The sequence below is a fragment of the Emys orbicularis genome, chromosome 9 (assembly GCF_028017835.1).
Source record: "Emys orbicularis isolate rEmyOrb1 chromosome 9, rEmyOrb1.hap1, whole genome shotgun sequence".
Classification (NCBI taxonomy): domain Eukaryota; kingdom Metazoa; phylum Chordata; order Testudines; family Emydidae; genus Emys; species Emys orbicularis.
In genome coordinates, this window is record NC_088691.1 from 65,902,380 (window position 1) to 66,046,558 (window position 144,179).

Genomic DNA, 144,179 nt, shown 5'->3' on the forward strand with positions numbered 1-144,179 from the left:
ATCCCCATTTTTGGTTGGCCATTAAGCATTACTATAATAAATGTGAGCAACAAGAACAAACAATAACAGCTGGATGCAATACTGTCCTGATTTTACAGAAGGGAAATGGAGGCAGAGAGATTGAATGACCCACCCAATTTCACCCAGAAAGCCTCAGGCCAAGCCAGGATTTGAACCCAGATCTCCTGAGTCCCAAATTAGCATCTTAAGGACAGATCAACAGATTCCTTTCATCAACAGATTCAAAAGAACGGTCTACTGACAGAAGCTAGAAAAGGAAGAGACCTCTTAGTAATCAGATCCACCAACCTATGCATGCAAGATTATTTTTATGGTACACAAGTCTGCTGTGTGCACAACAGCTTTAAATCTCTCTCCTCACATCAAGGGTTTAACATGAAAGGGGGGAAAAAAAGACTTCTCACACAGGAAAAAAAGTCCGTGTGACAAAATTACTCCTACATTTTTATATTCGACTTCTTCATTGCAGGGCAATGAATGCAATTGGACAACAGCCTGTGGGAAATATTTTGTTAGCAGCAATATCTGATGCAATGGTAGGCTTTCCACAGGTAGCTTAATTTGTGGAAGTATTTTTAAATTGTTTTTGTACAGGCAGGCCCCTGACAGATTACCCTTCTCCTATTAATTCACAATACATATGTGCAGTTTTAATTCATCTATAAATTAGACATCAATTCCAATCCCCAAGACAACTCATAAAGGCATTTTTATTGTGTTTGAAAAGTCATTTCCAAATGCTTTTATTGAAATTCTGGCCACATGCCTTAAAGCTGTTCTCACTTGCTATAGGAGAAGCAATTCACTTGCCAAATTGATTTTCTTAATGAAGAGTAAAAAGGCTGAAGCTGTCTGCCATTAAAACATGAGTTAGTTTTCCCAGGTATGTGTGCAGCTGGGTTATTTGTGTCTCTGTGAATAAAGCCCTAAGGGTAATATGAACATTTTATTCCCTGAAAGAATGTTAATTTTTAGGTGAACTTGAAATGTTTAGTTTTTCAATACATTCCCCGTCCCCCCCATCTTTTTTTTTTTTTTTTTTTTTTGAGATACTGTTTGACCCAGGAAAATCACTGAACAGATGTTAACCTCATGTGAGTGCTTCTATGATTACTGCTCAGGAGAGGTTTCTGAAACTGACAATGGAATTCATTGTACATGAGAACCATCAAAAACGTCAGCTCATCCTTTTCTTAAAAATGTGGAAATAGCAACAGTACTCTAAAATGTAGGTATTCTATGGCTAGAGAGGGCAGTGTATTGAAATCAAACAAGTTCTCCCCTTGGAGAAGACAAGGGATGTTATTCTCTTAAAAATAGCACACTTTATGATTTGTAAAAATTAAAAACATCACTTCTGTTTTTACCCCTTATTTTACTCTTTAAGATTAAATGCTATATATTGGTCTTGATGCACAGGAATTCCATAGAGATGAGAATGGAGCAATAAGGGCAAAATGTTGATACTTTTATTCATGTCAGTTGGGATTTGCAAAGAAAACTAAAGATGTTAGGCATCCAAATCACATTGAAATTCAGGCTCCTTTGAATATTTCATCCATGGATTAATACCTTACTCAGCAAATTGACCCGTTAACTCTAATAAAATGACATGTAGAATAAAGTGCCCATGTGGATATCAGATGTGAATAAAAAGCATCTGGACTGAAGTTTGCACTGTAGAATTTCTTTAGACACTTGAAGTATGTGCAGTACAAAAAAAAAAAAAATCCATGCTACTGCTTAAAATTTTACTTCCAGAATAAAGACGTGTGGTTTCTAAAGAAATCTTGTGAAAATTGTTAATTTTTACATTCTCTCCAGAACTTTAATTGTACATTTCATCCTAAAAAAATAAAAGATTTATGATAATAGATCAATCTCTGACCAGTTCAGTGCTGTATTTATTCCAGGCTTTTGTAAACTCTTAAAGCCATACTGTGCTATTGATTTTTTCACCAGCACACCCTCTTCCCACCAAATGGATTCAGACTTCTTACAACAGTGACGTTAGTAAAGAATTCCGCTTAATTGATGGTAGAGTACGGTCTGTTTTACATACGTTCAGCATAACATTCACAAACTCTGTATTTAAAGAGCTGCTGCCATTTCAAGAAAGCCACATGGAAACATTTCAGCTGGTATATTTTATCTGGTATTTCTCTCCATTCTGTATACATGAAGAGAGTTTGCTCAGGAACAAGTTCCTCTTACCTTGCAGCTCTTCGTCATCCCTCTGCAACATCAATCTGTTTAAAAAAAAAAAAGGGGGGGGGGTGGATTTTGGTATTGTAAGTATTGGGCCTTCTGTTGTGAGATAAGCAGGAACAGATGAATTCTAATGAAGATCCTAAATTCACAAGTATTTTTAATTAAAATTCTGGGTGATGTTTTTAAAGATTTACAAAACCAGATTATTATTTTTAATCGCCATTGAGGAGCCATGCATTCTAACTCTCCCATTATATATCTGCTCAGTTTCAAATAGAAACATTTTGTGGCTTAACTTTCTCAGTCTTTACCTAACTTCACTTGGCAGCATGTTTTGCCAAATTAGAAAAGCTTATGCTGAAACAATCTGTCTGACATCACTTATGTATACATGGATCATGCCAATCGGTGTTTTGGAAATGTTTAGAGATCTTTACATGGGAACCAAAATCTGCAGTGCTGACCCAGGCACACCTCCCACTGACTGCAGTGGGGATTTTATGTGGAACTGCTGGAGTTGACTAAGGATTGCAGTTGAGTGATGTGAGAACATGTTAGTTTAGCAATATTAAGTTAAACAGGGATGAGACGAGCACATTTGTGGCTTGCTGCTTCTTTACAACTATGAGAAACACTCGAATGACTCATTTGTTTAAATCTGCTCCTACAGCATTTTTTCCAGGTTCAACAGACTTCAGGATGAGATGCTACTTACACTGGAGTAGGGTGAATCATTCCATGGAGATGCAACTTGCACAGCAGAAATACTACCTTGTCAGTACACTCTATATATAGGGGTCAAGTTTTTAGTCTTCTGATGAGTTTGTATTCTGAATTTGTTCTATTTAGCTGAAAATGCCAGAAGTTTGGCATACTGTACTTTGGCTAGTTTGAAGCCAGAAACAAATTAATTATGCTATCAATTTGCCTCCCCAGTTGGAAGGGAAATGTATATGACCGTTAAATCAGCTGCTTTAAAAAGCAACTAAGAAAAAAAAAATCATGGTGGAATCTAAAGTTAAAGTAAAAGTCTTAGGCACACTTATAGGGGTCATTCCTGGTTTATCAGATAAAAACACACCTCACTGCACCTATCATATCACATTAGCTACTGTGCCTGCACTGTAATTGGTTTTATTAAGTATGCAGAAACGCACAGGCATGTACTGTACGAAAGCAGACTGGAGACTACAGATTTTGCCTTGTGCTTTGCTTTTGCATTATAAATTTGAATGTCAATATCTTCATGTATTTACACATTCTGTAGAAGTTTTCAAAGGATGTCAGGTCAAATTTGGTTTCCAATTTAGGCTTTGTAAAAACACAATAGCAATATTTCCATAAAAACATTTAGAAATATTTTCCCTTACAGTGTGTGCTTCTCTGACACTGCACCACTGCTCTTCCTGAAAGTGAGTGTAGCACAGCCCTGGGAGAAAGCTGTTGCAGGAAGAAGCAGCTACTGGGCTGATTGGGGAAGTAGCTGCAGCTGGGCCATGCCCCAATCAGAGACCAGCTGGCCCTATACAGAGGGCAGGAGCCCGGAGCTCAGCAGTCTCTCTCTGCACTCAGAGGGAGAAGGGCCTGGCTTGGGACAGGGTACCTGAGTGGAGCAGGGCTGGGGAAAGCAGGGCCGGCTCTGGCTTTTTTGCCGCCCCCCCCCCCCCCCCAGCGCGGCAGGGGAGGGCGCCGAGCCCGGCCGCGGGCCCGCAATCCCCGCCCGGCTGGAGCGCCGGGGGGGGGAGGGCAGCGAGCCCGCCAGGGCTCTCCGCTCTCCCCGGCGGCCAGAGCGCCGGGAGCAGGGCGGAGAGCCCCCGGCAGCCAGAGCGCCGGGGGGAGGGCGGCGAGCCCGGCCGGGGCTCTCCGCTCTCCCCGGCGGCCAGAGCGCCAGGGGGGAGGGCGGCGAGCCCGGCCGGGGCTCTCCGCTCTCCCCGACCGGCCAGAGCGCCGCCCCAAGCACATGCTTGGTGGGCTGGTGCCTGGAGCCGGCCCTGGGGGAAAGGCAGAGGAGCTGGGGAGCTCCAGCCTGGAAAGCCCCAGGCTGTGGCCTAGCATTGGGCCAAAGGTACTGGGGGTTGCAGAGGGCAGCCCAGAGGTAGGCCAAGGCAGCAGGTCCAAACCCAACCTTGCCTGTGATGAGTGGCTGATACTGCAGCCTGCCCCAGGGAGTGGGGCTAGATGGTGACTGGCAGTAGCCTTACACTGAGGCGAGGTGGGGTTAGTGGGTGGAGGTTCCCCGGGAGGGGAGACCCAGCGTGTGTGGGTACTGCCAGGGGGCAGCACCCAGAGCGAGGGACACGGGAGCCAGTAGTGACAAGGTGGATCACCAGCCTGCAGAGGGCTCTCCTGGGTCAAAGAGCTAATTCCCGAGGACGACAAGCAGGAGGCACCGCAGGGGTGAGTCCGACCCTTACAGTGAGATTAACTAAATACTAAGCATAAACAAAACTGTAACCCACTACCCTATTTTCATTGTTCAGCTGGGAAAAGTTAACAACAAACAACTCTGTTTGTTTGTGATTCCTGCTAGCTGTTCCCTGGAAAGACATGGGTGGGTCATGTAAATATAGTCCCACTGACTCAAGAAAGATTTGGGGCTCCAGTTCCCATAGCAATGAAAGCCCACATCTATAGACAGTAACTAATGGTGGATGGGAAAAGTCAAAGACCATTTAAATGAATCAAAAGCCAAGGAAGACATCTTCCAGGGGAGGAGTAAAAGGCTGAAGAGAAGCAGCATTAAAGTTAGGGAGTATCAGAGGGAAGCTGAGAAGGTTCAGTCAGAGTCCTCAATGTATCAGTCTGCAAGTTCCAGTGCATGGTGCTGACACAAGGGATCTTAAGCCCTGTACACTTTGAGAGGACTTCATGGAAGTGCCAGGAAAGAGGACCAGAGACCAAGAGAGAAGGAGCAATCCTCCTTAGTATAACCCACTGGTCAGTTTGTGTTACGAGTCCCCTTCTGTGCCCAAACCACAATGAGTGAAAGTCTGTTACAGCTCTCAGCTTCAGGACCTGGTTCCTTAGATCCAGCAGGGTCATGCTTTTAGCTCTGGAGATCCCCGGTTTAATCCCAACATGTCATACAATATGGCTGCCACCACATTAAGACAAAGGGAGGCCTGACCCTTCCCTCCTAAGAAATACCTGGGCCCTTGCCTCATCCAGGTGTTAGTAAACAGCATGTGATTGTTTATATTACAGTAGGTGATCTGGATAACATTCAACAGCAGTTTAGAGTAGATGTCACAGCTTCACCCTGACACAGACTCAGTGGGTGCCAAGAAATCTTTCTATTACTGCTCTGAAGACTCTCTGCCCTACCCCCTCACTGGAGTCCCTTAACCTATGGCAAGGGGCTCAATGAAGGTAAGCTGGCAAACTTTTGTGCACTTATGTCCAAGACAACGGGAGCGGGGAGAAAGGGAAGAGAAGGTTCGACGAGTATTTGCTAGCCCAAATGAATAAATGAGGTGTATTAGGAAAGAACGGTTACTTACTCGGTAGCAACTGTGGTTCTTCAAGAGGTTGTAATCAGTGTGGATCTCATTGTAGCTGTGCATATGCCTCACACGTGAGAGATTACAGTCTTTTTGAACAGCAGTGTCTGTCACAGCAGTGCATATGCTATGGGCCGGCTTTAGGCCAATTCCCTGGAATTGGGCCCCGCGCCTAAGAGGGCCCCGCGCCTAAGAGGGCCCCACGCCTTAGGCTCACCCAGCGGCGGTTCGCTCCGGTGGCATTTCGGCAGTGGGGGGGGGGCAGCTCTGGGGTCTTTGGAGGCAGGGGGTCCTTCAGTGCCATGGAAGACGTGGAGCGGACCCCCCGCTGCCGAAGTGCCGCCGAAGACCCGGACCGCGGAATCAGGCCCCGCAGGTCCTAAAACCGGCCCTGCATGTGCTCTGTGTCTCCTCGTGCTCCCATTGAAGCAGGGCAGAGTCACTATGACCCTTCCTCAGTTCTCTGGCAATTCAAATTGCTGTGGTAGCTAGGAACTCCAAAAAGTGAGGATGGAGGTATATCATGGGATCCATACTCATTACAACATCTCGAAGAACCAGTTACTGCAGGTAAGTAATCTTTACAGATTTCTGATATTGGCACATTCCTGAACCAGAGTGAGCCCTGAAGTTTGGTGGGAGAGATACACCAGCAGCTAATAGCACAGTGAAATATATTGTGTTGTCCTTTTCAGTATTCTTTGTGATGAGATGGCCTGACCTTTAGAACATCCGCCTGTGGCTAAAAATAGACAGGATGACAGTCTGAATGGTTTGGTCATGTCAATGAAATAAAGCCAAGTTCTGGCTGCCTCCGAGTTTGAGCAGTTCCTCTCTCCTAGTGCTGAGTGTGGCTACAGAATATCGAATAAGGTGGTTCGGCCATAAGCCTGACTGTGGAGAGGTGATGTAAGAAGTATTCAGAGAGAAGCTCAAATGGTAGCTTCATGAGCATGAGGAGGATGATGTTGAGACCCCAGGCAGGAGTAAATGGGTAAGTGTGTAATAGCACTTTGAGAAACTTTGACACCATGGGATGAGACAAGATCGAACATAACTGTATAGGCATATGCCAAGCTGAGATTGCTGTGAGGTGAACCTTAATGGAGACAAATGAAAGGCCAGACTATTTCAAGTGAAATAAGAAGTCAAGGATCTTCAGTATAGAGGCCTGGAATGGGTCCAGACCATATCGGGCTGCTCATATCAATAATCTCTACCAGTCAGATGATGATGTTACTCTGGTAGATGTTCTCTTGCTCTGTATCAGGATTTCCTGGACCTGTAGGAAGCAATCTCTGTCTGTGGTACTCAACCAACCAGCGTACTTGCTGGGTTCATCTCACTGCCATGTACAAAGGAACTGAGTGAGGGTTGCAGCTGCTCTGTCCTTTATGTCCTTACATGGCAGCAGGAGGCGGCACAGGTGCATGCGTAGCACCAGGAGACACTGCTATGCAAAGAACTCCAATCTTGCACAAGAGGTCTATGCACACGAAGTGGGATCCATGTTGACACATATTGAAAGACTAGTCTGTCTGTAAGGTGGCTCCATTGACTGTTTTCGGGTTGAGAGATGTTGGATTGTAAGGTTTTCTATAATTTTTTGGTAATAGAGATGTTTAAACAGCTTTTAAAAAAAAATTCCTGTTTTCATTTTTTTTACTCGCTGTTAGTGTAAATAATGCCATTCAGGGTGACTGCTCATCTTGTGTGTCTTTACTGTCCACTTGTACGTGTGGGTGTTTTTGGCTTCTTAGATTGTAAGCATTGATCTCAGCACTATAAATAGGTTGCACTTGTTTCGCTATAAAGTTTCCTGGAAGGGGACAAAAGCCTGTTTTTACAGTGTGATGACAGCTGGAAGTACTTCACATTCATTAATCTGATATAGGGCTTCTCTTCCTGGAGAGACCTCACACGCTACCTGCAAACTCAGGTCTCCTGCAGGTAGCCTGAGAACTTATCTGAAGATGGCACCCTGGCCAGGGGTTGAATAAGAGCAGGAGAGGCTATACCAAATTATTGTTAGGCAAAAGGCTGCACTGCATGGAAAATCAGACACTAAAATCAATGTGCTTGTAAAATATTTTATTACTTTAAAATACTAAAACTGGATATTTTACATAATCAAATCTGCTTTCTGACATGTGCTGTTGTAATACCTCCATGATTATTAACCTGACACTTTCCCTCCCTAACATTTTGGCGGAATGGTAATTGAACATTCCTCTACTGAAAGTCCAAATCCAAGCTGTATAATAACTGGGTTAATTAACGGAGTGTAAGGGGAGATTTGCTATTGATTTGTTTCAGTTCTGCTCCCAATGGGCATTAGTTTATGTCACACAATTAACTTTTGCATTGACAAAAGACGATCAAGCATGGGTCAGGGTACAAAATGGTATTGAAAGATAACATCCAAAATGTAACAGTTGTGTGTAGGCACAGTCATTAAAAGGAATGTGAACAATGAGGCTAAAGGACAAGGCACTGATTTTTTGAAGAGCTCACCTGAGATGTTCTTCACTGCTGTACAAGGTCTTCCAGTCACTCTGCATCATTCTAAAGTTATTGTGTTTGCCTTCTCATGTCCTCAAACGATAACATTATTTACATAGTACCATAGGTATACTCAGCATTTTAAAGGGGTCCTGTGATTCTTGCAATTTATACTGGTTAAAAACACAAGAATATTGCATTAGACATGGTGGGATGAGCTATAGGAAAGGAAGGCTATTCTGTAGTTAACAAGGGAGGAGCAGTCACTGCTTTTTGAGAAGCATGATTTTCCATAGATCATACATCGGATGGGATACGTTTTTGTTATATTCTTTCAAATTTGTATGATATTTTTGGGAACTATGATTGCAAGATTTCATGGAAAGTTTCTGCTTTGAAGAGCGAGGCTGACTGGGGCACACAACTGGAAGACTTTTTCAAGAACAATGAGCAGCAATGGAAGAAGACATTAAGATACGAGCAGGAGAGGAAAGAACAAAGGAATAGTTAGGCAAAAGGCTTGAGCAAAGCAAAAAGTGAGTGGAGTAGGAAAAAATGAGGGAAGAGATATAACAAGTTTTGTAATTCGCAGCCTCCCCCTCTGCAAGACATATTGCAATATAGTATACAACTGATCTCGGTGCTGACAAACTCACAGCGACTAGGTAGGACATGTCAGCAGCAGGGCATTGGCACTGCTAAGACAGACGAGTCCCTCTCCCTTTCTACCCCACCCACCCCACTGCCATAGAAACACCACACAGAAGCAGCAGTGTAAGTGCTACAGAAACTGAACTTCAACTCAGAATGTATTGCTTCTGTTAAGTATATCTAATAGTTAATGAAAGGAGAGACTGGTTTCATTTTGGACAGTAGACTTTATTAGAAATTTTCTCCTCATTCATCAGTAAATTCACATTAAAATATGCTGAAGGCAGTTAAGTCTCAACAGTCAACATCCTGCCATTACAACAACTTCCAGTTTAAAAACTAGATAACTGATCAGGCAGATAACTTGAAACATAAGAAATGCAAGTAGAAAGCAGCATCTTTACAAACAGGTTGAGCCTGAAAAATGTATACATCTGGGGGTGGGGGGGAGTAAATCAGTCCTTCCAAGATGGAAACAGTTAAATGAGGACTCCACAGACGTTAAACAGATAAATAAACAATATATCACACATACATTAAAAAGAGAGCAGAAGTATTTAGAGTTGGTATAACATAAAAATAATAAATTTGTTCAAATAAAAAAGTGACAGGCTTCTTAAAATGTGAATATCCTAAAATCTCAAGATAGTGAACAGCTTTGTTGTTATAAACTATGCAAAACTTTGGAGGAATGAGATTTGGTCTTGAAAACATTGGACTGCATTGACTTTATTACTATATCCAATTTAGTTGATCTTCCACTCTTCAGGAACAATTTTTCTCATGTACCTTTACATCCAGCAATGGTGTTCTATATAATGACTTACTTCATATATTTTAGACATGATAGGTCCTCTAACACATTAAGGGCTAAGTATTCAAGACTCCAGATAAACTGTGATTACTCAGCACCTCTGAACATCAAATCTTAAGATTTGGACATTATTGTTAACTTAACACTATTATTTCTATCACTAGTAACCACATTATTCAAAGGATGCTATTCTGCATAAGGATAACTCTTGGGGGCCAGATTTTCAGCTGGTGTCTACCGGAAGTCAATGGAGCTAAGCCAATAAGTGCCAGCTAAGGATCTGACTGGGAGAATTCAATCTTGGATACTGTCCTATAGGCAACAGATAATTTGTGAATCTAGATCAATTTGATGTTTTTTGCATACTTTAGTATTCCCCAGTTTGTTCTGCTTCAGTTGATTCAGAAAAAAATACATATATTAAAACTTAAATAACACTCAAGTGTCCACCACAAAGATTTCTATTTTGATGTAAACAATAATTTCTGCCATTTGCATTGATTTAGTCCAACGTGAGGCCAGAAAAAGAGTTCTAAGACTTCTTATTGATACTGTAAATAATTTTTCAGAGACTGGGGCAAAGGTAGAGATTCTATGTCATGCAGGCGATCTCTGCCAAGAGCAAAGCGAATTGATCTTCGGCACAAATCCATTAAAGGCAGGGGTTCCGCTGAAAAATGGAAGAAAAAATAATATAGGATTAATGTTTTGAAATCAACATTTTATTCATTATTAAAGAAGAAAATGGACATCAACATTTTCAGGAGCAAAAAAAGATGATGCTTGGCAAAGGGTAACAATTAGTGGTAAAATTTTCACAAACTTGAAAAATATATACACGTGATACTGATTTATGAAGCAGTGTCAACATTTTATCACATTACATATATAGTAAAACAAGCATAATGTTTTCAGCTCAGTATTTGACTCTATAAAATATGAGCTAGTAATCCAGCACTATCCCAGTATTGCTAAAGTTATAGCAATAGTGGGGGCTAGTGTTGTTACACAAGAGTTCAGGATTTCCAATAATAATGCAAGATCTTATAATCTGTTAATAACACAACTTTCTGCACAACTAAACTAATAGCTCCTGACCTTTAAATACCAACTCCCTTCCTGTTTTAGGGACGGTAAGGGGTCTCTTAAGGCTAAATGCACTTCTCAGCAAACCTAGCTTGGCCCTACAAATCGTGCCTAGCCTTTCCTTCTACGGGTTACTGAAAGTAAAAACAGGAAATTTCATTATTTTTATATATTATTTCCCCCCACAAATAAACAAGTTTCTTTCAGTTGACAGATTCTTATAAAAAAAAAAAGCCCGTCTGGAAGGTTCTGATTTTACTTTTCTAAATCTGAATTATGTGCTTATTGGCAGCACTGAAAACTGAAAATCCAAGAGCAATGATATACAAGCTCCCCAAGCTACTCCATCAGTACACATTATCCTGACCTACAAGAATCACATGGATACGCAAGTACATAATTCAGCCGCTGTATCCATTCAAACCATTAACACTTCTGTCTACACCGACAACATGATACCTATTGTGATGGTAGCCCTCCTGATGAGTATATTGATCTGAGAGGAACTGGATTAAGATCACCAATGAATTTCACAGAGGCCACCAAATCTCTGCCAAGAGTTATGACTAAACAACGACTATAGCAACTGCACCTGAATGGATTTAGATGCTTGAAAACACACTCCTAAATTCTTGAAACTACATGAAGTTCTTCAATATTATTGAACAAAAACAGCAACAACAGCCTTTTAAAACCACATTTCTATATCTGCCTGGAAACTGAAGCGCTTCCATAGAGGAACAAAGTGAGTTACAGTAGAACTCGGGAATGTTCGTAATTCTGAAATGTTCGTAACTCTGAACTAAACATTGTGGTTGTTCTTTCAAAAGTTTATAACTTAACATTGACTTAATACAGCTTTGAAACTTTACTATCAAGAAGAAAAATGCTCTCTCTTTTTTAGTTGTTTACGTTTAACACAGTACTGTACTGTATTTGCTTTTTTTTTGGTCTGGTCTCTGCTGCTGCCTGATTGTGTTCTTCAGGTTCCAAATGATGTGTGTGATTGACTGGTCAGTTCGTAACTCTGGTGATTCTACTTTAACTTCTCTGGAAACCAGACTGGTGACATATCATTCAGCCTACAAGCATTTGTTACTGTACAATGTCAAATTCTTTTTAGTAAGTTTTTTATGTTTGTATTACGTGTGTAATATATTATTTAAACCAGTGTTTCTTAACCTTTTTGATACCAGTGAGCAACTTGCTACCTTCCTAAACTGTGTCAGGGAGATCTCAGGGACCGGCGCCAGTCCACGAACTGGTCATTGAGAAACACTGATTTAAACCATTGAACTGCAGCATGGTTTGCAAAAGTTACCTACATTCAGAAAAATCAATTACAAAGCAAAAGATACACAAGTTTAAAGCATTAGTTTTATATACTCAGTGGGTCAAATCCACTGCTGGTGCAGCTCCATTGATATCATGGAGTTTCACTCATTTAGACCAGCAGAAAATATGGCCCACAAAGTCCAATGTTGAATCCAGTCTCTTTGTCTAGTGTGTCCTGTAGTGAAACTTCTTGAAACAAACATTCTCAGAAAACACTGTTGAAAAGATTTTAAAGTTTTTTCATCCCTACCGTCACCTCAACCACATTGGATAGGTTATGACTGGTGACTACTACAGAAAATACACAAACACCCCCCCCCCCCCAATTCAGCAATGCAAATCTGTGATATCTCAAGTTTCTTTTACATACAACTAGGAACATAACTCCTAGGAGATGGAGTTGTTTAATTCATTAACAAGGCTTAGTGATTATGAAATGGGGGGGAGGGGAAGAGAGAGACATAGATAGCTCACAGATTACAGGACTTGAGGAATAATACAGTAGACACTCCAGACACTACATCCTGACCTGCAGTAGTTTGCTGTTGATCTTCCAGGCATCTTTTATTTCATTTCAAAAAGATGACAATGACTGAAGCTCAATGATATTACAAGTTCTTGAGTGACCACATGGTGCTAAGACTTTACTATTTTTACAGCCAAAATTTGCAAATAAATGTAAGTAATTAACCAGTCATGGAGTTAATTCAAAACTTTAAAATCTTTATTATATATATATATAAAAATAAAGGCATAAAATATTTCTCCAGCTTCACATGCTAAATACGGGGGCAGGTGACCAAAGCCCATAGGTAAGTCAAAAACATGGAGACCTGGGAAGGGGTCGGAATTTGGGTGGAGTATGGGCTGTTACAGCAGAAATAAAGGAGAGAAGACAGAACTGGGGGAGGGGGAAATCAAATCAGTATCTTAGATGTCTGTATACTGTATACTAGATGGGGAATAAACAGGAAGAACTCGAAATAATAGTAAATAAACACAACTATGACATAGTTGGCATCACAGAGACTTGGTGGGATAATATGCATGACTGGAATATTGGTTTAGAAGGATAAAGCATGCTCAGGAAGGACAGACAGGGGAAAAAAGGGAGGTGTGTTGCCTTATATATTAAAAATGAATATACGTGGACTGAGGTTGAGATAGAAATAAGAGACAGACTTGTTGAAAGTCTCTGGGTAAGGATAAAAAGGGTAAAAAACAAGGGTGATGCAATGGTAGGGGTCTACTACAGACCACCAAACCAGGAAGAAGAATGGATGAGGCTTTTTTTAAACAACTAACAAAATCATCTAAAGCACAGAACTTGGTGGTGATGGGGGACTTCAACTACCCAGACACCTGTTGGGAAAATAACACAGAAGGACACAGATTATCCGACAAGTTCTTGGAATGTATTGGAGACAATTTTTTATTTCAGAAGGTGGAGAAAGATACTAGGGGGGAAGCTGTTCTAGATCTGATTTTGACAAATAGGAAAGAACTGGATGATAATTTGAAAGTGGAAGGCAACTTGTGTAAAAGTGATCATGAAATGGTAGAGTTCATGATTCTAAGGAATGGTAGGAGGGAGAACAGCACAATAAAGACAATGGATTTCAAGAAGGCAGACTTTAGCAAACTCAGGGAGTTGGTAGGTAAAATCCAATGGGAAGCAAGTTTAAGGGGAAAACAATTGAAGACAGTTGGCAGTTTTTCAAAGAGACATTATTAAGGGCACAAGAGCAAACTATCCCACTGCGTAGGAAAGATAGGAAGTATGGCAAGAGACCACCCTGGCTTAACCAGGAGATCTTCAATGATCTACAACTCAAAAGAGTCCTACAAAAAGTGGAAACTCGGTCAAATTACAAAGGATGAATATAAACAAATAACACAAGAATGTAGGGACAAAATTAGAAAAGCCAAGGCACAAAATGAGATCAAACTAGCTAGGGACATAAAAGGAAACAAGAAAACATTCTAAAAATACGTTAGAAGCAAGAGGAAGACCAAGGACAGAGTAGGCCCATTATTCAATGGGGGGGAAAGACAATAACAGAAAATGTGGAAATGGCAGAGGTGCTTAATGACTTCTTTGTTTCGGTTTTCACCAAGAGGGTTGGTGGCGATTGGACGTCTAACATAGTGAATGCCAGTGAAAATGAGGTAGTATCAGAATCTAAAATAGGGAAAGAACAAGTCAAAAGACAGGGCCTGATTAAATACATCCTAGAATACTCAAGTAGCTGACTGAGGAGATATCTGAGCCATTAGCAATTATCTTTGAAAAATCATGGAAGATGAGAGAGATTCCAGAAGACTGGAAAAGGGCAAATATAGCGCCCATCTATAAAAAGGGAAATAAGGACAACCTGGGGAATTACAGACCAGTCAGCTTAACTTCTGTACCCAGAAAGATAATGGAGCAAATAATTAAGCAATCAATTTGCAAACACCTAGAAGATAATAAGGTGATAAATAACAGTCAGAATGGATTTGTCAAGAACAAATTGTGTCAAACCAACCTGATAGCTTTCTTTGACAGGGTAACAAGCCTTGTGGATGGGGGGAAGCGGCAGATGTGGTATATCTTGACTTCAGTAAGGCTTTTGATACTGTCTCGCATGATCTTCTCATAAACAAACTAGGGAAATACAACCTAGATGGAGCTACTATAAGATGGGTGCATAACTGGTTGGAAAATCGTTCCCAGGGAGTAGTTATCAGTGGTTAACAGTCATGCTGGAAGGGCATAACGAGTGGGGTCCCACGGAGATCGGTTCTGGGTCCGGTTCTGTTCAATATCTTCATCAATGATTTAGATAATGGCATAGAGAGTACACTTATAAAGTTTGCAGACGATACCAAGCTGGGAGGGGTTGCAAGTGCTTTGGGGGATAGGATTAAAATTCAAAATAATCTGGACAAACTGGAGAAATGGTCTGAAGTAAATAGGATGAAATTCAATAAGGACAAATGCAAAGTACTCCACTTAGGAAGAAACAATCAGTTGCACATGTGCAAAATGAGAAATGACTGCCTAGGAAGGAGTACTGCGGAAAGGGATCTAGGGGTCATAGTGGATCACAAGCTAAATATGAGTCAACAGTGTAACGCTGTTGCAAAAAAAGCAAACATCATTCTGGGATGTATTAGCAGGAGTGCTGTAAATAAGACATGAGAAGTAATTCTTCCACTCTACTCTACGCTGATTAGGCCTCAACTGGAGTATTTTGTCCAATTCTGGGTGCCACTTTTCAGGAAGGATGTGGACAAATTGGAGACAGTCCAGAGAAGAACAACAAAAATTATTAAAGGTCTAGAAAACATCACCTTTGAGAGAAGATTGAAAAAACTGGGTTTGTTTAGTCTGGAGAAGAGAAGACTGAGAGGGGACATGATAACAGTACATAAAAGGTTGTTACAAGGAGGAGGGAGAAAAATTGTTCTTAACCGCAGAGGATAGGACAAGAATCAATGGGCTTAAATTGCAGCAAGGACGGTTTAGGTTGGACATTAGGGAAAACTTCCTAACTGTCAGAGTGGTTAAGCATTGGAATAAATTGCCTAGGGAGGTTGTGGAATCTCCATCATAGGGGATTTTTAAGAGCAGGTTGGAGTGCAGGGGACTGCACTAGATGACCTCTCGAGGTCCCTTCCGGTTCTATATCTCCTCTCTCACTAAATCCTACATGGGCTCTAAAAGTTCAATTACTAAATAGTAATAAAAAAATGCCCTCAAGTGTTTGCAGCAGTTGCCAAACTTCAAGTATTAAACATGTTCGTATAACTTGAAATCTGAAATATTTTGTCTTCTTGTTTCAGTCTACATCAGTTCTGCAGATTAGGTCTAAAATGTTTTAAAGAAGTTTTACTCTAAACTCAAAAAAAAGTTATTTAAAGAAAAAATAAAAACACGTGAAAATTTTCCAGCTGTGCAATGGCCCTAAACTATCAAAAATTATTATTTTTAAAAATGCCTCTTAAAGGCTTTTAAAGCAGTTTTAAATGTGGTAAATGTAAACATGCTCAGAACTAGGAATGATGGTAAAAATCACAGATTATAAATCGGCAACATCATGTGGCTCAAAGGATGAGAACTAGCTTTAACTGCATATTATAAGGTAAGAACTCTGTCTTTCACTAAATTTCTGCCTCATTTGTTGTTCAAACTGCACACTGAATGATGCAGGCGTCCTTTGGCAAAATAATACTATAGAATCATGCAATTAAGGACTTTGGGCTAGATTCTTGGGTCTGGCTGAGATACTTGTGGTGCAACCTTGAGTGTTAGTGTATTATATATAAAAGGTAGTGTAGCGTCCCCTATCCACCTGATTACCTTCTTTAATGCCAATCTGCTTACAGGTTTTGATGGACAGGTCTGGGTTCTTCTGAATCCCGCCACCCACTCAGCAGGGTGTATCTTCTTTATTTTTCCCTATGAATTTATTTGGCGGTGCCTCCACCCCCCTCACTCCTTCCTGGCAGGGTCACCAGGGCACTTTGGGAGGAAAATTCTAACCACAGGATAATCCCCACATACTTGCCAGCTGGTTGGAGACTCCAAAGAAATAACACAAATACATACAATATATTCAACACAGTAATTATATTAAACAGCAGACAAATATAACAGAACAGGATAAAACACTATTCTTAGGGTCACCGGTGCCAACACTGATAATACCTGTGGTTTTCCCCAGTCATGTGACTGGATGTAGCAAACGTAAGATCAGTGTCCCGTTGGTATGCGTACTTTGTTGGGGCCCTTGATGACCTATGACTACAATATCTTCTCCGCAGTGGTGCACTCACAAACTCCATGAATGATCCTCAGGATCAGAGAGGACTCTGGACTCCTTGGTCACTGCAGAGGGGCTCATCTCAGCTGGCAGGGATCCTCTTCTGGCAGGCTTCTGTTTCCAGGATTTCCCCTCACCACAAAGGGGTGCAGGACTCAAGGTGCAGATTACACAACTATACTAAGATCCAAACTGTATTCTCCTACCCCAGCGTCCAGACACACTCACAGCAGGCAGCAGCCCTGGACTAGCAGCCAGAGTAGAGCTGACCATGTGGTGACGGGTCTCACCTAGGGAGCTGGAGGGCTAACTCAGCCTGGCTGGGGAAGTTTCCCAGCAAAACTCTACAAACTTGGAGTCATCAGTGGAGGGGGAAAAGCCCAGCTGAGGGATCTTGCTTTCAGGTCCCTAGAGGCCAGTTCTCAGGGGGAACCCTGTATGCAGGCCTGGGACTCACCAGCTCCCCATACAGCCTTTGCCCTGGCTGGCTCCAGACGGTCTCAAAAAAAATGGCTTCTCCCCTTTCCTAAGCTCCCTGGGAAGGGCATATCACTCCCTATTGGTTGCTGGGCAGACTTTGAGTCTGCCTTGGCTCCCCCTCCCTACCAGGGACAGTGTGCCTCTCCCTGAGCTGCCAGCAGACAGAGCCCCAGGAATCTAGGTAATCTCCTTGGGGGTTACAGTAGCATATAGCTTATCTTTGCATGCCCATGATCCAGAGCCAAGTTTCCAGCTGTAAATCAGAGCAGCCGTTGGGCAGCTCTAACATACGACAGCTACCAATATCCCAAAGAAGCCAAAAGGGCAGCCAGGATCTTGCAGGGCATAAGAAAGTGCCATTTCTGGCATTCTTTCTGCACCCATGCCTCCTATATTGGCATCACGGAAGGAAATGGTGTAGGAACCTGATTCCCAAACCACTGAAGTGCTAGAGCTGTTCAAAACAACTGCCAATAACTGTTTCTAATGACAAAAGGATTTCCTTCACACCACCTCCCCCTTCTCATTCTTTTCATATTCAAGACATGACTACAGTTTTTCATGAAATTTACTTCAAAAAAAAAATCACCGGGGGCAAGGAGTAAACATAGACACTTCAGCCAGAAAGGTAATAGTTAAGCAACATAGTCTCTTTAGAAAGAGAATGCTTGACAACCCTTAACTGTGTGTGTTGCTACGTGCTCCACCTATAAAATACACAGACCTTCCACACCCAAAATATTTGAAACACTAACATTCAAGATTTTAAAAATAAAATTTCAGTTCGTACTATACGGACCTTTGAGGTGGTACAAATAATACTAAACAGTGACTCTTCGAATACTGCAGGAGACAGCAGGAAAGTGGTATTCTGAATATTTGAGAACTCAACTATGAAAATCAGTTTTACTTTTAGAACATTCAGAATTTGTCCCTGAAAAGAGAACAGTGTTACTCCAAGGGTAGGAACTAATTGTGATTCCCCCACAACACCGTGTACTTAGAGCGTTGTTGTAGCTACATTAAAATACATTTTGTAGGCCTACCAATTAATCACTAATTTTCCATTTTTGTTTATAACTTTTGTGTGTATTTTCTGCATTTGAAGTGGCCAACTGTGGTAGTGAGCTTGGAAGAAAACAAGCCCTCAAAGCAGAATCTCTGTGGGCATCAGTTGTACTGAAGGCTTATGAACTCTAGTAATATCCCATCAATTAAAAAAATGAATTGCTAAGCTGAAATATAAAATTGTAAAGAAAACATGATTCACAAGAATAGCTCTTTCAGTTTCTTAGGCTGGTTAGGAATTTAATACAAAGTGAGATATTTGCAATGTGGCAAATTTTTCACAGGAAACCTAAGGTTTCCTTCCAGGCTCCAGCAGCTTATTCCAGTAATGTATGATGGTGAGCCTGCTTCCAAAGCTCTGTCATGTTTCTAAATGTGTTTTTGGGCATCTCCTCCTCATATTAAGGATTATTATGAAAGCTCTCCACTTCAGCATCATTTCAGCAGCTGCCAGATGGGGGAAAACTGTATTTTTCAGGAAGACAGAGCACTTGTCCCTTTTCTTTCTGTCTTCTCAGTTCCATGTCGCAGCTCAAATTAGACAGATCCAATTTTGCAACAGCATTCAAAAAGGAGACGAATTTAATGATGCCACAAAGTAAAAGAAATAAAAATAAGATATTCCTTTCACTCTTCCTCCCAAACAGTAAGTGTATCTAAAATACACTCATCCTAGGCAATAAAACCTACAAGTCGGTTTATAAGCCTTTCTTTCAATCATCTCATTACAGACTGCTGTACATCAACCAGCAAGTGACACACCAAGATAGGAGAGAGTAATCATTATGCCACTCATTCAGTGCCATAGACTTATACACACAAGTGGGGAAGATATCATCCTTGTTTAAACTGTAATTTAATGTGATGTGACAACAGGTACAAGGCTATCGCACATACAGATGCCTATTTAACACCTCTTCTCACATCACATGTATATACACAGTGGAGATTGACAAGCTTATTTATTCTTGGCAACTTGTAGTCAATTAACTGTTTGGCACAGTAATAGGAATTCCTTATACCAACAAACATGCTTTAAGAATGAAGACTGAACTCCTGAGCCATAGAACACCAAAAAATACTACTATTCACAGAAGTTCTGGGTGACACCTGAAAAAGTGAACCACATTTAGTATGTTCAATTAACTTGCCAAATGAAACAATTTATTTGATGAAGAATTTTGCAAGATGTAATAATGTGAAATGTTTCTTGAATAACACAACGTGTCTACTCTTGTATGACTTTGCATTAGTAAAAAGTAACCATTAATCTATGAAGGGCCTTTTTATTTTAAGCTGCAATTTTCAACCTGGCCTCAGAAATCAACACAAAATTAAAGCTGGCTGAAAAATTGGATTTTTCATATAAAAATTCAAAATTAGAAAATTTTAAACAGATCTACTCAGAAGAGAGAAAGGAAATAGCTCAATGCAAAACTAATGAAAGTTTGATGCACAAAGTCTGGAAAACTAGGAAAATATCTGGTGCCCTTGTTCAGATCTTAGCTTTTCTACATAGATTTCTGAGCTGTTGCTTTCAAAACTTGATGCATGTAATTAATTCCTCCTCTCGCCCCAGCCCTGCTAAATACCTGTCAGCATCCCTCAGGTTTCTGTCCTCGTCCTCTTCTCCCTCCTCAAATGCCATCATGATTAACCTCCACCTTTATATGGATGATGTCAAAATATACCCTTTATGCCAAATGTTTTGACCTCAGTCCATTCACACTTTTTTTTTGTAAAGTTGTCAGGCTATCATAAAGAAACAAACAAAAAAAAGGGGGGGGGTTTATACACCCAATTTTTAATTATATTTGCAAGTCACCTTTAAAAATAAATGTAAGGCCAGAAGGTACTATTAGATCATCAGTCTGACCTAACTGTATATCACAGGTGATTAAATTGTACCTAGTTACCCCTGTGTTGAGCCCAATAACTCGGGTTTGAGTAAAGCAAATCCTCCAGAAAAGAATCTCATCTTGATTTGAGAGCATCAAAAGATGGCGAATCCATCACTTCCCTTATTAGTTTGTTCCACTGGTTAATTACCCTCACTGTTACAACTTTGTGCCTTATTTCTAATTTGAATTTATCAGGCTTAAGCTTCCAGCCACTGGTTCTTATGTCTTTCTCCACTATATAAAGAGCCCATTAATATCAGTATTTTTGCCCCATGCACTGTAATCAAGTCACCTTAATCTTCTTTTTGATAAGCCAAACAGACTATGTTTTTTAAGTCTCTCACTGTCAGGCATTTTCTCCAGCCTGCAAATCCTTTTTGTGGCTCTTTCCTGTACCCTGTCCAATTTTTCAACATCCTTTTTGAAGTGTGGACAACAGAAGTTGACACTATATCCCAGTATCAGTCTTACCAATATCATACGCAGAGGTAAAAATCACCTCTCTACTCCTGCTCACGATTACCAACCTTCTTGCCACAGCATCATACTGGGAGCTCATGTTCAGTTGCTTGCCCACTATGACCCCTAAAATCCTTTTCAGAGAAACTGCTTTCCAGGAAACATTCCCTCATTCTGTAGGTATGTTCTGCATTCTTTATTCCTGTACATACAACTTTGCATTTGGTTTTATGCAAACACTTTGTTCACACACATTTCAACTACCACTCAACTATAAAATTAAATATATGTAGACAAGAAAGAAGCATACCTCTTAACCCTTCCTTCTCATGATTAACTACTGTTTTACTTCCACACAGCCATATAGCACCAAATTATTCTTCCAGTTACACTGGCACAACCCCACTGAAACAATTAGAGCTGCGCTGCACTGATGTAATTGAGGGGGAAATGTGGCCCACTGCATTCTTCAAATTGCCTGTTAAGGCGGTGCAGCTTCTCCATTATATTCTAACGAAAGGAAATGGCAAATACATTTTTAAAGAATGCAGATTATGATCCGTCATAAAAATAAAATATGACTCTACCAACTAACAGGACTCAGATGTTAGCAGTGTGTGCCAGGACAAGGGCAGTCAAATATTTTTTCTGCAGAAGTGAGTAAGCTATGTAGTAACCAAGTCTACCTTCTTTCTAACATAGTTAGCTATATAAAATATTACAACACTATTTTTATACAATTTGGGTGTTTTAGAAGAATTTTATCTGTGTCAATGTGTGACCAATTTAAACAAAACACCAGTGTCAATGTTTCTTCTACACATACTTTTGCACATCTGACCTTGGTTCTTTAAAGTGTTTTTCTCCTAGTATTCTATTCTAGTATCCCCTTCCTAATACATGTGGTCTTCAAAAGTCACGCACTATAACCCATCCAACTCTTGTAATGTGAACTTAACTCTGTTACTGCTCAGAACACACACACATACTCCTGCATCCCCACCCCATCCTACGCTCCCCCACCTGTCTCTTCGCATACAAGCAGCTGGGAGCTATTGTGTTTTCTTCTTGAAAAGACTAATGGGTGACAGATGCCAAGATCTTGTTATTAGCTAAAACTGATAAAATAGTCACTTTAATGTCTCTAGCATTTATCTTCCAGGGGAGATAAAGTTTAATATGGTACCATGCCATTACATTATTTTTTGGCGGAGGAAAAATTTAAAAACTAATAATTTAATCCTGATTTAAGTTTTAAACTGTGTAGTATTTAAAGGCACTACTAAGTTGAAGAAAACAGCAGTGAAGCAACAGTCTCCACAGTAAAGACATTCTTACCCATGTGCATTACTTTGAAGAGAGGAAGACAGTTAAAAAGCAGATCAGAGAAATACAAACCCTAAAGCTAGCTGCATATCATTAGCACTTTTTAGAAAGTATGTGTCATTTTGAGACTGAGTAAGAGCCCGACCCTACAATCTCCTTCTTGACATTTTCCTTGCTCACACTAGTAGTTTCATGAGGAAGAAGTTTTAGGAATGGACCATAAGATTTTAGACCCCAATTCAGGAAAGCATCCCTATTCAGGAAAGCACTTAAGCATGTGTTTAAACTGAAATCATTGGACAATACACATGATTAAAGATTTGAAGTCATTGGACTTAAGCACAGGCTTATGTCCTTTCATACATTAGGGTCTCAGTTGCCCACAGTCAGATGCCCATTATGAGGAAGCTATCCACACTGTCAGGTTGAGGTGGAATATATTGTATCAGACAAGGCAATTGTGATGTGTCCACAATACAGTAATTTAACTCAATGGATCATCTACAGTTTGGGGGAAGGCTGTACATTTAACAATATAATTACACTATGCCTTGCTGTAGCAATTTCCTTTCAAGGACTAAAGCTACTTTACAAATATTAATTCAGTCCTAACAACCCTGTATTGTAGGAAAGCAGTATCATAGAAGTTTAGGGTTGGAAGAGACCTCAGGAGGTCATCTAGTCCAACCCCCTGCTCAAAGCAGGACCAATACCGATCTAAAACATCCCAGCCAGGGCTTTGTCAAGCTGGGTCTTAAAAACCTCTAAGGATGGAGATTCTACCACCTCCATAGGTAACCCATTCCAGTGCTTCACCACCCTCCTAGTGAAATAGTGTTTCGTAATATCCAACCTAGACTTCCCGCACTGCAACTTGCACAGGGTCACACAAGGAAGTCTGTGGTAGACCCATAAACCAAGACTCCTGAACTGTGCTCTGTGGCCCACCAGTGATGCAAATAGCACTTGCTGGTCATCCATAGGGAACTGGATGGTCAAATGGTGAGGCTCCCCTTGTTTCCAGATAAGAGAAACAAAACAGTGTAGACCAGCCCTAAGTATTATCTAGACCATCCTTGACAGGTATTTGTCTAACCTGTTCTTAAAAACTTCCAATGACAGAGATTCCACAACTTCCCTAAGTAATTTGTTCTAGTGTTTAGGAAAAACTTCCTAGCTGCAAAGTAGTTAACTTAAATAGTTAACATCTAACCTAAGCCTCCCCTGCTGCAATTTAAGTTGTGAAGGAGAACAATTTATCACTCTTCCTAATGCAGGGCAACAGAAGAAAAACATTATAATAATTCAATTGAAAAATTATATAATTTTTAAACAAACCCTAAATGCATTTGCTATTCCAAGGGACCCATTGGACCTTTGGGGTAACTGTTATTGTATTAAATACTAAACCAGTACAGTATCTTAGCCCCTCGTGACTATCCGCCACTGAGAGCCACCTAAATTAAAGCAGATAGGGATGAATTATTTTAGCAGGTCAGTTACCTCAAAAGACTAAGTGGGTTCTCAGTGCAAGTTACAAGCAACAGCAAAATATATCATGTACATAAATGATCCCCAGCAGGATGATGGGGAGAGAGAAGAAACTGGGAAAGGTTTTGTTTTAGTTGTGTTTCTCTCATTATTAACTTTTGAATATTATCACAAGGCTATATTTGGTGCCCTTAATGTGCTATTGGACATTATACAAAGTTTGAGTAGAGAAATTTTGTTGCAGGAAACCTCAGTGCTTGATGGTTTCAAACATGAAAAATATGAAGCCACAAACACTGGAGATCAGTGTAAACCACAAATACTGGATCCTCCAGACTCAAACTTTTCCAAAGTTTAAGGGAGTTGGACTCAGAGTTTTAGCTTGGGCCCATCTCTAACATGTATACTTCATGGATTCTACAGTCAGAGGCATGCTTAACGCCACTAAATCTAGTCTCTATTCTTCCAGGCCATGACAAAGGGAGGTTCCAATATATATATATATATATATATATATATATTAAAAAGAGATGAGAGTTTGTATGAGTATTTCAACAGATAGAGTTCAAAGGCAATGTTGTGCAGTGTGTAACAGGCAGATTTACAAACATAAGGTAATAGATATGGAAGTTAAGGGTTGAAACAATGCAAATACCTATTACAACAGAAGTCATACTTGACAAACAGCACACAAACTGGCTTGTTTTATGCCTGAGAACAAGAATGCAATAAAATCTTTCTTTGCCTTTCCCCTCATCATAAACTTGACATGTTTTAACCAAGTATATAACAGTGAGAAGGCAGAACACCTCTAAACTTTTTGAATATATGAAACAGCATATGAAGATTTATTGGGCTTTACAAACAACCTTACAGGCAATGTGCACTACATTATCAAGCTGGTGAAATAGTTTAGGAAAGAGCTTTTGGTCTCCGTTCCAGAGACAGGGAGGAAGAGACAATATGCTAATAGAACTGGGTACCAAGCCTACAGCTTTAATAAAAGATCGACATAATTACACAGAGAAAGTGACATAATTACACAGAGAAAGTGGATCATATTTAGGTAAAGCCTATAGAGTCTCTGAACTTGAGGTAGCTGGGTTTGAAGAACATACATAAACTACTAGACCAATACACCGGGGAAGAGTCTCATATTGCAATATTTGTTCCGAAAAACAGAAATAGAATTTGCACATTTTATGACGCAAGGCACAAATTACTGATCTAAAAATTCACTATAATCCAATTTCACAGGAATGGTACAAAAGTGGGAACCTGCATTTTGGATGTTCTACTTTATTTATTTTGAAAGGAATGCTTGGTTGCTTATTTGTCAGAGTTCTTGAAGAAAAAATAACCGAAGAGTGAAATGTACTTTTCCGGTACAGCCGTACTTATCTGCAGCAGCAGAGAAGCCCTGGTGGCTTACAGCATGAAAGACTATTAAAATTTGTAGTAAACTTCAGTTTCCTTTGATCTATTAAAGTTCAAGACAACTTTTAGTTCTGACAAACAAATTCTCCTGTATCTCAGGGGTGCAATTTTGTCAAGCATTCTATCCTCATAAAATAAAGTCAGGTTAGTTCATGTTTCCTCAAAGGTTCAACACACGTAATGCTAAATACAGAAGTTGTAGTACCTTATCATACAAGGTCTCCCTTGTGGCAGGACTTTTAAGACTATGTGAAGTTCACTGAACGATTTGGAATTTACTGAGCAGTCACTCAGAACTTTTAGTTGGTTTTAGAAGAATCTTATGAGATATAAATATGGTTGCGATTTGCTATAACAAGGGTCGGCAACCTACGGCATGTATGCCAAAGGTGGCATGTGAGCCAATTTTTGATGGCACGCGGCGGCAGGCTGAGCGGCTCAGCCCGCCGCCGCTCTGGGGTTTCCGCCGCCGGCTCCTGCCAGTCGGGGTCCCACCGCCAGTCCCACTCAGCGCCCGCTGCTGGCCTGGGTGAAGGAACCCCAGGCTGGCAGTGAGCTGAGACCTCAGCTGGCAGGAGCTGGTGCCAGAACCCCAGAGCGGCGGCGGGCTGAGCCGCTCAGTCACTGCTCGCTCTGGGGTTCCGGCTGCTGGCCCCTTGCCAGCCGGGGTCACCGCCGCAGCCCCACTCACCTTGCTTCCGGTTGGAGTTCCAGTGCAGGCCCCCTGCCAGACAGGGTCCAGGCCTCCAGCCCTGCTCAGCCCTACCAGCCACCAGCTCCACTCACCTCAGCTGCCGATCTGGGGTTCCAGCCGCTGACCTCCTGCCAGCCGGTTAACAGCTGATCACTCAGAAGCCTGTGTGCAGCTTAAAGTATCCAAATCCGTGCCAGACATTGGAAAACTCAGCAAGGGCAAGGATCACACTAAACTGATAAGATCTGCATTTTAATTTAATCTTAAATAAAGCTTCTGAAACATTTTGAAAACCTTGTTTACTTTACATATAACAGTAGTTTGGTTATATAATATATAGACTTATAGAGACAACTTCTAAAAAACGTTAAAATGTATTACTGGCACGCGAAGCCTTAAATTAGAATGTATAAATGAAGACTCGGCACACCACTTCTGAAAGGTTGTCCACCCCTGTGCTATAACATAGACAGATAAGTGGTATGAAATGTAGTCAACTGGTAGGTAGATGGGACGAAAGGAGGATAGATTGTTTATTTGGTTTTTTAAAGAAATTTTCAGAACAGTTTTTAGAAATCACTCTGTCAGTATCTCCATTCCTTGAAGGGAGCCACTGAGGACTGCCTTCTTAATAATACAGCATTATGCTTCTCAACAGGAGGCCCACTCTCATGAGACAGAGGAACAAAGAGAAAATTGAGGTCAAAATTATAAGTGTTTCAAAGTTGGTTTAAAGATCATTCTATTTTTTTGTTAAACCAACCATTAAATTAAACAATTAAAAACAATTAAAAAACCATTTACCTTAGCCATTTTCCAGGTAAACGCTGCTCATTTTGTTACGTCACCCTTCCACCATGCCCCATTCATGTGTCTATTTTGTCATTCTGACACCTAAATTGTGACGATCTTTGTCTGTTCAGGGCATAGCATAATAAGGACCTGATTCTTCACTCAAGTTCCTAAGTGCTACCATACTAGAAATAAATAATAAATATCTACCCAAGCACCCAGGCTTCTATTGCTTATAACCCAAATGTTTTCAGCCCTAATCTGCCCCATAAAACTGTCATCATGATAGTTTTCTGAATGAGTGTTAATTATTGTCTACTATATTTCCGTGTTTTAGTCATTTACTCAGCTTTGTAATTAGATTTAGTGATTAAAGTATCTTTTATAGTACACTGCAGTTTTCCTTTTAGTGCCAAACTGGTAGAAAAATGGAACTCTCAGACCATCCTGATTAAATTTAGATATACAGTGCTGAACTGTTTAGAATGGTAAACATTGTGACCATGTTTCTTGTATCATTCTGTTGTACATTTTCTTAATTATTTAAATTTAAATTACCTAAAGGCTCCAGATATCCTCAAACCAAGTGAAAAACTGGGAGCAGCCTAAGATTTAAAATTAAACATGCTTGTAAATAAACTAACACTCTCCAGGGGAGATTTGCATACAACAAGCTTGATTCATCACTTCATTATTCCAGTTTTGATTTCAATTAAATTTCATTGGCACAGGACTGGAGTAATGCATTAATAAATCAGTCACAATAACTAAAGGGATCAAAATTATAATAAATACTATTTGTATTTGCATGTCTTCAAAGTGTTTATTCCTCTTAAATACCATCATCTTTATTAGCAAGTAATTTAGTATTTGCCACAATCTGAGTTACTTTAATACCAAATTAAGGATTCCTTCTTGTTGTTGAGTAGAAAAACACAACCTATGCTTTATGGGAAATGTACATAAAGCATTCTATTTAGCAATAAATCTGCTTGCATATTATAGGCAGCACTGGTATTACAGCTTTTAGTCAAGGTTGCCCAAATCATCCAATTATAAGTTCCTGTTTTCAGTTGCTTATAACTATGCCAAATTAACAGTTTAGACTGAGATTTCACATGCTGGATATATGCCTTTGACTCATTTTGGGGGGAAATTTTCAGACAAAACAGTTCAGCCATTTCCTAGAGAGAGATTAGGAAAAAGAAAATCTTACAAACATCTTTTTTTAGAAGCTCTAGCACCTCAGTGCTTAGGGACGTGCTGTCACAGATGTCGGTCAGGGATGTGCCTTTTGCTATTTAGGATGAAAAAGAGCAAAGAGCAAGCTGCAACCCAGGACTGTCCAATGGGACTTTCCATTCAATTGCTGCTTCTGGCTGCTGTGAGTTGGGGTGAGTACTGGAACTAAGAGCAAGGAGCCTGTTTCTCCTGTATTCTTAGTGTTCTCCTGTATTCTTCCTGCTGAAACCCAGGAAGCATGGAGGATGATGCAGCCTGACTTAAATGCAGAAGAGAGAAGAGCTGGACTGGGTGTAGGAGACTGACCTGGCTGGGCAGGGCTGTGATTCTGCTCAGTACAGAAGGGGAGACGGTCAGCGGCCAATTACAGCTCCTTGATTCTCCAGAGTGGACTTGTATCTGGAGGCAAGTAACCTGGTTACAGTGATTTCCACAAGCCGTAAGCCAGCTAAGTATGGCTGGAGCATGGCGCTATGCTCCATCTCTTCCCCATACTTCTTGTTCTGGGGCTGAATGGGCTGGCAGTGCAGAGGCTAGGTATGGTAGTTTGCACCACCTAAGAGACCTTCACTCCACTATGGGGATTCTCAGTGAGCCAGATCTGGCTGCTTTATGTCCCCTTTGCACCTCTCGGACTTCACAAAAAGGCTATAACGCAAACAGGAATCTGGCCTCTGATGAGCTTGGCCAGCTACAGCTATTCTAGTGATTTCCATAAGCACTGTGTGCCTCTGATCACAGGTGTTAGCAAGGGTAGAGGACTGATATCTTTTAGCCCGAGACTTTTTTCTAAGGGTGGGATAATGTCTTCTTACTGGTCATCCATCCCTGTATTTCTGAACATCTTCTCCACAGAAAAGAGGTTTGATGCAGGATGAGCAGTAAAACAAGTATAGCTGAACGATTACAGTGCAGTTTCACTCTAAAATACTACCACGGGGTCTGAATTTATCGCATCTCACCGATTCATTATCAGATGTGCTCAGTCTACAAAAGACTTTTATTCCAGCTGCCAGCTGGCTAATGAGGCTGCAAGGTGTAAATGAAAGCGTCCTTTGGCCTGCAGAAACTTTATTACTGGCAATGATGTACGAGCAGGAAAGAATCCAGCTTTATTTCAGATCCCAACGTGAGTTTGCAGGGCTGGCAATTCGAAAAGCATTGCTAAGTGTGAGATGTTACATTACTTGTAAATTGACCACATTTTACCATTCCATTAGTATGTCTAGGTACTTACATGTCCCTTCACTGCTGTCGTATCTGATCTGGAATCAGTGGGAAATAAATACACACAGGGAACCCACAATCATATTTGTATGGTCAGTTTTCAGAGTACAACAAAATACAGCCTGTTTTCATCGAAATGTCCTTAGTACTAAGGATAAAGGGAAGAGAATCAGAGAATATGCACTATTTAATAGAACGGTTTCTAAAAAAACATGTTTTTCATATTTTGCTAAGAGGCGTCAGCAAGTAACTAAGTAATTAAACTATGATAAGAAATCCTGCTATCTTTAAAAATATTGTAAAAGACTAAAATAATGCATTTATTCTACCATCAGCTACAACAAGTGCAAGATGAATAAGAGAAAATGTATCAAGGGGAAAAAAACAACAACACTACTGTCAACAAGTTTCTATGCCTACCAATAGAGTATACTATAGTTAGTTTTGGTGTTAGTGTGACATTTATTATTTGTATTGGTAGTGCCTAGGAGCTCAAGTCATGGATCAGGACTGCATTGTGCTAGGTGCTGTACAAACACAGAACAAAAATGACCCCTGCTCCAAAGATTTTAAAATCTAAGAACACTGGTTTGTGTTGCTCAATTAGTAACACCAAGTAAGTAGCCATTCCGAGATTTCACAGCTATCTATCTCTGCCCATAACCCTGAGCTATCCAACTGAAGTGTGTCTATCTCACTCTCAGGAAATGGAAAAGAAACTTAAAATGTAAAACTATTTCTTTATTTAACACAGTACAAGCACAATACAAAACTGGCACAATATTCACTATCATGAATAAAGATTATATTTAAAATAATATTTTCTTCTGAAACCAAATACATCTGACAGGGCCATACCTCTCAACCTTTCCAAAAGAAAAATGATTGTAATATGGAACATCAAAGGGGTTGAAGACGGGGGAAATTTCAAAGGTTTTTTGTGTGTGCGTGCGCCAGTCCCACTGTGCAGAGATCTATAATTCAAAACACCCTAAACCTATTTTATGTTTGAACAATATGCATTAAATAGATAAAAGATCATTTAATTCCTGCAGTTTTTAGTTTCCTATCTGCTTAGACTATGGAAAACGCTTTAATTAATAGCAGAGGACCATTCTTATTTTTAGCATTCCATTGTTCTGCAACTTGTTCAAATATAATACCTAAGAAAGTAATTTGTGAAATATGCAACGCATGCATTGAAGGCAATGGTAAAAGGTTTTTCAGCTCCAGAGAAAAAATACATTGATATCCAGCACTAGTATGCACACAGATCAAGATTTTCAAAACCAGGTGCTTAAATTGAAGTTTATAAGGTTGTATTTATTCTTTGAAATAAGTGACTTGAATCTGTACAGTGCTGAGAAGCGTGCAGCTCAGTCAATAAAGACTTTTTTCTTTTGCCTCTGTATATGTTTAGTAGCCTAGATTTTTACTCCTACTTTTTAAAATTTTGGGCAACACTACACTCTAATCACACCCTGCATTTCGTTGTCAACTGGAATTTTTTCAAGGAGCATAAAGGAGTTCAGAGACCAACTCCCACTGAATTTCAATAGGATTTGGGCACCAAACTCCCTAATACTCCTTGGGCATCAAACTTCGTATTATACTGAAGAAAAATTATGATACACAAAGGGAGAAATAAAAAGGAACAAAAGAAACGTACTTTCACAGTTTTATGTCTCAGTGTCTCTTTTTGTCCACCTTTTCCAATGTTTTCTATAATGTTAATTACTTCTTCTCTCTCATCACCATCATCATCTTTCCTCCCTGTGTTATGTTCTCTCTCTCAAGCAGAATGATCAAAGTGCCAGTTGGTATATACAGCTTTGGGAATGTAAAATTACATCAATTTCTATTTGCTGGTCCATAAACATCAGGGACCGTGCTGTATTTCACCGGCTCATGTTAAAATGTGGGTGATAATGATGTGGTCGAAAAAACACGACACTATTGATATGTGATTAAAACAACATCCTGGAGGTATATTAAAGAAGGGAAATTCTGTCAAACAAACGCATAATACAATAACTGCAGCATCAAAAGTGTGTTCAGAACTAGGTACATACCACAAGGATCATTATTCATGTTAAATTCTTTTAAATTATAGCTTCTGTTTAGTCCTTCTTACTCCAACAGACCCACCTCTGAAGCTAATGGGTATCTTGCTAAATGTGGTCCAAAGCATTCATAGATGAGGGTAAGCCTAGTTTGCCACCACAGCTTTTCTGATGATCGATTGTAGGACACAGGGCCGGCTCCAGCTTTTTTGCCGCCCCAAGCAGCGAAGAAAAAAAAAAGAAAAAAAAAAAAAGAAAGCCGCAATCGGCAGCACTTCAGTGGCAGCTCTAGTGCGCCGCTTCATTCTTCAGCAGCAATTTGGCGGCCGATCCTTCCCTCAGAGGGACTGAGGGACCCGCCGCCGAATTGCTGCCGAAGACCTGGATGTGCCGCCCCTTTCCACTGGCCGCCCCAAGCACCTGCTTCCTGCGCTGGTGCCTGGAGCCGGCCTTGGTAGGACATTAATATATTTTGCTAACTCTCTAAAGTTCTAAGACAAATACTGAACCTTCAGGCTTAGAATAGACTTGTGCCATTTTAAATTTCCAAGTATTTTAAAGCCAATTAAGCTTTAAAGGTCTGATTCAATTAAAAACAAAACAAACAAACCTATTCAATTTCCATACTACAATAAGACACATAAGACAACCTTAAAATCATTCTTTCCAGGGTTTGGGTGACCAGCCATTCTAGTCCCATGGAGGCGCTTTATTAACCCTCATTGATTTGTATAAACCATTCAAATTATCCACACTGGTTATGGCCTTTACCCCACTGACTAGAAGGAATGTTCAAGATCTTTTTGTATCACTTAAAACAGTAAGTGTCCTAGCAATAGACTATAGAGTCAAAATCTTAAACCAGGATAAACACTTGGTTTTCAATTTAATGTCAGAAGTGAAATTTCTTACTTCCTAAGACAGTCCCCCAACCCCACAATTCATCATCATAGGTGAGCAGGCCTGGTGAACTTTAACCTCTTTGACTGGCCCACTCACACATCGGGTTTCTTAGGAATATCTGATACAGACAGCAACAGAGAGTCCTGTGGCACCTTTAAGACTAACAGATGTACTGGAGCATAAGCTTTTGTGGGTGAATACCCACTTCGTCAGACGCATGCATCTCTGTTGCTTTTTACAGATCCAGACTAACACGGCTACCCCTCTGATACTTGATACATACAGGTTGCTCTCTTCCCTCCACTTTCCAAAACCACCAGACAAGGTTCTTCAAAGAGAAGATCAGTGAGAATCCAAGGACGCTTTCCTGTCCTGTTGCTCAGCAAAGATCCTTCCCAGGTGGATTGGGGGGGGGGGGGGGCAGTGTGAGAGAGGTGGCCAACTGGTCAAGCCTTGAAGATTCTATGTGAACAGGAGCATGGTGGGGAGAAAGACCAGCTGAGTCCTTCCAGAAATGCTGACAGTTGGAAACTTCCAGGCTCACTTACACTTTCACAGGAGTGCAAGTCTCAAAGTAAACAACCACAGGGGACAAATCTACACAACTCAAACCTATTGGTTTTAGTTTGCTGAACCCATGCAAATCAAACAGATGAATTTCCAATAGACCTAGTTTTAAGTACCCTTCAAGTCAGTAACTATATTTCCAGTAACTAAATAATCCTAAATTACTGTAACTCCAGTTATTAAAATGAACAAAAACTCTACAAACCAAGATGAAAATAAATAAGCTTGTGTTTTTTGCCATGCTGTCTGGACCCAACTATATTTCTCTTTACAAATTATAGATATATGTCCATGATTTCTGATGTGTTAGGAATAGTATATATGGCTGGGTGTAACAGTAACAGCTGAATCTATTTGAATGAGAACCTCTACTCAAGCAGGCTCAGATTCAGCAAGACACTTAGAGTGCATCTACACAGCCCATCACAGTGAGCCACCCAGCCCAGGTTGACAGGCTATGGCTTGTGCTTGCGCTCTAAAGATAGCTGTGTAGACAGCTCTTTGAAATTGGAGCTCAGGCTCTGAAGCCCACCCTGTAACAGGTCCTCCTCGGTTCTGCTTCTATCTCAGTCAATAAGCCATGCAGAGAACCTTGTGCTGATTCAACATCCTGTGCGGTTTATTTATAATTGAGTCCCACCTCCTTCACAGAACACCTAGCACGAGCAGGGAAAGAGCAATCTCTCTCTCTCTCCCTCTCACTGCCTGCTTTCCCCCCTTTTCACTTCCTTCCTGTCTATTTGTGGGCTCTGGCTAATGTCTTAACTAGCCTTTCTGCCCTGCCCCACCTACAAATTAGGCACAGGTCTGCCTTGTCAGCTCCAATTGGCTGTGCCTGACTGGAGCTGCTGTGAACAGAGTGCTGACTCAGGGTTTCATACCTAGTACTCTGTTACACACACCCTTCCCTAATGTTCAGAGCCCAAGCCCAAGCCCAAGCCCCAGCCCAAGACACAACTTCAAAGAGCTATCTACACAGCTATTTTTGGAGTGGTAGCACCAGCCCTCCAAACTGGAGTCTGTTGACCAGGGCTGGAAGGCTCGCTGCAATGGGCTGCGTAGATGTATCCTTAAGTGTATGCCTCACTTTAATCACGTAAATAGTCTCATTCACTGCAACAAGGCTACTCATATGTACCTTACTGAATCAAGGCCTTAGCTCACCCCTCCTGCATCCAGCTCTGGGCTCTAGACAAGGCAGGAGGGCAGAAACAACTCCACAGAAAGACAAAGGACAGACCAGTGAGATCCCAGTGAAAGACTTATTACTTCCAGTGATAACGGCTACCTTCCAAAGGTGTAAAGAAGGAAGGAAAAATGATGAGGGTTTACAAAGATTGGTTCTGAGATGGCAACAACTATGTTCAGATCCATCAACTTCTTATATCACCTGCATGGTTGTTTGCACTAAAATGGGGAAATAAAGGTTCTGTGAGGCCTGTAATACTTTTTCTAGTTTTACTACATTTCCAGGACCCACCATTCCCACCTGTTGATGTTTTACTACCATCATCATGATAAAACAATAGCTCTAACAATAAATCCCTAAGTGTGCTCATAAATCAATATCTAGCCTCTAATACTAAACAATGGGACATTTATGAAGTATAATGATGACAGGCCAGTTAGCGAAATCATTTCTGAAGCTAATTGGTAACATACTGCTTTTACCATATATATGCTGTTTAGAAAGACTTTTAAAATGAGAACAGATCAAAAAAGCCTGAAGATTCTGAAAAAAGCTTAATATGTGATGTCATATATATACACACACACACCCCCTCAGAATAACCTGCTGATGTTGTTTAAGTGTTCTCTGAGACAACTCTTATTTTTGAGATATATTTCAACAACATATTTACTACTGCATAATCAGAGTTGAGGTTTATGCTTTCAAGATCTTGGTGCAGTTTAAATTATTTATTTAACTGTCCCTAAGGTAACCTCCATCCTTAGAAAAAGGTCAATGTTTTCATACAATTTGCTTTATTGATGCACTTTTCAACATACAAAAGCAGGACTATACATTATTTATCATGGCCTTTCAGTTGTTTGAGAACATCAATTAAAACTGGTTTTCCAAGAACTTTTTTTTTGAAAGAGTTAATGATCAAAGTTGCCCTATAATCAGTAAAATGATATAACTAGATTTAAGATATAAACTTTTGCCCCTCTGTCACAGACCAGCACTTAAGCAGAAGCAGGTCATGGCAAACTTCAAAACAGGAAAAGTAGCCTTGCCACTTGAAGATTCCACATAGGAACAGAAGCTGCCCCTTGAGGACTCTAACTGCAGTACTTACATTTCTTTTTCACTGTCCTATGGCATAATCTTGGACATAAAAAAATGGCAAAATATACTACATTTGTAAATCTATCAATACAGGGCAAAGACATTCCAAATAACTGTCCTGCACCTAAAGGACTCTTCTCGGAAATGTGTTACATACAAAGATTATCTGTATGCAATGTTTCTTGCTTTATCAAACTAGTGGGCTGGTCCCTCCACAAACCTTTTGTAATTGCTACAGAGAGTAAAACCATTACATTCCTTGTGTTTCCAATACCACACCCATCCCTTTCTATTCTTTGCTCACATCAGAAAAGTCTCTCTTCTTACTGAAGATTTAACAAGCAAATACCCAGATCATGCTGGATTTTTTTCCTGCTTCTCTCACAGGTTTTAGAGTCAGCACTGACAGGGTTATAAGAGGTCGAAGGGATCTCCTTGTTTAGTTCAATCACGTATGCTCTGCAAGAAAACACCTCTATATTTTCTTCTAAATGAAATTTTGCTGAAATCTGCTATTTTGTAGAAGCTGCAATGTTTTATGGAGAAGTATCAGTTTCAACAAAGTTTTCATTGGGAATAGTTTGTCGGTTTTTTGTCAAGAGAGAATGTATTCCCTGGGCCCAAAAGAACTTTCCAAATCAAAATGCTCAGGTTTCAACCCAAAAACAGACATTTAGGCAATTCCATTTTTGCAAAAAACATTTGAAAGATTTAGTTTACATTCCAATGTTGCCATGAAATGGAATTGTCCTCTGGACATTTCTAATCTGTACACTCCATATACTTGCCCTGAAGGCCTATTTTGCAAATACCATTTCTAACTTGCTAGACAAACCTTATGCACCTTATTTTCATTATTTCCTGTAATCCACATCACAATTACAGGGTTAGCTGCACCTCTGTCCTCTTTACGGTCTCTCTGAGGGCTCCTCACCTGGGGTGGAATTTCAAAATTCTCCCATTCGTTAACCAGATCCTGGTGACAGTACTCTGTGTATCCATCATTCTTACGCTGCAGGTCTGCCTGAACTCAGGCATCTGCGGTTTCTTCCTTTCAGGAGTCTGTGACCAGTGGTGAATATAGTGACCAGACAGCCTCTTAAAACCACAATATTGTTTATTTAGGAGTAGGAACAAAGCATTAGAGAAAAAGGATTTTAAAACAACAGTCTACACACATCTACTCTTACCTAAAGTCCTACCATCCCGGGATTGCAATAACCAGCCCAACATACAGTATTCATAAAGATTACAGAGCATCTCCATATCCATCACAATCCAGATTACTCATATCTCTAATAAACCTATAATTCATTATCACTCTTTTTAGTACTAGTGTCCAAACCAATTATTATTATTATTTTGATACACAAGAGAACCCCAAGCATCAGAAACAGGGAATTCAAAGTACTGACCCTCAAGTTAATGACAAGGACTGGAATACAAAGAGCTGATAGAAAAAAAAAACGTGGGTGGGGAACCTATTCGGGACCACTGACCCATAAAAAAAAAAATCAGTCGCAGGTCACACACAGCCCCGCCCGGGGGGTGGGGGTGGAGGGTCAGAGGCTCGGGGCTTCCCCTAGGCTCTGGGGTGGGGCCTGAAATAAGGGTTCAGGGTGCAGGAGCGGGCTCTGAGCTGGGGTAGGGGTGCAGGGTTTGGGAGGGAGTTAGGGTACGGGAGGGGGTTCCGACCGGGGCAGGGGATTGGGGTGTGGGCTCCAGCTGGGTATCGGTTACCTGAGGCGGCTCCTGGTTGGTGGCGCAGCAGGGCTAAGGCAGGCTCCCTGCCTGCCGGGGCTCCGCACTACTCCCGGTAGTGGCTGGCATGTTCAGCCCTTAGGTGGAGGGGCCAGGGAGCTCTGTGAGGTGTGCGCTGCCCGTGCCCACAACCGCCATCCCTGCAGCTCCCATTGGCCGTGGTTCCCAGCCGAAGAGAGCTGCGTCGCTGGCACTGGGGGCAGCAAGCAGAGCTTCCCTGATCGCCCCTCTGCCTGGGAGTTGGAGGGGTGCCGAGGCTCGGGGCTTCTGGCCTGCGGCACAGAGACTTGCTGCGGGCCAGATTAAATTAAGCAGCTTCCGTATCTGGCCTGTGGGCTGGAGGTTCCCCACCCCTATGATAAGTATCATACTATTCAGAGTTTAACTCATTTTCTTTTTAGATACCTGTGAAGCCACTTCCTAGAGACCCATTTATACAGTAAGTCTCATTCTGTTTGCAGTCACCGCACAGGATATAGTCTAGGATGTAAACATCATGGCTAAACTCCCTACACACCATAGAATTAAATCAGCACCTTTGGAAACCTTGTCCTAAAAAAAAAGTGAGACTAAAATATTTTCCTCTTTTAAATAAACAGAAATAAACCACCAAAAGAACCCTCCCGCAAAAGCCACAAGCAAGTCATGATGCTGACAGTTTAATCTTGATTTCCGAAGATATGTAACTTCTTTGGATTAGGGCAGCAACAGCTCTTAACACTTAATACTGAAAGCATTATTGGTCAAATGCAAAACTTAACACAACCTTTTAATCTTCACTTTACAGATGTGATAGCCTTTAAGACTATGGTGGTTGCCCCTGTCCTTTCCCCATCCTCAACAGACAGCTATCATCATTTGACTGCAAGCACTCTGGAGTCTAATGATGCCAGCTGTGCTTCCTAACTAGTCTTGGTCCACCTCCCAAGCTCACCAACTAGGTTCAGCAGGTTGCATACTATATCTTTTCCTACTGCAGCATGTGACAAGTGAGCCTGCTCCCTCAGTTTGTCCCCAAATGCATTATGAGTAACAGAGATCACCTATTTCCTTCTTTAAAGGTCTCATTCTCTAAGACAAAGTTGAAACCTCACCTTAGAACTTCGGGGAGTGCATCACAAAATGCTGAACAAAGCCTGCTTTACTCAGCTCAGAACTGGCTGGCTAAAAACTGGCTAAAAAGTTTGTTTTTATTGTCTGAACATACATTCGAGAATAGCTGATCTAAAGTCAGACATTAGGACACAAGTTTCAGCATCCTGAGGTTCTGGTACCTAACATCGAGAATTTTTATTAAGAGTGGTTAGTAAACCAAGACCAGAGTAATGATAGGTACAAGATGAATTGTATGGAAACAAAAGAATCACTAATTATATCTGGCCAAAATGGTGGCGGTCCTTGTTAAAAACAATAGTGTAAAATTAATTCAAGCATCTATAGAAAGACTATATAGTGATTGAAGAGTAACTGACATATGATCACAACAGTCTGTATTAAATTTATTGTAGCATTCAGGCTCAATTGCGCACATTTTTGATAAATGACAAGATAGAAACCAAAAGAACAACACGTGATGAAAAAGATGTGAACAAACTGCAATATCAGCCGCTGATAGATTCTTTCATCTGGAAGCATCTCTCAAGTTACAGGTTTTCAATACCTTCAGGTGTGACTCATATATCCAAAAGGAGCTTCAATTTCCTGTTGGTGGTGACAGGAAGTAGGAAATCAACATTTAAAATATAGGAAATTTGGGAATACATCTCCAAATTCATTTAATTCCAATAAGAATTTATTAATCCTGTTTTATTAATGTTTTTGCCAATTTTTAGATATCTAGCCATGCATATTATATATGCACTGAAAAAGCATGGAGAGATTATTGTTCTGGTCTGTAGGGAGAGAAAAATAAATTGAAGTGTCATCAGTATAAGAACACACACCTAGATTGTAATGGAAATTTATAGAAATCTACATTGGAAATAAAGACATCTTGTTGGCTTGCAAAATACTTAAGACTGTGGGTATCTGGGATAACCATATATGTCAGGACTGGTTAGCCAGATGCTACAAATGTTACAGAAAACATTATAGAAAAAAACCCACTAAGAACTGGAGTCTAGATATCATTGTTTCTTGGGATCTGAAGGCACTGGGCTTTCACACAAGAGGCTGGTGCATACAAAGCATGCGGGAATCATGGCAGATATATTCCTCACTCTGCAACATATTTCCTATATGATGTTAGGCAAATCACTTAACCTCTCTGAGTAGATCTTCACTGCAAAGTTAACCTGGCTCTGGCCATCCAAATTAGCTTAGCCCATGGGGTGAATGTCCATACTGCAAGCTCATCGTTGAGCTGAATTAGAGTTGCCACTTCCATACCAATACTGCACTCACCATGGGAGGAGCTAGGACTTCTTTGGGTACATCCCCTGGTTCTCAATGCTGCTCTAAACTGCACTGCTCTCTAAATTGTTTGCAGTGTACTGTAGAAAAACATGCTGCCCTTCCTGGCACCCTGGGCAGAAGTGTTCTTAGCTCACCAATGCAGCTCTAGACATCTGTGCATGACCTCCATTCCAACTTGTGCCAGCCATGGATCCAACTCCAGGACGATGATCTATTCCAAATGTTGGCATTAATGCAATTCATTTCAGCAACAAGACACACATGAATGGCATGAACCACAGCAGAGGGTATTTTGGCAGTGGATTGTCACCTGAGAAATCACCAGTGGGTTTTGGTGAAGAGATCACAGAGTGCCTGCCCTCCCAGAGCAGTGGAGACACCCCATGCAGGGTCCAACAGCTGTAGAACTCCCCCTGTGCTGCCTGGTGTTTCTGGGGCAGGACCACAAGCACAGAGCAGTGGGACTACATCATCATATGGACCTGGGAGGATCGGTAGTGGATCCAGAAGGTGCACATGAGGAAAGCCATTTTCACGCCTCTGTATGAGCAGCTTGCCCTGGTCCTTCAGTACCAGGACACAGAGACAAAAGGCCATACCAGTCCAAATATAGGTTGCTATTGCCATCGGGAAGTTGACAACCCCAAAACTGCGACAGGTTGGTGGTTAACCGGTTTGATATTGGCAAGTCAACTCTTGGTGTCTCAATCTCCCCATCAGCAGAATGGAAATAATACTTCTCTAGCTCACAGGGGTGTTGTGGAGCTTATTTCACTAATGGCTGTAGAGTACTGAGGTCGTTGGGGAAAAAAGGCACTACATAAAGAGCATTATTGGTCTTTACATTCCGGAATTTACATTTTTGCTAAAACAATATTTTTACTGCACAAAATTACACTGTAAAATTAAAAATCTTGCCCACTTCCCTTCAATAGGATTTTGAAAAGTCATACTGTGATGTAGCAATACAGGATAATAGATACAAGAACAAAGTACATCTATTCTCTTTGGCAAAGTTCAATAATCTGCCATTATCTGCTTTCCCTGCTTAAAAAATATTCTTTCAAAAACCCATATTTTAAAGAATAACATCTGAAGACCTTTAGTTTCTCATATTGCACTATTTCTATTACTGAGTGAAGTAAAAGCAAGTCATTAAAGAAGGTGACCTTTATGCTTGAGTAATTTCCATTACAGCTGTTTTTACAAGGTGAGAAAATCTTTAAAGGATAGGCATTTATAGTTTCTCCAAAATTAAATGAAATTTGTTCATTTAAAAAAAATGAAAGTGGGATGAGATCTAGAAGGAATCTAGCAGCTGAAAGGAACATTCAGTGCAGTCAAAGCACATGCTTGCTAGATTCCTTCTACAGAATCAAACTGGTGGCTTAGAACAGAACTGGGCATTAGTTATAAATCTTGTACACCCCTGATTTTTTTCAGTAAAAGGGGAACACTGATTTTTACAGAAGTAAGAAAAAATGGAGAGGTAAAAGATGAAAAACACATTATGACAAGTTTTTTTGCAAGGACATAGAACATATATGTTATAGTTGTGCTGGATAAGTGAATTGTAATGTCTGATTTGTGATGGAAAAGCTACAGGTTGTAGGGTGCTTACACTCCATAGCAATTCCTGTGGATTATGTATTACTAATACAATAGTCATATAGCTACTTAAGGGCTAGATTATGGTGGTTAATCACTCACCTGTCACAGGTGCAGTGTAGAAGCGCATTGTCCTAGTGAGGCACAGGAGCCCTGGTGCTTCCTGGCATGCAAGAGTCAGCCCTTCGGAATGTGCTCCCTCCTTTGCCAGCCAGGAGGCTGGTACAAGGTAGAGGCATGGCCCTACCTGATCAATAGCTCTTGTGTTCTCCTGACTAGGACTGCAACTGTGGCAGGCCCCTGTGGGGGTGATGGGGACATATGGAGGGAGAAGCCTCTTTGGATCCTTGCAAAACTCACCCCAGGCTCAAAATGTGGCTCTAAAGTCTTTAAAGCCGTTTTGTGCAGTTCTACCTTAAACCATTCATGCTCCCTTTAGTATCTAAATTTGCTCTTCACAAAAATGAGGAGCACATAATACTTCCTAAAGCCACAAATACAGTGGGCATAGGCATTTTGCTAATCACTCCCCACAGCTCTGTCTCAATCTGATATCAAGGGAATGTACCCTACACAAACACTGTCCCTGTCATGACAGAAGTTGTGGTTGAGTTACAATGACAGAATTTCATTAAAGACAAAGGAGACTAAACTCATTCACACTTGATATCTCTAAATTATTTTATCTATAGTCTTCATGTAGCCTCTAGCATTTTAAATTGTTTGTGCACTTTAACTGAAAATGTATAATCTTGTCTGTAAAGCTGGACAAAATCACTTCATCTGATTCTTACCTCAATCTGATTTAGATAGATCTTATTTGTACACCATAGCACCTATTAGCCCCAGTCATGGATCAGGACCCAATTGTGCTAGATGCTGTACAAACACCGAGTAAACATATAGACTCTTCCCCCCCAAAAGCTGATAATCTAATATATAGAACTAAGAAAAGAAGAGTTCAGGCAGATAATAAAAAAAGCATTTTAAGTGCTTTTGTGGATAGAAAAAAGCAGTTATGTCAAAGGGAAGGCCAGGGGAACTTATGCCAAAATGGACTAGGGCTATCCAGAGACAGGGTTACTTACTTACCAACACCAAATGCTACACTCGCACTGTTGCCATTACTTCACTTGTACAAAAGCACAAAATCAATGGAATTTTTCTGTTAACTTAACAGTGCAAATGCCTGTCACATTCATTTTTGACATGGAGAATGTTCTCCTATTTGCTAAACTTATGATAAGCTGAAAAGAATCCCTCTGGTTCTTGACACAGGCAAGACAAAAGTTACAGCTGTCATGTTGTGACTGGTCTAATTCTAGTATTAAGCTGTTCAGTTTGGAAGAGTGAAGCTAGATATCAGTCATTTCATAACTTAGGGCTTTGTCTTCACACATAGTACTACAGAGGCACCAACGGCGTAATAAATCCACTTCTGCAAGAGGCGGTAACTATGTTAACAAAAGAAGCTCTCCCATCAACATAGCACTGTCTACACAGGGGGTTAGGTCAGTATAACTACGTCACTCAGGGATGTGGATTTTTCATGCCCCCGAGAGACTTAGTTATACCGATAAATGTCTGTAGTGTAGACCTGGCCGTAGACTTTTCCATTTACAGATTGAAAAACTGAGGCATGTAGTGGTTAAGTAGCAAACTAGGAATTGAACAAAAGAGTTCTGAAGGCCAGTCCCTGATGGAAACACCACTTCATCCCTTCCTTTAACAGAGTTACACAAAAACTAGAATGTGGGAAATCATGTTTGCATATTCTTCTGTCAGTAATAACAGGCATATATTTGCTTAAATGGACATTTAATTTATTTTAACTGTTTGTTGTACTCTCTTAGAAGCTTGTAGGTAACATTTATTATGCTGGCCTTTTCAATTTGACACTTCAGGGTGGGAACATGTGCTATATTCTGAATGGCAGTAAAGTGAATGGGAATATCATTTTAATGAACTTAAGCCAGAGATGGGTGCAAACATCAATGAACTAAGCCTGGTCAGAACTCATACCTGGATCTGGTCCCACTCTTAGAACACAGAACATAGAATAGAACATAGAATGTCAGGGTTGGAAGGGACCTCAGGAGGTCATCTAGTCCAACCCCCTGCTCAAAGCAGGAACAATCCCCAAGCAGATTTTTGCCCCAAATCCCTAAATGGCCCCCTCAAGGATTGAACTCACAACGCTGGGTTTAGCAGGCCAATGCTCAAACCACTGAGCTATCCCTCCCCTGGATCCAAGCATTCTCAAGCTTTAGGAAGTTCAAAATTTGTATTTGCATTCAAATTTTGCAGCCTGGATCCATTTCTAATTTCAACCTATCAGACAAGGTTTATCATCTCAGTGTCCAAACAGGCATAGGAATAGTGCTTGCTTACTACTGTAGCAAAATTGGCAGAAAGGCAACATAGTATTTTGCTGGCCCAACAGAAATATTGCTATTTTGAAGGGAATAGACTGACAATAGATAATGTGTTTAAAATCCGGATAACTTTTGCCATCAAACTATAAATCCATAAAGATACAGTGAGTGAATGAGTAAAAAAAAAAAAAAGAAAGAAAGAAAGGCAGAGTGGGAGGGGAGTAAACAAACAAATCAACTCCCAAGTTAACAGAAAAGAAAAATCAAACTGAACTAGGGAATATTTAATTCCTTGATATTACGGATAGCGGACAAGAAAATAGCATCAGACATGCAGGGAGGGATGTACAAAAAGAATGGGTGAAAAAAGATTACAGCATCATCTTTCATTTTTGTAATGAGTGTAATGAAATACTTTATTGACTGGTGAAAACTTGGTCTTTAGTTTTTAAAAGTGAGAATCCCTTCCATCCCCTCCCAGAGCAAACTGGGTAAGAATACCATCAGCCTGTGAGAATTATATGCCTATGTCATTTTTTTGATCCTGGGTCAATGCGTGTCCTTGATTTCCATTAGCTTCAAACAGAAGCTATACACAAAGTGAAAGAACCTACTTTAATTAAAGCAAAAAAGCCCAGAGTGGAGCCAGAATAGCAGGAAAAATTCTCCCATGAAAAATGCACCACCATCTAATTTAATATTCTGAAACAGAAGAGTGTTTTAAAAGTTCTTGCATATTTAACTTGTTGATAAACTGGAAGGAAGTCAGAGACAAGCAATAAAAATGATTAAGAGGTTGAGGGATTTGACTTAGGAGAAAAGATTAAAAGAATTGAATTTAGAGCTTGGCAAAATGATAAAGGAGGAGGTAAGATAGGATAACTTGATAGAAAGCATAAATGGTTTCAACACCAAGGATGGAGAGTAACTGTTTAGCAGAAGCAGTTATAAGTTTAGGAATGTTTAGAAAGGAAAGTTTAGGTTGAGTATCAGGAAATGGACTATGGAATAGCTTCCCAAATGAAGTGGTGGAAGCCCAATTGCTTGGACCGCTAAAAAGTGAAACAAGTACTAGAAATTATACTGCAGGGAACAATGCTGCTTTGGCAAGTAAAAGGAAAAGTCATTTAGTTACAGAAATTAGAGATGGACTATGATTTTCATAACCAAGCAAATAAAGCTGTTTTAAATTTTAAAAACAACATATAATCCATAATTAGGCATAAAGCTATATTTGGTATCCTTTGTTATTACTCCAATTGAAATTGCAGTGACAGTCTCTATAAATAGAAGACTAAAGTATTGCATTCCAATGTAAAACAGAAATATTATCCAAGATACAAAAAGTCAAATCCTTAACATTTTTGTGCAGATTATAAAGCGGTGACTGATTATCAATCAATGTTTCTTTCCAATTTTCCTCCTTTGTTTTTAATAAAAATCTATTTTTAAATAAACAATTGACCTAAAAAAAAGCCCTCTGTTTCAAAATGTTAACCTATTCTTATTATAACGATGTCATGAGATTACTATATTTGAAAGTGAAATAAATATATATATGTATTCTCGCTCTTTTTTTTAAAAGTATCTTTACCTTGTGGATTTAATTGAAATTTGTATATAGTCAGTTTCCCTCTTTTCCCTATTTGGGTGGGTCTTTTATACAGGAATAGGGAAGATAAAAATAATCTTAATACACACATGAAAATCTAACTGCAAAAGCACAAAACTAGCAGGGGGTATAGGGTCAGGTATAGTAGCTGAAGCACCCTTTAATTATAAAGTTTCGAAACTGACTAGATTTCAAATTGATAATGTCTGTCTAAGTGTTTGTGTCTTGCAGTTGCCATAAAAAGAAATAGACTAGCTGGGTAGAATACTGTAAAATTTAAAATGTTTGTTAGGTTGCTGAAGTTATTGATTTGTAGCTGCTAACACTCCGTATAAAGTGAATGATTGTGGATGTAAAGATAGATAGATAAACTGGGTCCATCAGTAATTAGTCTTCTCAAAAAAATCAATGAATCTTTGTGAGAAATCAGCTACTGATTTTATTTATTTATATATATATATATATATATATATATATATATATATATATATATATATATATATATATAAATAAATACACATACATACATACATACATTTAAGTATATACACATACATACATACATACACACACTCCCAGAGCAACTGACACATAATTTCTTACCCTGGGCAACTGTCAGTACTGCTTAGAGTTGAAACCAAACTGAACCTAGTTCTCTCATGCCATGGAATATTAAAGGTTTCAACATTCCATCTAACGTTACGCCACTCTCATTTCACAGTCTAATAAAACATCAGCTAATGAAGGCATAGCAAATAGTGAGTAATTATGTCATCCTAAATTACTTCTCCTACCGCTAAGTTTCTTTTCAACATCACTCCTGGTCTTTTGTCTAATCAAAAAAAAAAAAAAAAAAGGGGGGGGGGGGGGAGGGGGAGAAAAATGTTTAGTCTGTCTTTTGATTTTATCGGTGGTATGTTTTATTAAAATGAGTCAGACCTCAAAGGAAAAAACCTAGTATGAAATATTGACATTTATATTAAATTAATTGTGCTGCACATCTTAATTTTTATCAGAAATGCTCATGATACTAAAAGGACTGAATTACACAGAATGAGAGTTTCAACCTCTAATCTCACATAAAATGCCCACCTAGAAATCAAGAGTTATTGTGAGGAATACATAAAGGGCATACTGGCTTAATCTCATTCCTTTTCACAAATAAACTAACTTGGATGACTCTGAGATAATGAAGCAGGAAAAACTGATACACCTGGGCAATATATAAATAGTGCTTAAATAGGCAGTTATATGTGAAATGCCCATAAAAGAAATGCAACCATGTTTCCACATTTGGGTTTGAAAAATAGCAAAGTTAAAACATTTTAATCTGAAAAATAATTCAAATTTAATCTTAAAAATTACACACATTTGATCTATGATTGAACTGAGGCACAGAAAAACTAAGGGTATGTCTTCACTAGACATGTTAAAGCGGTTGTGTAGTCACGGCACCAGCGCTGGGAGAGAGCTCTCCCAACACTATAAAAAACCCATCTCCTCGAGGGGAGTAGCTCCCAGTTTAGCTGCCAATTTACAGCGCTGAAACTTGCAGCGCTCAGGGGTGAGGCTCACCTTTGACATGTGGTGAGAAAGTCGGCAGATCTTCAACATCACCAGTGAAAAGCTGCATTGTATGGACAGTACATCCAGAGGGACAGACTGGATGACTCAACTGAACTTTTCTAGTTCTAATATCTGTGGTTCCACTAAAGAAATATGATCGAGGCCAGAGCTACACAGATGAGGATCCAGCCCCCCAGCTCTAGCATGACAATAAATTAATAATAATAATAATAAATGGACGTAATATACTATCTAATGTATAATGCTTCAGATCTAGTGTTGAGCTCCTAACATGGTATAATAGCGGAGAGTTATGACCATTCTCAATTGTTCTTGCGCTCTTCATTTATGTCACTAGAAAAACAATTTTAACATCCCTGTTTTCTAATCTTGCTATAGGCTTCACCTAAAATGAATAAAAAAATATTTCATTAGGCTTCATTTATTGCTAGGAACACTCTTCATAGGTGTCAACAAACCAGGTTACTAGTTGAGATGCAATATATAAAGCTTGAATAAAGTGAATTGGTTGAAACAAAATTGTAGGGTGTCATGACTTGGCTGTACCTCGGATTATGCAAGGATTATACTCTTAGCCATCACCAGAACATATTTTATACAAGGAAACCCATTTCTCTATCAGCACTTTCCTTATTAAAGGAAACATTTGAATTACAGATTAAAATTACTAGCACTCTTCAGGAGCTGCCCTGTCGATTCTGGCCTCTCATGCTTTACTTTTCCTACATTACTCATATAACCCAAGGTTGAGGGAGCATTTTGCTAAAAATTAATGTGGCATGATAGAAACCCTTCATTGTGCTTCCTTGACCGGGAGGGTGGGGGACGGGGAAGAGACAAGCCTATGCTATGAGAGTTCTAGTAGGCAGGAGAACAAAGAGAAAGAAAGCACAGACAATAGTCCTGTATTTTATATTTCCTAGCCATCCTATTGGAATTGAAGAAAGTACCCCATAGACCAGTGGTTCTCAACCAGGGGTCCGGGGCCCTGAGCAGGTTTCAGGTCTGACAAAATAACCCAGAGAGCAGGGCCAGTGTTAGACTTGTTGGGGCTCAGAGCAGAAAGCTAAAGCCCGAGCCCTGCCACCCAGGGCTGAAGCTCAAGCCCAAGCCCAAGCCCCACTACCCAGGGTTGAAGCTGAAGCCTGAGCAACTTAGCTTCGCAGGGCTGCCTGTTGTATTGGGCTTCAGGCTATTCCCCCTGCTTGCAACCCCCTAATGCTAGTCCTGGCTTTTAATCTATTGGATAGGCAGAAAAACAGTTGTTGCCACAAAGGTAGGCCATGGAATTTTTATGGCATGGGGGGGGGGAGGGAGATCAGAAAGAAAAAGGTTGAGAACCCCTGCCAGAAATAATAAAGTACACACAAAATGCAGAATCCATTGGTTAGTATCTTGTGTAGTCCAGAAGATGCATGGAAAGACACGGAAAGAAAGGGTTGTGGAAGAGACTGTGCCCTCAAGCCCTCTTGGAGAGCAAACACAAAGGGTTAAAATTAAGTAGGGTTACCAGGTGGGCAAATTGCAGATGTATTTTGACATGGTGGCCTGCCACATGTTGTGTATCTTCCAGGCTTAGCTCTCTTCCCCCTCAGGTTCTATTCCATTTTTTTTTTAAAGACAATCATACTTTTAATCAAGGGATACTCCAGGGAAAGTAGAAAGAATAAATGGATTTAAAGAGCCTACACCTCCAACATCTTCCTTATACAGGGTGAAATAGACAGGGACAATGAGGATTTTTTAAAGAAAGGATATCAGAAAAAGATTGCACAGAATACCAGAACATTTGAAGCTATATTTTCAATAGTAAAAAAATTAGAAAAACAAAAAATCATCTATTTATCTTGATATGTATACACTACCATGCCCATCACCATGGTATCAAAGTGCCTTATAAAAGATCAACATGTTTATCACATACAGGGAGACTCAAATCTCTGCCGAAGAATTTGAGGAGAGTCTACTTTATGCACATAATATGAAACTCTCCTAAATTCACTCATAATTTTTCTTTCCTGACACATGTGTGGTTGGTGGCTAAGCAATAATGGAAGAAATTAAAAGCCAAAAGAATTATTAACCAATGTCTTCTTATTGCTGGCAATGTCAAATTCCTGTCATTCCAAGTACGAGCAGTTTACTCATCTGCTTAATATAGTGATCAGATAAATGGTTTGATAAAGGATTTAAAGGACATGCTCATAAAAGAAGCGAAAAAAGGGAGGTTCAGGGCTCCTATGACTGGCATGACAGGGAGCCCCCTCCCCCTTTATAGCCTACCTTAACCCTCAAGGTGAGAGGGGAATGGTAAGGTCCCAACAGCAGGTTGGCTGTGGACCAGGATGGAAAAAAGGGTGGGAGGCTGATAGAAGCCCCTGGTAGATATTGAAATGATCAAGGAGTTGCCTGCATTGTATACTGTTAATTGCCGGGTACTCCCGGAAAACTAATAATGAAGTTACAGCCTAATTTAACCACATCCAGTGTATGATCCTGCCCTTCTTCCAGTATAGCTGGACAACAGCTATGGTGAGACTAGAGGATGAAAAAAACCTCAGAGATCTCATACTTTTCTGAGAATAAGCTAGTTTCTCTTTACCTTTGAATTTTTTTCCTATATGATTATAGTGAAAAGTAAATGTTGTAGTTTAACTGTTGTATTTACTACAGAGATGTTCAGTGAGTGGTTTGGTTACAGTTTTCAGACACTCATGGAGCTTCTGTTCCACTATTACTGTACAGACTTTTACTCTTCTTACTAAATGAGAAGTGAATTCCACCGATAAATATTTAACGAACTGATATTTGTGAAATGGGAGAAAGAACTCTAGCAGCATTAGGAAATGTCTAGATAAATGTATATTATACAGCATGGTCTCATGGGCTATTAACTAATGAAATATTTATGTTTTAAACATCTTGGACATAACCCAGCTTTTTAAATATAATTACAGAAAACAGTTACTATGTATTTATAGTAGGCCCTTTTAAATTAACTCAGTCATGTAAATCTACCAGGAAGTTGACAGTCCAAACTAATATTGTATGGCTGCAAAAACTTCATTATCGATATATATTACAGCAGCCATTTTTTCACTACAGAAGAATCATGGAAACCACACAGTTTGATTATTCCCTGTTCTTAGGTATGTGGGTAAAATAAGTAAGATCATTTTGTAGAAACTTTCACACATAGTTTTGAAAAACCTCTGAGTTATAGTATAGTATGCGCTTTTCAGCTGAGCTGTAAACATGTAAAAACACGAAGTCCAATCCCGCAGTTCTTTTTTCAGACAAAAACTCCCATTGATCAAAAATCCTGAGAAAGGACTGAAGGATTCTGATCAATGGCTTTTATGGGGAAGATGTTGAAAAAAATGCATAATTTAAAGTGTGCTTTTCATTAATTTTGGACTTTCACAGTTGAAAAGCCAGCTTTATAATTAGAGCCTTCCCTTTATTCTTTCGCTGACCCTAAAATGAAGATTTTTACAATGTGTTACAGGTTAAAAACAAGGCTAGATGAACAGTGAATCTAATCTTTAAAGTTTTCTTACATCAGTTCAAAGACTATAGTGAGTTGCATGAACATTTAGGCCTAAATTTTCACAAGCGGTCTCCGATTTTGAGGAATGATTGGCCTTTTCCCACTCCATACTCAACATCCATTCCATGCTTTTCTGCATCTGAACAGTTGCTTATGAGTATAATATATTGGCCTGAATTTGATTGTGAGATCTTCTAGACTCAAGATCTAGGACCATTATTTAAGTTGTGCCCAGCAGTGGAAGTACGAGGAAACCACACAGAGCCAGCTGTAGCCTCTCAATTCCGAGGCCAGTTCTAGGCCAGCCCTGGCTTTGATGTAGATTAGAGCTGCTCTAATAGAAACCAGATATAGCCCTATGCCCTCCCCAACCATAGTTATTGCACAGTAGTGCTCTGGGCAAACCCCTTCCCATCTCACAATATGCTCCTTGCACTGGAGGCTACAGTGAGTGATACAAGAGCGTATGACAGCTCTGTGTTCACTGCATACTCCCCCACACGCATGCTGAGAAAACCCCTGCTGCTTTCTGGACTCTTTGTGCAACCATAACAGCACAGAGATTGGATTGCAGCAGAAAATCTGATCCCAGAAGCTGTGTGTTTGTAAAACAACATTAATACTAATTGTGCTTTACAAATAACGCTCTATATTCCTTTCTGCTTTACAATTCCTTTAAAAACACAACTATATGATCCTCCTGGGGAAAATATTTAAAGCTCACGAAGACATTCTCAATATCTTTGCATGTTCACTATTTTATCAGCAATGGCTGGTTCTCCTCATCCCCGTTATGAATGTTGACATCAAGCTATAGAATTCCCCACAGCAATACCACCATGAGTCAATACTACATTGAATTTCTAAACAGAGGTGTAACATACAGGTGACAAAATACTGTATGCATCCTGGAGACTAGGTTTTTAGATCCTATATCAAATTACAACTTTAAAGTTAAGACCCTTAAGACAAAAATATTCAAATAGATGGCCTTGCTGCTTATGAAAGATCTTCCAGCACTGAAGTCATGAAGTCACATCCAAGCCTTTTACAGAAACTTCCAACCATTTTCAGGGAGCAGCGGGGGGTGGAGGGGAGAGAGAGAGAGTGCAAGTAGATTTGCCATAGCACAGGACAATAATGGGGAAGGGAAAAACCTACTTAGATTCCAAAGTACAGCAGCAATAGTGAAAATTTATGTAAGCCCCCAAGAACAAAGTGTTGACTAACTTATAAGCACAGTTTTTATATTTCTAATTCATTGTACTTTAATTCTTCTGCATGCATCTATGCCTCTCATACATTATTAGGACCAGGAGATTTTTCACAAACATCCTTAAGGAACATCTTTGCTCTCTTTGTTGAAGACTGGGCTGATGAATTACTACTTCATCATGAGGCCACTATAAACCTTTCAAATTCCTTTCCAGTTCTCTGTGGGACTTACTTTCCTTTCACAAATTCCTTCTGCCCTCCCAAGAGAATACAGACACTATAATCCCATGACAAAGCTCTTTGAACTCATTACTGTGAGTTACTTCAGTCGAATACTATACTTGCTGTAGTATCTTTTCTACATTTTCCCATAAACCTTCCATAAAGCCAACTGCTTTTATCATACACCTTCAAACTGCAATCCCAAACAAATTGTATTTAATTTTCAACTCTGGGTTTGCAATATTATCCAGGAAAAATATTTAAAATGTACATTCAACATGCACGTAAAATTTGTCTAAAGGTTGGAAAACCTTGTAAAAGGTTCAAAAGAATAAATTAAATAAATTTTAGAAAATTAAACTACAAAAATCACTTGTTAATAAATTATCTGAAAAGATCAAGTCTGTTGTGTATTGACTCATAGTAATACTTTGGATGGGAAAAGTTTATTTAAAATATCTGTGGAATCAGATTATTTCTCATTATACTACTTCATTTAAGTATGAAAATCATCTCCTCTTTATCTAAACATTAAAAACAGCACAGATTCTTCTTTAGTAGTTCTTCCCTCAACTCAACAATGACTGTTCCCACAAGAGGATACACCAGCCATTTCTCAGGAAATTCTGTTTCTTGTTTTATGAACCAGAAAAAGGCTTTCAGACTTTCACGTTAAAGGACTCTCTACCAGCATTCACCCTGCTGAGGCATGAATTGCACTTCAAGAGAAAGTTCAGTGAGCATGTCAACTACATAGAAATACAGCAGTACAGATCACCACTTCTCATCTTCAGTTCTTGAACATACCGTGTGTGGTGTTACTATGGCTTTAGGAGAATGAATAGACTCTCCATGGTGAGTGTGCTGACAGTGGAGAAGGCAGCTGGTTTGAAGTTAGACTGATGGATTGATGTGAGTTAAGATGCTGTCTATATGTTAACTATGTATCTAATAAAGACTGTTAAGTTACTAGCAATAAATTATTACTAAGACAAGTGGATTATTTGAATGTAAAACAACATCTGGTATCACGAGTGAAGGAAGTGATTAAAAGAACTGGAGCAAGTTAAAACAAAACAAAAAACCCTGAAGTAATAGTTGCTCAGAAGTGAAAAACAAGTTTGAATGAAATAAGACAGATCAATTTAGGAGTACCCACATTTCTTAAAATATTGAGAAATGCTGCAGAAAATTGGAAAAGGTTTAAACAAGAACTTGATTTATTTTTGAGGGCATCAGGATCTACTCAAAAGGAAGATGAACAAAAGGTTGCCACCTTTTTGAATATTGTGGGTACTCAAACAATTTCATAATATAATTCATTTGAGTTTAACGTTAGAGAAAGAGCTATGAGTTTGTCTTAAAAAAATATGAGGAATAGTTTGCCAAAAAGAAATGAAACAGTTGAAAGATTTCTGTTTCATTCGAGAAATCAAATGGAGGAAGAGACTTCTGAACATTTTTTTTACAGATCTAAAGATAAGAAGTGAGACATCCAATTTCTGGAATCTAAGTCAATGATAAGAGATTAGATTGTGATGGGTATAAAAGATGTCAGTGTAAGAAAAAGACAATTAGAAAAGCCAGATCTAAATCTGGAAAAGTGAGTGACAATTTGCCAAACTGCTGAACTTAATCAACAACTGCAGAGTTTAGAAAGAAAAACTGATATGAATACAGACAAATAAAAAACAAGTCTGTGGAGGAAAACAGGGTGAAAGTATTAAAAATTAAAATAAATGAGCATATGAAAGAATGTTCTGGATGTGGAAGGATGCATCAACTTGGACAATGTCCAGCATATGGTCAAACCCATCATATCCACAAGAAATAATCAAGTCCCAAAAGCTTGTAAACAGAGAAGACTGAAAAAAATTAGAAATATATGTATATTTACTTTAAATATACATTTAAAGACTACAGACATGAAATTTGCGCCACAGTCTGTCAAGATTTCGCTGGGAAAACCTACTCTGCTGAAAATAGTAAATAAAGCTGTAGTCACTGTTTCAATTTCAGTATTAGACAAGGCTGTGGCTTCAGGGTAGCTGGTGGCAGAATCCACCACAACAAGTATATATCTCTTTCCATCCGTGGAAGGTTTAGGGAGAGGTCCCATAGTATCTACAGACACACTGGCCAATGCCTCTTTGGGCTGGTCTACACTAACCCCCCCACTTCGGACTAAGGTACGCAAATTCAGCTACGTTAATAACGTAGCTGAATTCGAAGTACCTTAGTCCGAAGTTACCGCGGTCCAGACGCGGCAGGAAGGCTCCCCCGTCGATGCTGCGTACTCCGCTCGCCGAGCTGGAGTACCAGCGTCGAAGGCGAGCACTTCCGGGATCGATCCGGGATCGATTTATCGCGTCTTAACCAGACGCGATAAATCGAACTCAGAAAATCGATTGCTTACATCCGGACCCGGATGTAAGTGAAGACGTACCCCAAAATAATGAGCAAAGGTTGCAGTGCTGCTTTGCAAGGTGCCTTTAATCCCTTAGGCTTCTGACATAAATCACAACTCCTACAGTAATCTTGCACTGTCTCAAACATGCAAGGCCAATAGAAATTCTGTTTTAGTCTGTCACAGGTTTTCCCCACTCCTACATGTCCTGCAAATGGACAGTCATGAGCTACTTGGAGCAATTCTCTCCTGTATTTCTCAAGCACAACTACCTGCTTGTAAATCTCACCAGGATGCCTCTTTTTCCCCCTGTAGGAGCCCACCTATACAACAAACCTTCTTGCATTAAAAAAAAAAAAAATCTACCCTTTTCTTCCCCAGCTGGGGCATCATTCTGAGCTCCAACCACCTCTTGTGCCAGAGAAGTGTCAGCTTGTTGGGCAGTCACAAACTCCTTTTATGTTTCACTTAAGCTCAGAGCAGAATCTGGCACAACAGAAGAATTTTCAAATTCCTCCTCAGAAGGCAAGCTGCTACTGAGGGCATTTCACTCCCCTTCACAACCTTCCCTGCTGACCACAGACAAAGCAGGTGAATCAGATCCATACTTTCCCCGGGACATGGTGAGAACATTAAAATGCTTAGACGGGGCTCTCTCCTCAGCTTCCTCGGTTTCTTTCTCCTCCTTGATCCTGAGTTCCACCATCCTTATTTCATGCTCACGTTCTATCTTGGCTTCCAGAAACCTCAGCCAAACCACTTCTGTTGAAGTGGTCTCTGTGGCATCTTGGGTATGGGGGTGCTCAGATGCTGCTCTATGGTCAAAGTTCATGAGCAAAGCTTTCAGGTCCTGCTCTGAGGCTCTCTTTTTATGGGACAGTCCCCTACTTGTACATAATTTTTCAAGGTCTTGTGTGTCAAGACCTTCATATGATTCACTCATTGGGACGATCTTTAACCCTTACAACTCTCAATATCAAATTTAAACTTTTGACAGCATTGGGTTATGATCTTCAAGCCCAAATTGACCTGTGTCATGTGAATCCTGTCATGACTACATCAATTGTCACACTGTCTGGAGTGGCTCATGACTGTGAGTGTCTACCTCAGGGCAGACTGTCAGAAAACAGGGAAGACACCCCAAACTGGTGGTATGTTCTAGAATTAGATTTCATCAAGTCAGTAACAACTGTGAACTCCTAGATCATTATGCCAGTCCTACCATAGAGTCCTCGGTTACAAAGATTATTTTTTCAACTGTACTTATATGATATAAAAATAGAATATCAGTAACTGTAAACATAGAGCAAGAGAGGTTCTGTACTGGCTACAGATGAAAACAGAGACTTATATAAAAGAATGGGACCTATGTCAAAAATACAGAAATGCTCAGCCTAAGCAATCTTTGACATTTATTCAAGAAAACTTAAGACCTTGGTCTAAAGTAGTTTTAGATTTATTTGAATGTGAAGGATATAGATATGTTATAGTTCTTGATTATTTTTCACATTTTACTGAAATATCTATCACACCATATGTGCCAAACAAATCATTAACAACATTAAATCAATTTTTTCAAGGTATGGAATTCCCAATATGGTAATGACTGAATATGGACCTCCATTTCAGAGTCAAGAGTTTAAAAGTTTTGCCATAGCGTATGATTTCAAACATATTTCACAGAGTCCAGGCTATCCACAATCTAATGGGCTAGTTGAAAATAGTGTTAAAATAAAAAACAAGATCACTAACAACAACTCAAGAAGTGAATACTGATTTATATTTGGCACAAAATCGGAGACAATTGCAATATTTACCTGCAAGAAAGCTGAAAGAAGAAATGATATATATACATAGTACAGCAACAAGAACAGCAAGAACATGAAAATGACATCATTCCTCTAAGTAATACAAACAACTTCAATAATACAGCAAACACAAAAGTCAGACTGTCATTGCGTCAAAGGAGACCTGTTAAAAGACTTATAGAAAGCTGTCTTTTGAGATAATCTGATATATAGACACATGAATAAATTTGTGCTAAAAACATACAAGAAAGGAGATGTGGTGTACTGGGGCTTTAAAACAATGAATAGAAACTTCAGGGTGTGGGAGCTGACAGTGGGAGGAGGCAGTTGGTTTAGGTTAGACTGACAGATTGACCTGAGTGAAGATGCTCTGCCTACATGTTAACTATGTATCTAATAAAGACTGTTAAATTACTAGCAATGAATTATTAAAACTACTGGATTACTTGAATATAAAACAACACACCACGTGGTTGCCCTTGCCTACTCTGGATTTAATTATTAAGATACACTGAGTGTTGTGATTAGCTAATTTTATGTATGCATGTGTGATACATAAGTGCAACAAGTGGCTACTTCACATTTGGCTCATTTAGGGTGACCAGATGTCCCGATTTTATAGGGACAGTCCTGATATTTGGGTCTTTTTCTTATATAGGCGCCTATTTCCCCCCCCACACACCCCCCCCCACCACCCTGTGTCCCGGTTTTTCACACTTGCTGTCTGGTCACCCTAGGCTCATTGCTAATCAGGATTGCCAAACACTCCACCCACCTAAGGAAAAAATATTGGAAACCTTCCAATAATCTCTTTGGGTAAAAACATTTTAGCATATCCTGAAGGTCAATAAACTTGGGATCTGACATGCACATGCTGGTAAAAATAAGAGGTCCAGAGTGGAGAACCCATTATTGAAAATTCGCTGGCACCAGCCCCTCCTGCTTAACACTGAGATTTGTAATCTTGGGTATCTCAGCAGTTCTCAACTGCTGCAACGTAACAGAGGAAAACTAGTGGATTTTCAGATTTTTAGCAATGTGCATATCTATATAACATTAAGACTGACCACTTATTACAGTTTTATTCACTGTCAATATTAATATATTTAGATTTTTATTGGTGAACAAGTTATTTAATATATTTGGTCAGTCAATAATATCATAAAAGATATTCATGGCAAATTGTACCAACACATTCAATTGTATCTCAGTGGGGAAAATACACCCTTAGAACTCAGATTATACTGGAAAGTCATTAGGAGAGGGTGAGCAGCATCTGATGGGTGAAGGAGGACTTTCTCCATGAGGTTATGATGCACTCTGCCACTGAGAAACAGGAATTGAAGGAGTGACGGGACAGCGAGAAGAGGGACCGAAAGGAGAACGTGGCACACCAGAAAGAATCCACGGAGCAGCTCTTAAACATTATGTAGCGCCAAATGGACACATTTCAGGCGATACTAGCTCTTCAAACGGAGCAGCTCTACGCCCGCCCTCCCCTGCAGCTGCTGTTACAAAACTCTTTCCCACGCATCCCCCCACACACACCACCAACACACTTATCAACCTCCTGGCTCCACTCTCTACCCGCAGCATTCCATCCTCCCTCCTCACAGTCCAGCAGTGGGGACTCCCAATACTCATTGCACTCAACACCCATCCCTCTGCAGTTTGGCCCTGCTGACATACAGCACCCACTGCATGGTACTCCAAAGGAGAAGATTGGGTATGATCCCTGGACATACACAAATCTGCAGCCATCCTGGGACCTCTCTTCATCTGGAGACCTTCTCTTCCACCATCCCCCTCCCTGCTGATGTATTTTTGTCGTTTGACTTTCTCCTCTGGTTGTTGTCTTTTAATAAAAGACTTGTGTTGGTTTGAAAGCAATCTTTAGTCTATTAAGTGAAAGCAAAAGGAGCACTGCAAAGCAACATACACTTATGTTAATACCCCTTCTTGCATCATGTGCAAGAATCACCTCCTAGCATTACAAGCACTGCAATCCCAAGCATAGCGACAAATATTAGTGGCTTTCAGCCTCAAATTGCTGTCTCAAGGCATCCCTGATCCTTATGGCCCTGTGCTGTGCCCCTCTAATAGTGCTGGTCTCTGGCTGTTCAAACTCAGCCTCCAGGTGCTGAGTCTCTGCGATCCAGCCCTGAGTGAAGCTTTCACCCTTCCCTTCACAAATATTATGGAGCGTACAGCACACGGCTATAAGCATAGGAATATTGTCATCGGCCATGTCCAGCTTCCCATACAGGTATCGCCAGCGGGCTTTTAAATAGCCAAATGCACACTCCACCGTCATTCTGCACTTGCGCAGCCTGTTGTTGAACCGCTCCTTGCTGCTGTCAAGTTGCCTCATGTATGGCTTCATGAGCCACAGCATTAAGGGATAAGCGGGGTCTCCCAGGATCACAATGGACATTTTGACTTCCCCTACGGTGATCTTCTGGTGAAGGAAGAAAGTCCCTGCTTGCAGCTTCTTGAACAGGCCAGTGTTCCGAAAATGTGTGCGTCGTGCACCTTTCTGGATCAGTCTGCGTTAATGTCCGTGAAACACCAACGGTGATTCACAAGCACCTGGAGAACCACTGAGAAATACCCCTTGCAATTAATGTACTCGGTGGCTAGGTGGTCTGGTGCCAGAATTGGAATGTGGGTGCCATCTATCACCCCTCCGCAGTTAGGAAAGCCCTTTTGTGCAAAGCCAGCCACAATGTCACGCACGTTGCCCAGAGTCACGGTCTTTCGGCGCAGGATGCGAGTAATGGACCTGCACACTTCCATCAACATGACTCCAATGGTCAACTTTCCCACTCCGAACTGGTTAGTGACCAATCAGTAGCAGTCTGGAGTAGCCAGCTTCCACAGTGCAATCGCCACACGCTTCTCCAACGACAGGGCAGCTCTTATTCTTGTGTCCTTGCGCTGCAGGGCTGGGGAGAGCTCATCACACAGTCCCATGAATGTAGCTTTCCTCATGCGAAAGTTCTGCAGCCACTGCTCGTCATCCCAGACATGCATCACGATGTGATCCTTCCACTCAGTGCTTGTTTCCTGAGCCCAAAAGCTGACTGTGGTCAGCACCTCTGTGAAAGCCACAAGCAATCTCGTGTCATAGCTACTACGCGTGGTGAGATCAACGTCACACTCCTCTTGACTTTGTAGTTTAAGGAATAACTCCACTGCCACTCGTGACGTATTGGTCAGAGCGAGCAGCATTCTGGTCAGCAGTTCGGGGTCTATTCCTGCATCCTGTAAAAGGCAGGGCACGCAGTACACAAACCATTGAAAGATGGCACCAAATGTGGACGGAAGCACAGGGTTTGCTGGATGTGAAGCAATGTATCATAGGGCATTGGGACTGGACCCAGGATGCCCTCTGACCCCCTCTGCCTTTCCACAAGTCTTAGCACCGAAAGAGAAAGAGGTGCTCTGTGGGATAGCTACCCCAAGTGCACCGCTCCAAATTGTACTCCAAGCGTGAACACGCTATTGCACAGGCAGCTGTCAGTTTGAACACACAACAGCGGTTTTCCTTCTGCGCTCTGTGAGCGGCGCTGTAACTGCCGGTGGTGTAACTTTGCCAGTGTAGACGTGCCCAAAGACTGAATGAGGGGAGAAGGATTGAGCCCAGGCTGCAAAGTTGTCTAGCCTGTGAATGAAATATCTGAAATTTTAAGCTGCAAGCAAGTGCAGCTGGCCTTCAAGAACCTCTGCAATCTGCCTAAAACAACATTCAGGTTGAGAAAATACTACTTGGAACCAGTTTCTTTAGTATTTTAAGCTTAGATTGCGTGTTTGTTTTATTTGTTTGTAATCTACTTTGATCTGTTTGCTAACCTTATAATCACTTAAAATCTGTCTTTTGTAGTTAAACTTATTTTTGTTTTGTCTAAAACCCAGTGTGCGGAATCCATAACTGGGGGGCAAAAAGCTGTTGCATATCTCTCTCCACATTGAGGAAGAGGGTCAATTTCATGGGCTTATGCTGTACAATTTCTGTGCAGTGCAAGACTCTACAATTTTGGGTTTACACTCCAGAGGGGGTGTGCACTTGAGTGCTGGGCAATTCCTTAGCTGAACCTTCCCCTGCAAAGCTGATCTCAGCATTTGTGTGTATAGCTGCAGCTGGGTGTGTCCCTACCTATGTGTGTGCCGGTAAAGTGCAGTCTGAAGCCTGAGGGAGGGCTTGGCTGGCTTGCCCCAGCAGTACAGTGTAAAGAGAGCCCAGGCTGGTGGGTCAGGCGGGCTCAATGGTACCCCAGTTCCAAGTGGCATCCCGGGGGAGGGACCCGTCACACAGTGTACCCCAATTTACCAATTTTACCATAAACTACTGTTGCTAGAAACTACCCAGCAATTGTGAACACTTACGATAAAACAAAAGTAGGTTTATTTAAGTAAGAATAAAGATTTAACTAGAAATAAAAGAAAAAGTGATGGAAACAACTGGTTACAACACAAAACAAAGTCCTAAAACATGAACCTCAGTCTACACTTATGAATACCTTTCCTATATAATGAAGTAGGCTTTTCCCCTAAAGTTCAGTCCATTGCAGAGCTGGCTGGTTTCACAAAAAACAGGATCCAAATGTTCATGAAAGGCCCCCAATCTTTATGTGGTTTCCTCAGTGAATGGATACAGAGTGCCTTTCCCTACACTATGCTATGCCGAAAGAGTCTTTTGTCTTTATTCATACCCAGGACTATCTCCTGCCTGCTATAACATCCCTTTTCACCTCCAAGTGTTTTCAATCGTTTGCAATTGTCTTTCCATTCACTGTTCTGGGATGTGGCCATGGTATACAACAGAACCTTGCATTACCTCACCAGCAAACTTGGGCATGGTGACGACTCCCTCTTGCTTGAATGGATCATCACCGAGACACATTACCCTGGTGACTAATTTTTACTCCAAGTCCATGAAGGATTCTTTCAATGTAAATTCTTCATCTCTTAGCTATTAGTGAGTTTGTCAGGTCTGAGGTGAGAGTTATTTGCACAGCACAGGGGATCCTTTGCCAAGGGGTCTCTGTGTCACAGTGACACCAAGATACATTTTGAGTGGTGGACACCAAGGAACCTTCTGTCCTTACAGAATAGAGGCTGGGGGAACTATGGGGTAGAAAGAAAAAGAAATGATGGGCCAAGAGGCTCCTCACTGTCTGCCAGTATTTCCACATCTGGGCAGCTGTCCCTCTCACCACTTCATAGTCACCAGCTCAGGAAAGAAGGTGAGGAGACAGAGGCATGGAAACCTGCAACAGAAGCTGGGAGCACGGTGACCCACAGCAGCAGATGGGAATGCCAGCAGAATGGTTAAGACATGATGACCGCAGCGGCAGCTGAGGATGACAGACTGCTACGTTTCCAGTCTTTTAGGTGTGGGAGGAAATCCCAGCCCCACTACTAGACACTCAGCATATGAGGTGGGATATACAGCATTAGCTCATCTGAGGTATCTACAGACTTCGTTACTGTAGTTCACAATACTCAGTACCCTTTTGCCTGAAAGGCTAATATCTGTGTGTGTTTTTGTTTGTTTGTAATATTTAATTATTTCAGTCTTTAGCTCTGATTCCGAGTGTTGGCATTCTGCCCATAAGCAGGGACAGCCCCCTTCGTGGGGGTTGTGCATATATACACATGCCTAAAGGAAACAGCACATGTATAGCGCCGGGTCTTTCCTGCATTGATTTGCCTCTGTGAGGGTGAGCAGGGGAACCCAGCGCTGATAATTATGTCCCATGCTGAACTCCATGAAGGTAAGCATGGGAGCTGCTATGTTGAGGATTTCTACCCTGCTGTGCACTCTGCAAATGTCTGAAGTTTGAGGGAAACAGTTTTTACTTTGAGCCTCTTAGAGCACATCCTAGCAGAATCCCCTGAAATCAGATTCTTCAGAAAATGGAGGGGACTGCGGGCTTTTTGTGAGAGATTTATATTGTGGCATCTAGAAGGATCTGAAAATCTGAAACCTCTTTCTTTTGCTTCCTCTTGATCCTCCTCCTCAGACTAATGGTTCCCTTGAGAGCAGGAGAGGGACCTTACAACTATTACTCTTAATTATCTTTCTTGCCCTGAGAAAGAAGGGTTTTGTGCTGGACTGGATGGAGAGGGGGCTTCCCGAAGTCTCACACTTTAAGACAGATTTCTGGACAGGGCTTGGAAATAGGCTGATCCCAATCCAGGAGAACGAGGCTGGACATTTAAAGGAAGTCCTTGGCCTGTTTGCTGCCCTGGGGGGTTGGACCCAGGGGCCCCTTACCAACATCTCCTTGTTCCGTCTCTGGCTCCCGGTCAGCAACTCCCTGCTGCTGCAGCAGTGCAGGGGAGGGGCTGAGCAGCTGCTCACTGTTCAACAAGCATGGCTGTTAACATTGGCTCCAATGGTTGGGTTGGAAGCTTCCCTGGCCCTTTGATACTGTGCTTCAACTTATGCTCCCTGCCCCATGTGGGAGGAAGCACCATTTGCTGGTCCTGGGGATGCTGCTGTCACTTGTGCTATGCCGGGGAGTTTTGATTGCAGTGCAGAGGTGCTGCCACTGTTTCCTGGGAGCTCACCTGAGCAGGAAGGGAGGCTGCTGGGAACCCTGCCCCTCTCTGAGAACTTAAGAGATGCCTGGGTCTCCACAGAACAGGCACAGATCTCCAGGCAGGCACTTAATCAGCAGGGGAGGTAGGTCCGTTTTTTTCTCTCAGCCTTCTCTACCATGCTGCACTCCAGCTGGGTGGGCATAGGGCACAGAGTGTCCCAGTTTCTGAGGAGAAAGGGAATCTTCTCTGTTGCTAGAAGCAGAGCCTGATAACCCGAAGATTTAAGCTTCTCTCCTCTCCCCACCTCTTCACTCCTCCTCTGCACCAGGAAACACACATAATCTGGGGGGTTCTCAGAGGTGGAGCCACACATCCCCTGCCTCTGATTGACAAGTTTTGTCAGCTTCCAAGGTAGCAGAGAGCATAGTACCCCCATGTCATAGATCTCTGGGTCTCATCACGAATAAGAAATGCTTTATCTTGGACAATTTATAGGCACGTTCTCCAACTTCACAGGAACACTGAGGGCCAGAAGCATTTCTCAAGTTGGAGAGAAAGAAACAACAACTTCCACATGAAGTAGGTGAGGTTCCTCGTTTCTTGACTAACCTAAACTATACCAGTGTGCTGTTGAAGCCTTCCAAACCTTACTTTTATCATTACAAGTATCTTGTATGCATTCTGCTTGGGCTTCAGAGAAATCATGACCTTTGGATTAAAGAAAGTCCCTTGGGAGATGGCATAGCAGTGTTCTTCCCTCTTAACATACGTTAGTGACAAAAGCTACTCCAAGGCCTATGGTACTTAGCAACTGTTGCTGGGTATGACAGGGCCAATTATGCAGGGTACAGCTTCCAGCTAATGGTTTAAACAATTTAAAAGCATTCTGGGTTGACTCCCAATAATTTGTCCAGGTTCAGAGGCAAATATTTCAATTTACCCTACAGAAAAGCAGTCATTTGTTTTGATTTCTTCGAACATTTATTTAATCATGATTCTTATTGTACCAAAGAACCGTCAAATATGCTTAACGTTTGGTTTAAATGTTACCTTTTCCTATATGATGGCACATGGCAGTACACACTGCTAATGAGGGAAGAGCTATAAAACTACCAATTATCTGCAGTATTGCCATGTTTCATTTTAATAAGAGGACCTGCACTGGGAGAGTCAATAGGAGGAAGGAAGGGAAAGAAAGGAGAAAAATTAGGTTCCCTTGACTTCTGCAACAAATGAATATTCTGTCACTTCAGTACATAAAACAGGTGAGTAGGAACTGAACCTAAACAAGAACAACTAATGTCTCTGTGCTAAGCATTTTTCAATACAATTTAACATTATTCCTTCCTTTAAAATGAAAAAGGAACTTTGACAGAACTGTAACCAGAGTACAATCAATAGAGTATACTTAAGAGGATCAGGAGCAGCACTTGAGTGTTTTTCTAATATTAGACTTCACTTAACTCTTGTGTTAGCAGTTCTATGAAATTTCAGGGACTCCAGCTCTCACAGCATATTTGTTTCACAGTAGAACACTCTCTCCTCACCCCCAACCCCAAGAAATAGAAAATAGCAATTCAGTATGGAAGAGCCGGTAATTCCATCAACATGTATAACAGTCTTAACAGTTATCATCATGAATAATTCATTCTAGTCTGTCTTAAAATCTACTTGTCAGAAATTGATCAGGATAAATACAGCTGTAGGAAAATGTCATTTAAAAATATTACTGGAGTAGTTTTCTTCCTGTAGTTGGTATTTACTTCTTAGCTATTTCAGGAACACTTCTACAGTATTATTTCTGGCATGTATATCTGATGCATGCCAGCCAAGTTGATGAATAAAAACTATCATTTTAATTTTCAAAGCAATCCAGGAACTTCAACACATATCTTCCATTAATTTTAATGGAAGGTGGTGTGTCTAAATCCCCTAGACAGGTTTGAAAATATCACAACCGGTACTATTATATGGCCTAGAAAGATTTTTCCTTTTCCAAGTGATTAAGTCCAAATGAAGTCCATGCAACGATGGTGTCACTTTCTTGTATAAAGGTCACAGCAAGTAAATCAGTACAATTGATCGAATGTATGTATTATCTTTCTGTAAATACCCTAATTAAGTTAAAAGAACAGGAGTACTTGTGGCACCTTAGAGACTAACAAATTTATTTCAGCATAAGCTTTCGTGGGCTACAGCTCACTTCTTCACTCTATGCATCTGAAGAAGTGAGCTGTAGCCCACGAAAGCTTATGCTGAAATAAATTTGTTAGTCTCTAAGGTGCCACAAGTACTCCTGTTCTTTTTGCGGATACAGACTAACACGGCTGTTACTTTGAAACCTAATTAAGTTATGTGCTATTATCATATATTATACCTTAACTAACAACAATGGAAAGTTGACCTATGTTCCGTTGAGTTATCCAAGTCATACCAATTTTACTCTATTTGGATAAACTCGTTTGCTGGGCCCCAGGAGCCAACTGTGCTGTAGGCATTGCACAGTGGTCTAATATATTAAAGTCTGCTAAAGGACATTGATTTATTTTCTCAGCAGGGAAAAGATGATGCATGCATAAATGCTTGGCCATTTCAAGAAGCAGGAAGTACCATAATATAGTTTACAGGCATTTAAAAGGTAGACTTCATCCTACCCTAACATATATCGTGAGACATGCAGATAAAAGCAGGGTACTTCCAACATGCTGGAAGTACATTTTCATTACAGTGAATACCTTGTCCATGTGTTGTGTCATTTCATAAGACAATAACATTTTTTCCTATTTCAAAACATAGAAGACACTTGAAATAAATCACTCCTTCCCCGCATCATTATGAAGACTATGACAGAAGCAGAGAACTTAGAGGTTACAAAAATCTCTTCTCTATGTATTAGCTTCATTTCAAATGAATATTGCAAGCTTCGGGATCCTACAATAACTGAAATGGCCACAGCCCTTGTAATCATGCCTGCTGCCTCATGAGCTGTGCCAGTGCTAGGCAGACCTTCTGAAAATAAAGGAACATCTCTTTTCTGCTGGCATCACAGAAGAATGCTGCATTCTCCAGACCTGAGTCAAACTTTTAAGTCTCCTGAACCCAACTCCTATCAGGAGACAGCAGAAGACCTAATAGTCTCAAATCTCACTGACTGCAAACACAAATGTCTTCTTGCTGAGGCTCCACACATACAATTATCAGGATTTTGGAGAATTGTCATATTTATTTTTATAATTGTCTTAATGTCTCTCTATACTTTCTAATAAGGTTTGCGTAGACAGGGAATTGTTGCACATAGACATAGGAGGGAAATATTCAGCAGTGCTGTCTTACACTATCAAATTTTAGAATATATAGGTGTGACGGGGTAGACTGCCTGTTAAGGGTAGTGGTGCCTAGTGGTCAGCTCACCGCATCATGTGGCATGTCCCTTTAACATTTTGAAAGGTCACACCCCACCCAGGATGGGGGCTGGGGGAATCTCTTGAACAGGGTTGATAGAGCTGACCAGGACTCTCATATGGACCCAGAGTGGGATGAACGGGAGCCACTAACAAAGTGTGTTACACTTCGTAGAAAGACTTGATAAGCAGATCCCACAAGGGAGATACATGTTTTGAATCAAGCTAGTCTGGATAATTGGATGAAAGAACATGAGGGGCTCTCAATGCAATGCAGGTTTGCCAATTTTGGTTGGCCATATTCCTGAAGGTTTCATCACATGACAATCTTTAATGAAAGATTAGTTTTTAATTCCTGGAGACTCCAGGAGAATCCTGGAGGGTTGCAACCCTAATTATGCACTTACAGGGCCACAAGGATTGCGTGTGTGCTGGAGGGCAGTGCCCCATGACAATAGGGATGAAACAATAGGGCTCATGATCACCGCTTTATTGACAGTCTATTTCAGGGATGGCCAACCTGTGGCTCCGGAGCCGCATGCGGCTCTTCAGAGGTTAATATGCGGCTCCTTGCATAGACACTGACTCCGGGGCTGGAGCTACAGGTGACAACTTTCCAGTGCTCACTGTTCAACCCCTACCTCTGCCACAGGCCTTGCCCCCACTTCCCCCAAGACCTTGTCCCTTCCCGCCCGCTTCCCTGAGCCTGCCGCGCCCTCGCTCTTCTCCTCGCCCCCAGAGCCTCCTGCGTGAGGCACAGGGAGGGAGGGGAGGCGCTGATGGGTGGGGCGGCTGGCAGGTGGGGCAGGGCGGGGGAGCGGATAGGGGGTTGCTGACATAATACTGTGGCTCCTTGGCAATGTACATTGGCAAATTCTGGCTCCTTCTCAGGCACAGGTTGGCCACCCCTGGTCTATTTCATTCAGAGTTCCATTGCCAGACTCCAGAAATTCTGATTTAAAGCTTAAAGAACAAGGAGTACTTGTGGCACCTTAGAGACTTCTCCTCATTCTTTTTGCTGATACAGACTAACACGGCTACCACTCTGAAACCTGATTTAAAGCCTGTGTGCACTATGCTTCTATATGTGTATTAGGGATGTAAATATTGGTTTAAAAAGTTACCTGGTTAAACGATAAAAATTATATCCTTTAACCAGTTAACCAAGGTAGCTCTGGGGACCCTGGCCGGGGCCACTCTGGCCCGGCCGGGGCTGGGGCGGGGGAACTGCCGGCCGACGCAACCAGGGTCCCACCAGCCTGGCCGGGGGTCCTGCTGGCATGGCTAGGGCCACTCCAGCCCGACCGGGGCTGGGGTCCCTCTGGTTGGTGCGGGACCACCGGGGTTAACAGTTAAGGTTGGTTAACCGGTAAGCCTAATGCGCCAAATGGCCCATGTAGTAAGCTACAGCCTTAGCCAGACTACCTATATGGACTGCTCTACAACCCAACCTTGGTGCTGAACACTTCGAGCACACCCTCACCCACTGCCTCCCTCCTCTTATACAGGGCGGAGTGCAGGATAAAACTGATTGTCAGCTCTGTACTGCTCCAGGTGCACTGTGGCTCCTTTATGGCCTCTATACAAACACCAGAGTATAGGAGCCAGTACAGCAGTCAGAATCCAACCCATCATATTCACACACACCTGACCCACCGCAGAATATGCATACCTAGTATCAACAAGTCTAGAAGTCCCTGTGTGTACGGTGCTCACACACATGCAATTCTCTATACATCAAGGATTTTAGAATTCTGCTATCTTGCAATTCTCAGAGGGTTGTGTAGTTCAGTTGTAGAGTATCCTGGATACTCTCAAATATTTGTAAGAATTTCATGAATGACTTGATCAATTTCACTGGCAATTTTTAAATGACACTGTTCAGAAAGTAGATTCATTCACCCATCACTTCTACAGGTGGCTAGGGCATAAGAATTGCCTACAAGCAGATGGGCACCAGAACTCTGTTGAACCATTCAGCACATTCCTATATACCATTATCCTAAGTGTACTAATTTCTTCCAATAAGTTGGTTTACAAAGTTAGGCAGCATAGCATTAATATTTTAACTTTATTCTTTAAGCTTCATTCTATAAACTGGGGTCAATTTAATTTGCTGTATTAGCATATCATACACAACTGAACAGTAGTTGCTAAACTCACATAGGAGGAAAAAATCTGCCATACCTCTTCCAATACCCCAAACCCCTGCCTCAGCCAGAGCCCCCTCCCATACTCTGAACCTCTCTAGTCCATCCCCCAGGCCGCAGCCCCCTCCTGCACCTCAAACCCCTTATCCCTGGCCCCACCCCAGAACCCGCACCCACAGCCAGAACCATCACCCCCAATTTCATGAGCATTCATGGCCTGCCATACTATTTCCATTTCCATACCCATATGTGGCCCTCAGGCCAGAAAGTTTGCCTACCCTGGTTTAGAAATACAAGGGCCGCATCCAGTTCAAGTTTGGCTACAGTTTCATGATTCCCACTTGAAATCACCTTCAAATGGTGTGTGTGGGGGGGGGGGTGAGGGGAGAGAGGGCGGCGGAACAATCTATGGATATTTAATGTGATAAGGTAGCTAAAGATTAGACAGCCAGAGACAAGCAATTCTGCTGATTCTTTAGGAAAATTGCTAATGATGAGAGATTGCTGCTATAAAAGTTCATATGCATGGCATTAGCGATAAGGGACACAAACCTGCTATAAAAAAAGTTACATCCAGAGGACATTATCTTCATGTAGTACAGGAAATGGTTGACAAATGGATATCAAAGAAACATGAAAAGGCACTTTATTTCATAAATGTGTTCCCCATGATTGTACACATGACAGTCATGGTTGCTTAACTGGATCTCTTAATGGAAATTTAATATCTTTTAAATGTTTTTTCTATTTGCTATTACCATTTTGCATATAAAAAGTGATAACCAGATTTGCATTTGAGAAAAGGGAAGGGAAAAGGTGTGACCTTTGAAGAACAAGGTGGCAGTCTTTCCTGGGGTTTATTCTAAAAATAGTTAAAAAAAAAAAAAAAAAGTCTTATCACTGCTTCCAGGCTTCCAGCCCACTGTGCTAAATCAGGACCTCCTGAAGTATTACCTTTTGGCCAGTGCCAGTTCAGCCTATTAGAGAGAGCTGCATGAATGGCAACAGTAGGATGCCTTTTAAATTTTTGCAATTATCCAGTGCTCTGGGGTTCCAATGATCAGACTCAAGCAAAGCTCTCTAGTACCTGAGATTAAAAGTACTGGCCAGCATAACACTTCTCATCAGGGCCTTCCTAAAACTTACGTGCTAGGGTAAGCAATGATAAATAGCAGTTTTACAGGGAAAACAGGGACCACCACCTCTATGTTAAGGAATAACCTAAAGGTACATTTTAGACGGTAAACATTTAAAAATCCAAAAGTAACTTAGGTGGTTTGAAAGTTCTTAAACTACCACAAACATTCTTTCAGATAATTAATTTAAAAGGAATAGCACATGCACTTCCAAGTCAAATTGAAGACTAGCATTCATTATCAAATATAATTCAGTGTAATTTAGACATTGTGAACATTTACCACACTATAAATCGTATTCTGCTACTCTGATGGCAGAAAAGGGGTGGAACTGGCCCTTGCCGAGGATTCCTCAGAGGGAGACCATCATCCTTTGCAGCATGCAGTGGAGGGGGCATGTCAAAGTATGTTATAGCATGCTGTACTCCACCTGGCAGATTAGGGAACATTGCCAGATGGCAACCCTAAGGGCTGCTCTAACCTGTGCTAGGGCTGATGCTTGGGTTATCCTAAAATGAAGTAGGCCAGTTACTGTCCCCCCGCAACCTATCTTACCGTATCAAGTGGAGTTCTGGCACAGCTAAGAATCTAGGTTATAGTGTTTTGTTTTACTAATTGGGGTTTTATATACACCTCTACCCCGATATAATGCGACCCGATATAATACGAATTCGGATATAACGCGGTAAAGCAGTGCTCCGGGAGGGCGGGGCTGCGCACTCCGGTGGATCAAAGTAAGTTCGATATAACGCGGTTTCACCCATAACGCGGTAAGATTTTTTGGCTCTCGAGGACAGCATTATATCGAGATAGAGGTGTATTAAGGTGTTGAAGTAAGCATCACTTACAGTATGACAAATAAACAAATTAATATACCTTAAAAATACTGTAGGTATTCATCTTTTACAGAGTGCAAGTGCTTCTCAAGTCACCTTTTTGTTACACCCTTTTAACTTTTCACTTTGCAGTCTTTACATCCTATTGAAGCTTTTCCTGTTTACAGTAATGCAAATACATTAGTGCATCCCAGAATTAATACAATATGAGTTTCACATCATATAATAAGTGATAAAGCAGTAACTGTATAACTGAATGCAGATGATCTTACTAGGCCTAATAAACAGCTGTTCTAGGATTGTAGCTTGTCTGTGATGTCACTAAAAGCAACAGGTGCTATTTTATAAACATGATTTATTGTACAATATTTTAAGTATTTCTGGGGGGGGGGGAGGAGGGTGCTATTCAGAGTTATGTAGAAGCCTTAGATTTGATTCCTTCCCATTCTCTCACTCCTGGGGATTCAGCAAAAAGCCCACTAGCCTGTAACCCTATGCCAATGGGCTTTTATCGTCTTAGATCTCAATTTAAACAAGGATGGGCCTAGTCAGTATTTGGATCAGAGCCCACCAAGGAACAAAGACCTCTATGGAAACATGCATATATTTTGTGCACTAGACTGCACCTGCTATTTCATCTGCTACAGTTGGCCTTTTAAATGAAATTTATTCTTCAAATATCTGTGAAAATATACTTCATTATCATCAAATTATATTAATGCAATACTACAGCTGGGATTTTAATTGAAAACTTTAGGACATTCAGAATTAAACCTGTTGTGACAATTCTGCTCTCTTGTACATTTGCTTTGCAACACATCAAGGACTCTCTTTACATGACCATATACCATTGAGCATCGTGACGTAATATTCACAAAACAAAAAATGTACCCAAAGACAGTGACACATTTTGCTACACCCTTAGGCACAACTCTTGCAAGCTACTCTATGCAGGTGGGTCCTGCACCTATGCAGAGCCCCGTTTGCTTCAACAGGGCTCTGCAGTGAGTAGTTTGCAGGATAAGAGCCTAAGATACAAAACGCTATATACAGTGTATGCATTATTGGGGGAGGGGGGAAATCTTTAAAAAACAAACAAATTTTGTTTAAAAAAAATGGAAAATTTCAAGTGGCAATAACAAAATTGCATAAATTACAAAACCTAGGACACTTAAATGCAAGGAAATCAATAGTTAAGGGCAACAAAACTTTTATGCTAGTGACATAATAAATCACACTGGTCTACAATTTTTGAGAAGTCGTCTGCTTCAGAGATAAAATGTGCTATTTATTATGTATTTTGATGTGCTGAATTCAAATATGACAATTAAAACAACTGATTGGTTACTGTTTCTAAGATATTTAAGTTTTTACATTTTATGTCTATGTATATTGTGTAGATGGTAGAGTTTTAATCATAAATTGTAAACCTAAGTCTTTTCATGTGTTTATGGTTGCTTTACATGATAATATTTCACCTGTCCTGTTTATGTAACACTTTAAAATCAGCAAAAGGGTTATAGAAATAACATTTATTATGAAACAAAAGGCAAAAAACTATTCTGTACATAGTTTAGTCCTATTCAGTGTCTACTCGGCGCTTCTTGGCTTGTCTCTTGTATTCATTAAATGGAGCATCTCTTGTCACTGTCCAGCAATAGTCTGCAAGCATTGATGGGCTCCATTTGCCCTGATAGCGTTTCTCCATTGTTGCAATGTCCTGGTGAAATCGCTCGCCGTGCTCGTCGCTCACTGCTCCGCAGTTAGGTGGAAAAAAATCTAGATGAGAGTGCAAAAAAATGTATCTTTAGTGACATGTTGCAGCCAAGGCTTTTGTATGCCTTGAGGAGGTTTTCCACCAACAACCTGTAGTTGTCTGCCTTGTTGTTTCCGAGAAAATTTATTGCCACTAACTGGAAGGCTTTCCATGCCGTCTTTTCCTTGCCACGCAGTGCATGGTCAAATGCATCATCTCGAAGAAGTTCACGAATCTGAGGACCAACAAAGACACGTTCCTTTATCTTAGCTTCACTTAACCTTGGAAATTTTCCATGGAGGTACTTGAAAGCTGCTTGTGTTTTGTCAATGGCCTTGACAAAGTTCTTCATCAGACCCAGCTTGATGTGTAAGGGTGGTAACAAAATCTTCCTTGATTCAACAAGTGGTGGATGCTGAACACTTTTCCTCCCAGGCTCCAATGACTGTCGGAGTGGCCAAACTTTCTTGATGTAGTGGGAATCTCTTGCACGATTATCCCATTCGCAGAGAAAACAGCAGTACTTTGTGTATCCAGTCTGCAGACCAAGCAAGAGAGCAACAACCTTCAAATCGCCACAAAGCTGCCACTGATGTTGGTCGTAGTTTATGCACCTCAAATGTTGTTTCATGTTGTCATAGGTTTCCTTCATATGGACTGCATGACCAACTGGAATTGATGGCAAAACATTGCCATTATGCAGTAAAACAGCTTTAAGACTCGTCTTCGATGAATCAGTGAACAGTCTCCATTCAACTGGATCGTGAACGATGTTGAGGGCTGCCATCACACCATCGATGTTGTTGCAGGCTACAAGATCACCTTCCATGAAGAAGAATGGGACAAGATCCTTTTGACGGTCACGGAACATGGAAACCCTAACATCACCTGCCAGGAGATTCCACTGCTGTAGTCTGGAGCCCAACAGCTCTGCCTTACTCTTGGGTAGTTCCAAATCCCTGACAAGGTCATTCAGTTCACCTTGTGTTATGAGGTGTGGTTCAGAGGAGGAGGATGGGAGAAAATGTGGGTCCTGTGACATTGATGGTTCAGGACCAGAAGTTTCATCCTCTTCCTCTTCCTCGTCTGACTCAAGTGAGAATGATTCTGGTGCATCAGGAACCGGCAGTCCTTCTCCGTGGGGTACTGGGCGTATAGCTGATGGAATATTTGGATAATGCACAGTCCACTTTTTCTTCTTTGACACACCTTTCCCAACTGGAGGCACCATGCAGAAGTAACAATTGCTGGTATGATCTGTTGGCTCTCTCCAAATCATTGGCACTGCAAAAGGCATAGATTTCCTTTTCCTGTTCAACCACTGGTGAAGATTTGTTGCACAAGTGTTGCAGCATATGTGTGGGGCCCACCTCTTGTCCTGATCTCCAATTTTGCAGCCAAAATAAAGGTGATAGGCTTTCTTAACCATAGTGGTTATACTGTGCTTTTGTGATGCAAAAGTCACTTCACCACAAACATAGCAGAAGTTATCTGCACTGTTCACACAAGTACGAGGCATCTCTGCTCACTTTGGCTAAACAGAAATGTGTCCCTTTGCAAAATCGAACACTGACAAATAAGAGAGCACGACACTGTATGATTTCTAGAGCTGATATAGGGCAATTTGTTCAGCAGAGTGGTGTAAGCTTCGTTATGATTGAATCATCCATGACTTCTAGGAATAACATGATGCAATTCATATCATGTATGATGCAATACCAGCTTCAGATTGCATCATTCATTGTTTTGCCTAAAAAGCAAGTACTGTCCAAACCCAGTCATAGATTTATTCATAGATCCAGTCAAAGATGTATTTTAGTCATTTCTGATTTAAATTGAGATCCCTTCCCTTTATAACTCACTTAACTTTTGCAGTGCCAATGATTTGGAGAGAGCCAACAGATCATGCATGGTGCCTCCAGTTGGGAAAGGTGTGTCAAAGAAGAAAAAGTGGACTGTGCATTATCCAAACATTCCATCAGCTATACGCCCAGTACCCCACGGAGAAGGACTGCCGGTTCCTGATGCACCAGAATCATTCTCACTTGAGTCAGATGAGGAAGAGGATGAAACTTCTGGTCCTGAACCATCAATGTCACAGGACCCACATTTTCTATGAATTCAGCACATCAAAATACATAATAAATAGCACATTTTATCTCTGAAGCAGACGACTTCTCAAAAATTGTAGACCAGTGTTATTTCTAGAGCAGTGGCTCTCAACCTCACCCGACTACTGTACCCCTTTAGGAGTCTGATTAGTCTTGTGTACCCCCGTTTCACCTCACTTAAAAACTACTTGCTTACAAAATCAGACATAAAAATACAAAAGTGTCACAGAACACTATTACTGAAAAATTGCTTACTTTCTCATTTTACCATATAATTATAAAATAAATCAATTGCAGTATAAATATTGTACTTACATTTCAGCGTATAGGATATAGTGTGGTATAAACAAGTCGTCATCTGTATGGAATTTTAGTTTGTACTGACTTCGCTGGTGCTTTTTATGTAGCCTGTTGCAAAACTAGGCAAATATCTAGAAGACCTCTGTGCACCCCCATGGGTACCTGTACCCCTGGTTAAGAACCACTATTCTAGAGCACTGAGCATTTTAAAAAACCCTTCTAGCGTCCATGACTACTTGCTTTCTTTTAAATTAAAAACATCCCTCGGGGCCTGATCCAAAGCTACTGAAGTCAATAAGAGTCTTTCCAGGACCTTTAGTGGGCTTTGGATCAGGCCTTTAATAGCTAATACAAAGGTTACTGAGGGCCCCCTGTAATAGTGAAAGATTCTCTCCCCATTTTTTTAAACTACCCTACAGATATTTCTAATTAACTCACAGATTTCATGGATTACACATTTTGCCTATGGTACTTAACTATATGGTTTATTAGAATTAAAGGACTCACTCTGTGTAATTTGGGAGATATATTTCTTAAGAGAAATTATATTAATTCTTGCTAAATGTATATACTTGGCTAATACTGGATGGACCATTGTTAAAGTGAACAGCATCAAGTATTTTTTTTAATGTCTTGTATTTCATCCCCTCTTTCCCCCCCCAGGCAGCACTAACAGGCCTATCACAAGCCCATATGAAAACATCTTTGTTGTTCAACCAATTTCCATTTCAAAGCAGCAGAACTAAACATTACTGTTTGAATTATTTCTTAAGTCTCATTTCCATATCCCAAGCAGAACAGAAAGTCTGTCTCGTGCATTCTGTACTTTGAAAACCTTCAAGCTACAGATTTATTTGATAAAGATATGAAAACAAAATATACACGGCTTCCCCAGGCTGTATGCCGAGAACTTGACTTGTATGAGCTAGTTCAAATTGGCCTTTTTAAAATAAACCCCAAAATGTTAGTTTACCCAGTAGAAAGATTTAACAAAACACATAAATTGTAATAGTGGAAAACAGTAAATAAATGTAACTTACTAGAACTGCTGTTTCAGACAAGATTGTTTTGCAGGGATCCTCCCCACACTAACAGTTTTAGAAAGAAAAGGGTTTACAACAACCATAACCATCTGCTGAACCGTTGTTCTGAGGAGAACTTCCACACTGAGCTACAGTTGTTGTTGTTGAAGATATAGGGTTACTTCAGAGTGAAATCTTTCCCTCTTTCCACCCTATGCTGGTCATCACACAACATATTCTAAAGTCTGAGAAAATATAAGGAAGAGCCTGTCTACCTTTTGCTTTTTAATACTGTACGACTGTACTGATGTAAATGATTGCGTGAACTGTACTGCTGCTGCTTCTAATCTGCCTTTGGAAACAAGATATTTTCTTCAATAGCTTTACCAGGTCTAAATAGTCAAAGTAACTCATTAAAAATTTGTAGGAAATACGGATTCACTGAAGATCAACATGGCAGTTCTTATTTTAAAGGCTATTAGGTGCCCAATAGTTATTGGTTAGATGTACTGCTGAGGCCCATCCACATCCCGACACATGTAAAGCTACAAATTACAACTCCAAAAGAATGACAGCAATAAATTTTGGATTCCTCAAAGAACAGAAGTGAGAAAGATCATGAAAGTTCTGGCCATATCAACAATTTTGCGTGGTCATTATAAGCAAACAGTAATTAGTTATCTGACTGTTGCCAAACTTCAGCATTTGTTTCCTGCCGTGTAAAGTGTCACTTTTTTTTCCTGTACTCTTTTAGAGTCAGAGTTTAAGGCCAGAAGGGACCACCAGATTATCTAGTCCAACTTCATGTATATCGCAGTCCATCAACACCACCCACACAGTAACCCAACAACTCAAAGTAGACACCACAGGCAGAGAACAAGAGGGACTGAGGTGAACTGATGTCAGGGAATTAAGTGAGATATACCCAGAAGATCGCACAAAGCAACCCACACTCAACGCTGCAGAGAAAGGTAAAACCCCCCAAAGATCAGTCAACCTAACTTCGGGAAAAACTCCTTTCCAAGCCCACATGACAATTTGTTAGATCCTTTTAGACAAATAAATATCAAGCTCCCTATCAGTAAAGCACAGTAGATATTCTCCTCTCCCTCACTTTAAGAAATTCTGTCCAAACACCCCAGTGTGTCCAGTCTTACAGAGCTCATCATTAAGACAATGAAAGTTTAGTTCATATGCCTTCAACCTTAGAAATATTAAAACCACACAAACTAAAGCAGAACATGTATTCTATGTTAGCCACATAACTCTGAACTTTAAAGGGCAGAACTAGAGGTCTCATCTTATCATAGAATCATAGAATCTCAGGGTTGGAAGGGACCTCAGGAGGTCATCTAGTCCAACCCCCCTGTAACCCTCAAAGCAGGACCAATCCCCAACTAACTCATCCCAGCCAGGGCTTTGTCAAGCATAACCTTAAAAACCTCTAAGGAAAGAGATTCCACCACCTCCCTAGGTAACCCATTCCAGTGCTTCACCACCCTCCTAGTGAAAAAGGTTTTCCTAATATCCAACCTAAACCTCCCCCACTGCAACTTGAGACCATTACTCCTTGTTCTGTCATCTTCTACCACTCAGAACAGTCTAGATCCATCCTCTTCGGAACCCCCCCACCCCCACCCCCCGGTAGTTAAAAGCAGCTATCAAATCCCCCCTCATTCTTCTCTTCTGCCAGACTAAATAATCCTAGTTCTCCTCAGCCTCTCCTCATAAGTCATGTGCTCCAGCCCCCTAAGCATTTTTGTTGCCAAAACTGGACACAGTACTCCAGATGAGGCCTCACCAATGCCAAATAGAGGGGAATGATCATGTCCCTCAATCTGCTGGCAATGCTCCTACTTATACAGCCCAAAATGCCATTAGACTTCTTGGCAACAAGGGCAAACTGTTGACTAATATCCAGTTTCTTATCCACTGTAACCCCTAGGTCCTTTTCTGAAGAACTCCAATGAGTCCAGAGAAGTTTCTGACCTGTAGTTTCTTCTATTAAAAATAAAAATATTTAATAAGGCAAGATGATGCTATCCTGGAATGACAGACTACAAGTTATTCTTACACATGTATTCTATTTAGATTGTGACCCCCATAAGCAAATGTAAGGAAATGTGCATTCATTTTCTACAAAACACATAATATTTGTTGTCGATTTTTCAGCAGTTAGCCTTTTTCCGTTTGTTTTTTTTATTTTATTTAAAGTGTTCTGCGTAATCTAGCGGTTATTGTATGCTGATTACTGGAATCAGTTCTCCAGACAGGATATATTTACAGCTGTCTACACTGTTTTACAATAAGCTGATGGATGATTCATGCTCTTTCCCTCAAGTCATGGAGTAATGTGGAGCCACAGTGAGTCTGACATACTAGATATAATCCTTCACAATTTGTCATTTTTCATGTATACTATAACACACTACTGAGGAAAAGAGTTCAGTCTTTATTCCAGTGCAATGTTAAAACTATTTTGGGTCCAACTTTTAACACGATTTGACTGCACCATCTTTTAAAGTAGCATCAGAATTTAATTGTTGTAAATAAGAGTGAAAGGTCAACAATAAATTCCAGAGAATTTCACAATTTTAAAACTGAAGTTTAATGGAAACGCTTATAAAAAAAAGTCATCTGACCCCTCAAGAAACTCAGTTAGCACAGGTCTAAACAGTAGAGCAAACAGCGAGGGATGGTTTAGGGAAGTAAAGTGCCCTAAATGCCTGAACCCTAGGGCATGTACCCAAAATAGCTCTTTACACGTCCAAGCCAGGCCCCCCACATCTACAATGTGATTTTTAGCAGTGAAGTGTCCTGCAGCCTCCTCCCAGACAGAGCCTTTCCCTGACATAGTGAAAGACTCCAGCTGCAAGGAAAGGCTCTGGCAGTAGGGAGGCCCCTTGCTGTCAGAGCATTTCCCCACTGCCGGAGCCTTTCACTGTCACATGTAGCTTCATACTGCCGTGTGGATGCAGCCTGCCTTTCACAGCGGTGTGTAGCTGCATGTATCCTACATACTGTTGCACATGTAGACAAGGTCTTAAGCATGTGTTTAACTTTAAGGGTATGCCTAAGTTTCATTGAGTTCAATGGGACATAAGCACATGCTGAATTACTTTCCTAACAGGGTTGCTTTCCTGAATCGGGGTCTCTGGACTCAGCATTCAATGGATATGGTCCATTTTCAGCACCTAGCTTTGTACACATTTGAAATTATGGCATTATTTGTTTCTTGTAGAATGCGCTAGATTGAACTAGACAGTATTGCTGAAATTTGCCTTTCACTTAGTATTATAACTCATAATAATTGGCACAAATAATGTAGGAGTAAAATGTGAAAGTAATTTATACTTTTTTCATCTTCTGCTTTAAGAGGCTGAACTGTAGTGTACTGTAGCACAATATTGTCTATAATGTAACCAGTTGAATAAAGGAGAATACAGTATTGTTTATACATGACCTAACAGAGATCCAACAGAGACTAGTGTTGATCACATACTTCCTAACAAACTATGAAGCCTGCTTTCTTGTCGGTAAAGCATTCACCTGAAGTCTGAGTAAAACCAACTGAGCTACCTTACGAACACCCTCCCCTTCCACCCACCCCCTCAGGCTGCAACAAACTTTGCTCAAGATGAAAATATATTTGAGCCCCACAATTACTTTTCTCATCCACTAGTCCAAGTTATTGCTGAGCAAACCTCAGAATATAATATGCAAGAGATTAACCTATTTACCCATTTCACCATAACTGTCTTTTTTTTTTGTGAACAAGAAAAGAGGGCTTTCAACCCTTCAAAACCAGACCAAATCCTCAGTCAAACAAACCCTATTCTTCCCTCTTTAGAGGCAAAAGTGTATTGAAATGGCAGATTCACTGATATTTTCAGTGATAAATAGAAAAAAAAATGACCAAAGTACTAGATCTGATCTCACATCAATAGCAGTAAGTCCATTAAGAGTTACATCAGCACAAAATTGGGGAGATCAAAAGACTCAATATTTACTACAGGTTTCAGAGTAGCAGCCGTGTTAGTATTTACTACGTGTATATGTAGCTAGTGTATCTCATCCTCACCCTTGGCTTAATATAAAGCACACAGTTTTCCTTTGTGGAGATTGGAGAGTCTTAGTTTTAAAGTAATATGGGGGAGGGGGGAGGAACCTTTTTAGATATATTAACATCTGGAGGGAAAACTTAGGTCAAAAAACCAGGCTTCCTTTCAGAAGCTTTGGGTGATGCTAATGCTCAATAAAATCATTACCCAACCACTCTATGTTAAGAATATTCACACTCAGGCCAATCTGCATTGAAACCACAACTGACAACAAATCTTGAAATATCATCTTGTGGAGGAAAGTGTACAATATTTGCATAGCATGTAGTACAGAAAGTTGTATCTATTTTTACTAAGCTTCTAACATCCTGGTGATAAAAGATACCCTAGTAGCCCAATTTCAAATGCTATTGTAGATTAAAAACTACAACCTGTCATATGCCTCCGCAAGTGCATTTGTTTAAGTGCTTGAACATAAATTCTGGGTGACATAACAAATATTACCTCAAGTTCTAGAAACAGCCCAATGCTGCTTCACACCTAAGATAAACAGGTGCACATGTGCCATTATCTCATGCATAAAAAATTCAAGTTTCTGAAATATTTCCTTGCAGGGTTAAGTGTCTAAACATTGCCTTCAGGGAATGCTTTGCCAACCAAAATTTTAGTTTGTAGTCCACTATTTGCTTATCTATAAAAGGCAATGTACATATTGCTTTCTACTGGCTATAGCAATCCTAGGTTCCGTTTTATACGATGCCTTGAAGTATTTCTGCTAAATCCTGCTAGTTCCTTGGAATCTGAACGGGGAAAATCAGGCTAAATTTTTATCACTTCTTTGAGAAGGCAATTCAGTAGAATTCATTAAACTTCCTATTAGAGCAGACCGAGTTACCAAGTTTGGCAACCAATCAGATTAGAGGCCCTACTATAAAAGTGTGCCCAGATTTCTGTGACCGTGCACAAGAACATTGAGAAGTGTTGGTTGATTTGACGTGGGATGACACACTCAAGAATTAGTAAATTAACTAATAAATACCCCCTGAAAAGTAGCAATTTTCCAAATGTTTTAAAAGTCTGTCATGAAGTCTACTCACGACAAGTGGTGCCTCCTTCTGGCCATCCTGGGGATTAGCTCTGCCAGCTTGTGCTCTCCCTCTGGTGTTGTCTTCTCCCATTTTGTCTCACTCTGCTGCCCCGTTCACTCCCGGATCTGCAGCTTCTGCTCTGTGGCTTGACCCTCGGGCCAGGTCACTAAAGTCCTCCCCTTCTGAGGAATTCACCGTCTTTCCAGATCTGCTGTCTCCCTGGTGCCTCTAATGCCCTTGCCACTCCCCAGTGGCTGGTAGGGGAACTCAGGCCCACACTCTACACTGGGTTCCAGCCCAGGAACCCTATTACAAGCAGCCACAGTCACCGTACAGTCCTACTCTTGCTGTGTTTCCCTGGGCTTCTTCCTTCATATCAGGCTTCCCCCCTCTTTGCATTTGCAAGCCTCCAACTCCCTCCACTCAGGGAGTGACTGCAGCCTACTTCCCTGCAGCCTTTCCCAGCAGCAGTAGTAGTCCCCTTCACTGCAGCCAGCTACCTGACTTTGTAGAGGCCATGCCTGTTCCTGCACAGGTGAGCCTGTCTCCAGCCTAAATCTCCCCTTCATGCAGCCTAATTAACTGATTGGGCTCATCTGGCCTAATTCAGCTCTTGCAGGGCTAGTTTGGGGAGTCCACCCCATCAGAAAGATTAAGTGTTAAACATTCACAATTTAACATACTTCTAGCTACACTCTTGTCTTTGTAGTACAGGTTACTTTGTTCCAGGGGATATTTTTAGTATTGCATAGCCATATCTTGGGGAATAACCCCAAGTGCTTATAAAACCTAACTGTCTAATTAGCCTGCTTGCTTCTGTTACAAGGTCACAATTAGAATCCACAGATAAACTTGAACTATCAGCACAAATCTCTTGTGGCCAAAGGCTTACGTTCTGTTTTTTGCTTCTCTCCCCAAACAGAAAAAAAAAATCAATTTTTCAAGTGGCTCACATTGCATTATTGATGCGGATATGGCATACACTATCCATAATCCCATTAGCTGACCTCTAAAAGAAATGTTTGCAAGTGTATGATATTTAATGACAAATAAAAAAATCCTACAATGCCCTTCCTCCAGTCATTGCCTGGTCAGACAGCTGAAGGCATATTCTTGACAAACAACTTATTAAAACAGCTGTCAGTCAGCCATTCATGAATTATTCAGAGAATTGATAGGGGAGGATTTGGGACCACAAAGCCTGTCTCTTTTGTGCATTATCTAGTCAACCATGCAAAATCATTCAGCATTCAAGTTACTGTGCTATATATGTTACTGAAAACCCTTTACTTCCATACCTCATTCCGAGGGAAAAACTAGCAGATGCTTGGCTCTGTCAGAAGTTCAAGTACAATCAGCCTGCTCTGATTTCCTGTTTCTTAAGTGCAGAATGTTGTGCCCGTTGGTGTGTCACTTGTCAAAGTTACAAACTTGTTTCACACAATTAGCAGCAAGTAACCTGCCCTTATGGCTACAAAACTGCATTAGCAATTATGAGTGGGGTTTTCAAAAGCACTCAGCACTGCCCTAACACTGCTCCTGTTGAAATCAGCATTACAACTCCCATTGACAAACTATTATAGACTTTCTGATTCACATATTTTAAGGCCACATAGGGACTTTACAATCATCTAAGTCTGACCTCCTGCATAACAAAGGCTATAGAGGAATTTCACTTAGCAACCCCTGCATCTAGCACAATAAACTGTGGTTAAACTAGAGCATACACCTTTTAGGAAGGCAGCCTTCCCTGAATTAAAGAACCCAAGTGATACTGAAATACTACCTCATTTTGGTAAACTGCCCCAATGGGCAATTACCCTCACAGATAAAAACTTGAACCTTATCGTCAGTTTCTAATGTCACCATCCAATCACTAGATCTTTTGGGCCTTTGTCTGCTAACTTGAACAGCCCTCTAGTGTCAGTAGGTCTCTTTTTGTATAGGTAAACCTCCTAGACAGTGATCAAGTCACCTCTTAACCTGCACTTTGAAGAAGCATTTTTGTTGCTACTGAAGTAGCATTTGGCTCAGACAGCTCACATGGAAAAGAGAAGCAGCCTGTCTTTCAGAGCTACATTTTATAGAGCAACCTACTTCCAGTAAGTAGTGGTACACAGACAGGCATTACAAACTGCAGGCTGCAGCTGTAAAGGGAGCAGCAGAGGTTGGGTCAGGATGAGAGCTATTCGAGGATTTTTCAAGGAAGTGTTTTTCCAATCACAAAGGCCAACTCATCAAAAGCAAAACATTTTGCATACATGCATCAATTTTGATGAAATTACATTTAGAAAAAAGAGAATGCCTTTCAATAATGTCAAAATGTTTCGACACTTTCAGAATGGAACGTTCTGACTTTTCATTTTCAAATGATTGCTTCAAAAATGTTACGGTATAGTATAGTGTAAAAAAAAATGTTGAATTCTGAATGAAACATTTTGATTTTATCATAACAAAATGTTTCAATTGACAATTTTCCCCCCAGAATTTTGTTTTGAGTGAAATTTCAAGATTTTTGTTTTTGTTCCATTCCAGAAATAAGTTTAGATCACGGAATAGTGCAGTCCCACAGGCATCCTTTGATCAATTAAAAATAATAAAGGAATTTCCTCAGCTGAAGACGGAGGCATAAGAATAATAAAATCAAGGTACATTTTGTTTAGTTTGGTCACATCCCAACACAAGCCTTTTATAGTTTAAAAGGTGCCAAGCATTTTTTTCCCTGTTGAATATTTTAGGAATACCTGGCCAGTTAATTTGATGGTCATTCTAGCCACTAGATTAAACAAGGCTGAAAATAATAATTCCCACAAAAAAGTTTGTATGTAACAATGTCAGTAGAGTGGAATACATAAACAGTAATCCAAAAGATTTTTTGGGGTGAAAGAATGGGAGGGAGAGGGTGGGTGGAAGGAGGGTTACATTGTAGAAATAAAAAAAAAGCAGTATCTTCTAAATATCAATTATTAGATGAGAATTCCTGTGTCTACTACATGGTTTTATAATGAACAAAAAGGGGTTCTCTCTAAACTCTATCTGAAATTAAGTTTAACACTAGTATAAAGCTCAACTGACTTTTTTTCCACAAATAAAAAACATGTTCCATATTCCTGCTAATATGTGAAGACTGAATATAACTCTTAGTTCAGCTTCCTTTGGTGTTTCTGCCCACAATCCATCACATGGAAAGTACTAATATACTACACATCATCAAGCCATTTAGGCACTTTAAACCCAAGAGCCTTAAATGTAAGGCACAAATTAACTTGTGCACATCTCTTTATCCTGAAGCTTACTTAGCATTCTCAACACAGTACCATTAGCTAAATCTGAGCTACCACTCCCTGTAAACAATACATCGTCAATAAGCATTAAATTTCATAGGATATTATTAACTCATTGATTATCTTTATTCAGTTGGCTGCTACGCTGGCAGAGATATTGTTTGCTTGCTTTAAATATTTTTTATTTATCCTAATTTTAAACAAAGTTAGTGCCTGTTAAAGGTGACTTAAAACAGCACTTCGGCTTGGAGTTCTTGATTTACCCCAAAAAGAAAGATAACAGAGGCAGCAGTTGCGGCAAGTTTCTTCACATTGTAATACTGATGTGCTTAAGTACTCCAAGCAGATTACAGATAAGAAGCGTTTTCAAATTTCATGTCTATTCAGTCATCCTTGGCTGATTTGCTGCGACTGCCACCAAGATAATAATTTTGGTGGTTCTCTCTCTTTCTCTCTCTCACACACACAAAACTAGGAATATCTTTTTGCACTGACCATCAACCTAATTATTCAGTACTACTGGAAACTGACACTTTTTCTTGCTAAAGACTACCTTATATAGTGGCCAAGACATCAGTTTAAGTATTCTTCCCTTGAAATGTGAAAGCAAAATAGTACTATACAAATTCCTTTTCTTGAATTTTATGTTTGCATCATCATAATGCAAACAATCTCACCTTCTGATCTGTCATGAAGGAGTATTAAATATACCAAAGCCATTATCTGCTCACACCATTGTTGTACTATAACTACTATAACATTAAAAAGTTCCAATTTTTATTCTCTCACTGAACTAGGGAAACTCAAACAGAAAGAATTGTGGGAATTGGAATATATGGGATATTGCAAAACTTTTAATTTTCACATTTGAAATTTCACTTTGCAGTATCTAATGTGTCTGGTCTGGGAAGGTTAACAGCAGAAAAATGAACGTAAGCAGAGCTAAAATATTTCAACCGATACGAAGAGGGAAAGATGAACAGGGGACTTACTCTAACCTGGAGATGGTTTGAGTGTTTTATGAATGTGTGGCTAACCTTAATCAAGGACACAGAGCTAAAAAGGGAGAAACACTATACACAGGAGAAACCACAATACACCTCACAAAGTGGTTGCAGAAAAAGAGGGTGTTTGTGAAGTAAAAAAATAAGTTAAATAAATAAAGTTTAGGTAAAATGTCCCTGCTTTTGAAGTGCATATATTTTGATCTAAAAAGGGCCTTTTAATACTATTACAGCCTATGCTGAAGATAAGATTTTCTTTTATGAACATTAACCAAACCAACTGAAAACCAGGAGGGGCAAGAGAGATACCAGAATTAACATATCCTTAAATATTTTCTTTAGAGCCTGGAGAGAGCTGACCAGATCCTCAGGTAATACAAATTATCTTAGCTCCACTAACTTCAATGGAAGTACATTGATTTATACCACTTAAGAATCTGTAGTGACATTTGCATCCAAAGTTCAGCTGCACAACTTTCAAGCAAAAGTTAAGCGAACTTGCTCCATTGTTGACACAGTGAGTCATAAGCAGCATTACACAAAGTGAAGTAGTAGCCCAATTAATGTTCCATTAGTCCTTGTTATTCAACTCAATATTTTGAGGCTGATTTATCATCATCATATCATTCCAATAGCTAGCGATAAAGGACTATTTTTTAAATGGCTGACATTTTAAATCTTTTCTTGGAGACTACTTTAATTTTCCTAGTCATTGAAGAAAAAGTCAAACTTAAGTTTTTTTTAAATAATTTATTATCTGGTGCCAGTGACATAGAAACTGCAGCAATAAAATTTTAATGATTTTTCTGTTCAAACCTTTCAGAAACCCACAAATCAGACTGGCAATAAACAGTCTGAGGGACTTAGCCTTGGTCAATGGAAGCCTTAGGCCTATGTAACAAATTACTTTTCCAGGGGCCAAACACTCCCCATCACCAGCAGGTTCACCAGCCAGGGTGACATCCTGGAGTTCCTATCTGTAATCTCATCCAATTGATATCTGCAAGCTGGGAGGGAGAGAGACTTGTGCTTTGGTATCATCCTCAGACCTTTGGAACCTATAGGTAAAGGAGCTGTCAAACCTCAAAAGCAAGTTGTGGAAGCAGTGGTTATTGACACCCTCCCTCATCACCAGATATCAGAGCCTGGGCTCCAGCCCAAGTGAGAATGTCTATAGTGCTAATTTTTAGCCCCACAGCCCAGCCCCATGAGCCCAAGTCAACTGACCCAGGCTCTGAGACTCTGTGCCATGGATTTTTCTTTACAGTGTAGACATTTCACTGACAGCTGCTGTCTCAAGGTAAGAATGCAAGGCCTGGTCTACACTGGGTGCGGGGGGAGTCGATGTAAGATACGCAACTTCAGCTACAGGAATAGCGTAGCTGAAGTAGACGTATCTTATTTCGACTTACCTCCCGTCCTCACGGCACGGGATCGATGGCCGCAACTCCCCCGTCGACTCCGCTACCGCCGCTCACCCTGGTGGAGTTCCGGAGTTGACGGGAGCGCATTCGGGGATCGATATATCGCATCTAGACGAGACGCGATATATCGATCCCCGACAGATTGATCGCTACCCGCCGATCCAGTGGGTAGTCTGGACGTACCCTAAGAGGCGTTATCAGATCAGGCATTGCAAAGTACAGTATTTTAAGTGATTTTTTTCTTTGTCACAACTTGGTCTTCATTTTCCTATGGAAGAGAGAAGCAGACAGAATAACTGCTGTTGATGCTCAGAAGTGAAGGTACTTTTATAGATGAGACATAATAGTGATTAATGATCCTGCATGCATGATCAATTAGTGGCTATGAGAGCAACTGAGAACAATATGTTCATCCTATTTTAGTCTGAGAGATTAGAACGAAATATGAATGGATGTCCATATTCAATTCAATGAAAGCAGTAGAATCAATTCCCCATTACAGTTTACCAAGCGGAATTCTGCCATCTGCCTACAGTTATTGAAAGCTTCAGTTTGCAGGCGTACCTACAAATATTTCTGATTTTAAAACAGATTTGATATACATGTGGAAATAACCAGATTAAAATGGTTTTCATTTTAAAGCTGATGATTCATATTTTATAAAATATGGATAATTCAAAACTTGTTATTCATCTTCTGAAAATAAACTTTAAACATGTATTTTATCTAGAAGACATCCAATTTATGACATGCTATAAAATCATTCTAAATATTAGCATTTAATGTTTTTATCTTAATCTTAATTATGGGTGTGTGAAGTAGAATTAAAATGCTTCTTAATAAATACATGACCATACAAAATGAGTCCCATCACCTCTGGTGCATTTTCATCATCAGCCATCTTCAGTGTGCAGCTCTCTGGAATACTTGACATTTCAATACATGAGAGTCATGCCACTCATTCTATCAAAGACTAACATATGTAACAGGCACCCAATTCACTTTTGTTACCCTAAGGCAATCGTGGCACTTTCATTTTTAATATACATATTGCTAGCCAGGTGCTGTATTTATTTTAATGTACGGTAAAGCGACATTCAAAATTTCCTTTTATTTTATTTATTTTGGCTGCACTGTGTTTCTTGTAGGCTATAATCTTCTGTGAAGTGGTTTTCTAGAATACTAATGCAACTCCTTTGGGGTTTAGAGAGAGCATGGCCCCTTTAAATATGTTTCCAGAGGGGGGAAGTGCTGATTGTTTCAGAAGGAGGAAGTGCTATTGGTGGGAGGGGGAGCAGAGAGAGAGGGGGGGGGAGAGAGCAACAGGGTGTGTGTCTGGAGCTCCGGACAGAAGGGCTGCAGCAAAGCAAGCAGGCCCTCACAGAGTGAAGCAGCCAAGAACCTGCCTCAAGCCTGAGTGGCTGATCGGGGCCCCAGGACAGGAGCCAGGAGGAGCACTGTGCCAGGGAGCAATTGCCTGAGAAAGACAGACTGGAGCTAGACCCAGTATCATTGCTGCCCAGAGCTGCATGGGGCTGAGTACTGGGGCTTGTAACTTGGCATTGGGAATAAGGAGGGAGCCTGCTAGCTGGTTAAGTGGGGAGGTTGTCACTCTGTGTGACTTTACAGAGAGCGGCAAAAGAGGGCACCGGAGGGATTTGTCGCGGGAAGTTTACTGGTGCCAAAGTCTACCAGGAGCACCCAAAACTCACCACTGGATTGGAACTTTTCCCAGGACTCCTGAACTCCCTTTCAGACTGTGGTACCACTAGGCCTGTCGAGCCTTGAGTTGAATGCAACACTGTTTTACTGCTCCCCGTATTTTCCCCCTGTTGTTTTTCTCCTTTCACCCCTCTGTAAATAAACATTTCCCTTTCCTATATTCATTGTACTTTTCCAGTGTGTGTGTGTGTGTGTGTGTGTATTCACTCTGGGGTGGAGGGGGGTTGGAACAGGTGCCCCTGGGGTGGAAGGGACTTTCCCTGCTGCATTCCTGTACGCGCCTTCTCTTGGCCAGAGCTGCCTGCAGAGCAGATTCCATCTTGGCCACGAGTGCACTAAAGATACACTAAAAAAAATAAAAAATAAAAAAAAGACTGTCTCTGTCATTCAAACATTAATGCACAAATTTCACGAGGGGAACTTCAATTTAAATTCCCCATATCTGAGCATGCCCATGCAATATGATTCTGAACTGAATCTGAAACTGGAAGGAGCCTATTTTGCAGATCTGGGGTGAAATTTTCAAAAGTGCTGAAGTGACTTAGATTCCTATGTTTCGCTGACTTTCAATGAGCATTAGGGTCTTTAGGGCCTACGCTGATTTTGAAAATGGAACGTAGGTACTTTTGAAATGTTTAGCCTTGGTCAGAGGTGGTGGCAAGCTCAGGAGAAAAGCTGATCAAAGAAGAAGCTGAGCCTACATTTTTGTAAGAGTGACTTGTAAGATATTGGGGCCAGATATACTAAGGTAAATAAAAGCTTGAAGATGCAGAAAAGTGCTTCATGGGATTTACAGATGTGTCCAGCTGAGTTAGTGAGAGAAGATCTTTTAATGGACTAACTACTGTTGTGAGAGAGACAAGCTGTCAAACTTAGACATAACTCTTGTACAGGTGAGAAGAGGTCCAGGTGAGTTAGATACTTAAAGGAAATTAGGTAACTTACCTACCTATACACTAGTAAATTCCACTAGGTGCCCACCAGCATCTTAGGTTCCTAAACAGCTTTGTAAATCTGGCCATTGGTGTCCAGCTGGTATCTAAATCTTGAACTAAAGATCTAACCATAATCCAGATCTGCCTACCACCTCTACGGTCCAATCCAATGAAATTTAAAGCACAGTTTACTGTTGTAATGGAGACCCATTGTGTACAGTGATAGCTGGGACTTGTTTTCCCAACTAGGGCTTCACATAAATTGAGAAGTACAGTACAAGTAGTCTTGAGACTTCAATGGGAGTAACAAGAATGTGTTCAGAGTATGAGCCCAGCAAATCACTGTTAAAATGCTGTAAAGTCGCCACTCCAATGGCAGTTTTTTTCCCCTTTGACTTCATGGATGCAAAGTACTACTGAAAAAAGGGACTGCTACTGCAGTGTTTAAAATGATACACCACGGCAAATTAGAATGGTGTCCTCTATGTGGTTACTCTAGGGGAAAAAAGGATTATTCAGTACTGTTACTGATACCTATTACTGGAGACCCTCCTTCAGCCATTACTTTACATTCAGGGGCTCTTCAGGACAAATCTCAACAATTATATATTTCTCAGACAAATCCAAAGGGACCTCAATGCTTCTATGCAGACCATTGGCACTCAGCTGCAAATGAATTCATGCAACATTTCCATATGGCACATTTAGGCACTGAAAATATGGTGACTGGCCTGACAAATACTTATACACATGCATTGATAAAAAACATGTAAGAAACTACAACACAGAAAGCACACAAAATGGCACCACTTTCTTAGGCACTTCACGATATGTATCTTTGTCCACCTAATTGAAACCGGAAGTCATTTACTGTTAGTGTTCCTTGAGAAGCAGAAAATAACAGGAAACGGCCCAGGGAGCATTAAAAAATCCCTATTGCAATTATCTAACAGATGAGTAGTGGTAATGCCATTAGAGACTATTGTTTGCAACAGGCACACAATTACGTGTTTAACCCATCAACTGATTTAGCTTCTTTGGAAACTATTGGAGTACGTTAAGTTTAGCAAGTAATTTCAAGACAACCCCTATATGGAGGCAAATGAATAAAGAATATCGGAATTGACTGCAATATTATTGAATGATTATGGTGGTTGTCCACTACTGGATATTCTGTTATTAATTATTCCTCTGACTAATGCGGCAAGTACAGTGCATACTTTGTATTAGATAGATCAATAATAAATAAAAATAGATAAACACTGACAACTTGCAAACCTATTTCTATGTAGTCCACAGCATTCATTTTTCTTCAAAAGTGCAATGTATGACTGAAATCAGGACTTCTATTAAGAGTTACTGAGTTTGTTTATAGTTGTACAGAACTCTGAAAATGGAAAATGCTATATAACTTATTAAAAGATATACCAACCCATCTAAACAGATAGTTGAAGGGCTCCTCTCTCCCCCAAAGCCTTGAGAGTGACAGCAACCTGCCTTCTTTGAAATAGAAATAGAAGAGTGAGATCCCCCACCATCTTTGTGCTAGCTGCAAGAAGCTCATAGAAGTTATTTTCTGACTAGCGAAGAGATTTTTATTTGACATTTTCTTTACCTGCAAGGTGAAGTGTATGCTTTTTGACTGCACCCTTTTTCACTTTGATTTTTAATAATAAATAATGGGCATTAAAGAAACTGGCTGGCTAAGAGAAATTCCATTTTTGTGTCTCACGTTTTATTTAGGGGGCTTTGTCAAAATGCCAATCGGATACGCTCTCATCTTTTTAGCAGAATTTACACAATTGCAATTTACATACATGCCTTTTTATGATGGACTTAATATGTTTACCCAGAATTCTTCAAATATAATATCTAGATTTGTCCTAAAACCTTTTCTTTTCTTAATGCTGAATAAGCTCCTGCAAAGTAACTGGCAAGAAGGACAGAGTCAATTTTTTAAGCCTGCAGCAGCACAGGAAATGTGACTATACATTAAGGAAAAGAAAAACAATGCTAATAATGTTTTACAGCCCACTTCTCTTGGGTCAGAACAGCACTGCATTTTGTCTCCTCTGTCATGGAAAACTCAGTATTTTAAAACATTCAGTGTAGACATGCTAAAACAAACTGAGTTATCCATATTCCTTCTCCTTCTTGGTTGGAGATACCTCTACCCTGATATAACGCGACCCGATATAACACAAATTTGGATATAATGCGGTAAAGCAGTGCTCCGGTGGGGTGGGGGGGGCTGCACACTCCGGCGGATCAAAGAAAGTTCGATATAAAGTGGTTTCACCTATAACGTAGTAAGATTTTTTGGCTCCCGAGGACAGCGTTATATCGGGGTAGAGGTGTATTAGTCTATCACTGCTTAAAACATCGTTCAGTATTCTCCACAGAACACTTTTGCACGAGGAGAGAGATTACGGTTAATGACAATCTGTGGTATTCAAGACAAATACTTAGCGTTAGTCTGCTTCACAGAGGATCATGATATTCTAGTCAAATTAGCATTTGGAAATGGATTTACCATCTGCCTTTTTGGCATAAAATCTCAAAAACATGACTTTATATATCTTTAGAAAAAAACCCTCTCATATTGAAAAAACCCAAACATACAGTAAGTCATTTGTATAACCATTTACTGTGTTGTTTAATACTGAAAAACACTTCTTGAACAGGAAAAAAAACCATTTAATTGCCACTAACATCACTGTCTTAAAAATGGATCATTTGCTATTAAATATTTAGTTTCAAAACTTATTTCAAATACCAACCATAAAATGTGTACAGTAGCTGAAAGCTCTACTATAAAGCAATAATCTCTTTCAGAGGAAAGCAATGCAGCAAAGGCAGTGGTGCACCAAGGAGAGATAATAGATAATAAAGAGGTAAGATATAATAGGTTTAGTAATCGGTACAGCTTATCCTCGTGATTAAGGGTGACTAAATATAGAATGCAACAAGAATGATGGAAAAGGACATTTGTCATTTCAAGTAATTGTTAATGATAGAAGAAAATAGTTGTGCATAGTGCTAATTCGACTCTTCCTGTTTGGAGACATTAATATTCAGATCCAAACCGTCTCTTGTACAGAAGCCTCTCTCAAACTTTGATGAGTTTCCACCTGGAACAGATCTTTTAAACTGGAATGCTACCAATGGCCACTATGGATATAATGCACTTAGTATTTATATTTGTATGTTCACACTTCCCATCAAGGTCTTTGTGAAGTAGAACTCACATTGATAATTTAGCAATGAACATTTCAAAATGAGTTGGTGTGTATGATTTATACAGATATGCCATGGGGATTTTTGGTACTATTTCTTCATTCAGGAAAATTGAACTTTTATTTATTGTGTCAGTTGTAATTTATTAGGATTTATTGAGATGCATCTGGTCTTATATACAGTATATTAATAAATAAAATAGGTTTCAGTTAAATCATAAGATTGACTCACAGGTTAGAGCAGTAGAGGTATTAATGGTTTGTTGAAACAGACATTTAGACTCCTTGATCAGGTTTTGTGGAAAAAACAGGTGATGACCGTTTGTTTCTTCCTCTTTCTGGGTGTCTACATTTTTAATATGATCCAGCATCAGAGATTTGGAACCAAAAAATGCAAGCTGTAGGCTTGGCCCACTAGTGTATTGAGAAAAGGTCATTGCGAGCCAGTCAAGGATTCGGAGATTGAATGTTCTGGTATCCACACATTCAAATACTTTCACAGCAATTGATCCCATTCCCATGTGGTGATGTTTCTTAGCCCAAATCCCACCCTCCCTTCCAGAGAGCTAGTTTGGGGGAAGTTTTTAACAATCAAATAAGACCATGCCTATCTGTAATCCTCCCTGTTCAAAGCTGTGCAGGCAAAGATTCAAAATTAGTACTATATAGAAAAAGCTGACCTATTTCAGCAATATTCTCTCCTCCTGGGAAAGAGAAACGTTCTACTGTGATTGCATGTAGATGTCTGTTTAATAATTCATTAAGCCAACAACATGGTACAGTACAGCTGTAGACGTAAGAATGTTGACAGTGACCATCTCCTCTGACAGCTTGGGAGTCTAGAAAATTGGGAGATTTTATCCCATTTTAAAAGCTGGCAATCAAATGGGTGTCAAAAGCTTTGGTAGTGTGACAAGACTGCCAATGATGGATAAACTGAATATACAACCAGACCTCCTTACACATCTTGCCAGGGATCGATCCCAGTGGCACTCAGTTTGCAATGAGGCCATGTACCTTGAAAACCTGCCATGATGGAGAATGATGATCCCATTTTAAAATTAGAAATTTAAGGGAACCTCCTTTCTCAACTGCCCCATTTTTTTTGGACCGGGGGGGGCGGGGGGGGGGGGGGAGGGAAGAGGAAGCCTAAAAAAGCCTAAAGGGCATTAATGGAACTGTGTGTCTGTGTCAACTGGTGAGACTATCCCTTAAATGATTGCTAGTGAATGTAGAGTATTTTTTCCTCAGCTGCATTTTTAAAATAGAAAAGATACTTCTATATCTAACAGGATTTAAGTGAGGCTACAAGGTTGCATTTTCATTTTTTAAAATGGGTTTCCTCTTGCATAAAGTTAATGGAAATTATATTCTGGGTATGATGGCAGTATTTGTAGTGCTTACATGATGTTTTATTCTAGTGGCTCCTCTTTGAAACAGTACATAAGAATCTCTTGATAGTACATAATAATGAGACTGTCCACTTACACCTTTTTTTGAGTGATTTTGAACAAACTTTTAACGTGGAAAATGCATAGGGATGAAAGAATCTTTGCTGTCCAAGACAATAGAAGAATGATATCTTACTGGTTCCTCGCAACTTGTTGCTACAGATATGCTGTCCAATATTTCTAGATTATTCTGTTGAATAATGAGGGAATCAATGCTTTGAGACAGTTCTGCACCACTCTGAGCTCTATTGCCAGAATACAGATGATAGATGAATGTGTGTTGATGGATGAGATTACCCAAGAGATAAGGGGGAGAAGAGAAGGGAACCAAGGTGAGAACCCTGTGGAACCCTCACATAAAGCTGAGTGGGGTTGAAGAAGAGGAGGATCCTCCAAAGGACAGACTGAAGGAGTAACCAAAGGTGGGAGAACAAGGAGAGGAGAGTATCACGGAAGCCAAGGGAGGATAGGATTTCAAGAAGAAGAGCATGTTTGACTGTGCTGAATGCAGCTGACAGATCAAGGAGAATGGGGATGGTATACTGATTCTGAGCTTTGGCTAGGAAAATGTCATTAGAGACTTTGGGGATAGTAGTTTCAGTGGAATGCAATGGATGGAAGCTGGATTAGAGAGCATCTAGAAGGGAACTGGAGAGGAACTGACAGTGATTGTAAACAGCGCGTTCAGTGAGTTTAGAAATGAAAGGGAGAAGGGAGATAGGGGGTAGTTGGAGAGGCAAGTGGGATCAAGGGTGGGGCTTTTAAGGATGGGAAAACTTAAATTTAAAGTATGTTTGTATTGTGAGAGGAAAGAGACAGACGAGAGTGGGAGGTTATGGAGAAGAATAAGGAAGGGGATGAAAGTGAGCGTGAGAAAGAGCAGGACATGGGATATGATAGGGCTAGGGGGGCAAGTGGAGGAATTATAGGAGAGCAGATGAGAAGCTTCTGCATCTGACAGGGAAAAAAGAAAAGAGTTGAAGAGGAAAAGGGGGGAGAAATGTGAGTCAAGTGGAGAGGGAAGGTCATGTTGTATTTTGTCAATTTTATCTTGGAAGTAATCAGCAAGATCCTGTGAGGAGGCAGAAGTGGACAAAGGAGGTTTTCAGGAGTTAGTCACAGATGGTGAACAGGTGGCTGTGATTCTGGGTGCGGGATTCAATTAAAATGAAGCAGAGATGTTCAGCCAGGAAGATGGCAGGAATGAAGGAGGAGAGAATGAATTTGTAGTGGAGGAAGTCAAGCCTGATCATGGGATTTCCAGAGATGCCCTGCAGCCCATGAGCAGAGGAAGTAGGTGTATGGGTGAATCAGGGCTGGAGGTAGCGGGGGGGACCTTGCAACAGGAGAGATGAGCTGAACAGTTGAGGAAGGGGAAGAATGAAGAATGATGATCCTAAATTTTTGCTAGGGGGAAGAGGAGCTGAGGTGGTGGGAACTGCAAAGGGGTCAGGGGAACCAGGATGGGGAAATGGAGCCAACAAGTAGAAGGAAAGGGGAAGGACAACAGATGCTATGAAGCAGGAAGAGGGAGTGATGAGAGCCATCGTGAGTGGCAGATGGATAAGATTACAAAAAGCAAGGTCTGAAGGTACTCTCATGCCCGACACTGAATCCAAGCCAGCTGGGAAATGCCCTTTGTCCCAGCTGCAGTCCCCATTGGTGTTGAGGGGTAGGGCCAGGCTGTGAGGTCACAGCAGTGGCAGTGCTCAGCCTGGGAATGCTCCTGTCCCAATTGTAGTCCTTGTTGTTTAGAATAAAGTATTTCGGTAAACCTCTCACATTTTAATCCAGAGAATAAAGTATGATTAATGAATTTACACACGTTTGATTTTCACTAGATTCAGCTTTAATGAAAAAGGTCCTTTCTTTTTTTGAAAAAATAATAATAATAAAAGACATGGGTCAACAGAGCAGCAGGTACCCAGATCCTCTGTAGATATGACTCTTACTGTGCTCTGAGTGATTTAGAGTACCAATTTGTACTCTCAGAGTACAGCTCTGCACAGTGCATATGCAAATTGTGTAAAAAACACGCAGGCTATTTGAATGAGTCATATTCAAGAAAGTGTCCAGTTATGATCATGCTGATAAAAGAATCTTATTACAACATTTGACATACACTTAATTACCCACAATGTTCTTGAAAGCATTTGCATAATAGAAAACTAAGCTGCAAATATTTTAGCTATGTGTATAATTGTCTTTCAGTCCTCAAGAGCTGAAATGGAGAAAATCAGCATTTTACAGATGATTAAGATGTAGCATTATTTTGTATTGTTAGTATGTGTTTATTCCATAAGCTGTCGTTTTGCCCGTGAACTGCCTAGAAATGACAGATTTAATATGGAAGTTACTTTTTTGAAGATTTGTTTTCATTATCTTAATCAAAAGGGAATTTTATAAATTAATCATATTCAAAATACATGTTAAATTAAGAGAATTAACTACCAGCTTTTCTATCAGAATAACTGCAGGGTCACTGTAAACTGTCCAGCAGTCACTGGGACCCAGGACTATTAGCAGTTCACTTTTTGAAATCCTAATTGAAAAAAAATCGGTTATATGTAATAAATGAAAGGAGACCCACTTAGATCCCAATAGCACTACAGTAACTACTGTGAGCTCTCTCATGAAGTGGCTCTCTAAGCAACATATGCTTGAGACACACAAATTTAGTAAACATGCGTCAGCTACCAGCTGCCAGTATGTGTGCAAAATGGAAAAGCAAACCTCCAGTTAAAAACTGATTAACACCATGGCAATTTACTTAAATAGTATTACAACCCACCTGGTGCTCCCCTCCCCTCTCCCCTTCCACCCTGGATCTTGAGGAATAATTGCAGAAAAGGAACCAGACTCCAACCGGTAGGAGCAGCTGCAGAAACAGCTAAAGCAGGGACAGCTGCCCTGGAAGAAAGGGGGCATAAAATGGAGCCCAGTCAGGGCCACCCCTGTCCACAGCATCTCCTGGACTCAGAACTGTACAGGGGAGACCCATGCACCACTAGGGCCCAGCGAAGCCTCCCCTTTTAAAAATCCAGGTCAAGTCATTTTCTAATTCATTCATGCAGGGCCATTTGACCTTCCTGTGTCTCACTCAACTCCATGTAAATGTGGGTAAAGGAAAAATACCCTCCCCTACTCACCTCAACTAAAGAACCAACTTACAAATTAAAGATTCAAAGAACAGCATGAATAACTGGCCAACTCTTTTTATGCCTAATTGGGATGGGTGGGTTCATTTCTCGGTTTACTGAGCTCTACTAAATTAGGATGCATGCTATACAATCCTGAGATGAAGGATTTTCTTGAGGTTACTCATTAAAGATATTGGACAGGATAGTTGTGATGTTTCCTCAAGGTACCCACGGTTGGGACACACCTGCTACCTTAGAATCAGGAAACCTTGTCCGTGCCTGCTGGGGGTCAGCTCCCTGACTCCACCAGCCTTGTGCAACACAAGCATTCCTCTTCCAACCGATGCAGGCTCCCCTGTCCCTCTGCATATTAGCAATAGGCACATTCCAACCCCCAAGAACTCAGTTTCCCCCTAGAGTGTCCAGCCCCTTATCCACTGGGCACTCACAGAAATCCCATATTACATATAGCCAAACAGATAGATAAGCATCTCTCGCCTGAAGGTAACTTAGGCCAGGTGTACACTACCATTTATGTCGGCAAAACTTATGTCGCTCAGGAGTGTGTGTGAGAATCCCTGCCCCCCCTCCCCCCGAGTGACATAACATAGCGCTGTGCATGCTACCACTTATACCAGCGAAAGTTGATGGGAGAGCATCGTCTGCCGACATTGCTGCTGCCAGTCGTGCAGTTATTTTCTGACTAGCGAAGAGATTTTTATTTGACATTTTCGTACATTGACAGGACAGCTCCCTCCTGTTAGCATAGAGCGGCTACACGAGTGATCTGACAGTGGTACAACTGCATTGGTACAGCTGTGCCACTGTAAGCTCGCTAGTGTCAACATGGCCTTATTTATCATCTTCTGGTGACCAGCTCCAACTCACAGGCTTCATGAACATAATTTTCAGTATATACACATAGCTGCTTACATATTATACATACGTACATTTCGCAATGATTGTATTGACCAGTGACGCACAGGCTTTCCGCAGAGATCTTACATGCCATGCTTTGGTGAACTATTATGTAGATACCAGACCTAGGAGATCCCATAACCCTTATGCACACCCTTTGCCCTCCGCCAGTTGCCACCAAGAGGTTTCTGGATCAGGTAGCTAGTTATAATTTGAGACCAAAGAGATTCAAGTAGATTTGGTTTTACTACACAGGACTGTGGTTTGCTGATATGAGCAGCTTTCTTTTTACTTCAAGGAGAGGGTGAAAAGTGATTTGAGTGAAAGGTAACATTTATTATGGATTTTTATAAGCCATTTTAAAGATATATATTAATGGGGGGGCGGGAGAGCTTGGAGCATTGTAAAGTAAACACTTTGCATAGAGGAATGTAGACATGGAATAGTTTTTGGCTTCCTAATATCAACTTTAGCGCACTTATTGAGAGCTAATCACTACAGCTGATCCACAGTGCACATAGGTAAAACACACCACAAGAAGTAGGAGCCATCAAGGTGCAATTTAGAACACAAGAAATTAGGAGTTCCCAGAGAAGCTACATAATTGTACTGGCATAAGCAAAATGAGAGCTACTGTATACCAGAAAGAAGGTTTAGATTTTAATGAGAATACAATGCGTGACCTAACAGTGTGGGAGCTCATACTTTTTGGTAAAAGTTGTAATGCATCCGCTCACAAAATCCACTGAAAACCAAATCCAAAGATCCTTTTTAGTCAGAATCCCTTATCAGTGGTAGATTCAGCTTCAAAAACTGAGCCATGGCAGATTGTGAACAGATGACAACATGACCCTTTTGAAAAGTGGAGGAGGTTTAGAAACCAAACACAATCAAACACAAGAGATTTCAGAAACATGATCCCACAGCTGGCTTTGATACAAATTGTTTTTTAAGCCAACATACTTTATCACTTTAAAGAAGCGGAACTCTACTACTTTTGTGGTGTTTCCACACGAGTGAGTCACTAGGAAAAGTCCTATACACTAGCCAGTTAGGAAACTGTATTTAGAAAAAAGAACTAAGTGAAATTAAAAGAAAGGCCAAATAATTAACTTAGCCATTAAAGGGACACTGAACTTGAACAACAGAAAGGAAACAGGGAAATCGACACAAAAGTCCTGATTCAGGAAAGTAATAAGCACATGTTGGAATCCACCCCTCTTCAGCAGAGCACTTAAACACATGCTTACTCCAGGGACCACCATACTGCTATCAAATGCAAACATGACGTTAAAAAGAGTTTTTTTCTCCTCTCTAACCTTTCAGTTGCAGTAATATTAGTTGTCATAATCAGACAAGTGTGTGATTTTTTTTTAAGTTGGTGTCCGTTTAAATAAAGTAGAACTTATTAATTGATGAAGCAAATAACTATTTTCTCTTCCAACAATGTCATTAACAAAAAATATTTGGAGACCAAACACTAAAACTGAACTATAGTTAATGGACATTACATCTTGCAAGATGTTTAGAAGTTCTTCCTCTGATCTCTTCAACCTTTAACCCTTCATTTGTTTTTATAAGCAGAAACCAAAAGGTCATAACTCTAAAATCAGCAAATTATTTACACACATGGCAGCATATATCAAATCAAACAAATGCATCCAAGACTACAACCATAAATGAAACATTAAAGCTACTGATTCAACATAATATGTGCTGTTGAAAAGTTTGCAGCACAACAGAATCAAGTTGAACAAATGGTGCAATTATTAGGTTATGTTTGGTTATGTTTTCAAGGAACAACATGTAAGTTCACGTCCAATCTACTCACCAAAAAAAAAAAAAAAAAATATCACTTGATATGTTTAATGCTTGTTTCATGAAGTGGCAGCCTTCACAGATGATCAGATATTGTGTTGTAGGGGGCTTTCACAGATCCTAGTTTATGTAAACCTGGCAGTGTTGTGCTTGGTTAATGTTTGTAAAGTGCTCTGAAGAGAAAAATGATATGCATTATTTACAAAATTTACTGGGGGAGGGAAAGTGTGGGGGGAAGACCTTCATTTCATCTATGTTCAGAGCAGTAGTTCCTATGTTTTTTTAAACCCACATTTGTATGTTATATTGGTGGCTAGATCATGCATATTTTATTGGGTTTGGCTGGTTAGAGAGATATTTTATATCCTGTAGAAAATATTCACTACTTACAGTAGGACTTTAAACCCACATTTGTATGTTATATTGGTGGCTAGATCATGCATATTGTATTGGGTTTGGCTGGTTAGAGAGATATTTTATATCCTGTAGAAAATATTCACTACTTACAGTAGGACTCAGGTTGAATACTAAAACGTTTGTTTTGTTTACAATACAGCAGTCTTGGAAAAAAACATTATAAGCAAAACATCTATTTAAAAGACTGCACTGTGTGCTAAAGCAGAGTTTTAAATATTTCAGTGTTTGTTGGAAAGTTCCTCTGAAAAGACCATTCTAATTTGAATATATGAACAATGATTTGTAAAATAAAAACCATACAATTGTTTGTGTATATATTAATGGATTCATTAAAAATACATTAAAAACATTAATTCATCACTTTTGGAAAATTTATGTACATATTCGTTCTAAAACTGTGTCTTTTTATCTATTTTCCTATGCAGTTTTGATGTGCACAGGAATGTATTTTTGAAAGCTGATTGCATACTTTCATGCTCATGCTGAAGTAGAGACTGAGATAGCCAGAATAAAACAAAACTGACAAGGAAAAATCACCAGGCTATAAGTGAAACTCACAACTGGTCTCTGCTAAATGTATTTGAGATGTCCATTTGCTGAAGCTATGCAAAAAGAGCAGTTTATTTTCTTCTCCATGATGCTTCGCCAAGAATTTGAAGAATTCAGAATGAACTGAACCAGTGAAATATGTAGGGACAGCATTATCAAATATGTATAGCTACTTTAAAAATATGCTGGAAGCAGAAGACAGGCTCCTTTTATTAGATTTCCCAAGCTATACATGCAAATATGAATACACAAAGTAAATGAAAGTATGACATGGTAAATACCGTTTGCCACAGAATATAGATGTGAACCCAGACAGTACAACTCTGTGGGAATACAGTACTGTGTCATTTTCACCTGATTTAGCCTAATGAAAGATTTTTTATTTCAGAAAACAAAAGATACCAAGAAGTCACCAAGTTAGTGTGCTGTATACCATCAAGGAAATTGGCATATCCTGGTAGGATATGAAATATTACACACGTCTTCCTTAGCACCTGATCCTGCAGAGACTTGTGCATGTGCTTAACTAAGCATGTACATAATCCCGTGAGCTCAGTGGGACTACTCACATACTTAAAAGTTAAGCATGCACCTAAGCTTTGCAGGATCATTACCTTTGTTACCAAGGATCTATCATGAGATCGAACACAATGATACTTACAGGAAAGGCACCTGTGTACATTGTTGTCTGTCCATGCAATAATCACCAGATTAGGAAAATGTATGTGTCTGATTTGAAAATGTCCTCTCTTGGATTTATGAGGGCCACAGACTCACTGGTTTCTGTTCTCTGCATCCTTAGACCAGACCTATCAATCAGTGCACCTTCACCTCTGAGAAGCCACCAGCTGAGACACTTGAATAGGTTAGGAATTCTCTAACCACTCTAAGGGTAAGGAGAATTAAGTATTAAGACTCAATAGAACAATCCTCCTGCACAGCAAGAAATTCAGTGAACAGCAAACTGCTCCAATTAATAATCCCATATTTTGCCACAATTAACAGCCTATTCAGGGTGGGTGGGATTTGCAGACTTCATTACTCCAAGAAAGGACATTTGAAAGTAAAGCACAGATACATTTTCCTCTATAATGAGGTCCACAGATATATAACATTGGGACTTTTCATAGCAGTGTTTACTTGGGTAGAGAATATTATAACAGTTATGTACAGATGCAAAAGGGGATAACCCTTTCCTAATAGTTATTGGGAGCACAAGTGTAATGAAGGCAGTATCAGATGATGACTGGATTTCCATTTTGTAGAATCTGGGGAAGGTATGAACAGATGACTGGTGGCAACTTTATACATTTTCTTGCATGAGGCATATAATCTTGCTGCCCATGAAGTTGCCACAGTTCTGAAGTAGTGCGCTCTGATTTTGGAAGATGGAGTAACATTTTTTTTTTTTACTTGTATTCTTCGGAGATATAGTACGCTAGCCACCTGGAAATGGAAAAATTTTGAAGCCTTCTTTCCCTTTGACACCAGATGATAAAGCACAAACAAAGCATTTACTTTTCTGAACCGAACAGTGTGATAAATAGATAATTTTGAGAGCTCTGTGGGCATCCAAAGTATTTCTCTCTGAGGCACAATGGAGGTGAGCAGAAGGATGGAAGGACAATTTCTTGGTAAGAAGGAAGGGTCGGTTTCGAGTACCGCTTTAGCGTACACGGTCTAGTACTGAGGTTCCAGGAAAAGAGCTCCTACTTTAGTTAAGACACCTGTGAACTGATAGGATTGCAATCAAAATGGCCACTTTAAGTAACAAAGGAATGAGACCCTTTCATGAGTGGTTCAAACAAAAGGTCTGTCAGGTCACTGAGAACTAGTTTAAGAACTAGTTTAAGAAGGATTTAAAATGTTTCATCTGTTCTAAGTATATATCCCCCATGACTGTATTTGTGAAGACATAGAATTGGAAAACCATGATACACAGTCATGGTGAATATCCATAAAACCATGTATAATGGTCAGTATGTTTTAAAGAATTAATAAGCAACCTTAGTATTATGCCACAATCTGCTGTGACTGAACACCAGCTTTTCAAGACAGAGCTTCTGCACTTCATGATGGCAAAAGCTTACACTATATGAAAGCTAAAACCTGGAAGTTCTATAACTAAACTCCAACACTGTTGAGCATTTCTAGTGTAACTTGGTTATGGCAGTTATTTAAACAATGGAAACACTGAAATCAAATTAAATACTTTGTGTCTTTTGCACATATATCAACTTTGCCTATTGAAATGGACATATCGATCTTCAAATTGGGATTATAATTTACAAATAAAAAGTGATGAAATTGCTACTCCTGGGGGAAATTCTGCGCCACAGCACGTGTGCAGAATTCATGTCCCCCGCAGATTTCTTTGCTTTCCCACGGAAAAAGGAGGAGAGTGTCACGGAAGCCAAAGGAGGATAAGATTTCAAGAAGCACATGTCTGACTGCATTGAAGGCACAGAATTCTCTCAGGAGTAAATTTCCTAGTCATGTTTGATAGTGTATATGACACAATAGTGAGATATTTATAAAAAAGCCTTTGTTGGTGGCTCACTGGTTTTAATTCAACCTACAGCACAGCAACTTTGCCAGTTACAATAGAACATAAAGTGTCAGTGAATAAATAAGGCCCATTAGAATAACTGAGTAATGAAATCAAGAGAGAGATGTTAGACAGCCCTCAGATATAATTAATTCCAATGACTTGAAGAAATAACCTTGTTAATTATGACTATAGAGAATTATTAAGCAACCATCTCTGACAGCACACACTTGAGCAGTTTGTAACTCCTTAACTGATACTCAAGTGCCCTTGTCCTCCTGACCCCTGAAATTTGAAATGAGCCATTTCACACTTTTCATACTGAAGGATAATGGTCTTTCAAATCAAACAAATTCTATTTAGTTAACGGGGCAGGAAGATAGACACAATTAACCTCTCTGATATGAAGACAAAGGTTTGCCAGCCACATTCCAATCATCTAGTCTTTTTCTTTACCAGAGGATTAGACCACAATTCCAAAATAATTTTCAACTAGATGCCAATACGTTAATTTAAAGCCACATTAATTTTTCTTCAAACATAGAATCTAGAGCTCGATGCACTGCTTTATACCTGATGAATTAGTCCAATTCCCCATTCTTTTTAGTGACCCCCCCCTCCAGTTTAAGGACTACCTTAAAATGCCTTTTCTATTTTGTTATAAAGATGGAAAAACAAAACTAACTACCAATTTGTTCATAATGTCTAGTGTAATACAAGACTAGCTTATAATGTATCAGGTTCCTTTGCAGAATCCAGCACACTGAAATATGTAATGGTATGAATCTTTAGGCTTGGTCTACACTTAAGTTATATTGGCATAGTTACATCAGTCAGGGGTGTGAAAAACCACACTCCTGACCGACACAACTATGCCAACAACCACACCAGGGTAGATGCAACTATGGTAGAAGATGAGGGCTTCTGCCAGTGTAGCTAACCTCATTCAGGAAAGCAGTGTTCCTGAAACAGAAAAACTCCTTCTGTTGGTGTAGGTTGTGTCTATACTAGGGGGCTATGGCAGCATTGCTATGCCAAAACAGACTCTGTAGTGTATACATACTTTTAGCCCTGCCAGGTAAGTGTAGAACTGCAACCAAATTAAAGAAGAATTTCTCCATGCTAAAATTGCTCCTTCTTCCAAAGGGTACCAACCTAGCATTAAAAAAATATAGATATTAGCCGGACATCGAAGGAGAGAAAACTTGACAAATGTCACTTGTTTACAAATCTGGAAGTAGTTTAATATACTAGATCAGCCATTAGAGGTCATGAGGTTTAACTTAATTGTTTAAACTATAAGAAATTGTATGAAGTGGAAAACTAATGTACTTCTTAATTTTTAAATAGTGCAGAGACAACATTGTTTTTTGGAACTAAATCACATCTACATAAAATATATACAACCACGTGTGACAGGACTAGAAATCGAAAGTTCCACTATATTCTATCAAATACTTTCTCTGCATCAAGTGATAACAAAAGAAATGGATTTTTCCCCTAAAATCTGGGATTAGGAAGTTTAGGCATATAACAGTCTTTACTTACATGATCACATACTATTCCCCCCACCCCCCAGGATTCCTTCCTCATTCAAAACACTGAACAAACAGTACACATTGAATGTGGTGCAAGTCATTACTTTGTTTCAATCCTCATTTTGCAGTATGACCCATGTCTTATTTACTGCACACTACTGAAATGCTGTTCTGAAGACTGAATTATTAAATTTCCTCACAAACTTTTCTAGGACACTCACCACTACAGTATTCGACTGCTTTACAGCTATTAATGAACTTATTTTCCCAATGCCTCTGTGAGATGAGGGGGTTTGAGGTGTTAATTTTGATGGAATAAATGGGCCCAGAGAGTGAAAGGTGTTACTGTACAACACTAACCAGTTAAACACGGCTCAGGGTTTTGAGTATGGAAAGCTTGGCAAGTACACCATTAAAAATCTTTCCATATTTTAGGAGATTATGAAAACAGTTAAAGCAACTAAAACATTAAGTAAGGTTCATTTTAACAATATCCCTTTATCCCTTTCCCTTTAGCTGTAGAGAGGTTCTGTGGGAAAACGTAACAGTTTTTATGATGGTATTAAAGACGGTAATAACCGTCCATGGGAGGGGGAGGAGGCGGCAGAGAATGTTAACTGATGGCTTGTCCAAACAAACAATTAGACCGTAGCAAGCAAGAGTGTTAATCTACCCCATTAAACCGCTGAGATCAAACTGCTCATGTGCACCCTGCTGATGCCCAACAACAGTTCTTTAGAGTACTTTGAACTAGCCCTCTTTGAAAAGGGACCAGCCCAAAGCACTTTAATGAACTATTAATATGCATCAGAAGGGTGCACGTGAGCGGTTAGACCGTTGCAGGCTAATGTGGGGTAGATTCAAACTCCCCACTTCCTGCGGTCTAGTTGTTAGTGTGGACAAGCCCTGAGATGTTGTGGAGATGGTGTTGCTTTTATTGTGAAAGTTCAGATCTGCTTCCTTTAAGTCAAAACAAGAGAAGCACGCACAAAATGGGACAGCAAAGAAAGAATGCAGTTTCTGTCTCTGGGTGATTCTGACTTGGAACCTCGCTGTTGGAGAAATACCGGCATAGCACAGAGTCTTTTCAACTATTCCAAGACCTGTCAAATTGTACCAACAGTGGGCTGTTTAGGGCATTGCCTTTATCGGCCGCTCTAATCACAGGAGCTAAGAAAGAGATTGGCTTGGCCAGCAAAACCAGACTCTCATTAAGAAGGCGCACACAAACAAAAAAGAATGAGAATAAGGTGAGAGAAGGAAAAAGGACACACAAAGGTGGATTGGAGAGGTGACAATAGGGACCAAAGTCTCCCATCCTAGGTGATATTCAGGATCTAGCCAGAGTTGGTACAGGGGGCGATGTCATTTGGGTCCCTCTCTCTGGCCCACTCGACAGGCCATCTCTCAGGGTAAGGACAATTAAAGTACAACAGTGTCACAGTGCAACCTGGGGTCCCAGGAGATGGTGGGAGTGACAGCCATGATGGTGAAGCTGGCTCCTTCCAGTTCATCCATCTTCCAGTCTGCGTTTTGACCCTCGCACTGAAGTCTTCTTAAAAGGACCCCAAAAGAGAGGCCTAATTTCCAACACATCAGTTTTGGTCCATTGATTTCTGTCCCAGAGTCCTCTGGTTCACCAGACCTTATTTCAACTGTCTGCGAGTTATCTCAGTAGGCCTTTTTGTTTGGACTAAGCCAATATGAGGTCTCCTTCCAGTACTTTTTTCTATCAACATATGTTGTGAGTAACTGCAACATGTTTTAAACTTTTATTTCACTTTGCACAGTTGAGATCACAAGGAGGCTAGGACCATCAGGCCCCAATTATTACAAGTGATATTATCCCCATTTTACAGATGGGAGACACATACATTAAGATCAAAAGTCTCAAGTGCCCAATTCGAGAACGCTAGGCCTGATTTTTCATAGTTCATAGCACTCTATATTTTCACTCACTACTGAAATCAATGGGAGCTGTGCTTTTCTCAGCATTTCTGCAAAGCAGACCCCAAGGTCTCAGGTCAGGAACCCAGAAAATTAGGAATACAGTTGGTGACCATATGTGAAGAGGTCTATTTCAGTGATTTACTCAGCATCACAAAAGACATTTTTGGTGGAGACAGGAAAGAATCCAAATCTCCTGGGCAGCATTTAACTACCTTAAACATGACACCATCCCTTCTCTTTCTGCAATCTGCTGCCTCATTTACTATGTACCTTCCCACTTTTGCTACAGACTAGGCAGGGGCCCTACAGGCAACAGTCTCATTCACTATACAACCCTCACTCACCCCAAAAATAGGTCTGCTCATGCACACTGAATGATGAATGGGTCCTGTGGACAAAATAGTATGTGATCATGTAATTAAAGATTGTATCATAATGCATACGCACAACAGGTTAGGGGAGGCGAGTTAAGGTTGCACAGGTGACCTAACTTTTAAGTGCTTGCCTTTGTAATGCCAATAATAGTCTTTTAATGTAGTTTTTTGTTTTTAAATATATTGTGTAGGTTAGGGACAGGAAAGGTGAAGGCAGAAGAGGATGAATAGGCTCAAGAGAATAGAAGATGGAGGCACTGACGGTGAAGAAAGGAAAATAACGAGACAGAGGGACAAAAGGAAGAAAGAAGAGGACCTTGGTTGGTTGGGCAAGAGAAACTGGCTGTGAAGGAACTGTCATGGGGAGAGGCAGAAGGTGATTGGCTCTTTGCCCCAAACCAGCAGACAGTGCTGTAATGTTATTGACAACGTAAAATAGGGATTCAGGTTGTTGTGAAAATTAGAAATTGTCAGCAAAATTGGGATTATAGAAGAAAAATGTGTTTTTGCAGGAAAATAATTCCAATTAGCTGCATCATTCCTAAAATGGGAATTGCAAATGCCATTTCTTTTTAATTTATCCAAAAAACTGGAGACAGCTTCTCCACAGTACTAGCTAGTTAATAATGCTTTCACCCCTCAGCTCACAGAGAGCCGAGAACTTCATTCTCCAATTGCCTGTGAGGAATGCCTTTGCTAAGTAAAAGCTAGCAAAATGGGATTATATTGTATGTATGTTTTTAAAGTAGTCTTCCCCTTACACAGGTCAAAGTACTAAAATACGACAAAAAAACAAGTTTATATTAACAAAAAAAGCACATCCATTAAAAAGTCACTCTTGCTGAAGATCATTTAGAAGGTGGGGAGGGGAAATCACAGTAATTGAAGACACTACCATAATTCTTTCTGCCCATTGACAATTTTGCATTTTGGCTTAGATACCTTTATAACATTCTATATTTATTATTCATGCTGCATAATCTGACAGATCAGTGTTCTTTCAGTTAAAGCAAACTAAAAATAAAAAATCGAAAAGACCAGGTGCAGTCATAATAAACCCCTGCTCTACTGGTGTTCTTCAGGGCAAATGTGTAAAGGGGGAATTTGCATTTGATTGGGAACTGAAGGTTTTATCCTCAAGAACACACACGGCAAATTTTAAAACTGAAATGTTTGAATGTGCCCCATTGCTAAAGAGATAGCAGTGGACACTGCCTCCCATGGGTTTGCCTCCAAGCTCTGGAACAGTTCTGGGGGGAGCTTGAATCACTGTGAGCAGCTGTTCCATTGCCTGCTTTCTGGTTGGGCTGTGAAAGGACAAAGATAGCAGAATAAGAGCTCTAACAGTTGTATCTGAATTAGGGTAAACCATAGCAAAGGGTGGCTGGCTTCCCTTCCCACAGCCACCCAGGGCAGCTCTGAATGGGGTGGGGAAAAGATGATGAGAACCAATCAACAAACTGTGGCTCCCTGATTTTCTGCCCTTTCCCTTTTCAGAGTAACCTGGGAGCTGCTCTAATGTGCAGCAGCTGGCAGTGGTCATTAAAAACACTAACTACTAATCTTTATGCTTGCTCTGATTCATAGCAACCATGTTGGAGAGCTGTAGCATACAGAAGACTGACTCAAGGAACAGATAGTTAAGCAATTGTTTTTATTCCACCTGTTCAGTCACAGTAGGTGTCGAGTTTGAAGCATGCACAAATGTTTATTAATAGCTTTGTTTCTTTTTGGGAGTGAACCAATTAAGGCGGGGGTAGCTATGCCCCACTTGGGGGAGAGAGGGAGGGATAGCTCAGTGGTTTGAGCATTGGCCTGCTAAACCCAGAGTTCTGAGTTCAATCGTTGAGGGGGCCACTTAGGGATCTGGGGCAAAATCAGTACTTGGTCCTGCTAGTGAAGGCAGGGGGCTGGACTCGATAACCTTTCAAGGTCCCTTCCAGTTCTAGGAGATAGGATATCTCCATTAATTTATTTATTTATTTATTTATAGATCGAATAGTGTCTATCAATTATGAGAATTATCGAGAACATTAGCATATTTTCTGAGAAGCACAAGACACTATTAGAGACCTCAGTAGTAGTTCAGTGCCCCTTCAGAGTTTACCCACAAAAGTGTTTTGGAAACATGAGCATGTCAGAGGTGGGTTTTGAATACCTAGAGGTTTTCTGTATTTACAAAACACTTCTCACCAAATACGTGTATTTACCTGTGTAGATGACTGAATTCCAATACTTGTTAGGACAACCATTACAACCTGTACAAGGTAAATCAGTGGAGACTTTCCAACATAAAAAACAGAAGAGCCAAATATTCATACTATCACCACATCAAGGGCCTACTCTATAACATTTCAAAGTCATTGCGTTCCCTGAATTCTGACAACAGAAATTCCAATTAAGCAATTTCAAATAAATTATCCTAACCTTAAAGCATGAGATTCAACCCTAAATCAAGAAACATCCCAGAAGTCTTGTACATTTAACTCTCAGATCTATGAAACCTTCTGTTTAAGTACACATGGAATTCTGGATGGAAAAGACCCAAATATGAGCTGATCTTTTTTGGAACTTAGGAAGGCAAGGAAGAATTTTTTAAAGTAATAATTGGCTCAGCTGGACTCCAGATTATGCTGCTGATCAGTTGTTTCAGCAACACTTCCCAAAAATCTTGCCAATTCCCACTGCCTCCTGAGTGGTTCAGGGATTTATATTCAGAAAGATATGTTTTCTGTTACAATTTTCTTATTCTTATGGCGCTTATAACCCATTCAAAAATTTGATATACAAAATTAACAATTCAGAGTTTTTCTCTACCTTAGGCCCAAATGGAACAAAATCAGACTATTAAAATTTTTAATTCTGGTATAGGTGTATCTTGAATTAGAATTCACAATTGCTATTCAGGTATGAGTTTAAGTAAGTTGAAGTTTCTCTTTCCTCATGGAATTACTATTATTTGAGGTTTGGGGTGTCTCTAGTTAGAAAGGACATAAATATCTGAGTAAAATGTAAATCTGAATCAGTGCATGTACCAACCTACATGGAACTTGGAAGAAGAAACACAAGTTGCAGGAGAGAAGAGTTTGGAGGAGGCACCAGGAAGTCAGTCTGTGTGTACATGGCTTGAATGCTAGCTGCAGTTGCAGAACCTTGGTAAATAGCTCTCTGAATGAAAAGCCAGTTTAAAAAGTGTAGCGTTTTCTTGCATTATTACCAAGCATGTGGTACATGCTCAAGATCTTCAGTCTTGCTCCAAGTCATCCAATCTGCGTTTCAGTAGTAGGCCCTTTCAGTTCATCCACTGGGTTACTCAGTTCACAGTTCTGAGTAACCCAATGACGCAGGTGTAACCATCCTGAACCCCACCTTTCTATATGCATTCTGCCTTGGAAGCCTGTTCAATACAAGGTTCTGTAGCTAAAGATTGCTTATTGTTTCACTTATTTGGGAAGTCTTCATGGTTCCTTTTCAGTGTTGGGACACAACAAAAAAACCCACAAACCAAAAACACCTTCTGTAGTACAGCTCTAAAATATTAATTATTATGGCAGATAGAAATGCAGCCTAAGTAGAAATCACTGTACTGAATTTACATAATATATAAATCCCCCACCATCACCACTAACCTGCCCTCCCTCCATTATTCTGAATTTTTAACAATGTTAACCAGGATTTATAGGATATATTTATGCACAACATTGACTATTCCCCATTTCAGTGTCTGCAGCTAGGTTTCCCAAGATTCCTTATTAAGTCAGATAGCATACACAATCTCTTAGTGGTCTTTGGATAAACATATACACAGGGAAAGATACATGTGGCTTTATATTTGTAGCATGTTTTGTGCATTGAAGTGAAATGTTTTTAGAAGTGTTGAAATAGTCATCAACGAGTCAAAGTCTGACCTCCAATCTCAGATGTCAATAGAGCAAATGAGGGTAGAATTTGTCCGAAGGAGTTTGTCCTGAAAGGAGCTGAAAGTCCTTAAGTTGTGCATTTCCTCCTCCTCACTCTTTAACCCTCTCCCCTCACATGCCCAAAGCAAATTTGCCAAAATCTAGACTAATATTTGCAGCTGCAAGTCTGTTGTATTAATGTAAAAGGGGGGGAGGGGGGAAACACATCATGAAAGCTACAAACACATTATTATATGACTTGCAAAATAGTTTCCAAAGTTTTTGGAAGATTTTAAACCAGACCTTTCAAAGTTGTTTTTCAAAGCATATGAACTGCCTGAACCCCTAAGTGATTCATAAAAGGTTAGAGAGTTTCTGGAAAGAGAATCACTTAAACATCAGATACAACTCCTGTCTTAAATGTGACTTTGGCAAACAAGTTAAAAGGACGCACTTTCTCCACCATAAGGAATTACCACTGTGAAGTTTTACACTCAGTTCAGCTTTGCAGAATGAAGCGAATAGATGTAAAAGCCTCCTCGTTCATTCTAAATCAATACTGGTGTCAGTGGATCTGTTGATGTAGAGGGTGATTTTTTAATTTTGGTGCTTTCAACAGTTTAATGACATATGTAGAGCCAAATCATTTGCTCTGTACCTAGCCATGTGCTGAGATAAGTGGCAAATCTCCAACTGCACAGTTCTCAGGGGCATTTCAGTTCAGAACGCCTTCCTAGCACACTAGAGTGCTGAAGTGATTTTCTGCAACAGTTCTATCCATTCAAATATTTGATCCATATTAGTGAAAAATGTGTTTTCCCAGAGCAACCGAGGCATATAATGAACCTAAATGAGGTCTCAAATTAGTTCCTCCGAGGTTACATAAGAGTCATGGTTCTGTCCACTTCAAAATACAGGGAAATTTGCCTTGAAGTATGACCCAAAGTGGTCCACTACAAATCAGTTGTCTAACAGATGGCCTTTCACTAAAGATTGAACAAAGCTGAGCTAGAATGTCGTAGAGAGAAATGTACTGGTGGCAGTGGGGTACAATACAGAGTAATGCCTACGTCAGGGGTCGGCAACCTTTCAGAAGTGATGTGCCAAGTCTTCATTTGTTCACTCTAATTTAAGGTTTCAGGTGCCAGTAATACATTTTAACGTTTTTAGAAGGTCTCTTTCTATAAGTCTATAATATGCAACTAAAATATTGTTGTATGTAAAGTAAATAAGGTTTTAAAAATGTTTAAGCAGCTTCATTTAAAATTAAATTGAAATGCAGAGCCCCCTGGACCAGTGGCCAGGCAGTGTGAGTGCCACTGAAAATCAGCTTGCGTGCCGCCTTTGGCACATGTGCCATAGGTTGCCTACCCCTGGCCTACGTGGTGCCACAGCATATTAATATTAAAAGGCGTAAGTAGTTTGCACAGTTTTTGTACTAAAAGCTTAAAGTAAAAGTTAAATAAAAGAAAAAAAAACTCAGTCTATACTACAGAACATTTATTTAACCTCAATTTGTCTAAATGCAACAGTGGAGAAATTCTGTGTAAATGCTTGATATGCTTAGTCAGCTACTGATTTTAACATTTCTAGATGCTATTGCTTTATAACAAGCTTATTTAATTCACTTAGACATTCCATTGCTTCTCAGTTAGCCAGCTGGTTGCTGCCGGTACCTTCTCTAAAGTACTGAACTAACTTCACTAAGTCTCCGTCAGATTTAAGAGATGCAGAATGAACAAGTAAATCATATATGGGGATTCTTTAAAGAGCTCACTAAGAGATGAGTCGACTATAGCAGGGGTTCTCAACCTTTTTCTTTCTGAGCCCTCCCTTGCCCCCAACATGCTATAAAAATTCCACAGCCCGTCTGTGCCACAACTGTTTTTCTGCATATAAAAGACAGGGCCAGCGTTAGGGGATAGCAAGCAGGGCAACTGCCTGTGGCCCCACGCCACAGGGGGCTCTGTGAAGCTAAGTTTTTCAGGCTTCGGCTTCAGCCCCAGGTGGTGGGGCTTTGGCTTTCTGCCCTGGACCCGAGCAAGTCTTCTGTCAGCCCTGCTTGGCAGACCCCTGAAACCTGCTCGTGGCCCCCCCGAAACCTGTGGGTCCCGGACCCCTGGTTGAGAACCAGGGAACTATAGGAAGTGGTTGTCTGCATATATTTCACTGCAAATAAACTTGAGCTTGATCCCCTACTACATCAGCATGCTAAAGACCTTCAGGCTCAGTTATCATTCCCCTAGCTGCTGTAGCTTTTATGCAGTCCATTTGTCTGAACATTTGCCTGCTGGGAGACACACACTGAGTAATATATCTATTTGTGCCACTGCTATAGAAGCATCCCCTTCTTTAAGTACCTTTTTTTAGGGAGACCCCCCCAATCTATCTGAGCAATACGATGCATTTGAGCAGTCTCTCCGTGTTGCTCTAGACCTCAGCTTGTAACTAAAGAATATTTATGTCTGCCTTCACCATTAGCTGTGAATAGCTTCATGTCTCAGATAAGGCCCCTTAGGGCATATGTCTACTCTGCAATTAAAACCCACTGGCTGGCCTGTACCAGTTGACTCGGGCTTGCAGGGCCCGGGCTAAGGGGATGTTTGTGACGGGCTGGATCACAGAAACCCCCTTGGGAGCCGCCACCCAATGTGCAAAGACTACCCCTGCTTCTGTTTTCCCTGCCAGCTCAGGATTCCAGCACCCCGTCTTGCTGAGCCAGACACTCCAGTCTGCTCTAACAAAGACTCAGGGTCTGAATTACTAGTCCCAAAGCTGCAAGTTTACCTGAAAACCAGCTCACAGGAGTGTGCTTGTCTTTAGCACTCAGATGCCCAACTCCCAATGGGGTCTAAACCCAGATAAATCCGTTTTACCCTGCATAAAGTTTATGCAGGGCAAACTCATAAATTGTTCGCCCTCTATAACACTGATAGAGAGATATGCACAGTTGTTTGCTCCCCCAGGTATTAATACATACTCTGAGTAAATTACTAAATAAAAAGTGATTTTATTAAATACAGACAGTAGGATTTAAGTGGTTCAAAGTAGTAACAGACAGAACAAAGTAAGTCACAAGCAAAATAAAATAAAATGCGCAAATCTATGCCTAATCAAACTAAATACAGATAATCTCACCCTCAGAGATGCTTCAGTAAGTTTTTCTCAGACTGGACACCTTCCAGGCCTGGGCACAATTCTTTCCCCTGGTACAGCTCTTGTTCCAGCTTAGGTGTTAGCTAGGGGTTTCTCCATGATGGCTCCTCTCCCTCTCTCTTCCACCCCTTTATATATCTTTTGCATAAGGCGGGAACCCTTTGTCCCTCTGGGTTTCCACCCCCCCTCACTGGAAAAGCACCAGGTTAAAGATGGATTCCAGTTCAGGTGACATGATCACATGTCACTGCAAGACTTCATTACTCACTTGCCAGCACACACATATACAGGGAGACTCAGAGGTAAACAGCCATCTGCAGACAATGGGAGTCATCAAGATTCCAAACCATCATTAATGGCCCACACTTTACATAATTACAATAGGCCCTCAGAGTTACATTTTATATTTCTAGTTTTAGATACAAGAGTGGTACATTTCTACAAATAGGATGATCACACTCAGTAGATTATGAGCTTTGTAATGATACCTTACAAGAGACCTTTTGCACAAAGCATATCCCATTTGCATTATAGTCACTTATTATTAATTTTTTTATAAAACTATCCCAGTTACATTATATTCACTTATTATCATGTTTTTATAAAACCATGTAGACTGCACAGCATCCCCTTCTTTAAGTACCTTTTTTTAGGGAGACCCCCCCAATCTATCTGAGCAATACGATGCATTTGAGCAGTCTCTCCGTGTTGCTCTAGACCTCAGCTTGTAACTAAAGAATATTTATGTCTGCCTTCACCATTAGCTGTGAATAGCTTCATGTCTCAGATAAGGCCCCTTAGGGCATATGTCTACTCTGCAATTAAAACCCACTGGCTGGCCTGTACCAGTTGACTCGGGCTTGCAGGGCCCGGGCTAAGGGGATGTTTAATGGCGGTGTAGACATTCAGGCTTGGTTAGGACCCTGCAAGGTTGGAGGGTCCGAGAGCCCAGGCTGCAGCCCGAGCCCAAACGTCCACACCACAATTAAACAACCCGTTAGCCCGAGCCCCGCAAGCCCAAGTCAACTGGTGTGGGCCAAACACGGATGTCTAATTGCAGTGTAGACATACCTTAGACTGACCAAGCTCGCCTATGCTTAATCTAACAAATGGAGTAAATCCTTCATAAAAAGACCCAAGGTTTGAATCTCCACTCTGGAGCAGGGATTTGAGCTCAGATTTTACCTGTCGTTGGTAAGCATCCTAACCACCAGGCTATTGTGGGGTGGGTTGCTCTCAATCTCTCTTATTTGAGATGTTCCACTTTGTACAGATACTTATATATATTCATTATGCACATGCGAGAAAGAGAGAAAAGAATGACTCCAGAGCCTGGCGATTCGGCCACTCACCGGGAAGGAAGGAAATGTGGATTCAAATTCTTCCTTTGAATGGACCATGGTTTGCTGGCCTGAAATTGAGTTTTCCAATCTGTCTGCAAATTTTGAACGTTTTTGGAACCAAACCAAATATTTTCCTTAACGAATCGCCCACCTCTATTTGATACCCAATTAAAGTAAAGTGCACTGCACTGAATGTGGCAACAAGAAGTATATGTTCTTGTTGGGGCAAAATACTGGCAACCCTTCGTCTTCTCATTTAATAAAAAAAGTGAAATTGTCTCTGGAATTTAAGAGGAAAACAGGGGGAAACTATTTAATTTTTACATTAGTTGCCAATTAAAGGTTTCTCAATTTAGCTAGACTTTGTTTACAACCCTGATGTTCATTTACTTTACAATCTGCTTTTGTACTATGGTACACAAAAAGAAACATTAAAATTGTTCACATTCAACGACACAAGTCTTTGCAAGGCCTTGGGTATAGGTTAGCAATCAGATGCTAGAGCCCAACCACCTCAAAGAGCTTACCAAACCCAAATGTCAGAACCTGTCTCTCACAATTTAAACTAGTCTCTATAAACAGGAGCACACAAAAATCCAAGGGCCATCCCTGACAGTGTTTCAGGAAAATATTTTAATAGTTAAAGCTGAAGCAATTTTGAACCATTGAGGCCATCTTTAGGTTTTCCATCCCTTAAAATTATTTGCAGTTAGGAGACTACAAAGTTTTAACTACAAACTTCCCTGAAGAAAAAGTAGTTGAAGAAAAAAATATTTATAAAGCCCTACTCAGAACACCTGATCAACACATCACATAGCAACTTTGCCTATTAAGCCATATTCTAACATCTGAAAATAGCATGTGTGTATGTGTAGAATATATATATATATATATATATATACATACACACACACACACACACACACACCCCTCTACCCCAATATAACGTGACCCGATATAACATAAATTCGGATAGAATGTGGTAAAGCAGCGATCCCGGGGGGGGGTTGGGGCTGTGCACTCCAGCGGATCAAAGCAAGTTCGATATAACGCCGTTTCACCTATAACACAGTAAGATTTTTTGGCTCCCGAGGACAGCGTTATATCGGGGTAGAGGTGTGTGTATATATATGTAATTATATACACACACACACGCTATTTTCAGATGTTAGAATATGGCTTAATAGGCAAAGTTACTATGTGATGTGTTGATCAGGTGTCTGAGTAGGGCTTTATAAATATTGTTTTTTCTTCATCTACTTTTTCTTCAGGGAAGTTTGTAGTTAAAACTTTGTAATCTCCTAACTGCAAATAATTTTAAGGGATGGAAAATATAGGATAAACTATATGCAAAGATAGGGCACCCTATAGATATATATATATGCCAACAGTGTGTACAGGAAAAAATACATACAGTAATTGAATTAAAAATCCATTATACAAGAGATCAAAGACTGAATAAATCTGCATTTCTAATAAAACAGCTCTGTTTGATGAAGCGGGGAGAAGAGATCATCATGTGCAAGATACTACATTGCACTGAGAGCCCACTCAGTGTAATGGGAGTGGGGGGACTGACAATCAGGGAGTCTGTTATGGTTCCTTGAGTCTCTACCCAGTCTGAGGCCAGAGCAGCTTAATGGGTGTTCTAATATGCACCAGTGGACAACCAGCATCAGCTAGTAACTGTCCTCCAGGTAAAGATGGCCAAAGAGTAGTATGATCTGTACGCTCTCCTCTCATCCCTCTCATTATTTTTAGCAATGAAATACTATCAGATGGAGACAGGAGAAGAACAACAATGCTTTAGACCTACAGTACTATGTTCCATCTCCAAAGATGACAGAAAAGTAAACACTACAATCAGAGAGAGCATGGTTATAGTCAGGTCACAAAGATTCACAGAGCAGAGTTGTCTTCTCTCTGTATGACACATCACTATCAGAATGATATATCAAATTTGTGACACTGTGACAAGAACAGACGTTTATCACAAATATGTAAATCCATCACTTAATCTGTCATTTTTATTCCTTTTCCTTTCTTCACTCTTTGCTAAGCAACTATGCTATATGGGCACTGGAGGATTCTAAAACCCTCATCTGAACAGCAAGTATTCACAGCACTTTTGTGAACAGGACACTTCAGAAGATAAAACAAATAAATATGTAAAAATGGGCTTTATCGTAAAGCCATTTGATTTGTGTATCTAGTGGGTGCATGTCACCACACCCAGGAGATCAGCCTGTTCGAATCTTGAGAATATGAAAAGTTATTAAAATATACAACAAGATCTAGCTCTACAAAAGAGATGGAACTATGAACCTGTGACCAGAAACACCTTGAGTTAGTCAACGCCTAGCCAGCAGGCAGAGTGGCTTTAAACTTCATCACACCAATCAGTCAAATTGTTGGGCCTAGATAAATATACTCCTAATCCAGTCTATTTTAAAAATTAGCCTTAACTCTGCTGACCCACATTAAAGGTCTGAAAATCCACCCACTGACTTCCATGAGTGCAGGATCAAAATCTAAAAGAGCTCTCCCATGCCACCGAAAAGACCAAAAGCTTTTCTCTAAGTGAACAGAAGTCAAGAAGATTATCCTTCAAGAAACAGGATGGAAGATTATTTCTTCTCTTCTATCATTTTATAGACCACAATTATCATTTAGCATGGTATAACTATTACCTCTTCCCCGCTATGACACTGCACCCCATGTTCTTCATAGTGATATTATGATATGATTATGGCATAATTATGATGCATTTTGTACAAAATGAGCATAGAAGGGGTCATTGGAAAAGTTATGATTTGCTGAATATGATTATCTTATTTGTATGCATGTATCATTTTTGTATCTGAAGTTATGAATACACCGCTACCTCGATATAATGCGACCCGATATAACACGAATTCGGATATAACGCAGTAAAGCAGTGCTCCAGGGGGGCTGGGCTGGGCTGCGCACTCTGGCGGATCAAAGCAAGTTCGATATAATGCGGTTTCACCTATAACGCGGTAAGACTTTTTGGCTCCCGAGGACAGCATTATATCGGGGTAGAGGTGTATTGACTATGTATCTGTATTTCAAATGTAGTTACACCTGGGCGACACCCACTAGGCAAGATGCTTCTGATCTAGATTGCGGACTGTGAAGGGCCTATTCAAGGAAGTGGGCCATTAGGGAAAACAATAGGCCTTAGGAGAAGCTTATCCCTCACCTGGTGAGCCTTCCTGAGAATGCTCCAGACAACCTGTAATGACTGACATGACTCAGCAAGATATGCAAGAGCATGTGACCAGGCCACTCCGTCTGGGAACCAAGTTTTTTGTTTGGTTTGTTTTGTTTTTTTTGGGGGGGAGGGGAGAAGGCTCCCGCCATATGCTAAAGCTATGCAAGGCAGGGAGCGACATTATCTGTTGTTCTTCACTCCCCACACAAGAAAACGCCTCAAAACTCCTAAGTAACAAAGACTGAACTGGGGGAAGTGCTGGACTCAGGCTAAAGGGATTTTTAGCTTATGTATGAAAACCTGGGGATCCCAAGCTGCAAAGCAAGTGCAGCTTCTGCCTTGAGAATCTGCAAGCCTGCTTGTATCATCAGTCAGGGTGAGAGATTGTCAATTCAAATCCTATCTTTCTAGTATGTTAAGCTTAGTTTGCGTTTTTGTTTATTTACTAGGTAATCTGCTTTGATCTGTTTGCTATCACTTAAATTCTATCTTTTTGTAGTTAATGAACTTATTTTATGTTTTAATCTAAACCAGTAAGTTTGGAGTGAAGTGCTTGGAAATCTTAGCTCAAGGGGCAGGAGCTGTTGCATTTCCTCTCCACATTAAGGGGAAGCGAACTGCATAATAAATTCATACTGGTCGGGGTTTTGACCATAGCCTGCATGTAACTGCAGCTGGGTGTGCCCCTACCTGTGTGAATGCTGGTGGAAGTGTAGGACCGGGAGCGGGTCTGTAGCTTGTCACAGCAGCACAGTGAGAGAGGGAGCCCAGGCTCAGTGGTACCCCAGTTCCAGGTGGCACCCCAGGGGGAACCCATCACACTTGCTACTTATCCATTTTGTACCTTCTCTTTCTTTCTGCCTCCTCCTTTCTTCCTACTTGTGGACATCCTCCCCGTCCTTTCTATCTTCTGATACTCAGTTGAGTAACCCACAAAATAGCTACAATGGAACAGAAGTTAATGGGAAGGAGTTTTATCAGGTTGGATAGTTTTACAGAGGGTATTTTCTAACAGCAACCAGGGGTCCTCTGTCCAGCACTCTCCATTTACAATATGAGAAGGGGTTAAGAAGAAAGTTAAATAAAAAGAAAGAGTTTGGAAAAAGTTGAGATATTATAATGGAACATAACTGACTTTAACGCGACAGACACTGAGCTTTTGCTTATCTACATGACATCCCCAGCATGTGAAACAAGTTGTATGTTTGCACTGAATTCGTATTTATTCAGTTTCCAAAAATAAAAAGAAGAAAGCCAAGTTGTTATAGCACACTGTCAAAAAGAACTCTTTCCAGTTTTCAAATTAATGGCTACAAAATTTTTGATCCTTTAATTTTCCTCCTTTTAAGGCACTAGAAAGTCTCATTTGATTTTTAGCTTCAATATGCTTGTAAGGGTTTTTCTCCCCAATGAGAGTGCTATGTATTTGTGTTAAAAGGTAATCTTAAACAGGGTCAAGTTCTTTAATTATGATTTTACAGCAGCTCACATATCAAATATAAGGCTAATGAGCAGAGAATTACTTTTGGTGGAGACAATTTAGACTATCCCATTAGAAGCTAAAAGGAGAAACACAAATATAAAGGGATATGTCCCTCCCAGAACTATTGAGAGAGAGAGAGAGAGAGAGAGAGAGAGAGCGCGCGCATTTTCTATTAAATTTTTCTTTACAAGAAATAGCCAATACTCTAATTCACAACGTAAAGTTCCAGGACCAACAAACTTTTATCCAGCTAGCTATTTCAGTCACACACACTATGAATTTATATTTATGTTTCAGGGCCAGATTGCACCCCAGATTGTACACCATGTGAACCAGTAAGAAGAAAGTGCCCCTTACCACCTTGAGTGGCCTGTCTGTTCCAACCCTCACAGTACAGGAGTGAAGCAGGCTCCAAAGAGCAGCTGCATCTACTCTCTAAACCCCCACACATGCTTGTCCCCCACAGTGCCCAAGCAGCAGAGCTGTGCCAGCATGTCAGTAGATGTTTGCTAAACTGGATATAGGGCTTATTCTGCTCCTGGAGCTGCAAGGAAACCTGGAAGTAGGCTTTGATTCGCAAGCCAATCTCTCTTGCACTGCCACTGGAGGAGCCTACATCATCATACTGTCCCTTGTTCTGGATAGTTTGTTAATTCATGATCAAGCCTCAAAATCAGAGCTAAAGAAGAATATTAAAATTCATTTTGAGAAAGGGTAACTCATCTTTTGCTGTAATCTGTCAAGAAGATAAGACACTTACAAAATCATTTAAATTTCAATATCTTAAAAATATTAACTTCAAGTAAACCAGAACTTTACAATGAAAATGCATTAAAAGCTTTCTGGATATTTTCCCAGGCTGCCCATTTTACTGAAATAAAATGACTTTTGCAAGACTGAGATTTCCAGACATTCTCTATGCCAGAAGACCAAGAATAAGTTAGAGACAGACAGTTAATTTGTACTACAGGATTCAAACAAGGTCTTAGGACCTGGGTTGATATTTTGACACAACCCACAGCCACACGCTGCCGTCTGTGGAATAGAAGTTATTGGGAAGGAGTTTTATCAGGTTGGATAGTTTTACAGAGGGTATTTTCTAACAGCAACCAGGGGTCCTCTGTCCAGCACTCTCCATTTACAATATGAGAAGGGGTTAAGAAGAAAGTTAAATAAAAAGAAAGAGTTTGGAAAAAGTTGAGATATTATAATGCATACGTTTGATAACACTTACGATCAAGTCCATTGATGTATCTCATTGTAATTTCACAGTGCCCCCAAACTGCACTGACTACAGGGTAAAGTTTTTTCCCTTTCAGTCCTCGGAAGGCCACTCCAAGATACTGTCCATCTACAATGAAGCTAAGCGTTCCTTCATCCATATCCAAAACTACCAATAAGGAGTCTGGGAGTACAAAAGACTCATCTGGTTCCAAAAAAACAGGATACGTCACCCCAGGCTGGTTTTTACAATTGTGATAAAGTTTGTTACGTCCCAGATCCCAGCCCCATGATTCACTATTGCTACCAACCAATGATGTATATCCTACAGAATGTAATGGAGCTTCTGCTGTTGATACACCCACCACAGCATGTGTTCCTCGTTGCCTAGTGGGCCAGTGAATTTGCCAGACATGTAGGCCTCTTGTGTAGCCAACTTTGCCCCGGATGCAATCTGTGCTTTGGGCAACTGGGTGCCTATGAAAAGTTAGTTTGTCATCTTCCTTTACAAATATATTTAAAGATCGATCTTCATTGTTCCAAGCATGTTTATACTGGACCTCCAGTTGGGAAGGGGGCATATCCAGCAGCATGTCCAGTCGAGCAGGCTTGCAAAAATCTGGTCCCCTCAGCTCTCGTTTAACAGGTCTATAAGGGGGCTCCCTCACATCCACAGACTTTATGCTCCCTGAGATTTTCTGGCCCATTTCTTGGCTGCAGATTCAGAAAGGAGAAAGAAAGGTTGACTTTGGCCCAATGTTACCTCATGAAAGCACTTGCACGCTGAGCCAGGGACTCGACAAGCAGACTGGATTTATTTCTCCCGTTTGGAGCCCTTTAGCAGCAATGGTTTCAGAGAAAACACACTCCTGAAAGAAAACCGAGAATTTTCAGTTAATTAAAGAAAGCCAGTTAATCCTCTCAAACATTTTTGAAAACTTCTTCTGATTCCAGCTAGGTTATTTTAAACAACAAGTACTAACATTTCTCTGCTTTTTGTTCTCTGTCCTGCAGTACTAACCAGACTGCCAGCAGGATATTCTGAGCCCACCAGCATACAGAATACAGACAGTAATTTCCTCCAATTCATAATAGGATACAGACATTCTCCACCTTCTGCCCTTCCACCCATTTAGTCTAGCCAGGGCCATAGTGTCTTGTACAAGGCATACATTATTCCCCAGCAATAGGCATTAACATTATATTCAGCTGTATAATGATTTTTATTTACTCTTTTCGTTTTGTTTTCTCACAACTAGGTCCTATGTCAGAGCCCCCTTTTCTTTCTAACTGTTCCTGTCTTTATATGCCCTTATAATCCAAGGCTTTATCTTGTAACAGCAACAAACAGTGCTAATAACAAACAGCTGTGAAACTTGACTGCTTACCATTAACATACCCTGCCCCTTAAATAAAAAGAGCATGAAACTGTCAAGCTTTATTTTCACTGAGTTTGGCGGGAGAAGAAAGAGGGAAGGAGAATAGGAGGATATAAATGCAGTAATAGAGTTCTCCAAGCTATTGAAACTACAGCATTACAATTTCAGCTCTTTGCCAGCCACCCCCAATGGGGATATCTGGCTCAGAATGCAAGCTCTTGTGCTATGTGTGTGGTAGTGTGTGGAACCCACATGTTGCACACTGCAGCATTTCATTATTTTTAGCACAAATAAAGGATGAGAAGCACTGGGAAGTACACATGGATTTTAGTATTCTATGCACAGGACAGGGTAACTGAGCTGGAAGAGCCCAAATATATTTAGAAGAGGGTGTTGAGGTTAATGGACATGCTCAGTAGCTGTTTCTGAAGCTGTATAGGAATGTTTCATTGTAGGCAAGACGACTCCCAGGTCACACCACTCTGGAAACATGAGCCAATAAGAGCACAAAGATGAGAAGGTTTATAAATATAGGAGTGGAAGGCAGCCAATTAATTGGCTAATTGATGCAGTGCCAAGAGATGTGTCTACTGTGAGGGCTGAGTCCCAAAGAGCTGTACCACTTTGTATACAGACTTGAGATTTCTGTTTTACCAACAGCTGTGGACCAGTCAACCAATAACCCAACGACTGGAATATTGTGGAGATCCTGAGAGTTGGTGTTTGCTGACAGAAGGAGGGAAGGAAACTGATTTTCTCCCTTTTCTAGCAGATGAAAATGGAACCAGTGTAATTTCTGTTGCTGCTGGTTCTGAACGGGGGCCAACAGAAGTTTTTGTTTTTTTTAAATCCAGTTATTTCCCTCACTTATTGGAGCAGTCAATCTGTAACATTCCCGATAGTAGAAATATTTCACTTACAAGTGTATTTTCAAAGATATACCAAACCACTTCCTACAGCACCTAAGCGCTCATTGCTGTGCTGCCACTCATCTGTAAACTTTCTGTAATTAGTGAATAAAATAAAGAACTCTTGTGGCTAATGAAAATATGCTGGGAAAAGCTTCCTTTCTTTTTTCTTGTATGGAGCTCTTTTTTTTCATTTTTCAGTGAATGCAATAAAGACTGACACCATACTCAAAATGTCAACTCCATTGCTAGAAAGCTTACTCGCGGAGCCAAAGGAAACCAAAAAATGACCACAAAGATTTGTGGAATCTGCAAATACTGAAGTGCAAGACCATAAAGAGGAGTTGGGAAAATTAAAAACTACCCTTCCAGACAGCAGGCCAAATTCAGATACATGCACACTTCAACTTTTATGTGAATTGAGCATGCTTGAGAGAGGGCAGAAGTTGGGCCAGTGAGAACGTTTTTATACTTCAATATGTACTAATGGACTCGAGGGAGATAAAATATTGACAGTAAAAATATGGAATATTAGTACTAAAGAGCAAATATTATCAGTTAAGTGTTTTCCTGGGAGGTCTGTTAAGCGGACCAATTCTGCTTAGGTTGTTTATAAAATGTGCCTTGTTACAAGAACTTAAAAGATGTATACAATCTGAAATAAGGAGAAGAATATCAAAAGACATAAAGGGCAGTTAGTAGTCCCATTGACTTTTCTATGGGAGATGGGCACCTAAGTCCCAGATTTGAAAGTCTCCCCCACAAAACAGGACTATTGTAATTTTTCTGTGGGTATGATGAGAGGGGGGGGGAATTTCTCACCAGTGCAGTGCATATACCATGCTGCTGCTTGCACTCCCCAAAGCAAAGGGGCAGGGTTTTACCTGCTAGTGCTAGCAATGGAAACCCCAGAGGTGACGTACCTGGGTAGACCATGGCCATACCTCCCTCCCAATGCACCAAGAATTATATCATACCAATATCAAGCATTGTTATACCAGCATCACTACCTATACTAGAAATTGTAAAAATTTACCTGTTTCAGTTTCAAACCGATATAATTAAAGGGGTACAATTATTATGTAATGCAAGTTTATATTTACTTAATTTTGTGCAAAACTAACAAGAGTAACATTGGGCTAAAACAATGGTTTTTGTAACCTCATACTGATACTAAATAATTTGATCTTACCCTGTCACATTTTACCATTTGGTTAAAAAGGACACAGGATTGAACCATTTTACAGTCTTGCTGTTACTGATGCTCCAAAGATTGTGAAAGGCACTAACTTAGTGGTTCTGCTCAAATTCATCCTTCCGGCAATTCCCTACTCTCACCAGACTTAACATGTTACCTCTGCTCTGTTTCACAACTCTGCATACCTACAAAGTCATTCCCTTTGTTACTACTGCGAGGCAGCCCAAGTCACAAGGCCAACTGAAGGCATGTTTGTTTAATTAAATACCACTGGACTGGAGCAGTTGAATGAAAAATTAAAGACTTAAAAAATATGCCATTACATTTTTCTAGTATAAGTGATTAAATGTAGGTTTTTCACCTTTTAGTGTGATGCAATCTCACATCCTTTCTCAGAGACAATCCGCACTGTAATTTTTCTATTACACAGATATTTTGAAGTTACTGCAACATGTGTAGGTTCCACTGCACCATTTTTACATAGCTCTTGTACAGTACTAGCAATGGATCACACTGCTTCATAATTTATAGGCACATCATCTTGCATTCTGGATCAGTTTGCATTAAATATTACACATGTGAAAAAGGATGAAAACTTTATTCAGGTTGCAAATCAAGCACTCAAAATTTAGGAAATTTTATGAATTAAGATTGCCCTCCTCTAGAGGGTCCCAATTTCCATTTATGATGTTTCTCATCCCATTCTCAGTCTCCTTGCCTAGCAAGTAGTAGTCTCAATTCTCTGGACTCACTGTCTTAGTCTCCTTGCCAATCATTCCCAGTAGCCCTCAGTTCCTTGTCTCAGTCTCTTCTACCAGCCAGTCTTAGTTCTCCCCACCACCACCACCCAGCACTCCTAGGCACCAGGTCAGATCTGTTTTACTACCACCACCACCTCGCCCATCCCCCTCACTGTTTCCTAGTTTCCTTGCCTAGGCAGTCCCAGTCTCCAACCCACTCCAGTTCCTAGTTCTAGCTTCCCCCTCACCACTGCTAGCCTCTTGCCCCAGTCTCCTCCAACCCCACATCTAATTCTTTCCTCCTCTGCATTCAAATCAAACAGCTTCCTTCTCCATGATTCCAGGGCCCAACTGGCAGGGCATTGATCACACAATCCTCCCTGCTCTCAATGTCAGTGATCAGCCCCAGCCTTCAAAAGCCTAGAGCAACAATTGCAAGGAAAGTCTTGGAAGGCAAGACCAATGCAGCTGGAATTTAGCTGCTAAAAACCTTAAGAGTCTCTAACAATCATGTACAACCTGTGGTTTTTGAAAGGCTTATACATTGACCACATTCGGATGGATTTTCACAGATATAGCAGAAGTCACATCCCTAACGTACAGATCACCTCCTGCTAAGTGTTGAGTCCCTGCTCCAAAGAACGGGGGTGCTAGAGCTTCTCAAAGAAAAGGTCACCAGATCTTGTAACATCTCTAGCCTTGCTCTTAAAAATGGCTGAAGTGCTCCTGAATTAGATCAAGTGGAAAATACAGAGCAAAAGAGGACCCAACAGTATAGTATTCCCTGAGTCCTCCTCTGTCCTCTCCATGTTCAAACTCGGCATCCCCAAACAGAGAATGGAAAAGTGGTTCTCCTTGTGTTTGTTATATTAACACCAAAAAAACAAAATCAAATATATCTCAGACCTTAGTTTTTATTTATGTTTTTCTCTAGTGTTGCTGTTCTGGATTATAGGAATTAAACAGTAGTAGAAACCCTTCAGCATTTTTCAGATATCTTAAATATTATGGCCATCTCCACAGTTAAGGTTGAGTGTAGGCTTCCACTCTACAACCGTAGCTTTTGATAGCAGTAACTGATTTATAGGAAGCTTGGGCTGCTTTTAAAAAAAAATAGGACATGTGAAGAATTTTGTAGTGTAGAATTAGAGTGGTTTTTATGATGCTTAAATCAAAAATAACTGTTTTTCGCCCACACTCCAGCATCTCCCTGATTTTTCATCTCACGTGTTCTGAGCTCCTAATATCTTACAGACTGGGTGCAAGGAATCTCTCCTACAAAGGGCATTGTCTAGGGCAAAATTATATATAGGCATTTTGTCCCTATGGATGGAGTTATAGGGAGGAAGAAGGGATCAGGCTGGACAATTTGGTTTTGTTACTTATTTCATTGTCTCCAATTCTCTAATTATCTCTGTATAAAACCTGTACATCAGCTACTGTACTTGTACCATACTGTACTTACCTCCATATGGCACCACCACACCTAGTCCTTCAATTGACCACATTCCTTATCTGTACCTAACCACTAAAACAGGTTTTTATATGTAAACTTGCATATTTACTGATCTATGCAAATATTAAAATAAACAAACAACAAAAAACTATCCATTTCTAAGTTTTAGTTTTTATTTTGAATGCTTTTTCTGTTCATATTATGCTACTGCAGAAACCTCAGCAGATCAGAGAATTAGGAAATCTTGTCAAGGTATTGAGGTCTGACAGCACAATATAAAGACCACCTTGATTATATCCATCTAAAGCCATGATCTCTTTCATTTGCTATACTTCATTAAACTTCATCAACAGTTATTTTGCTGAGAACTTTTCTAAGTGCCAGTATCTGAAAAAATATTCTTTTCATGAAAACTTAAGCACAAGGGGGTGAGGGAGAGAAGGAACATGTTAAGAATTCATTTTCAGTGCAACTATTGAGAAATTGGAGATATTGTGTTGAGAAATATAGCCTAAAATATTTGTTTAATAATTTCACATTCATGCCACACTTTGTCAGGAAATTATTAGATTAAGAATGCTGCACACAGCTGAGAGCAAGCCAAGTCCAAGCAAGGAAAGTGTCAATTTCACTTTCCAGTGCCCTCATGGAGTCTGCCAAGATATTTAGGGATATTATTCACATCAACAGTGAAATTACAGTTTAAAAGAGGCTTGAGGGATGCTACTTAACTGTTAAAAAAGCCAACTGATTTATACAGCGAAGTATTTCAGTATCAGTACAATGTGCAAATGCTACTAAAATAAAGGGATTTTCTTTTTGACGTTTTAGTTCCAGCATTTACAATTACACTTCCCCATCCTTCCAGACTATGAGGAACTCTAGCTAAACATACAGCAAACTTGAACATACGTATTGTTGTGACACCACAGTTGAAAATGAAAGTACCGTAAGAACATGCTGTAACTTATGTTAATGTCACTACACTGTCACTCGCTTAGAAAAAAAGGAAGCCATGTGAGTTCAGAAGACTGATAAATAAAGTCACATCAGTGTGAATAATTGGAGTGTAAACTTCCCACAATGCCCTACCAGTGTTCTTTAGGAAGACCCCTCTAGGAGGAAGAGGATATTTCACTGTGTGTGCAGTCAGTGCTTGATCTCCAGGGAGGCGATCAACAAAAGTCACAAGCAGTTGCCAAGACCATTAAATCATTAAAAAGACATGCGAACAGCGACAGTTTTCAATGACTAATGACACATGCCAAGCTGCTGTATCCCATTACTCCTGTCCTGAACCTTTCCCCAAAAGCCTCCAATTACTGTGTCTAACTTGCATCACCACCGGATCACTCACTCCCACTATCTATTCACTTAACAATATTGATACTGGTCTAGGATGTCTTAGACCATTACCCCATCTACATTTCTGAGTTTTACTTCAGGGAAATAAAATTAAATTATCTTGAGTTTAAAAATGTATATATTAATGTCTCCATAGATATCTTTATAAGCCCTGCCACACACATGAGAGACACAAGCACATCAGCAGTATTGAGCAGACACCCAAGATCAATATATATTTTTTATTCTTTAGGGGTATGGGCTTGGAGGGCTGCACCCTATTCAATAAGTTAGAAAACGTGTAAGTATTTATTAACAACAGCTGCCATTCCTCTGACTGATTAAGAAATAACATTAGTGGGCTCCCAAAGGAGCCTCATTAAGTCCTTTTTAGTTGAAATAGCAAATAGAGGTGAAGAGAAGGGTGAGAGAAATTTAACAGGAGTGGAGGAGTCTGCAGGTGTTCTTTTTGTAGCTGTGATGTAATTAATGATTAAGGCGAGTCCCACTGTAATTTTGCTACCTGGTCAGATATTTTTCAGCAGCTTCTCTCAACTACCTCTCCCATCCCACACAAATAAACAAAAAACCTGGTTTGTTTTGTAGAGATAAGAGTTACTGAGTTTTAGCTAGAAATTATGGTTATAGTCTCAGAGCCCAAGTCTACAGACTCGTGCTTGCGCTGCAAAGCTAAAAATAGCCATGTAGATGTTCCAGTTCAGGCTCGGAAGCCCATGGAAGGTGGTGGGCTCCATCTACAGCCTGAGCCAGAACATCTACATGGCTATTTTTAGCACCATAGCATGAGCCCCACAAGTCGAAGTCTGTAGACCCAGCCCCTGAGACTTACTGCCACGGATTATATTTTGCAGCATAGACATGCCCTACATGGTCAAAGATTTAGACTAAACCCATCAATTTTCATGATTCTCCCCTCTCCTCGCCCCAAAAAAGTTTCTTCCAGCCATTTCTTCCAGCCTATTGCAATAAGTATGACAGATGTTATTTGGTACTATTTTTTGGCTCAGTATCAAACATACAGAGAAATGCACAGTAGGAAAGTGCAATTAGTATTTAGATGTGTTTTGCAACCCTTTTCTTTAGAATTTCTTCAGTAGATAACCATCTAGTTCTAGTATGGAGAAAAACACTCCACCTCACTAGGAAACACCTGCGACACAAGCACCGTGGTGTTCTCAAGAGCAGTGTTGCAGTCCCCAGAAGAGGAGCATGCTGAAAAGGAAAGCAGAAGTTTATTATAATTAATGCTTGACTTCTACCCCAGCTGCTATGAATTCTTTGGATTTGAAGAAGATCCAAAATAGGGATGTAAGAGTTTAACCAGTTAACCGATAAACTTGATGCTTATCGGTTTCTGTTAACGGTTGAACTCTGCCCAGGGTCCCAGTTGCCAACCCCATGTGCCCGGGGTCTCTCTGGGGCTCTGCTGCTGCCGCCGCGCCTGTAGCTTTGCTGCCGCCCACCCGGCATCCCGGCTGCTGCCCCGTTCTGGGGCTCTGCTGCCTCCCGGGCTGCCGGTCCTGCGGCCAGGGTCCGTCCCGGGATGCTGGTATCCGGGGCGCACCAGGATGCCAGGTGGCAGTGGAGACCCCCAGGTGCAGGGGTGGCAGTGGGGCCAATGTAAGATGTGGGGGTGCTGCAGCACCTCCCTCACCCCTAGTTCCCCGGGTAAACATTTAACCATGTAACTGATAGAATTGTAATCGGTTACATGGTTACTATTTTTACACGTTCTTTACATCCCTAATCCAGAACTTGAAATTTCTGCATAAAAGTAGGTGGATGTCAAGAAAATTTGTACCCACACACTACACACCAAGGCTAGGAGAGTAATGGTGCTCAGTAAACACAACAGAATGATCAGACTAATAGACTCCCAGACTTACGAGCCCATTGTGGCAGCAAAAGCCATGATAAAGCTGGCCTTGCCAACCTCTTAAGAATTCCCCCCACTACAAAGGAATCCTAGAATGGTTGACCAATGCCATAGCAGCTGCTGCATCGCCCCTTCCTGGCCACTGGTGCAGGGGACATGCCATGGGGCATCCCCATTCCACAGTGATCCCCATTCCGCAGCTGTCTGAAACTCTCTGCCTACTGCCCTCCAAAAGTCAATGACGAATCAATGCTGCTCTAACTTAAGCTGAGGGTCCAGGCCAGAGGGCGGGAAACCCACAGATACCACATTCAGTGAGACTTGCTGGGAAAGCAGAGTTGATGCTCAGGGTGCCATAGCCTGGGACTTGGTTTAAGAACAGGAGAACTGTGGGATTCCACCCCAGAAAAGTTAAGGGCTTGAGGCCTAACATCTACAGGGTTCACTCAAAAGCCACAGAAGGGGTCAAAAGGGCAGCTAGCATAGTAACCACGATAGCACTGTTTGAGGTGTACAGCGAACGGAAAATGTTCTTAGAGCACTAGAAAAGCTGACCAGCTTAATTTTGACCACAGACACTATTTTTCAATTATACTGATTTACTGCATATTTTGAACAATGTTTGGTCCATTTGCCAAAAGGAGTAAATGGTAATATTAGTACTGTAATCCTTGGGACATTTTAAATTTCATTGTGCTGTAAATAAAATTTTATGCTGTTTATACATTCAGGGAAATGACCTTTAACAAGAGGGATGAATACTGTGGGAAAGATACTAACAGTCATGTCTTGCTCAATTCCTAAAGGAATGCAAGTCACAAAAACCCTAAGGATGTTCTTCCATAAAGGCTACATTCTTGTAGCATTACACAACAAGCTAACTCCTCAGAATTCAAGATAAACATGCTAACTTAAACTTGCCATTAAAATAGACTGTATACTTAGCTGCTCTGTATTAGGATAATATGGAATACAGTATGTGACACCAAATGTAGATTGTAGTTAAGTCATCTGAAGAATTCAAAAGAGAATGTGAGTAAGCTGTGAATACAGTGTTGTGTATATTTTTAAATACTTCCATCTACTGTATCTGGGAACTGTAGACATTAGTCTATTTATCTGTTTTTAAATCTTGTTTCTCTCTTCTGCTGACTTTTCAGGCCATTTCACATCTAGAACTCGAATGGGATTCTTCCGTCCTAAGTGCAGGACTCTGCACTTGTCCTTGTTGAACCTCATCAGCTTTCTTTTGGCCCAATCCTCTAATTTCTCTAGGTCCCTCTGTATCCTATCCCTAACCTCCAGCGTATCTACCACTCCTCCCAGTTTAGTGTCATCAGCAAACTTGCTGAGAGTGCAGTCCACGCCATCCTCCAGATCATTAATGAAGATATTGAACAAAACCGGCCCCAGGACCGACCCTTGGGGCACTCCACTTGAAACCGGCTGCCAACTAGATATGGAGCCATTGATTACTACCCGTTGAGCCCGACGATCTAGCCAGCTTTCTATCCACCTTATAGTCCATTCATCCAGCCCATACTTCTTTAACTTGCCGGCAAGAATACTGTGGGAGACCGTATCAAAAGCTTTGCTAAAGTCAAGGAATAACACATCCACTGCTTTCCCCTCATCCACACACCCAGTTATCTCCTCATAGAAGGCAATTAGGTTAGTCAGGCATGACTTGCCCCTGGTGAATCCATGCTGCCTGTTCCTTATCACTTTCATCTCCTCTAAGTGCTTCAGAATTGATTCCTTGAGGACCTGCTCCATGATTTTTCCAGAGACTGAGGTGAGGCTGACTGGCCTGTAGTTCCCCGGATCCTCCTCCTTCCCTTTTTTAAAGATGGGCACTACATTAACCTTTTTCCAGTCATCCGGGACCTCCCCCGATCGCCATGAGTTTTCAAAAATAATGGCCAATGGCTCTGCAATCACATCCGCCAACTCCTTTAGCACCCTCGGATGCAGCGCATCCAGCCCCAGGGACTTATGCTTGTCCAGTTTTTCTAAATAGTCCCGAACCACTTCATTCTCCACAGAGGGCTGGTCACCACCTCCCCATGCTGTGCTGCCCAGTTGTCACATTTTTTGTGGAAGACTGAAGTTGAAATTCATTTATACTTTTTTCCCCTATGCTATTCTCAAAACCATGTCCTGAAAAGAAAAAAGGAAAAAAAAGTCCCTTTTGCTGCTATAGCATGGGAAAACTAGCATGGGAAAAACATTAATTTTTACTTGCAATTTAACAACATTTTGTAACCAACAACAATTCAAAGTCCAGAATCGGTTTTTTCACTTTGTAGTTTCAGAAAGGCAGCAAAGAAGAATGTTGGCTTTTTCTGAAGTCCCCGATTACATTTTCCATACCCTTGGGCAACAAATAGTTTATTTCTCATCCTCCAAGCATCTCTCTAGTAAGTACTTTCCTTTCCCCTCTCTCTCTCTCTCTCATCAAAGTAACCACCTGAATTTTAAAATGTCAGGTTTACATTGAAATGAAGCTACAGAAAGCAAATGAATACATGAAAGGTTTAATACTAAACTTAAAATGATGTTTCCATCCCATACTAGTAACTTTTGCAGAGTATTTCCAAAACACACAAAATATTCTCATCTGTATAATTCAATGAGATTTTAAAGCTTCTCAATTTCTCTCTGGATATAGATACTCTTCAGTAGACTAACACTTCCTTAAGACTTCAGCTTTACTTTTCATGCTGTCGTATTTTCTTTTCACTAGACTTTTTCCCATTATGATTTTAAAAGAAAAAGACTGTTTAAAACTTTAAAAAATTAGCCTGATTTTCACATAGAAAGGTCTCCATTTTGGGGCAGGGAGATGTTTTTAATTCTTTTCCCAAGCTGTTCACTGTGAGCACAAAATTGTGAGGGTTTTTTACATGCACAAATGGATGACCCGTTTGAAAAATCAGGGTCACACATTTGACTTACTAAATATTCTTAAAGCAATTTGCACACAGGTGCACAAGACTGCAGCATACATATTTCTAAAACTATTAATTAGAAGCTGGTTAGCTGACAATGGTAAGAGCAAATGAGATCTGACTGCATTCTAGAAAGAGGATTGCAAACAAAAGCCAGGAGACACCAGGCAGCCTGGTTAAGAGACCTGCCTAGACTCCCTTCCCTAGTTTGAGCACTTACCAGATAAAAGTGTACAGAGGGTTTGGCTTGAGTGAGCATTCAACTCTCAATTATCCTGGCAGTAGTGTAGCACTACTGCTGCAAAATCAGTGACCTAAGCTCCTTCCCACCCATCCTATGGCATCTCAAGACCTTGGGAAGAGGAATGCAAGAAATGAATGGCCAAGTAACTTCTCCTTTTTCCTCTCTTGAAGTATAGTGATTGGTCTTCTAGGCCCCACGTGAATATTGAATAACCACTACAGATGATCAGGTTGAAGGAGTATGTACTAGTCCAGATATCTGGGTTTCGTCTAGTGCAAAGGGAGCCAATTCACTTTAAAATTGTAGGATGGGCTGGAAAGTAATGCAGAAGGGAAAGGCAGCTATGTGGTAGCATCATTCCTCAGTGTAGGTACCTGCAAACTTTCAGAGGGAACGTGGGAGATGACCTCCATGCAGAGAGAGAAGGGCAGCATGAAGGTGGGGGAGAAGTCAGACAAGAGCTGCTCTATTATGCAGTAACTTAGCACCAGATCCTCAGCAGGTGCTATTCTATGTAGCTCTGCTGAAATCAATGGAAGTAAATGAATTTAAACCAACTGAGGCTCTGGCTCTCAGTGCAAAATTCTAAGAGTACATCATTATGTCCCATAAATATGTCCCAATTTCATGGCCAGAGGATTTTTTAATTGGTCAAGTTCACATTTTCAGGTGTTTACATCTGAAATTTCATAGTGTTGTAACCGTGAGGGTTCAGACACAAAAGGGGTTGCAAAGCTGTTGCAGGATTGCCACCCTTACTTCTGTGCTGCCTTCAGAGCTGGGCTGTGAAGGCAGCGCAATCGTGGAGCTTCCTGTAGCCGAGGGAGGTACCCGGAGATGGGTCTGATCTCCCGCCAAGAGCGGCCATGCAGGGGAAGAGGAAGTCCTGTCCCTCCCTAGCCTGGCAGACTAGCACCTGGAGCCCAATGCACAGTAGGAGCCCGGGCTGGGGTGTCCCCAGTCCTGCCTCTCCCCTCCAATAGCTAGATTTCACCAGGGAGGTCTGATTTCATGGTCCGTGACGTGTTTTTCATGGCCGTGAATTTGGAGGGCCCTAATCATAAATTCATGCTGTTCGAGCCCCTCCCTATTTTTTATAAACCATGGAGGATATGGGCCTGTGGATGGGATGTGGGAAGTGGATGGGGAAGGAAGGAGTGAAGAGGGGCACCCCAAGGGCATGTAAGAGTCAATTGCTACACATCACGAAGGTTCTTCAGGCTGACCAAGTTCCACAAGAGCTAGCTCTATTCCCACAGTTCTTTACTGTCTGCATCAGCCACATTGGTTTTAAAATCTGATTAAGACATTTCTTTGAACTTCTCTCACATTCCTGCAGAATCAGAAATAAATCTGGCAGAGTCAGCTACTACTGATTCACAATTTTGAGGGCCTAGAATTTGGTGATCATCTTGGAATGTACAGAATATCCTGCCCTTTGGATTTTTTATATCTTGTACTACTTTTCACAATTGAAATCAAAACACAGCATATGACTAATGCCTATCAGTTGGTGGGCCAGGAGCAAAGACATCTGATACACAAATTGAAGAGAACCCTTAAGAGACTTTTAACAGATTTAACAAGGATGCCTTTAATAGTTACAATGCCAAACTTTACTGGCAAAACATATTGTGGTTCTGGCAAAACATGACAGACAAGAGTTGACGAGGCCACACACACACACCCGCCCCCCCGCTCCTCCAACCCTCCATGAATCTGGATGGACTGACATAAAGATACCTACAAAAATAGCTGTGCCTAGCTAATCATTAGAGTTCTAATCCAAACTGCTGCATATAACAGGACAGGTATAAAGACAATCACGGCTTAGTCCTGCTCTCTTCACACAAGTTTAAGATCCCAGATACTACATTTGCACACACTTGCATAGAAGCAGACTATATGAGTGAGAGAGCAATCACATACTAGAAAGCAAGATCAACTTGTTCTTCAAAAATCCTCCAGTCTGATGTTTGACAATGGCTAGCTGCTAAGATCCTACATTTTTAAGTACCACCTTCAGGTGGCCCGGGTAACTTCACATTTCAGATGTGGGGGGAGAGAGGAGAAAGAACTACCTATGTGGGGTCTGAGCGCTCTACCAATGTACAAACAATAAGTAGAAAGTGTTCTCTCAAACTTATTCTTCAGTCAACCTCTGCCTCTCTCTCATGCACATAAGGGATCAAAGATCTACACTGAAGCCAGTTGCCAGTAGAAAACAATTATGCTGATTGATGGGAATGAAAGAGAAAATAATATTGCAAAAGAAAAAGGACTGTTTAGCGCTAAGTGAAAAAGGCTGTGAATTGATTATAAAGTATTTAAATTTCTCTAGTCTATAAAGCAGATTTTGTATGTGACTATTTAGGAATCAGAAAATTTTGCAACATGAGAATCTGAGAAGAGAAAAAGAGTTCGAGGCGTTAAAGCTTACAACCAAGTTTCTCCCCATGATGGAATCCTTGACTCTCACTGAAGTCACAGGAAATCCCATGCATTCAGAAGGGCAAAATTTTTGTCTTATCTTACAACAGTAACAAGGAGCGAGTAACATAATAAAAAGCATGTTTAGAAACAAGAGGACCAAGCCGGATTTAGGGGAAAGAGCCTTTCAAGCAGAACTAGATTAGAACGTCCATATATCTTTAAAAGGTGGTGTGGGGGGGAAGGACTAACAATTACAAGATTTTTTACATGTTAAAAAAATCAGAGAGGGCCTCTCCCATTCGGCAAGGTTGTAGTCACTATGGTAGGTATTAAATGAAGCAACCAATGTGGGGAGCATTTACATCTCAGATATTGCTAGCCTCGGTACTGCACAACCTTAAATGATTTCATGTTGCAAGTGCCAACAATTTCATGTATTTTAGATAGCATGAGACTATTACGTTAACTGTCCTTCTAGGTAGATCTACAACTCCCAGTGCAGACAAAGGTACAAATAAGTCAGCCTTTTGCAGAGAGGAATCTCATATACATTTCTAGAGTTACCCTATGCACTATCCGCATCTCCATTTCCTGGAGCAACTGTCACTTAATATCTCTTGCTGAATATTTTTAACCATGTAATATTATCTTGCAAGCACTTCAGATCACACTCCTACTTCTTTAGTTTTAGGAACATACATTTGCCACATTTCCGCCTTTAATGTAATAAATATTCAGCAGAAAATTGAAAAAAAAGAGCTTAAAATGTTATAGAAATGAAGGCACAGCATCATCAGTATTCAGTCCCTAGGCACTACTGTGATACATATAAATAATAATTTCCATCATCGTTATTCTAGGAGTCCTGTTGAGACTACTTAAGAGGAGTATATCTAGCAAATCATTATAGGAAATACCTTGGAGAGAGAGTAGTAAATGATCTTCAAGACACCATATGAGCCTGCCAAGCATTTAGATTCTTCAATAACCTTCTAATATTCATTGCCCTAAACAGAAATATGCTCAGTTCAAGATTGCATCAATGGCACTAGCATGGAGATGGGGGGGGGGAGGGGAAGGGGAGATAATATATAAGTGATTACAAGCTCAGCTTCATCAACAGGCATAGGATGAGGTTATTTTAAACTACTTAGTGATTAATTTATTATTATTATTATTATTAGGTGTATGCAATTTGGTCAAGCCAAGCCACAGCGTTCTTATCAAAGATGTTCAAGGCACAAAGACCTCCAGGAACTGAAGTCACTTTCCACAACAATGTGCACCATGGTTTATGGCTGCACATATTGACCAAACGGACGGTCTCTAAAATGTCACTGAAATTCCACTGCAGTATAAATTCAATGTCCAAACTGGTTCAGAGGGCTCCATTTCCTTCACGGTAAATCAAACCCGGGTTGATGATGAGCGGGAACTAAGACAAGATGATTATTTGTAACTTTCTCTGAGGACCATGAAGCTTGCCACACGTGTTCTACCATAAGTCCCTCACCCGGTAAACTTAGCCACAATGGGCAACATGAGGGCAGACAACCATGTGATGGATTAAACAAGTCTTTAATTAATGGTACATGTGGCATATCATGCAATTTTGTCATGAGCTTTGCTACGTTTTCCTCTCTGCAAACACTGGGTGGAACAATATTGCAGAGAACTGGTAACCATGATAAAGGAGCAGATTTAAGTGTGCCTGAAACAACATGCTGGTGGAATTAAGTTATACATCATCATGTGACATGAGTGAGCCCATACTTGAGCGCAATACTCCGCTGCTGAATAACAGAGTGCCAAAGCTGAAGTGCGAAACATTTAGGCATTGGTGCCCCATATTGTTCAGGCCAGTTTTCCGAGCAGGTTGTTGCACATTTTAGCCTTAGTCACTGTCTTTGTAAGATGGTCACAGTATGTGAGAGTTCTATCCAACATGACGCCTAAACAGACCGGGTGTGAATCATGCTTTATTTGCTGATCATTGAGAACCATGTTCAGCTCTCTGCCTGTTTGTGCATTATTTAGGTGGAAGACACTTGACGCAGTCTTACTTACACTTGGTATCAGGCACCACTGAAACAGGCACAGATGCATGCTCATCTCTACTAGGATTACACTGGGTGCATACACAACCAAAATTAATTAATGATACTCTTTCATTACAACAGAATACCTTAAATTTGTGAAAACAACTGAATACGGATCTCTTATGCAACTCAATAAAACCCCAGATTGTAGAGCCATTCAAAAGACACTTGGGTTTCCTCGGAGGAAATAATTAATTTCGTTGAAATACAAGACTCCCTGGGAGATCTCCTATCGAGTTATACATATTATATGAAACTCATGTGGTCAAAGTTCTCTAACAAACACTTGGAAAGCAAGTCTCTCTTCAGCCCTATCAGATTTAAATACATTTTTGATTTCCTTCATCCTCAAAAAGGACAGTGGCCGGGACTCTGATCATAGTTATGCAATTGTAATTCCAAAATAATTCCATTCAAAACTGAAGGATTTACATTAACGTAACTGAACAAACTAAACTTTTTATCACAGACCTGAAGTTGTTTGCCAAATCTCTATTCTGATGAAGAAAAATAACTTGTGTCAGACACTGAACACTGATCAATAGTTCAGTTGGTTGACGACAGCAAGTACCTTTTTCATATAATGCACAATTTCACTGTGGAACTCACTGCCACAAGAAGCCACTAAGGCAAGAATTTAGCAACATTGAAAAAGGAATTGGACATTTACATGGATACAAGAATACTCAGAGTTTTGTTAATTAGGCTAATAACAGTTTAGAAAGGGATATTAAACTGCATGCTTCACAGTTTAGAGATCGATTAGAGATCAGGAGACCACCTAATATAGAGGGCAGATTATCCCATATCTGCCTACATGTTTGGATACAAACTATGAATTCCACAGTGTGGAATGGAATTACCAGGTTGATTTTTAAACATCCTCTATATCAGGGATCGGCAATCTTTGGCACGCGGCTCGCCAGGGTAAGCACCCTGGTGGGCCGTGCTGGTTTGTTTACCTGCCGTGTCCGCAGGCTCGGCCGATTGCGGCTCCCACTGGCCGCGGTTTGCCGCTCCAGGCCAATGGGGGCTGCGGGAAGCGGCGCAGGCCGAGGGATGTGCTGGCAGCTGCTATCAAGATTTAGTCTGCTGTAAAATTACACCCAAGCTATTGTCCATAATAGTGACCAAAATATCTTTTATATTTCTATTAAGGTGTTCACTCTTGCATTTACTTTTTGTGTTGGCTCTCAAACCATTATAGCTTGCAAAAAAGGATTTGGAAATAAAAACGTCCAACTGTGGTGAAAAGAAAGGGCAAGCCATTATGTGGGCAATATCATTGTAATTTTGAAGGATCCAGACCAATCTACCAGAAATTAAACATCAAATTAAAAGGCTTGCTCCCCTTTTAGCAATATCAAGTTAACTGGTAAACACAGCAAGTTTTTCAGTTTTCTCTATATCTGCTCTAAGGCATTCTCTGTGAATGGCCTTTTTTTTTTTTTTTTTTTTAAATAAATGTAGCAAGCAAAGGAAGTACTTAAGTTACAAAATATCACACAGGATGTTGTGAACCCTCCTCATTGCCTGGTTTTGGTCTAATCACATGGGAATATTACAGCTTCTTCTCAGTAAGCTTAGATTTTAAAAGTAGTACTGTGATTGCTAAGTCAACATTTACTCAGTGTTATCTGAGATTTCACAGTAATGTCCTAATATCTGCAAATATCTCAGAATTCAGTGCCTGGTGGCTTTTTAGAATGATGAAGTCCATGTAGTCCAAACTGCAATTTTTAGTAAGGAAAACATCCCACAGAAAGAACCAATGCCTTGCAAAAGGCTGTCTCACACAGGACATAAGAGAAAACTGTTTTTCACTGCAGAAGGGTCGAGAGTGGGGAGGGTGTGATCATTTCAGCAATCATAGAATATCAGGGTTGGAAGGGACCTCAGGAGGTCATCTTGTCCAACCCCCTGCTCAAAGCAGGACCAATTCCCAACTAAATCATCCCAGCCAGGGCTTTGTCAAGCCTGACCTTAAAAGCCTCTAAGGAAGGAGATTCCACCATCTCCCTTGGTAGCCCATTCCAGTGCTTCACCACCCTCCTAGTGAAAAAGGTTTTCCTAATATCCAACCTAAACCTCCCCCACTGCAACTTGAGACCATTACTCCTTGTTCTGTCATCTGCCACCACTGAGAACAGCCGAGCTCCATCCTCTTTGGAACCCCCCTTCAGGTAGTTGAAAGCAGCTATCAAATCCCCCCCTCATTCTTCTCTTCTGGAGACTAAACAATCCCAATTCCCTCAGCCTCTCCTCATAAGTCATGTGCTCCAGCCCCCTAATCATTTTTGTTGCCCTCCGCTGGACTCTTTCCAATTTTTCCACATCCTTCTTGTAAGTGTGGGGCCCAAAACTGGACACAGTACTCCAGATGAGGCCTCACCAATGTCGAATAGAGGGGAATGATCACATCCCTCAATCTGCTGGCAATGCCCCTACTTATGCAGCCCAAAATGCCATTAGCCTTCTTGGCAACAAGGGTACAATGTTGACTCATATACAGCTTCTCGTCCACTGTAACCCCTAGGTCCTTTTCTGCAGAACTGCTTCCTAGCCATTCGGTCCCTAGTCTGTAACAGTGAATGGGATTCTTCCGTCCTAAGTGCAGGACTCTGCACTTGTCCTTGTTGAACCTCATCAGCTTTCTTTTGGCCCAATCTTCTAATTTGTCTAGGTCCCTCTGTATCCTTTCCCTACCCTCCAGAATATCTACCACTCCTCCCGGTTTAGTGTCATCTGCAAACTTGCTGAGAGTGCAGTCTACGCCATCCTCCAGATCATTAATGAAGATATTGAACAAAACCGGCCCCAGGACCGACCCTTGGGGCACTCCACTTGAAACCGGCTGCCAACTAGATATGGAGCCATTGATCACTACCCATCGAGCCCGACGATCTAGACAGCTTTCTATCCACCTTATAGTCCATTCATCCAGCCCATACTACTTTAACTTGGCGGCAAGAATACTGTGGGAGACCGTATCAAAAGCTTTGCTAAAGTCAAGGAATAACACATCCACTGCTTTCCCCTCATCCACACACCCAGTTATCTCCTCATAGAAGGCAATTAGGTTAGTCAGGCATGACTTGCCCTTGGTGAATCCATGCTGACTGTTCCTGATCATTTTCCTCTCCTCTAAGTGCTTCAGAATTGATTCTTTGAGGACCTGCTCCATGATTTTTCCAGGGACTGAGGTGAGGCTGAACTACTGGCCTGTAGTTCCCCGGATCCTCCTCCTTCCCTTTTTTAAAGATGGGCACTACATTAGCCTTTTTCCAGTCATCCGGGACCTCCCCCTATCGCCATGAGTTTTCAAAGATAATGGCCAACGGCTCTGCAATCACATCCGCCAACTCCTTTAGCACCCTCGGATGCAGCGCATCCGGCCCCATGGACTTGTGCTCATCCAGTTTTTCTAAATAGTCCCGAACCACTTCTTTCTCCACAGAGGGCTGGTCACCTCCTCCCCATACTGTGCTGACCAGTCCAGCAGTCTGGGAGCTGACCTTGTTTGTGAAGACAGAGGCAAAAAAAGCATTGAGTACATTAACTTTTTCCACATCCTCTGTCACTAGGTTGCCTCCCTCATTCAGTAAGGGGCCCACACTTTCCTTGACTTTCTTCTTGTTGTTAACATACCTGAAGAAACCCTTCTTGTTACTCTTAACATCTCTTGCTTGCTGCAACTCCAAGTGTGATTTGGCCTTCCTGATTTCACTCCTGCATGCTTGAGCAATATTTTTATACTCCTCCCTGGTCATTTGTCCAATCTTCCACTTCCTGTAAGCTTCTTTTTTGCGTTTAAGGTCAGCAAGGATTTCACTGTTAAGCCAAGCTGGTTGCCTGCCATATTTACTATTCTTTCTACACATCAGGATGGTTTTTTCCTGCAACCATAAAAAGGATTCTTTAAAATACAGCCAGCTCTCCTGGACTCCTTCCCCCCTCATGTTATTCTCCCAGGGGATCCTGCCCATCAGTTCCCTGAGGGAATCAAAGTCTGCTTTTCTGAAGTCCAGGGTCCGTATTCTGCTGCTCTCCTTTCTTCCTTGTGTCAGGATCCTGAACTCGACCATCTCATGGTCATTGCCTCCCAGGTTCCCATCCACTTTTGCTTCCCCTACTAATTCTTCCCGGTTTGTGAGCAGCAGGTCTAGAAGAGCTCTGCCCCTAGTTGGTTCCTCCAGCACTTGCACCAGGAAATTGTCCCCTACACTTTCCAAAAACTTCCTGGATTGTCTGTGCACCGCTGTATTGCTCTCCCAGCAGATATCAGGGTGATTCAAGTCTCCCATGAGAACCAGGGCCTGCGATCTAGTAACGTCTGTTAGTTGCCGGAAGAAAGCCTTGTCCACCTCATCCCCCTGGTCTGGTAGTCTATAGCAGACTCCGACCACAACATCACCCTTGTTGCTCACACTTCTAAACTTAATCCAGAGACTCTCAGGTTTTTCTGCAGTTTCATACCGGAGTTCTGAGCAGTCATACTCCTCTCTTACATACAACTCCTCCACCTTTTCTGCCGTCTGTCCTTCCTGAACAGTTTATATCCATCCATGACAGTACTCCAGTCATGTGAGTTATCCCAAGTCTCTGTTATTCCAATCACATCATAGTTCCTTGACTGTGCCAGGACTTCCAGTTCTCCCTTCTTGTTTCCCAGGCTTCTTGCATTTGTGTATAGGCACTTAAGATAACTCGCTGATTGTCCCGCTTTCTCAGTCTGAGACAGGAGTCCTCCCCTCTTGCACTCTCCTGCTCGTGCTTCCTCCCAGCATCCCACTTCCCCACTTACCTCAGGGCTTTGGTCTCCTTCCCCCGGTGAACCTAGTTTAAAGCCCTCCTCACTAGGTTAGCCAGCCAGCTAATGATGCCAGCAGGAGGAGCTTTTATAGTTTCAATAAATAAAATAAGATAGTCTGCCCTCATTCAGCTGGATTGTACAGAAATGCTCGATTTAGGACTTCTGTCCATATCCAATCCAGGAGTAACCATTGCTAGCCATGTGTCACACATGCTAAGCATATATCTGTGCATCCTATTACCACAAACACTAAGGGACTGGTTTATACATGCATTAGAGATCTAAAATATTTTACAAGGAATTCATTTGTAGGTGATGGAAAATAGGAGGTCATATGGGAGTTAGTCTGAATAAAAAGTATAAGCTTCTTAATTTAATGCAAGAAATTAAGAAAATGTTCTGGAAGAAAATATATCCAAGTACTATTCTTTAGTCTTTTCTGATCTTTTGTGCTATTTTTATTTCCTGTGTTTTTCTCCGCTGGCATTCTATTACTTATCTTAGGCCATAAAATTGATTCTGATCTGTTTATAAAAGAATTAATAAAATAAATGAATATAAATCTTGTATTAATTTACTGAACACATATGAAGTATAATTTTTCTTCAGTTATCTTCTGCTTTTGCCACTTATGCAACGTTCACTATAACAACCCGTAAATAACTGAAGTGTTTATGTAGTAACAAAGGAGAAACTAAATATGAAATTTACCAATGGATATTTTTACATTTGTTAACCAATAACCTTTTTATTTTCCGTATTCTGTATGAACTGTTCTATTTATTGGATTTAAAAAAAATAAGCAGAACAAAAAGAGGCAAAAACTATTTTAAAAAAGGCAACTGATTAGAATATGCCTAAACAGTGGTAAGGAACCTGTGAGAATGAGAGTTTAAAAGCATTCTAGGAATCAGCCACATAAACATAAAATTCAATTAAAATGTCATTTAGAGAATGCATCGGAAATTGAGCTATAAATCTTATGAAGCAGATTTTTTCCAGATATTAAAGTGATTAAAATGAAAGATAAATATCTTTTCTTTTTAAAAACTAATTACTTACAATAACAAAAAATTTAAAATAAATTTTAAATTTAGGACCATAAAAGACCTAAATAGAAGAAGTCAGTTATATTAAAATAATAAAAAGCTACCCATACACCATAGCATCAGTATTAAGTTAATGGCCTGAATTAAATCTGTAAGACAGCAATGGACTATCACCATCGCAGGGTTCAGCTTTAATTGAGCCAACTCACCTGCTACATTTTACAGAAGCAATGTTGCTGTTTACATCTGAATTTCCTTATTTTGTGAGTTGAAGAATTTTAATTATACTTTAAGTCGCTAATTCCCTTTCTTCTCCAAAACATCTAAGTCAACTGTATGGGAAGCCTCCATAAAAGACTGACCTTGGAAGACATTGAAGTCTACCATAAACTCTGTACAGTGACTCTGTATAACTTTTGCATAGTCTTCATGATGTCCAAATATGATTATTCCATTACACTACTTAAGCAAGTGTTAAAGGCCCTGTGCTCAGAAATATTTATAAGATGGAAAAAAAATACAAAATAGACACCACTTCAGTAGGCTTACAGCAGCTTTTTTTGGTTCTCCTTGCATCAGTTAACTAAACACTATCATGAGTGCTACATTAACATCAAGAACACACTTCTTTTCCTTCAACATTTATGCAGTATAAATTAAAAGAATAATCATTTTTACAGAACCAGTCCACCAAAGCATTTGGTGCTTTATAAATTAGGACCCTGATCTTGAAAGAAACTTACAAATGGGTAAGTTGTATACACGTGCATAATCTCATTGCATTCAATATTCATGTGCATAAAGTCACATTTACAGGACTGGTGTCAAATATCTAAAAACCCATATCAAAAAGTCAAACACATCAATGGTGGTGGTAAAGGAGCAGGGAAAGGATAATAAGTAGAGGCACAAGAATGGGTGCAGGAAATACCACGATTAAATTAAGAGATGTTTAAAATACAGAGAGAGGGATGTGGAGATAGATATTGGATTGACCAAAAAATAGACTAGGTCATCCCATCACAAAAGCAAGTTTAGTTGCCAATGCAAGATACAATGGAGGAGAGCCTTACAACTTATCAGTAGGCAGATACTAGTAAGGACAAGGCAGCACAAACTTAAAAATATCAGTCTACCCTGTGCAGGCCACCCACACAGAGAATCTAGGATGGACATAATAGG

The 144,179-nt window shown here is 40.5% G+C and overlaps 1 protein-coding gene across 1 annotated transcript; it reads right to left on the minus strand.

The window, feature by feature from the left end:
* Nucleotides 1-10,241: 10,241 nt before the first annotated feature.
* Nucleotides 10,242-121,193, minus strand: SPSB4 (splA/ryanodine receptor domain and SOCS box containing 4). The gene is made up of 2 exons (XM_065411307.1): nucleotides 120,500-121,193; nucleotides 10,242-10,369 (listed from the first exon to the last, which is right to left on the minus strand). The coding sequence occupies exons 1-2, from the start codon at nucleotides 121,191-121,193 to the stop codon at nucleotides 10,242-10,244; spliced, it is 822 nt and encodes a 273-aa protein (XP_065267379.1).
* Nucleotides 121,194-144,179: the final 22,986 nt, after the last annotated feature.

What these genes read in the sequence shown, in the direction of transcription:
- SPSB4 (XM_065411307.1), bottom strand. Translation starts at nt 121,193, where the DNA reads ATGGGCCAGAAAATCTCAGGGAGCATAAAGTCTGTGGATGTGAGGGAG. An exon ending in ATACATCAATGGACTTGATC is followed by an intron (nt 10,370 to 120,499) that starts GTAAGTGTTATC and finishes TCCATTTTTCAG; the next exon opens with CGGAACCCCTGCCTTTAATG.